At 33.6% G+C, this 144,179-nt stretch overlaps 7 protein-coding genes and 2 non-coding genes across 9 annotated transcripts; 6 read left to right on the top strand and 3 right to left on the bottom strand.

Annotated features, from left to right (window-relative positions):
• Window positions 1-45,761: 45,761 nt before the first annotated feature.
• On the bottom strand, window positions 45,762-45,868 carry LOC133802725 (small nucleolar RNA R71). The gene has a single exon (XR_009877470.1). It is a non-coding gene; the product is annotated as a small nucleolar RNA R71 (small nucleolar RNA).
• A 9,245-nt stretch (window positions 45,869-55,113) lies between these two features.
• Window positions 55,114-56,244, bottom strand: LOC133800420 (uncharacterized). Its single transcript, XM_062238378.1, has 2 exons — window positions 55,968-56,244; window positions 55,114-55,919 (listed from the first exon to the last, which is right to left on the bottom strand). Exons 1-2 carry the CDS (start codon window positions 56,242-56,244, stop codon window positions 55,114-55,116), a joined length of 1,083 nt encoding a protein of 360 aa, XP_062094362.1.
• A 4,511-nt stretch (window positions 56,245-60,755) lies between these two features.
• LOC133802633 (protein DMP4-like) lies at window positions 60,756-61,606 on the top strand. Its single transcript, XM_062240983.1, has one exon. It carries the CDS (start codon window positions 60,777-60,779, stop codon window positions 61,419-61,421), a length of 645 nt encoding a protein of 214 aa, XP_062096967.1. The 5' UTR covers window positions 60,756-60,776; the 3' UTR covers window positions 61,422-61,606.
• A 10,625-nt stretch (window positions 61,607-72,231) lies between these two features.
• Window positions 72,232-77,020, top strand: LOC133801556 (triose phosphate/phosphate translocator, chloroplastic). Its single transcript, XM_062239799.1, has 12 exons — window positions 72,232-72,647; window positions 72,774-72,839; window positions 73,533-73,598; window positions 73,683-73,761; window positions 74,525-74,645; window positions 74,768-74,863; window positions 74,954-75,066; window positions 75,150-75,227; window positions 75,319-75,435; window positions 75,526-75,625; window positions 75,720-75,820; window positions 76,761-77,020. The coding sequence occupies exons 1-12, from the start codon at window positions 72,370-72,372 to the stop codon at window positions 76,776-76,778; spliced, it is 1,233 nt and encodes a 410-aa protein (XP_062095783.1). The 5' UTR covers window positions 72,232-72,369; the 3' UTR covers window positions 76,779-77,020.
• A 7,142-nt stretch (window positions 77,021-84,162) lies between these two features.
• On the top strand, window positions 84,163-94,092 carry LOC133801553 (homeobox-DDT domain protein RLT1). The gene is made up of 18 exons (XM_062239797.1): window positions 84,163-84,771; window positions 84,886-85,344; window positions 85,826-85,902; window positions 86,009-86,365; window positions 86,458-86,547; window positions 86,658-86,822; window positions 86,931-87,153; window positions 87,380-87,480; window positions 87,607-87,693; window positions 87,792-87,944; window positions 88,024-88,179; window positions 88,792-89,001; window positions 89,109-89,783; window positions 89,864-90,424; window positions 91,039-91,671; window positions 91,811-91,915; window positions 92,498-92,761; window positions 93,026-94,092. Exons 1-18 carry the CDS (start codon window positions 84,624-84,626, stop codon window positions 93,776-93,778), a joined length of 5,217 nt encoding a protein of 1,738 aa, XP_062095781.1. The 5' UTR covers window positions 84,163-84,623; the 3' UTR covers window positions 93,779-94,092.
• Window positions 94,093-94,285: 193 nt separating this feature from the next.
• On the bottom strand, window positions 94,286-96,689 carry LOC133801554 (uncharacterized). Its single transcript, XM_062239798.1, has 3 exons — window positions 96,301-96,689; window positions 95,522-95,964; window positions 94,286-94,955 (listed from the first exon to the last, which is right to left on the bottom strand). The coding sequence occupies exons 1-3, from the start codon at window positions 96,463-96,465 to the stop codon at window positions 94,517-94,519; spliced, it is 1,047 nt and encodes a 348-aa protein (XP_062095782.1). The 5' UTR covers window positions 96,466-96,689; the 3' UTR covers window positions 94,286-94,516.
• A 10,674-nt stretch (window positions 96,690-107,363) lies between these two features.
• Window positions 107,364-108,430, top strand: LOC133800419 (uncharacterized). The gene is made up of 2 exons (XM_062238377.1): window positions 107,364-107,380; window positions 108,112-108,430. Exons 1-2 carry the CDS (start codon window positions 107,364-107,366, stop codon window positions 108,428-108,430), a joined length of 336 nt encoding a protein of 111 aa, XP_062094361.1.
• Window positions 108,431-121,014: 12,584 nt separating this feature from the next.
• On the top strand, window positions 121,015-121,121 carry LOC133802894 (small nucleolar RNA R71). The gene has a single exon (XR_009877640.1). It is a non-coding gene; the product is annotated as a small nucleolar RNA R71 (small nucleolar RNA).
• Window positions 121,122-129,789: 8,668 nt separating this feature from the next.
• On the top strand, window positions 129,790-140,023 carry LOC133801551 (uncharacterized). The gene is made up of 22 exons (XM_062239795.1): window positions 129,790-130,614; window positions 131,125-131,239; window positions 131,827-131,927; window positions 132,331-132,422; window positions 133,174-133,309; window positions 133,395-133,463; window positions 133,602-133,703; window positions 134,096-134,194; window positions 134,292-134,402; window positions 134,714-134,920; window positions 135,207-135,314; window positions 135,739-135,834; window positions 135,919-135,975; window positions 136,094-136,240; window positions 136,316-136,375; window positions 136,481-136,585; window positions 137,018-137,179; window positions 137,461-137,534; window positions 138,465-138,588; window positions 138,838-138,929; window positions 139,484-139,604; window positions 139,690-140,023. Exons 1-22 carry the CDS (start codon window positions 129,946-129,948, stop codon window positions 139,840-139,842), a joined length of 3,000 nt encoding a protein of 999 aa, XP_062095779.1. The 5' UTR covers window positions 129,790-129,945; the 3' UTR covers window positions 139,843-140,023.
• The last annotated feature ends 4,156 nt before the right edge of the window (window positions 140,024-144,179 follow it).

The following is a 144,179-nucleotide window of genomic DNA, read 5'->3' as shown; positions in this document are numbered from 1 at the left end:
AATCAATGTTTTCTCGACGAGTTGAAATCTTGAACCACTTCAAAATTGTCAAAAATATCAATAATTGTCAATGCATCTGAAAACCGTTGATCGAACCAACTTCAATGATCATTGAGGCTTCATCAAAAACCGTCAAAACTCCCTAACTAAAAAATTATTGTCTTACATAAATACCTCAATCGCCATCGCAAACTATGAAAAAACATTAAAATAAAACTAAACCCTACTATTTATCTATTGAAAATCATCGATTTGTATTAAAATCTATTGAAACAATGTCTTTTCAAATTTTGTCCCTATCATTGAGAATCCATTAAGTACTATCAAAATTATTGAGCCATCATTTCTTCAATTTCTATGCCCATTGAGAACCCGATAACCCTACCCGAATCCCATCGAGTCCCAATTGAAACCCAATAATTATCATCGAATCTTGTACATAATCAATTGAAAATAACTTACAATTTCAAACCATATTGATAGAGAGGAAAATATTTTAAAATGTAACCTAAGGATATTTTGGTTAAAAAATTATTTTGAAACATATTTTTCCGAAGTTTGTAAAAAGTGGAGACAATTTTTCTATCAAGAGGCTCATTAAACATATTTTCTAAAATTTTCCCTTAGAAAATGGACACTACAAGAGATGCCCAAATTGCAATGGCAACCAACACATAAATTGGACAGAAGCAAATGTCTTAATTTAGACATTATTTTCGATATGCCACTACTATTAATAGTAAATACAAATTATATTAAAATAAAAAATAATTGATAAAATAATTTATGTCATGTTTTGTTGTTTTGTTAATTTTTTTTTTTTGTTTGTAAATATAAAAAAATGTTCAATACATGTCCAATTATTATGGAAAACATTACTTTAAACATAATGTCCATTTACATTCTTTTGCATAATCAACCATGATGCAAAGCCTTATCCCCACATTATAGAATTTTTTTTTCTTCTTAATTATACCCTATCATTGCTGTTATAATTTTCAAGAAAGAAAACAAAGATTGAGATATTGGGCAGCATAGCATTTCATGGAAGAGTGCACTTAATTCTTGATGTTAGGGAACATATATGATGAAACATGTCAGGCACATTTTACACAGTATATAGTTGATCATAAAAGATGTCAAAGAAAAATTCAGTGTCTTAATTATTACCATTTTGGTTTGGTTTCTCACATAATATGAGGGCACCTAACCATTGTTATAACCATCACCTACCCACTAATTCAATTCAATTTTTTTCCCCACTAGTAAAATAAAAAGGTTAAAAACCAATATTGATGAGCTATAATAATTGTGTTTGGCATTTGGACTTCATCAATATATATTTATATAACATGCTTATGGTCAATCAATATATATCATGATCATTTTTGGACTTAGCTGTTACCCAAAAATAAGCTTACAAAACATATTGTAAAATTTACTCAAGCTAGGTTACTTTTTGAATATGGATATCATATGTCAAAAGCTTGTATATATATAAATATCTTTTTTTTTATTCAAAACTAAAAAGAAAATATAGAAAATTTTAATTATATATATGAACATCATATTGAATAGTTGAATTTGGTAATATGCTAAAGTTGGTGAATAATTATTCTTGTACTAAAGTGGTTTGTATTGTAGTACACACTACACTTTACACCATCATGGATATTTACTATTGGGGTCCTACGCATGCAATGGTTAGTAATTGCTAGTATTATTATTAGTTGACTATTATTAGCTACCTTCTTCTAAAATCAATATAAGTCATGTTTTTTTTTTTAAAAATAAATAAAAATGATTTATTTTCATGTGTACAAGGATAACACTCTATAAAATTAGTAAATATGTATGTGCAGAGGCAGGCGGATCTAGAAACAAATTTGAGGATAGATATTAATGTGAATTTTAAAATATTATAAATATATATATATATTACTTTTATATTTTATAGATATGTTATATATTCAAAGCAATTAAGTTAGCTTAGTATTTTTTTTATGAATGATTAGATTTTGAACTTGATTTTCTTGGTATTAATTTAAATTTTAGGAGGTGCACAATTCTATTATTTCATTATATATATATTTTAAATTATATACATTAAAAAAATTACGATGCACTCACTTTTTTGGCTTTATCGGTGCAACTATTGGGTTATTTTCTACACTTTGATAATTTTTTCTAATTTTTTTATATGATGGTGTGCATTATAGTCATTCAAGACATCTTGCAAATTTGTCAAGAAATTCTGAATAATTTATAGTGCCAAAAATAATGTTCAAACAGTTGAATTTTACACGAGTATACAAAAAAATAAGCACCCGTGCAACAAGTTGTTTGAACTTTGTTTTCGACACTGTAAATTATTCAGAATTTCTTGAAAATTTACAGAATGTCTTAAATGACTATAATGTGTCATATAAAAAAATTAGAAAAAAATGGAGGTATAGAAAACACCCACTGACTGCACCAGTGCAACCAAAAAAGTGGTTGCATGTAACGCCCTACTTCCTTAGAGTCGTTACTATGTGAGTTAAAAATGTGTCATTAGCTCGCTAATCGAGGTTTTAAGTTAAAAGTGTAACTAAACTGAAATAAAAGTTGCTTAAAGACATTAAGTATAAAAATGTAGTCATTCATTGAAATCGTAAAGAATTATACATTTGTGATCCCATAATTACAACTCAAAGTTACAACCAAGGTTGACCTAGGCAACAAAACGAATCAAAACAATGTTTTTCCCCAAAATCATCCTAGCCATGGCAGCCACGAAGGCCGAACATGTAACCGTTGCTCCACGCTCTCCATACTCATGGTTGGTTAATACTTCTCTTGCCCTTACCTGCACCATAGAGCACCCGTGAGCCGAAGTCCAGCAAGAAAACTCAACACAAAGCATATAACATATATATGACAATCCAAAATATATAAGAAACAGCCAACAGGCTAAACATATAGCGGCCAGCACCGTCCCAGGCCCTGGGTTCATGGTCTTCACCGAGAGGGTGACTCCAACACCCTAGGAGGGTCTCGCCCTAACGGCCTGCACTCAGCGTGCTCAATGCCGATCCCGGCCCCTTGCCGTATTTGGCTTCCTGCCATTCTCGGCCTTCGCCATTCCCGGCCTTCGTTGTTCACTCACAAATATGCATCACATAGCACAATATCAACAGATATTTAAACACATACTGAATATATACATTAGCGCCACGCCCTGCAATACAATCATTAGGGCTACATTGTAACGACCCAAAATCGCTAATAAGGCTTAAGGGCCTTGATTAGTGTGCCAGGAGGGCATTATTGGAATAATTGTGATTTAATGAGTAATTATATGTCTAATAATGTTTATATGATAATTGGTTATATTATGTGGTAATATGATATGTGATATATGCGTGAGAACCACATTATTATGTGGACAGGTTCGTTGAGCACGACTCAAGACGATTCTAGGGCCAGATAGTGGGAAAAGTCACAATGAGGGTTTAAGATAAGACTTTGGAGAGGTCGGGGATACTTTTAGATAGCGGATATGTAGAGTCCAAGAACTTTACTTAGCTAATTGTTAGTAGTATTATAGTATGTTTAGTGTTATCTTTGTTACTATGGATTTTTGGTTCAGACCGGGAATTATTTGGGCACTCATAGTAGTACTTATAGATTTTCTAAGTTTAACCTATAGTTTAAGAATATTAAGTATAACCTAAGGTTTGATTATGTGACTGATATTAAGGATTATATTTATTATATTATAAGGTTTAGACATCAACCAATAGGATTTTAAGCACATGTTATGAATGGTAATTAAGGATTAAGTATTTTGGAGGATTAAATTAAATAAGGGTAAAGTTTGAATGTTATAGGGTCAGTCAGCAGCTTTGAATACGTTGAGGGCTTAGTCAAGGCTGTTTACTCCATTCAAACTTAGCTAAAAATGTGTAATTTCGTGTTTAAATATTCAGCGTGTGCCGATATATCGCAGCTATAGGGGGCGATATATCGCAGCACGTAAATACGGAAAACACGAAACGATGCACGGTCGCCTCGGGCATACTGGCCCAGGCGATATATCGCCTATAGGGGGCGATATATCGCCTCCTTCAGCATGAATTCAAACTCTTTTGAATTCATTTCCTTTCAGCCATTCAAACTCCTTCAACAGTCCAGCATCTTTTGAACGAGTCTTCAGCCTCTGCTGAACGATTATTCAAATGATTTTCACCTAAAAAGCCATTATTTTTATTCAAGTAAAATCAAGATATTTTCATTCCCAAACTCTATAAATAGGACCTAGTACCCAGCCATTTTTCACCATTTGCTCTAAGTTCAGAAGCTGCTAGTGTTAAGTGAGAGTGAGAGTGTAAACACCTGGTTTGGGGAAAAACTATAAGCTTAAACATCATAAGCTTATCAAACACTTTGGGAAGTGAGTTCTATAGTATTTCGGTGGAGGTTAGATTGATCTTGCAAATCTTTGAGGTAAACCCGAAACTCTACTTCATTCATTTCATGTTATTTCCTTTCTCAAAAACTTCTACTCAGTCCCCTAACCTCATTCTTATTTTGGTTAGGGAATCCAAGTTCTTAAGCATATAAGTCGGTAAGTATGTTTTTTTTATGGTTTAGTCTTTCCATCCTTCTCATTTCTTCTTCTTCTTTCAACTCACTCTTGTTCATTATGGTTTTAGGAGTGTTCCAAAAAGTCCCAACTCAGTCCATTATATCCCGGTAACTTTGGTAAGGAAAATAGGCTAGAATCAATATGTTATGTGCTTATGTTATCTATATGTTTTATGTTATTAAAAGTGTTATGATATGTATATGTGTATGTTTGTAGGCTTGGGCATATGACCCATATGGCTAACAAGACCCCAAAAGGGTTATGGGCATATGCCCTACTTAGCTAGTAGGACCCCACTAATCCCATGGGCATATGCTTGTTTAGTCTATGGGACCCCAAGTAATAATGGCCATTATAATAAGTGTATGTTATATGTGTTATGTTAAGTCTTTATGTTTCTTATGAAATTATGTGTATGACTATGTGTTAGATTTTCCTTGCTGGGCATTAGGCTCATTCCTTTCTGTTTTATGTGCAGGAAAATAAGCTTTAGAGGCGGTAAGATTCGTGACGCTTGGAGGATGTGTATCGATGGTGAATGGAGTCAAGGGGCCGAGCGTTATTCGATTCGAGGATGTAGTTTCGGTTTTATGTCTTTTTACATGTATTTTCCGCACTAATTATGTAATGTCTTATTATTTTAAATTATGTTTTTGTTTTAAAGACAATGGGATCCCATATCCGTTTTGGTATTTACTTTGTAAATAACTCTTATTTTGCAAGTTATTCAATAAATTATGGTATTTTCGTAAAAATGTAAGTTTTATGTATAGTTTCGTTAATGGTCCAAATAGTCTAGAGTAGTGGGTCATTACAGGATAGTAATTTGGGTTATCGGGACACGGAAATAAATATATGGAGATATATTTGAGGTTACGATGTCTAGGCGGGAATATTGGGGGATTTTACCATTTTGGCCTCGGGGACGGTTCCGGCACCCCGAGCCTCGGGATTAACTTAACAGATAAGTTAGACTTAAGGAAGCCTTTAGAAAAAACACAAACCGACTAAGTATTTTGTCCCAGCTCACTTACATGTTCAAGGGAAGCTAAGGAGAGAAAAACACAGAAAACTTAAGGGAGAAACAAGCTGGAATTATGAGATTTGAGGTGAGGAATTGAAGGTCTAGCTCAGGGATTTATCAAGCACTAGAACAGGGATTAAGGTAAGCATCTAAACATCTTTTATGTGGTTGAATTCTATGCTCTAGCTGGATTTTGGTTAAGTGTTGAAACCAGTATAGCTTTGGTGTTTTAAGGCAGAATTAAAGAAGGGAACTTGGGGACCTAGCTTGGCTATAGCTTGGTGAAGTGATTCTATAGCAAAGGTGAGTCTCTACTCCTGGTTTAAAGGTTTTTCATTGAGTTTGGTGGCTGGTTTGTGTCTGTTTTAGCACTTGGGTTTCAGAAATTGAAAGGAAGAGATTGGAGTGTGTTAGGCTGTGTTTTCTTGGGAGTTATGTTGTTTAGATCATGCTAAAGAGGTTGGGAATTAATTGGTTAAGAGTTGGGGAGTTTTGGGATGGTTTAAAGTGAGGTTTTGAGCTTTGAAATGGTGTAAAATCTGGGTTCGAAGGGGAGGGTCGCGGCTCTGTTCTAGAGCGTTGCGGCCCTAGCATGCAAGGAAGCCAAGGGGGCTCGGCCAAGGGGGCTCGGCCAAGGGGGCGCGCCGCGGCGCCCAAGGCAAGGGTCGCGGCGCGTGTGTGGTTCAGTGAGGGAGTAGGCTCTGTTTTGGGGAAGGGCCGCGGCTAGGCTTTCGGGGCCGCAGCCCTTGGTTGCACACTTGAGATTTTGAGGGTTTTAAGCATGGGAGAGTGGTCTTGTGTGCTCGGGTTAGGTTTCACCACCGTGCTTGGTGGAATTTGATATCCCGGGAGTTAGTTTTATAACTGGAACCTATATTTGAGTATTTATGAAACCCTATACTTTGGTTGTGGCTAGGTAATAAAGGCTTAGGCTCGAGAACGAATCGTGCTTGAGAGGCGTTGCTCGTAATTCTATAACCGCACAGACTAAAGGTAAGAAAACTGCACCTAGTTGAATATATGTGACGGGACTAAGGGCTCCCTATTATAAAAGCTTGAAAAGATGGTATTATGCCATGCAAGCCATTTAGTGAACCAACGGCCTAAGGGTGCCAAGGGTCTCACTAGCGCACAGAGCGCGGCTCGACCACTGGTAGCCGAGGACAGCTTATTATGCACTGAGCTTGGTTTAAGCGGGCCAGAGTCAGTGGGTTAAACAGAGGGTGCAGCCTAAGTTGTCGGCCCTAAATATTATGTGACATGAATAGTATATGTGATAGAATGTATCTTGTATTGGATTGTATATGCTGATTATCTGTTGTGGATTATCTGATAGGTATACATGCTTACTGAGTTATTCGTCTGTTATAATTGTTTGAGCTATCTGTGATGTTTTCTTGCTGGGCCTTTGCTCACGGGTGCTACGTGGTGCAGGTAAAGGCAAGGGCAAGTTAGATCAGCCCTGACTGGAGAGCTCGGCGAGTGGAATGTACATGGCCAGGTGCTCAGCCGCCACGGTTGAGGTGTAGGCAAGGACGTGGAACCTAAAAACTGTCTGTTTTGCCTTAGTACGGCTAGTGGTTACTTATGTACTTTTGGGAGTCTGTAAACTTATTTTAACTCTGTTTTGTATGGGATCCCATGTTTACTACAGTTTAAATATATGAAGTGAGTCTCTTGAGACCAAAACCTTTTTAACCATAGATCTTACATGTTTAGTGACACGTTTTCGAATAATTACTTGATTAGTAAGTCCTGCACCTTTATAAGTACACAGTGTAACGGTCTTGGCTATCCAGGGCGTTACATACACCTTGCAATACAAACAATAGGGCTACGCCCTGCAATACAAACAATGGGGCCACACCTTACTCTACAAGTACAACATTTTCCTTACCTATGTCCTGAGCTATCCGAGCACCACGATCCCGAGCACAGTCTCCTAACCTGAGCCTCGTTGAAAACCTAGTCATAACGCATACATAATAACTATCCATCAAGTTCTAAACCAATAAATAAGTTCGGAATATAAATTTAGCATCCGGGACCTTGGATTCTACCAATCCGGTTAGTAAAATCCTTCCCGAGCCTTAACATTTAAGTTCTCGAGCTAAAATCCTTCAAACAACCATTATTTTGCATTTGAGCCGCAGCCCAGCCCCTTAAGGGCTGCGCCGCGCTCAAGTCAAAGGCAAAATGCATCTCTGCTGAGGGACACGGGCCGCGACATGCTATACCTTGCGTCGCGGAACGCCTAGGCAAACAGGGGCTTTCCAGCCTCTTCGACACACACGAGCCGCGACGCCTGAAGAATAGGGCCGCGACTCGAGCCCCCAAACCCAGTAAATCAAACTATTTCCTGCGTTTTCCTCGAGCCTAAGCCCCAAATTCATACCCTAATCGAAAACCCAACTTAGATTTCAGCCTAGAATTCCCTTTCTCATAACCTAAACATCACAACAGAACCACAAACAACTCCTCGCACTCATCAAACATCCAAAATTAAACTTAAAATTGAACTCTCATGCGAACCTCCAATCCCAGTAGAATTCATCATGATGATCAAGTTTAAGAGCTTACCTATGTACAAGATTCGACCCTGAGCTAACTTCAATTGCCTCAAACTTCAGTTTTCCTAAAGCTTCAGCCTCAAATCCACAGCCTTAACCACTTGAATTACCAAAGCTTGCTTAAGTCTCCAAGAGAGAGAGAAAACCGATGGAGAGAAAAAGTTGAGAGTTGCTGCTTGCCCTTCACTTAATTCTAGTGATTTCTCAAGTCATCTAAGTGTATATCCAACCTTAGTCGAAAGTCTAAAATGCCCTTAAGCTTATCCTAATCTTCAAGTGCTACCAAGGGCAATTTTGTCAATTGCCAAGTCACGCTAGTTCCTCGAGTGTTTCTATAAATCCCTGTTTAATCCCAACATGTCCAAATCATTGCTAAATTACTACCTATTACTCGATAAATCCCAATCACATATTACGTTCCCAAAATACCCCTAGGCTCCTCCCGAGCCGGGTATTCGACCCCATTGTGACTATCTAGCTAAACTGCTCCCTAGGACCGTCTCGGATCGTGCATCACAAATATATCACTACTCACTCGTGATATCAATTATAATTTACACAAATATTACATTTAGGCCATTAACGGGCTAAAATTACAAATATGCCCTTAATAGCCAAATGAGGCCCACATGCATATTTAATTCACCTAATAGTGCATTTCTAATCACATAATCATCAAATTCATATATTAACGTAATTAAATTAATTATTGTCATCTCGACACGCTAATCAATGCCCTAAATTTTATTAGCAAATTTGGAATGCTACATTGCACTGTAGCCTTTCCCTAAAAATTAAATTGTATATAAAGTAAGAGGGACATTTACCCACTGTCATATCTTGAGTCAGTAATGTGTTTGTGAGAAGTATGATCAAAGAACCTGTAATTATTTGTTAAAAAGACTAATAAAATTTGTAATATATAGTTTTTAGGAGAGCTTTATTTATATATATATATATTTAAACTAAATTTATATATAAAAAAAACATACAAAAATGAAAAAAAATATTTGTGGTTGCTGTGCTCCCAAGACCGTGAGGAGAAAGTAACTCGATCACAAATTATTCTAGTAAATTTGTATCTAATCACACATTTTGACACATAATTAGGAATTAGACTGTAAAGAAATTATTTATATCTTATAAGAAAGTTGTATAAAAATAATAATGGCAAATAATTCCTATTGTTTTCAATATATGAGGTGACTTTTAAAAATTTGTAGAAATAATGTTTAAGTTTTTTTTTAAATAATAGAAAAACTAATTAGTATACTTTTGTTTCCAAAATTGTATTTTAAGTAAAGAGAATAGACACTACTATAAAAATGGATTTTCCGGACAGCTTTTAACCGTCGCTATTGAACAACGACGACAGTCGATTAACTGTCGTATTTGCCTATGCCGGCGTAGGGGTAGCTACGACGACAATTAAAAAATGTCACTGTTGCGAGCAACGCTGACAGTTATTAAGTGTCGTTGTTGCTAGCAGCGTCGACAGTTATTAGGTGTCGCTGTTGCTGGCAACGCCGACAGTTAAAAGTTGTCGCTGTTGTGGGGCAACGCCGACAGTTATTAAAGTCAATAGCTGGCGGCGTTGGAGTTAATAGCGACATCTTTTAATTGTTAGCATTGGTCTTGAATTAATTGTCGGCGTTTGGGTCAATAACGATACATTTTAATTGTCGGCATTGGTCTCGAATTAACTGTCGGCGTTGGGGTCAATAGCAACACATTTTAACTGTCGGCATTGGTCTCGAATTAACTGTCGGCGTTGGGGTCAATAACCACAGTTAAAAGCAACAGTGACAGTTAAAACCTTGTCTCCTTGAATTAGCCGCTGCTTAAGTCGTTTTCCCGAGCTCAGACGTTGTTTTGGCTTTGGAAGGTCTTCTTCTGATCTTAGGCAACTTTTGCAGTCGCAAACATCCCAATACTTATGTCCATCTGAAGATTCAAAAGCATAAATAGGACTGCCTTGAGAATCGAAAGACTGGATTTCCACATCAGCCGGTGTGACAGATGTCATCATATACTGGGTGGTAAAGCAACTGGGAGCCTTGGTCTGAGTTCTGTCAAAAATTATTTCGACAGAGCCATCTTCTCGTTTATGATAAGATGGTTCAGTAAGGGTCTGGACCGCTTTTTGAGGTTGATGGAGCATCTCATAATTTGTTATCCATGAACTAGGCAAAATCTTCATAAGATCATCTGTAGAGATTTGCCTTGGAATATGAGTGCATGTTGGAACTTGGGTAGAGTCCACTGTGACCAGTAATGCTTCGTCAGCTGTTGGCAAGGAAAGATCTAGAGCGTGATCTTGGAGTCTGTACGCCATCTGGTAGTGAAGGGTAGCTCCAATAGAGGTGAGATCTTGGTCAATCCCAGAGAGTTGGACCTCTACTTTAAAAGCATCAGTTAAGCGGTTGTCTTTGAGAGACATATTAAAGTTAGGAAACAGTGTAGTTATTACTGTTCCTGCGTTTAACGTAGTCTCTATGGTGGCAATGCTTGCATGTTGGTATTTCCTCATTCGGGTGTCGAGCAGACCCATTCGGCAGCCGATTGGAAGGCCCTTTCGGCCATGAAGAGAAATAGCCAAGCGAATGGCACCAAAGTGGATGTGGGTGAATCCTTGCGCAATCCACTCGGGAATAAACTCAGGAGGGATTTGTAAAGTGACAAATTGGACCTCAGGAGTAGGTCGTAATTGACATTCACTGAATTTAGAGGCTTGGATATATTCTTTTGGGGCTTTATAGGATGGTTTGATAAGTGCTTTAATGGAACGGGTAAAAGGAGTGATAGATTTTGGGAATATTTGGTACGGGTTGATCAAGGGAAGGTTGTTGTTGGCAATCTTGTTTTCTTCAGGAACATATGATAGTTCGTAAAGAAAATCAAGTTTATTGGCTGTGGATTTCCGGAAAGATGGGGAAGGAGTAAGTGACAAGGGTGAGACTATAGGAGTACTAGAACTTGCAGAGCTTGTGGATGATGTTTCTTTAGCCATATTTTGAGATAGAGACTCGTCAGTAGGATAGGATGAAGTATGGCTCTGATACCATTAAAAAGATGACCAAGGAACAGTCTCTCACCAACCAAAAGTTCAAAACCCTACAACCAGAAATGCAGACGGGGCCCTTAAAAAGATATCTCCGGCCGAAGAAGTTCTCAATTGGCAATCAGAAAACATGATTGTCCAAAATAAGGTCTTGAAACAAGTTGAGTTACAAAACACCAGAATAGAAACGGCAGTGAAACAATCCCAAAATACTGTCATTGACAAACTCACTGCAAAGATCCAACAAACTCATGAAGAACTTCTAGCTATCATCAAAGCAAACTCAGTTCCGATGCCAGTATTTCTAGCAAAAGAAGCTGAGATGAAGAGCCTCAAAACCCAATATGAATCCCTCAAGAACAGGTTCTGCCAACAAGAACCAACAACGGCGCCTTCAACCAGCTACTTGGGAACTCCGTCCCCGTTCGGGATGGCTACGACGCCAGTCCCTTGGAAGTTTGCTACAATACCAAAAACCTCTCAGCCTTTTCCTATTACCGGATCTGTACAAGAAGACTCGGTTGTAAGATTGAGGCGCATGCTTGATGAAAACCAACAACAGAAGTTAAAAAAGGGAAAGAAAAAAGAATTACCAAGCCAAATGACAGAGGAACCCGAACAACTTATGGTTCATCCAGCCGTAAACCCTTTGTCACGAATGATTCGCCATACAAGCACTCTCCACATCGCAGATAGTGAAACGGACTCAACGGACTCAGAGGGACAAAGTTCTTCGACTAGTTCGGACAATTCTTCGGATGACTGGTCTGAAGAAATAAGCTCAACTTCTGAGGATTCCATACTGAGTGACTCCGGAAGCTTATCCAGTAAAACTTTGTCTAGCGATGATGATGAAACATTTCCACATCTGATGGTGCAACCAGCTGAATCAAACTCACAGACCGAACCAATTATCACAAGCGAAGACGAAAGTGGAAATGAATCAACAACACCACATGTTCCCCCAAAACGGAAAAGTAAAGGTTCAAATTTTCAAACTTTTACTTTAGATGACCTCCCTCCATCAAGATGGCGCGAAAGGTTCCAGGAGTTTCAAGCGTGGCTCAGCCTAGAATCACAAAGACCGGAAGCACAGACAGGAACAATTCTCCTCAGCTTTGTTTCCCGTTTTACAGGCACCCTACAAGATTGGTGGACAAGTCTGGGCGATTACAGGCAAATGACGTTCTTGCAACTTCCATCTGTCACAAATGCCCTGACCTACCTGTATATTGAGTTCTGCGGACAAGATGCTCAAGTCACTGAAAGACTTCGCGCAGAATTCTTTAAACTAAAGTGTTGTTCAATGGATAAGAGAGATTTGGAAAAGCATTACAAAAAGATGACTCAACGATTCTACCAAATAGGTGGAATTGATGACCCAAATCTAAAACAGGCATTCCTCTCTTCCATACCAGAACCACTAGGAGAAGAAACCTTCAGACTTCTCTCGGGAACAGGAAGAACCTTAGCTGATGCCACAATTGGAGAAATTTACCAACTAGTTCTAAAGGCGTTGGAGAAGATGTGCTCTCAGCATAAATTTATCCAAGAATTTATGAAACAATCCAAGAAGCTTGGAAAGGTTTGCAGCCAAAAGGGACTACGAATCAAATGCCAGTCAGAATCAGCATGTTCCTGTCGTCCAGAAAAAAGGAAACACAGCAAAAGGTTTAAAACCTTTAGGACCTTTAAGTCCTCAAGGGGAAAAGAACGCCGTTCCTTCAAGTTTCTAAGGAGGAAACGCTCTTTCAGGAAAAAGTCTGACAGATGTTTTATCTGTGGTGAGAAGGGACATTATGCCAAGCAATGCCCCAAAGGGAAAACCGCCAAACTGATCACCCACATTCAACAAACAACGGGCATATCGCTCGAAGAAAATGATCTGGAATCTATCTTCTCTACTGATGACGAGATCAATTCAGAATCCCTATGTGCGTTCGAACAGCAGAAGATCCCAGATGAGTTCTACCACATGGCAGCAATCAATCCAATACAACCATCACCAATCATCTCTATGCAGATCCTCCCTACAAAGTATGCTCGGCCAGTCAAAGTAGCAGCCTTCTTCGACACAGGAGCATCATACACCATGATGAACCCTGATGTTCTCCCTCCAGAATACTGGAGGAAAGAGAAGCAATACTTCCACGCTGCAAACGGAAACATCTTCTGCACAGAGCTCATCAGTAAACCGATCAAATTACAGTTCTTCCCAGGATGCTCTATTATTCATAGAGTAATTGGTTCAAAATTACCAGGAAAAGATCTAATCATTGGATTTGATGTCTACACTAAGAAAAGGGGTTTGAGAATTCTTCCTGGTGGCCTTGGTTACAAACAACATTTTTCTCCATGGGAATCCATCCCAAACTATTTTCTCATGCCTCCTGACCCATTCTCTAAAGTCAAACAAAGACTCATAGAAAACTCGTGTGCCACAAATCATGCTGAATTCCTCCAGAAATGTGACCACCCTCTTTGGAAAAATCATCAGTTCTTTATCAGTTTACCATTTAAGCTCAACGAAGACATTAACCCTACCAAGGCAAGCCACCCGGGTATGAACCCAGAGCATCAGAAAATGGCAACTGAAGAATGCAAAGAACTACAACAACAAGGACTGGTCGAACCAACAACCTCTCCATGGGCATGCCATGCTTTCTACGTCAACAAAAGATCAGAACAGGCCCGAGGAAAACAGAGGCTGGTCATCAATTATAAGCCTCTGAATGAATTTTTGGCAGACGACAAATTCCCCCTACCAGATAAAAATTCTCTATTTGCGAGCTTGTCGAAGGCCCAAATATTTTCTAAATTTGACCTCAAGGCAGGGTTTTGGCAGTTAGGTATTAAAGAAGAAGATAGGCCCAAAACGGCCTTCTGCATTCCGAACCACCATTATCAATGGACTGTTCTTCCCTTCGGACTCAAAACAGCTCCATCACTGTTCCAAAAGGCCATGACTAAGATCTATGGCCCTATTCTAGATCAGGCCCTAATCTATATTGATGATATATTGCTCTTCTCACAAGATGAGCAAGCCCATCAAAATCTTCTGGCCCAGTTCATATCTCTCACAGAAGCCCATGGGGTCATGCTATCTGAAAAGAAGATGATCATCGGACAAGCCCAAATTGACTTTCTGGGGATGAAGCTAGTCAAAGGCCAATATGAAGCCCAACCACATATAGCCCAAGAGTTGCTAAAATTTCCCGAAAAGGACTTCACAAAGGTGCAAATTCAACAGTTCCTAGGGATTGTAAACTATTTACGGGATTTTGTCCCGCGACTCTCGGAACTGACAAGACCTCTCAGCGACATGCTTAAAAAGCAGACTCCACCATGGTCACAGGAGCAAACTGTAGCAGTCAAAAAGCTAAAAGAGATAATGCAGACACTGCCACCTCTGCAGATTCCTTCTGACGGGAAAAGAATCCTACAGACAGATGCTAGTGATCGGTATTGGGGAGCGGTCCTACTTGAACAAGACAAGACAGGGAAAAGAAAAATATGTGGATACAAGAGCGGCCACTTCAAAGATTCTCAGCTCCATTATCACTCTACCCTGAAAGAATTATTGGCGATAAAGATGGGCATCACAAAATTTGAATTCCATCTGATAGGGCACCATTTCTTGGTAGAAACAGACTTTGCCGCGTCAAAAGGAATGCTTAGCCTAAAAAAGAGCAAAACGACAAATGGCCAACTGTTGAGATTAGCAGTTTGGTTTGACAACTACTCTTTTGACATTAAGCACATTCAAGGCAAAAACAATACTGTAGCTGATTTCTTATCCAGGTCACCCCCCGCTATAAATCTAGCCTCAGGATACTCACCAAAAACTATCCCCATTGTCATCCAAAAATCACCACATATAATCCCAATCATATTCATGATGGCCTCTTCCTCTTCTATCACACACACCCAATCTTTTCCCCGGGATGCAAAGAAGATCCTTTCAAAAAAATCCAAAAAATCAGCCAGAGAAAGAGCAACCCACAGAGCAATCTTCATCCAGAATCTCATGATCTCCAAGCTTGGGCCTTCCATACAAAATGACTTTGGAATCCATCCAAAGTATCCATTTGCCCAAATCCTACCTCTCCGAGATGCTATCTTCACACCAAAACCGATAGCCCACCTTTTCTGGTACCTAGCTAGTGTCTTCACCATAGCTGTCGAAGTACAAACTATGGCCTTACACACGTCCATAAAATCATTCTTGGACCAAGAAAGGTTCAAGCCAGCCTACCAAGTCCAAATGGATATTTTGTCCTGGTTTGCCCCACTGGAAGAATGGAAAAAGGTCTTATCAGCAGAATGGAAAAATGTCCAAAATAACAGGCCCACTTTCATCTATCCACCAGGCCCAAATGTTGCCAGTCTAATGAACTGTTATACTGTTCTCTTCCTTAGCATCAATGCCAAGCTCGATGCAGAACAGAATATAGTTACCAATCCAATATTCGAAGTCTACGGGTCAAAAGAAGAACCATTATGCGGTCTTGGAGGCCAAGAGTACATGGACATCCAAAAGAGTCTGTTTGAGAAAAACCAGATTATACCTTCGGAACTATGGCCCAAACCAGAAGACGATGCTCCTTGGGAGACATTCCCATCCGATTATACTCGTAAAATAACAAGGGCCCTTGAAGCCTTCCATCTGTCAAAAAATGACGCAGATCAGGTCACCAAACTCGAAGAAACACTAGAACAAAAATATCCGTCTCTGTACAAATTGACCGATACTGAAGGGGTAGTTTTGCGGAGAAATGACTACTTTGAAGATTCACAAAACCCATATGCTGAATCTGCAGATTTGCAAGACCCCTATCTCTTCCATTACACAGGGGACGAATGGAACGTGATGTACACAGAATACGACGCCTGTCCTCCAGCTGGCAGTGACGAGGATGAAGAACCGACAGGATGGAACCCACTTCATGAAGACCCAGCATATGACTCTGACTATGAAATTAGTCATGAGACAATATTTAAATAACTATTTCAGCCATAAGGTCTTGTTGTTTAGCCTTTTGTCTTTGTCGGGGAATCTTATCCCTTTGTTGTTTAGCCTTTTGTCTTTGTCGGGGAATCTTATCCCTTACCTATGCTTTTGTCTTTGTCGGGGAATCCTATCTTATCCCTTATCCTATCCCAACCATGGTTGGTTTTGACTAGGATGGGTTAAGTTTGTGGTTTGGTTAAGTTTGTTTGTTTGCTGAAGGATGTGGCTATATAAGGCCACCATTCCCCCTTGTAAAAATCAGAGAATTTCGAAGTAATAAAATACTAGAGTGTTTATTATCAAATATGTTCTTCTAAATCCTTCCTTCAGAGATTTCCGAAGTAGAGATAGCATGCAATATGGATCATATCTGAAGGCAACTACTGTTATAAGTATTTAGATTAACCTCCGAGTTAATATATCTGGCAATCTATCCTGTATGATCGTAAGTCACGCAATTCTGAGTATGTAAGTCGTGCAGATTGGTGTGAGAAATTGCTGGGTTTATTGATTCGTTAGTTTGTCTAACTAACTTATAGCAGGAACACCTTAATGATCAGAGAATTTCGAAGTAATAAAATACTAGAGTGTTTATTATCAAATATGTTCTTCTAAATCCTTCCTTCAGAGATTTCCGAAGTAGAGATAGCATGCAATATGGATCATATCTGAAGGCAACTACTGTTATAAGTATTTAGATTAACTAATTTTAGGTCCTACATATATAAAGGCTAGAGCTACTAAAAATGAATATATTGATACGTATAGAATAGAAATTACTTTAAAGAAACATTGTACAAGAGATCTGTGTGGCCAGGAATTAAACTGTCAAGAAAATCAAAATCACATCCATTGAAACAATAATGGGGCTAACCCTAGCTAAGATTGTCACCCACCTGCGTGAAAGTAGGAAGCTCAAGTGTACAGACTACCCCATGAACGTGACCATACATGAATATTACTAACAAAAGGAAAAATTCTAATATAGGAGTATTACCTTTGTCCCTATCGCCAAGAGTATTCTTGTTTTCGACACGTAGTGAGATTATAGTATATTTTTTTTTATGATGGTGTATATTGTAGTTATAATAGATATATTACTAATTTTTGAATTTATTTGAATAATTAATGGTATTGAAATTAGGGTTAAAAAATAGTCAGTTGTATGCATGTTTGTTTTATGGGTAATTTGGCAAAATGACTTACTTTTTAAAGTTATTTTGCACTCTAGCCTAGTTTTAATAATATTTTGTAAAATAGTCTCTCATAATTTAGACAGTTAGTCGAAAATTTAGACAGGTGGTTGAAAAATTCAAACTGTTGGTCGAAAACTTTAGACAGCTGGTTGAAAAATTTAGACAACTGGTCGAATTTTAAACAGAGGTCATTTTGCAAAAAACTATCAAAAGTAGGCTGGAGTGCAAAATCACTTCAAAAAAGAGGAATTTTCACATATTTCTCTTTTTTATTTGCGTGTAATACATATTTTTTAACTTTGATTTCGGTAACATAAATTATACAAAATTTCTCAAAAATTTGTGGGATACTTACTATAAGTATAATGTACACTGTTATATAAAAAAAATTTGATTATAATTTTTCCATATACTAAAAATAAGGACGCTCCGATCAATAGGGGCAAAATTGACGCCCCTACATTAGAATCACTCAATTTATATTTATATATATATATTTATATAATATGCTTTTGTAATTTTAACGTTTGCATGAGGTGGCGCTTACATTTGTAATATGGTTCAAACATGGTTAACTAAGCCAATGTTGCTTGCCTTTGCTTTGTGGTGAATGTGGATATTGGTGCCACTTGTCAGTCTATTATTGGGAGAGCAAATTGTGAAGAGTTTGAGTAACCTTTTTTGGTTGGTAGAAACACATGTTATGATTTATATTGAGAAAAGAGTGGCCAATGATGATAGAATTCATTATAAACATCATTTGGAAGCTAGACAATGCTAAAGAGCAATTACACATAATCATAAGAAGCTAGCATAGTGCTATACATGTAGAGTGTTATTTTGGCTTATCTTGGTCGAACATTTATAGCAGAGGTTGACCCCATATATAATATTTGCTAAATGTATTCAAAAACTATATATTTATTAGAATATGATTAATGTCTCAATACTTTGCTTATAAATTGTTTAGTAGAGTATACAAAATACATAACTTGTATGTGTGACAATTTGTTGGCATCTAATGCAATTGTAAATATTATTGTAGTAATGTTATTATTTATATATTAATTGTTTTTAAAGAAAAAATTCAAGGGTTTCGTTCATCAAATAACATGATTCAAATCTATTGCAACAACAAATTACTACCATAAAAGACGAGCTAAAAACAACAAAGGCCAATAGAACTGACATTAAATAACATCCAAGTCAACAAAACAAAGAAAAAATTCAAGAGTTTCATTCAACAAATAACATGGATCAAATCTATTATAACAACAAATTACTACCATTAAAAACGAGCTAACAACAACAAAAGCCAATAGAACCGACATTAAATAACATCCAAGTCAACAAAACAAAGAAAAAATTCAAGCGTTTCATTCAACAAATAACATGGATCAAATCTATTACAACAACAAATTACTACCATAAAAGACGAGCTAACAACAACAAAGACCAATGGAACTGTCATTAAATAACATCCAAGTCAAAGTCATGGTTGTTAAAGACAATTACACTATCTAAGATAATAGGTAATGCACAAATACCAAAGCTAATTACTACCAATTCTCAAACATGGAAAAATCCAAGAAAGGAATGGAAAGTCAAAACTAAGAACAACATTAATAAACCTAGAGCATTAAAACCAAATAATAACTAAACATAAAGAAAGATAGCAAAAATTGGTAGAATAATTTTAACATAAATATTTTACCAACTTCCAAGCAAGCCATCAACACATTCACACCATCCAAAGACCATGATCCACCATAGTCAACACCCCAAACGCCTCATGCTGCTAGAGAAAACTACTTCAAACTAAACCATGATTGACTAGGCTACGATCCACAAACTATGCAATCTAGAGTCACAATTTGCTAGTCAAACCCATCGTCGCTAGTCATTGATGAGAGAAAGTCTCACTGCTGGAGCTAAAAATAAACTCTAAAAGCTAAGAGGAAGAAGTCGGAGACCTTACGTTTAGAAGCACCCGACCGCATGTCGACAGATGACTTCACATATAGATAACATAACCCTCTCAACTAGAGCACAACCGACTTGCGAACTAGCGTGCCAACAACTTTCTGACCAAGAGAAAGGCAAATAAATTCCTAGGGTTTTTTTGGGAAGAAGGGAAGTGTCCTACGAGGTAGACTAAACCAAAGTGAATATTACTATAAACTACTCCGATTACAATAATAAAGTAAATAACCCAAGAAAAATATCATCTCCAACATGGATAAACACTAACACACATTTGAAATAGGACAACCTGATCATGACCTCCAGACACACCCACACACACAAAATAATAGATCGCCATTGAAAAATCTTGCAATCAAGTGACAGTGCTTCTAACTGAATTGGCGACACCACCTGAGTGTGAACTAAGCCATGAGACAAAACTAGTTCAAGCCAAAGTCTCTGAAGGAAAATATGATATAACACTATTACTACCACAACACACCAAAATAGCAACAAACATACTGAAAACAAAACAAAACTAACAAAAACTAGAAAACCTAAAACTAAAATATCCATACAGCCAACCAAGAATTAGATCTTACAAACACCCCAAGCCTTACTACAACCAACCACGATAGACCCTCCACCGTCCTCCACCCCTAAGCTAGGGAAAAACTGATAGGTCACCCAAACAAATAGGGATAGGCCCAGTCAAGGGCTAGTGGGGCCCACACTGACATCCATCCCCAAGCAAACCCAAAACCCTAAGCCCACACCATCACCATCTTGTTGCCAAGCACCCACTACCAAAGGAGAAGCCCACCGAAGACCGAAGACAAGATACTTGTCGTGAAAGGCCAAGGCAAGAGTAGCGCCCACCACCATCGAAACCCGCTCCTAATGCAAGGATGCAAGATCCCTCGGCTAAAGCACCATCGACACCAAGGGAGACGCCAATGAGGCTCTGGCCGAGCGAAACCAAAGGTGAGGGCTAAAACCCTAGAAAGGGGGAGGCGACCCTAGGGAGAAGAAAAGAATTTTATTGGACATTTTTAATAGTTCGACTTGGTTGGTAACAAATTGACACATGATTATTCGGCAAATAATATGTATGTAGTTCAAATGATGAGTTTTATCAAACATTAAACTATCATTTTATTTGCAATGCTACCATTTAACATCTTTTTTGTTACTCTGTAATGATAAACACATTCTTAATTTACACACTATGACGTGACACTGTTATAACTGCACATGTGAGCACCCACCCAAAAATATAAATTGTTGATATATAAATATAGGATAATTCTTTTATAGGGGCTTCACTTTAAGCTTTACCAGTGGGGCTCTCAGTGTTTCTCGACCCGTGAACAGTTTTCGCTGCGATTTTTTTTTTATGACCGTATATATTGTAGCTATTGAGAGCATCCTGCAAATTTTCAGAAAATTATGAATAGTTTACAGTATCGAAAACTAGGTTCAAATTTGTTGTTTTCCACGCGCATAAAAAAAAATTAGTCACGCGTGCAACAACATGTTTGAACTTAGTTTTCGGTACTATAAACTATTCGAAATTTTCTGAAAATTTGCAGGATGCTCTAAATAGCTACAATATACACGGTCATAAAAAAAATCGTACCGAAAACTGTTCACGAGTTTAGAACACTGAGAGCCTCACCAATAGGACTTAAAGTGAAGCCCTTGTAGAAGAATTTTCCTATAAATATATATATATATAACAGCATACACTTTGGTACGTAGAGCATCAATCAGAAAACATTATGACAATTTAATTTATCAGAGAGAGAGAGAGAGATTATAAGATTGCCAGCAGTAATTAATTCTTTTGTTCAACTTACGTTCATGATCTTTGTCTTATCTCCATTTATTAATTCTGAGCTTTCATGAGGAAAATCACTCTCAGAATTTAAAGGGCGCAGCTTTCAGTTGTCACTCAAATACACATGTACAATCACTATATGAAAAAATCAAACTAATTAACTATCCCTGTTCACAAATATATATAATGCATATGTGATTATCATACTAAGAATAAGAATAAATTAATCAACCACAAAGGTAATCTAGATATAAGAGATCTACAAATATTGCTTGATTATAAATGAGCCCAGTGCAATACTTGTGCCTTGAGTTCAATGCATTTTAATTCAAATCTCTGTACTGTTTGACCAATTTATTCAATATTCAAGTATCATATCTATCAAGACTGAAAGAAATTAAAGCATTAGTTGGCAAGAACATAAATTGTGTCGATCAGTATATACATATACATTGAATAAGGTAACAACCCTGCATATACTCTTTTATGTGTATATATATATATATATTGGTGGGAAGAGCTTTGAGCTGGTCAACAATTGTGAACATATACATCATATAGTAATGCCCTGAGAAGAAATAAAAGAAGAAGAAAAAATTAGTTAGGGCATTAAGTGCATTTTTTTCAATTATAAATGTTATATATCATATGGTGTAGTATTTATATATATATAAAAGATTTCTTAATAGTGACTACCCACATATGTATACTAATAATTATGATGATGTGCCAACATAGTGACTTGGTATATTAAGTCACCAATAAGTAAGTATTTTGTTTCTATATTAATTTTGAATTTAGTTATTTTTTTTCATAATTAATACTGTTTCCAACTAATGATAAACACTAACTATATTTATAAATTAATATGCATTTGAAAAATGAAAAATTTACAATATTATATTTTCATAATAAATACACTTTTTTCATCAAGTAATACTTTCAAAAATTTTAAAACAAATCAAAATTTAGTTTCAAAAAGATTAATTAACAACTATAAATATGAATTATTAATCTTAATTTAATAATTAATATTAAATTAATCATGTATAGATAGAAATCATTCCAAATGTACCCATATATATATTTAAGCACATATTATCAGGTGAAATCAGCAAGTGCACTGGTCAAAATGATTAGATAAACAGAGTTCAAGTGGGTGGGATGGGACTAGTTTTTTTGCTAATCTCAAAACAATGCCAATAATAATCAAGTAATATTCTTTGCACAATTATTCTTTTTAATCTTATCTGAGTTAGTTGATTATAATTCTAATCTAACATAAAGAGCAGTCTATTGTGTGTATATATATATATATAACTTCTTAATTAAAACTTATTACTTATGTTTTCCTCTATACTTTCCAATAGTTTTATAGTTAATTATCAATTTATTGGTAGCCAAATTGCATACTCTAATCTCTAAGCAGTGGTCCAAAAAAAAAAAACTATAGCAAGATAGTGATGATTTTTGCTCTTTACCAATACATATATTTATATATATATATATATTATAAGATAGGGGTGGAACCATGGTGGTCCAACCAAAAAGCTCCAACTTAGCACCTTCCTAACTCATTGATATCGATATATATACCTTTCTTGTAATCAACACATAGCATAAGGATAAATGAGTTCAATTAAACAAATATTGGTACAACTATAAAGTATGATCAGTAGTTAGCAACATATTTTTTTACTTAAAATTTTAATTAGTTAATTTCACTTTTCTTCTAGAAAAGTAGCCCACAAGTCTCAAAAGATTTTGAGCCATTTTGTGGAACCCAGTAGCCAAGATCTGTGGGGACATATAGAAAAGCTAGCTAGTTTATTTTTACAAACTTTGAGACAAGAAAATAGTCATTAATTATTCATTATTGTAAGTTTGATAAAATTAATGAGATACAAAAAAAGGCTATAGTGATGTCTATGGTGGATCCAACCCATTTAAGTCTTTTCCTAACCCTAATCATAATTGTTCTCTTTAGCCATACACTGATAAAAAGGACTTTCTTTCTTTTATCTTTTGTACCTAAATAAAGTTAAATATACTTTGTGGGACTATTAGAGAATTTTTTTTTTCTTCCTTTCCCATCTCTTTAAATGCAACTTTATCTTCTTTTAGAACGAGTTGTCTTTTCTTTTCTTTTTTTTATATATATTCTTATCAATGATTAAATTGTGATAGGAATATCCTTGAAGATTTCATATAATTGTTTAGGAGTTAAAGAGCTTCATTGGAGAGATCAGATTTGGTTTAGTTTAGTCTCAAGCATGAGGCCTATTGACCCCTCATGTTGTTTTAATTTTTATGATGAGATGATTCAACAAATTAAAGATGTGTATTGGCCAGAGTGGCTCTCTCTTGCTTTGAGATTTAATGAGCAAGAAAAAAGTTCAAAAGAAAATTAGATTACTAGTTTTATTTTATATATATATATATGCGATGACATTCTTAATAATTATTACTTATAAATAATTATTTTAATATTAAATATTGAATTAAGATTAATAGTCTATATTTATAATTGTTAATTAATATTTTCAAAAACAAAATTTGACTTTTTCAAATTTTTAGAAGGGTTATCTGATGACATGACGGTCATATATATATTAATTAAAAAATAAAAAAATAATCTCATTTAATATTAATTATTCATTATTGATTCGTTCCTTGTATCAATTTCATGGAAAAAAAAAATCATTTTTGAATTAATGAGAATAATTAATGCGATCTTTCTAACTAATATTTATTGCCTAATTAATTTAAAAATTTTGAAATTATTGATTTTATTTATTTTCATCATCATGATAATCATTTCTCATAAAAAATTTATGGGTTTATACTTTTTTAGACCCTATGTTTTGTCTCATTACCTGTTTGGACCCTGTGTTTTGATAAATTACTTTTTGGACTCTATGTTTTGTAAAATTGTTAAAATAGAATCCTAAACCCGATTTTGGTCAATGTTTTCTCAACTAAAATCACAAATAATTTACCAAACTAACAATCCAGAACAAAAATAAAATCATTCTGCTTAAAAACTGTATTTTTATATTTAATTTTTTATTCATCAAAATTAAGTGTAGGGTTCTATTTTAACTATTTTATAAAATATAGGGTCCAAAAAGTAATTTGTCAAAACACAGAGTCCAAACAGGTAATGAGACAAAATACAGAGTCCAAAAATGTATAAACCCAAAACTTATTTAGTGATTTATGGTAATCTTTTACTAAGTATATATATACATATATTTATAATATATGAGTCTAGTTATGATGGTACCAATATGCAAACACATATGGATTAGGCTATCTACTTAGCTAGCTAGCTTGTTAGTTTGTACACTCTCTTGATGAATATATATATATATATATAATCTTCTATTTAATGTTTATAATAAAGTTAATTATTTTTCATTCAAGACAGCCTACGTAATGTTTTTCTCATTGCTCACAATGATTAATGGATCAAATCCCCATGAGAGGGTGCATGTGATCATAGTTTGTTGAGAATGTGGCTAAAATCATATGAATGAAAGGACATTAACTAATTGACATTTCACACAATCAAGAGAATTATAATTATATGTAGTTGATTGGCTATTTGATCATATTTTCATAACTAATTAGAACCAATAATATATGATTATTATTATTATTATTATTAAAAAGGGAAAGTTGAATACCTTATAGGGTTGGCATATGAAAGAGGTTGATGGGTGTAGTTAATTAGAGGACTTGGTTAAAAAATAGTTCACCTAACTAATAAAGCAAATTGAAAAACAAAAACTTTGCATCATGAGAGTATCAATTGACCTTAATTAATTTGTGATTAAGTTCATTAATTAACAAAGAATAATAAATAAGGTTATAAAATAAATGTAACATTTGAATCCAAATTTGCATTCAAACATGATGTAGATAGTGACAAAAACCAACTTAAATAATGTTAAATGGATATGAGGCATAGATGTTTGGGCAGCACACCCTTGACACCCCCGGCTGGCACTGCCTTCTTAGCAATCCAAAATCTAATAATTATTTATTTATTTATTTTAGCGTTTATACTTTTTTTATTCTGATTTTTATCACATTAATTGTTTGGACTTTATATTTTAACAAATTAGTTTTTGAATCTTATATTTTATAAAATAATTTAAATAGATCCATAAACACGATTTTGATCAAAAAAATTTAAACTAAAATCACAAGTAATTCACCAAACTAATAACTCATAATGGAAGCACAAACATTTTGCCTAATAACTATGTTGTTATATTTATTTTTGTTCATCAAAATCAAGTTTGGGTATCTGTTTGAACCATTTTACAAAATATATAGTCCAAAAAGTAATTTGTCAAAATACGAGATCCAAAATAGTATCAACTTTTTATTTTATTTATTTTTATTTCCAAAAAAAATATAATATCTCTTCTATATAAAAGTGTATAAATAACGAAAATTCTTGGTTTTAACGATTTGTTTTATTAAATTTAACGAAATATTCTAAATATTTAATGGGATATACGTTTAAAACTCATTAAAAATAGATATTTATTAATTATATTAATATAAAATCAAATATTATAATATAAATTCAAATGTTATAAAATATCTTTATTATAATAATATATAAACTAGATATTTAATAATTATATTAATATAAATTTAAATTTAAATGTTATAAAATATTATCATTTATGTTTAAAAATATTATTATATTATATTTTTTTTTAAATCATAAATAATATTTTGGTTTAGTTTTTCATTTAATATATTTATATTATTCTTTTATATATAATATTGTTTATTTATTTAAAATATATATAATAATAATATAAATTTAATAAAAATAATTAATAAGTTTTATAAATAAAACTAAGCAAACACATTTTTTGTATCTAGTACATATATATAGGAGAATTCTCCTACAGGGGCGTCACTTTAAGCCCTACTGGTGGGGCTCTTCACTGTTCTCGACTCGTTAATAGTTTTCGGTGCGACTTTTTTATGACCGTGTATATTGTAGTTATTTAGAGCATCCTGCAAATTTTCAATAAATTCCGAATAGTTTACAGTACAGAAAATTAGGTTTAAACATGTTGTTTTCCACGAGCATAAAAAAAATTAGTCACACGTGCAAAAACATATTTGATTGAACCTAGTTTTCGGTACTGTAAACTATTCAAAATTTTCTAAAAGTCGCGCTGATGCTCTAAATAGCTACAATATACACAGTTATAAAAAAAATTGTGCCGAAAATTATTCAAAGGTCGAGAACACTAAGAGCCCCACCTGCAGAGCTTAAAGTGAAGCAACTATGGAAGAATTGTCATATATATATATATATATATATATATATAAGTGATAATTAAGAAAAACAATGCATGCTTTAGTTTTAGTCATTTTATTTGGAATCTAGTATATAAGTCTAGATCAACGGCGGAATGACTCCAAACAAATAATATCCATCCAAACTTGGAAGATATACTTAATTATTAAATTCAATAGTATTAATAGAGATAAAGATCACATGTAAATTTGTACTACTATCTATCTAGTACAAATTTGTTCCCCTTTTATGATCTTCAAGCTGTAGTGGAAGTGTATTGAATAGAGATAAGATTTACTTACACAATAATTCACTTTGGCATTATGTCTAGTCTCTCTATACTTAACTATATTAAAAGACATTAATGATCATAAAATTCATCTATAATATAATAGAAAATTTTCTCCAAATCTTGCACTACTCCTCCATATCAAACACATAATTGAAAAATCAAACAGATTGGTGTTTATGATGCAATTTGAGATTACTTTTGTATTATTTTCTTTATTTGATTTATAAGCAATGAGGGAGCTAGGGGATTGGGGTTGCCATGACCCTCCCAAATTTTTTTTTTTCTATATCTTTGTATAATGTATTTTTGAAAAAAAAAATATTTAAAAAATATGTAAAAATGTACATTGGCCCCATAAAATTAAAAAAAAACTATATATTTATAGGAGAATTCTCCTATAGGGGCTTCACTTTAAGCCCTACCGGTGGGGCTCTCAATGTTCTCGACCCATGAACAATTTTCAGCATGATTTTTTTTATGACCGTGTATATTGTAGCTATTTAGAGCATCCTGCAAATTTTCAGAAAATTCAGAATAGTTTACAGTACTGAAAACTAGGTTCAAACATGTTGTTGCATGCGTGACTAATTTTTTTTATGCGCGTGGAAAGCAACATGTTTGAACTTAGTTTTCGGTACTGTAAATTATTCTGAATTTTATGAAAATTTGCAGGATGCTCTAAATAGCTACAATATACACGGTCATAATAAAAATCGCACTGAAAACTGTTCACGAGTCAAGAAATACTGAGAGCTCCGTCCTATCCGATAGGACTTAAAGTGAAGCCCTTGAGAAGAATTGTCATATATTTATATATTTTGTATATATATTACTATAATCTTGATTTAAAAAAAAATCGAGCCCTCTATTTTAGTCCTGTATAAATAGGCCTCTATTTTAGTCCTGTATAAATAGGTATTGCTATGTTGATTAGACAATATGATATATATCAAATATACAAAACAATGTATGGACACACATGAGTAATGTTTTATATGAATATAGTTACACATTTGATAGAAAATTTGTACATTTAAGTCTCACGTAGGTAGGGGTGTTCAAGATTTAACTGGTCCAATCTAATCTGCACGATCCAATCCAATCTGTAAAGTGCGGATTGGATTGAGAATTTTAAAATCTGCACTTGTGCGGATTTGATGCACTTTCAATATTGAAAGTAACCAATCTAATCGGCACTTTATTTATATAAATAAATTTTTAATATATATATGTAAATAATAATTTTAAATTTTTATATATTGACACAAGCAAAAAGAGTGGTATAAAATCAGTTATTTCAAAAAATAAACAAAAAAATTTAAGTAATACTTACATTTTTAATTTGTGACTCATGTATCAAATTGTAATGTAGATGTTATATTCAGTTTTATTAATTGAGTTTTTACTTGTAAACTTTAAATTATTTGCTATATAATTTGATATTAATTATTAATTTTGCTATTTAAAAAGTAAAATTATAAATATTAGTTAGAAAACATCAAAACTAATAAACAATCTTTAATTTTTTTCGTAACCAAATCAAACTACACTTTTGCGGATCAAATTGAAACCAAAATTTAAAATCCGCACTTGCAGTTACTACGAATTAGATTGGTTATGGCCAAAATAGTACAGATGCAACGTTACATATCATTTTAATTATTGAGGAAGGTAAGTAATTATACAATATAACTGTCATATATATAAATACATAAATATATATAAAAATTATAGGAGGAAACATGTGATATTTTAAAGAGATGCAAAGGATAGAATGATTGATGTAGAGGTGTATAGTAGCTATATGACTTTTGTTGCTTGTTGTTGCATCTCTTATCCATGCATACGTCGTCTTGGGATAGAATCATGGAATAGAGAAAGACAATAACCCAATGACAATAAATATGTACAACCAAAGCTACTATCAATCTAATTTATAGCCTAAAATGCCTATGGTTTTGTTGTTTATCCAAAAGGTATCTCATTATTCTATAATTTTTATTTCTTTCTTTTTTTTAATGTGTAATTTCTATTTCTAACTTTAACAAAGTGAAAAGTATTTAATCATGTAAACAAATAATAAGGTGGCTCCCTAGCTTTGTAACTTTGGGATATAGGTTTAATCTAAACCTAAAGCAAAAATTGTGTACACTTTTATATGCAGAGATTTGTACCCCCAAATGGCGGTGCTGCTAGTTTCTCGTGTGGTGATGATTTCGGTAATGTTGTCCTCTTTTTTGCGCCGAGATTTGACACTTATTCCTCTCAAAGTTGTACCTGCATGTCTTATGGTGAGCTGTTTCGAGTTGGAGTTTGTAAATAGAAATTGAGGATCATTAACTCGTTCTAAACTAACATGAAATGAAATAAAAATAATAATAATAGTAAGGTGTTCTTCATGGAAATTTTTATAATTATTTTCCTTGACAATTTCCTAGAAGCATAGTTGAGAATGGAGTCTCCAACTATAGTGATCGATACTTCTTGGAATATGTTATTTAATTCAATTTTTTTTCTTCATTTATATATCTCATTGCTTTCTCTTCTTAGAGCATTCCCAATGGAGGAGGTAAAATGTCTAATTTTTTATAATATAGAAAAAACATTGTTAAATAGTCTTCCAATGAGTGATGGAAAGTTATATTTTTTTACCTAAATAAATAGTATTTCTCTATATGGAGTGAAACACTATTCATCAAGCTACAAATATATATATATATTTTTTTTATAAACTTTTGAATATATATGAGTGTGATACTATTATATTTAATTATTTTATTTCTTAAAATGAATCAAATCTTTTTTAAAATATAATATTTAAATGATGAAGATAAAAAATAGAAAAGCTGATGTATGGTATAATGTAAAAGTTTGAGGTAAATTATAAAAAAAAAAATGTTTTTGTGGTGTATTTTGTAATACACTTTCTCTATAATATTTAGCTAAAACTCACAAAAACATATTCCATCAGCTCATTTATACATATATTTATAATAGCTATACACAAACTTCAATTAATCCATATTTACATTTACATATTATTTATATAATATTTTAATATTATTATTTTTCATTATAAACTTTCTCTCACCCATTTAGTATATATATTTATTATTTATTTTTCTTTTTCAATTATTTTATTTTACTTTAATTAATAAAATATTTTTAAATATATAATATTTAAATGATGTAAAGAAATATATAGAAAAGCTAATGTATGGTATAATGTAAAACTTAGAGGTAAAATAGAAAAATGTGTGTTTTGGAGAGATATTTTAAAAGATGGAGTAGAACATTCATTGGGAGTGCTCTTAGAGACTATAGTTTATTAGTTGTTACATATATTTAACAACTATTTAATTCCAACAAGTACTATGTATTATTAATTACAATCATACAAAATTTAAATCAAATTGTACTAGTTATTTAATTATTAGTTTTATAATTGCAGACAATAATTTATAGTACTTTAATATGGAATTCAAATTAATGATATATATTATACCGAATATGATGATGAAAGAAAAACTCCCTCTATATATAATTAAAATTCCATTTAAAAAAAAATAATGCAAGTTTAGAAAAATAAAAAACAATAAGGCATTATCTTGTTTGTATATAAGATTAGAAATAAATAATCATGACCCTGTTATATCATTGACAATTTTGATCATGTCTTCCCTACCAGTCCCTTAAATTGAGGGAAAGTTGCCCAAATGCTCAGGATTGTTTTTGGTTAAAAATTAAAATCCAAAATATAAATAAAAACTCCCTTTTTTCCCTAAAAAAAATACACAAAAACAAACAATTATAATTTTTTTTTAATTTTTAATTTTAATAAATTATTTTTTTAGATTTTATGTTTTATAAAATTATTCAAATAGACTCCTAAATATGATTTTGGTTAAAATATTTTAAACCAAAATTATAAATTATTCACTAACCTAATAATTCAGAACAAAAATGCAATTATTCTATCCAACAACTATGCTGCCATATTCAATTTTTTTCTCCATCAAAATTGGATTCAGGAGTTTATTTGAAACATTTTACAAATCACAGAATTCAAAAAATAATTTTTCAATACATACAGTTCAAAAAAATAATGAGTCCAAAAAAAAATATAAATTTTTTAAGACTTTGTTTAGACCTTGATTTTTAATAAGAGAAATTTTTATAAGGGAAAATAGAAGAGAAAAAATGGAAGAAAATATTTTCTACAAATTTAATCAGAGACTTTTTTTTTGTAGATATTTATAATTGTTGTAAATTTTAAAAAATTATACTACATTTTAGTTTTAATTTTTTTGATTCAATCCAAATAAGAAAAAAATGAAATACTTTGATTCAATCCAATATTTTTAAAAAAAAAAAAATAATATTTAATATTAACATTTAATTTGAGGAGGGTGGGTCTCCCATTCATTTTGGTTGAGTTGAGACAACTCATGAGATCATAAGTGATTTTGCTTTCTCTTTCTCTCTTTCTTTTTCTTTCACTCACTCACATATAAACATATATGATTTGTTTGTGTTCATGTGGGTCCTAATGTTTGGACAGAGTCAACTTTGAGTTACACTGCAACACAAGATTTCTTTTCTTTTCTTTTTTCCCCTGCATGACATGAAATTATGTACTATTTTTTCACACAATCTTATTATACATTTAAAAAAAAAAAAGCTTTCTAAAATAAAAATGAAGTAGACATTTGGCCTGGTCCAGTGTGATGGGTGTGCAGTGTACCAATATACTATAGTGTAGTGGCAAAATAACTTATATTTTAAGGTTATTTTGCATTCTAGATTAATTTTAATAAATTTTTGTAAAATGATCTTTCATAATTTAGAGAGTTAGTCAAAAATTTAGACAGGTAGTTGAAAAATTCATATACACTCGATCAAAAATTTTAGACAAATGTCATTTTACAAAAAATTATCAAATGTGGACCAAAATGCAAAATCACTTTAAAAAATAAGTCATTTTCACCGATTTCTTTTTTTTTTTTTTTTTTCTCACAATCTTGAATCAAATCATCTTACTAGTATTCGTATTCTCTAAGTTTGGAAATTATGATGACTCTTGGAGCTGTTGTACATCATCAAAACAAGACAAATTTACAGAATTCTCTCTAGAATAAACACATCAGTAAAGATTTTCATGTGTATCATCAAAATGAGTGGAGTGCACAGTTTTTATCCACAGTGAAAAAAGGTTAATCAATGATGCATAGAAGTTAGAAGAAGCTTAGATTATAATAGTTTTTTTTTAATTAATCCTTTCTTATAAGTGGTATTATCGTTAATCATGAATCTATTTGATGACATAGACTTAAATTACATTATTATCATTCTTCAAGTCACATACCTAGACAGTCTCTCGGTAAAATGACCTATTCTTTTAAAGTATTTTTATATTTTAGTCTAATTTTAATAATTATTTACAAAATGGTATTTGACAATTCAGATATCTAATCAAAAGAATTTAAATAATTAATTAAAAAATTCAGGCAACCGGTTGAAATTTTTTAGACAATATGTCAAATTTTCAGCAGAATCAATTTTGCAAAAAATTATCAAAACTATAACAAGGTGCAAAATCACTTAAAAAATTCATTTTCACTAATTTCTCAACACAAAAATCATTAATTATTAATTGTTGGATTTTGTTGTGATAAAAAAATAATACTTAACCATAACTTTTTGTATATATATGAAATATTTGTGGTGATTAAATATATTTTTAATATTTTTTAATAATACCAATTATGATACTTTTTAGTTACAAGGTTTTATATTTTTAATCAAATTCTACTGCGACTAATCATAAGATCACTTTTAAATCCCTATATTTGTTCTCTTCGATCAGGCTCTTATAAGATGGACAAAATATATAATTTCGAAATTTGAATTAGATTATCCAATCTAATATAAATAATGAAGAGAACTCACTTAGGATAAAAAAAAAATTGGCATCATATAGGAAACATATTATCAATCTCTCAATGGTTACTTATTAAATTTTGATTAAGACATGGAATGGGCCTAACTTGAACTAATTTTGTCCACTAATTATAATTTTAAACCAAAATTATATGGTATCACATCATTAATTAATGAGTGTTTGTAACTGTACAACTTTTGTCAATTTCATTAGAGCATGACTCTTGTCCATTTCCATGTGTTTTGTTTGCAAAAATATTGGCATTATTTATAAACTTCACTATAATTGATTTAAATAGATGTGAAGTGTGTCTAATGCACTATTACTCCTTTGTAAACACATTTCATTGATATATCTATATTACATTAATGTGTTACTCAAAATATATTAAGTAAGTAGGGAAATTATAAGATAATGCAAGCTAACGGTAAGACATTGTAGGTCTTGTTTTAGGCATGTAAATCAATTTTCACTTCATTTTTTTTATGACGGTGTTCATTGTAGGTCACAGCAGATCTTCTACAAAAAAATTTAAAAATCTGAATAATTTACAGTACTAAAGACATGGTTCAAACAATCTATTTTCTCACCTGTATTTAAAAATACGTGTGCAACAAATTATTTAAATTATGATTTTGACACCGTAAATTATTTTTAAAAAATTTAATTTTGTAGGAGATTTGTTATGACTACAATAAACATCATCATAAAAAATAAAATAAATAAAAAGAAGTTGTGGTCAAAATAGATTTACAAGCCTAAAACAGGACCTTATCTTATGTCTTTTTTAAGAATCGCCTTAAGTATATATCCATCAAACACATGAAACAAACCAAATTAAAACTTTTGAAGAAAGATATATATGCCCCATGTTCCGAGCCAAAACTAACTAGTGTTCATCATCAAGTAACTAAAATGTGTAATAATAGGTAACCAAGAAAAAAAAAGTGTCAAATTTAAGAGTACATATAAAAACACTAATAATTAAAATGTGTGATTATTGTAGGTAACCAAAATAAAGCATCAAATTTAGCCATGCATGGTATTTATTTATTTATTTATCAATTTGTTCATAGCAGCTATCCTCTCATGACAAATGCATATATATATATATAGATAAATATTTATATATATTTTGGTGTGGTTTGTGTTGACGTGAGTGAGTTATATATTCTAGGTTTAAAGATTACCCTGATAGAGACTAAAAAATAGAATACCCATTGAGTCTTTTTTTAATTTAGATAAAAATGATACTTAATGACTTTGCTAATTGGATGTAATATAATATAGAGATTTGTATACGTAGATGCATATAATTTACATAAACACACGTAAGCTATTTTTGTTTGCTTTAGTGAGCAAACAAATCATTTTTTATTTTTTACTTTTTATATTAATAGAAAATTACAAGTAGAACCACAATATTGTATTGTAAGGACCTAATGATTTGGATATCCAGAGAGTGACAATTATTTTATAAATGTAAGCCTCGCAATCTAGCTATAAATTAAATTGTTCGAAAACCTTGAGAGCACGATCGTGCCCTGAGGGGCTAGTTGGCTGTGTTTTTAAAAGTAAGTTTTTAGCTTTTGAAGTGTTATAAACACTTTTAACCATAGTTGAGTTTTCAATGCAATTTGACTTTTAGTTCTAAAAAGTTATTTTATTTTACACGAAGTTAATCCCATCTGCTTTTTTGGAAAGTGCTTTTTGAGAAGTTAAAAGTTAAAGCAAAATTTCAGTCAACCAAACCCTGAGTATAGTCGGCTTAGACCCATATCTAGGGCTCCCACCTTAAAGGATCTCCAAATTTAAAAAATAATGTCAATTTTTACATACATAAAAGTTTCCAAATTATAGAAAAATATAAAAGTTTCCAAATTATATAATTTTATCTTATATATAGGGCTTCTTAGATCAATAAGTAAAGTAAAATTTACAATCATCAAGCTAATTATTATTGTGATCATCTTGGAGGTTATTATTATTGGTGGAATACTAGAACTTGAATAAGATAAAATAATCACATGTGACTTTCTAAACTATACTTGTTATCTTTATGGGCCTCAGAAAGTGGGAAAGCCCATATAACATTCTATACCCGCTTTTAACCATTATGGGCTAATGACGCAAAGGATCAGCTAGCCCGACCCAACCTAGCCCATACTACACCCACATCCATTCTCACCATATTTACAAAATATTTGGAGAAATTATATTTTATATGAGATTTTTAATAGAGAGTGCAAAAATATGGTTTTTTTATCAAAAATAAACTAATCTATGACTTTTTTTAAGAATTTTCACTTTATGGGTTTATTTTTCTATATTTTTGTATAAAAGTTGGTTTATGTCATAGTTTTATTCTTAATCAAGTTTTAATAATTTGGAAGGGTATGTTTGTAATTTGATTATTATTTTTTCAGCTTATTTATATTTTTATATTGTTTTGATATTAAATTTTTCTTTTGTTGTTTTGCAAAAAAAAATTTGTAATACGAAATGTTTTTAAAATTATTTTTTATTTATTATAAACATTTTTTTTAGATTGTACATTTCTTTTTTTAAATTCTGGGTAAGGTAACCAGTTACTTTATTGATCTTTGACAGTTATGTAAAAAAAAAATCCTAGAGCTAGGTTAAATAACATGTTCTAGGATGGGTAACCAATTATCCTGAGAGGAGTAACTTTCTGCCGTAAGAGCGGTAACCAGTTAACATAAGAGGGGTGATGAGTTACTCATATTAAATAAGAAAGAAATATCAAATTTAAAGGAAAAAGAGGAAGAAAACTTCATTAAAAAAAAAAAAGAAGTAACTATGATTTTAGTAACATAGGTAACCAATTACCATAAAGAACTTATAAATATACACACAGCAGAACGTGAAGGTAACCAGTAACCCATTTACGTTTTCATATGTTTATTAGTTTTATTTCCAAATTTTGGTATTCCTATAAGTGTTACAGTAAAAATAAAATACTGAAAAAGTTGATTTGAATTTTTTTACATATAATGGAAAAAACAATAAAAAAAATTACAATAATAAAATATAATAAACTAAAAAATAGTAAAATAATTATGTAATATTAAATATATGTGTGAAAAAAATGGAATGAGAAAAGAATAAGTATTAAAATGAAAAAAAAACAAACGAAGTGATGAAGGAAAAAAAACATATGAATAAATAAAAATGAAAAGAAGACGAGGGAAAATAATGGAAAATGAAAAGTAAAAAAATATAAATGAAAAAATTGGTAGAAAAAAAAGTTCATATGTGTGAAAAAAATAAAAAAATGGAAGGAGAAAATAATAAATACAAAAATGAAGAAAAAATAGAAAGAAAAAAAAGAAGAAAAAAAAGGAAAGAAAACTTAAAAAATATTAACAAAAAAACAAAACAATATAAATGAAAGACAAAAAAATAGATAAATGAATAAAAATGAAAAGAAGAAGAATAAGAATAAGAATAATGGAAAAAAAAAAGGATGAAGGAAAAAATTAGTAGAAAAAAAAAAGGAAAAAATGGAAGAAAGAATAACTGAAAAAATAATAAAAAAATTAAGGAAAAAATTTAAAAAAAATTACCTTTAAAATCAAAGAAAAAAAACTATGATAAACAAATGTGGCATTTTCATATTTTAGTTAGCTACTAATTGTGTATTCCATACATTAATTTTTTTTTTAATAAATTTTCCCATACAAATTAAAAAAATATATAATTTTCTTATTTTTGCACATTAATAGTATAAAAGCCATATTTACAAAAAAAATTAATACTATGTCTATTCCATATGAAAATACTATATTAATGTTTTCTTTTTAACTTTAACGGAATATATTTCTAAAATCAACTAAAAAATATGGTAAAATGAATATTTAGTAATTATATTAATATAAACTAAAATATTATTTAATAAAAAAATTATATTTGATAATTATATTATTATAAATTTTAATATTATAAAATATTATTATTATAATAATATTTAGGCTATTTAGGATTTTTACCCCCCGAACTATTACCACTACCGTATCATGCCCCCTAATTTTTTCAGGCCGTTAAAAATTTCCCCCGAAATATTCACAGTAATGTAAAGAAGGACTTCCGTTAACTTTCAACACATGTGGCTAACAAAAGGCTGACATGGCTCTTTATATGCTGATGTGTCTTGGCCATGTCAGCGCCATGTGTGTAATTTTAAAATTAAAATAATCTATAATCATATTAAAAATTAATGAATTAAACACTAAAAAATAGAATTAATAAATTAAACCATTTTTTATACATTACAAAAAATAAAAACCATATTTAAAAACAATAAAATTACACACATGGCGCTGACATGGCCAAGACACATCAGCATGTAAAGAGTCATGTCAGCATTCTGTGTTGAAAGTTAACGGAAGTCCTTCTTTACATTACTGTGAATATTTCGGGGGGAATTTTTAACGGCCTGAAAAAATTAGGGGGCATGATACGGTAGTGGTAATAGTTCGGGGGGTAAAAATCCTAAATAGCCTAATATTTAATACAATACTACATATTTAATACATAATATTAATTTTATTAAAAAAATTATCATTGAACTTTAAAAATAAAACATGTTACATTTTTGGGATATTGACAACAATAATACTCATAAACTTTCAAAAGTTGTACTTTAATTGTAATAACCCGGAATTTTTTTTTTATTATTTTATGTAAAATTTTTGTGAATTAATTTTATTTAAGGGTAAAAGTAAAAAAAAAATGGTGAATATTATTTTAATTAAGGAAATGTGAGTTGATCGCTTTAGACTATAGTTTGGGGACTTAGATGTGAAATAAATATAAAGTGTGAAATATTTATTTTAGACTATAGTTTGGGGACTTAGGTTTTTTCCCCTGCGGATCACGAGATTCTGACTGTCACATATTGTGACAGTCATAATCCTGTGATCCATATTGGGAAAGACTGGGTAAAGTTGTGCAATCTCACATCGCCTGGGAATGTCAAGTATGATGATTCTAAGATTGTGTAGGTATGGGACTACACAATTTAAGATGACTTAAATGGATTGATGGGTATAATCTATGCCACCAAGATGCATTTTCTTTTCAGTAGCCCATAACTTGAGAACTCCAAAGTTAAGCGTGCATGACCTAGAGTAGTCTCATGATGGGTGACATCTTGGGAAGCTTTCCCAAGAAGCGTGCGAGTGAGGACAAAACATGCTGGAAAGACTCGTGTTGCACTCATAATAATTAACCTATTACTTCGGTTTTATTGAAGATAAGTATAACTGAGCTTTTACCTTCAGTTTTTTTTTTAAAAACCAAAAAAAAATCGAAGTTAAAGGGTACTATTTAACTTCGGTCTTTTCGTAATAATTGAAGTTAAAAGGTACCCTTTAACTTCGGTCTTTTCGTAATAACCGAAGTTAAAGGTCTCTAAAACTCTTTTCCACCTGCACGTCTCCTTATTCTGAAAAGCAAACTAAAGTCTGAAAAACCCCATTACCACCGTGAGAGAGAAAGGGTTTCACCTATTTTCCGTAATTTTTTTTGTTTTCTTCCAATTTCTTCCATCATTTTTGCTAAAAAAAACTCATCTAGATCATAGAAAACTAGTTATATTTAGTTATGAGAGGAAAAAGTTGTTCATTTTATAATGGGTATGGGTGGTGGTCGAAAATACCTGTTGTTTTGGGGTTTTGAATGGATTTTCAATATCCAAACACATTTTTTAGCTTTGAAATAGGTATGGATCATTAAATATTTGTTCGTATGATTTTTATATTTTTTTGCTTATTATTTCAAATTTATTATATTTTTTATAATATATTGATAATGTATAGGTTTTTAAGGTTGATAATCTTAATTTGGAATTGCATTTGACTATTTAAAAAGTTATGAATCTTCCAAATATGTGTTTATGATAATTTTCCTTATTAATACGAATTTAATATTATTATATTAATAATTTTATATTTTTTTGTTATTTTATAAAATATTATTATTTATAATAATTATTTGGTGTATTAATCAAGTTAATATTTTGTTGTTGAAAAAAAATAAATTAATATGTTGTTGTTGTAAAAAATGTCAAGTTAATATTTTGTTCAAAGAGTCATTTGTATGAATATGTTTTAATGTTTAGTTTGTATTAAATATTAAATCTGTTTGGTACTTTTTATATATAAACTCAATAATTTTAATACTTTATTTTTGTTTAAACTTTTTAGGACGATTATTGTTTTGGCGGTATTTTGGTTTTGAATTGGTGGTTACTATCTTGAAAATTAATTTGAAGGTGAGTAAGTATTTTAGTTTATATATTACTATTGCACATATTTATAGAATTATAGTTAAATCATATTGAATTTAGTGCAAATTAAGTTTGAAAATTAGTGAAGTAGGTTCTGGAAAATTTGTGTGTTGCAGTGGTATAAAGATGTTGATTGTTGTTTTTCTTTATATTGAATTATGCATGTTGATTGTTATTTTTCTTTGTATTGAATCAATAGTTATTTATGAAATTGAGATATGTTATAGAAAGAGAGGAAACTATGCCCAATTTTTTAGGATTTATTAATTGAACATGTTTTTAAATATGTAGTATTTATTCATAGAGTTATAACTTAAAATTTTTAGGTTTAGTAATAGGTTTTGAATAAGATATTGAGAATTTGTGTGTTGCGATGATAACCATAAGTCTTAGTTTGAAGTAGAGTAATGATATGTGCAACCAAAATATGTATCAAAACATTACACACAGTGACGCGTCACTGCTTTTTAAAACATATTGGGTCCCAATTTTAATAAATGTGATTGGCTAGGCTAAACTGCCACATCATTGTATGTATTGATTGGTTGTATATTTTTGGTGCACATATCATTACTTTTTTAAGTAACCTTATCATGCATCTTGAGTAGATAATGTTACTTTGAACTACGAGGCTTATGGATACCGTCAAAATTCAAGGTGATGGACCCAAAACGAGTATGTTTTAAAAATGTATACTCGCAAGCGCACGAATCGTATATGGAATATAGTGTTCGTGTAAGCACGAGATCGAACTCAAATGAGTTGTTTAAAATAAAAAAGAAAACTATTTTAAATCAAAAGTAATAAATTATAACATAGCTCCAAAGATTGATGAGTTTTAATATTATGAACATAAAATAAAAGATTGAAAAATAAAGCTATTTAAGATAATAAAAATAAACCAATAATGATTTGAAAATAAGTGTTAAAAGAAAAGATTATTAAGATACTAGAATCCACAAAATGTAAGTTTAATAATATTTATTAGTATATTGATTCTCAAGTTTTAGTGATAGTTAAAATAATTCTATCATTTTCCAAATAGATTTATAATTTTAAGCACAAATTACTTCTAAAAAGATAGGATTTTTCTTCACTTTTCAAAATTATAATTTTCAAAGCATTTAGTGTAAATCAATCTAATGAAATAACAAATAAATCAATGAATATTATTTATAAGGCAAAACATAATATTTTTGTTATAAGCATGGATGTGTACAATTTAATGACACATCTTACACAAAGAATATTATGTTTTTGCAAAATGAAGAACAAAGTGCATATTATCTAACAATACAAAATATGAGATATTAAAGATGAAAGACATATATGAAGAAGAAAAATCAATAAACTTTGTTGCATTACAAGGAAAATCAACATACAACATAAATATTACATAGTTACAAGTTGCCTCATCATGATCTTAATAATCTTATGAAAAAGATTAGAAGCACATAACTAGAATAGAAATTACAAAATAAATGACATACATACTTGCAAAATGCTCTTGAAAAACAAAAAATGGAAGAGAAAATGGGATAAAAGAATATGGTAACAAAAAATTAAGCACCCTAAAATGGTCTTGAAATTCCATTTTTATAGCCAAAGTGAGATTATTAAAATAATCAATTTAAATTAATTAAATTGATTAGATTAATTAAATAAAATAAATATGATATGTAGAGGTAAATTATAGGGTGTAATGATGATGTTGTGGTGAAAAATGTGTAGAAAAATGGGTAAAAGGTTAGCATTTTGGACATAGGGGACATTGTAGGCTCAAGATGATTATATGTGGTTGGAACAGGCGGTTGTGCTGTGCAATTGGGCAGAGGAAGAAGGCAGGTGGAGTTGGCTTCTGGTGGAGGTAGGGAGATGGTTTAATGAGATTGGACCGGCAGGATTGGCAGGCCCACGGTGGGCTGGAAGAGCTGAAGGAAGTTGCTGAAGTGGTCAGGCGTGAGGGGCATCAATTCAAGAGGCAACTACTGGTGTGGTCAGGCGTGAAGGCTGGCGTGTGGGGAGCTGTTGAAGTGGGCCTGGGCCGTGGAATTGGGCCTGGGGAGCTGAAGCTAATTTCCTTTGTTTTTTTTCACAAAAATGCCACTTTTTTCATCATTCTCCTTGCTTTTCAAGAGCCAAAAAAACAACATTGTTTCCTACAAAATAATCATAAACTAAATTAAATTTTAATATTTTCACTAATAAAATATATCATATAACTTCCATGAAAATATTAAATAAATTTTAATTTACATAACATTTAATTCCAATAAAATCATATTTTTAGCATTCAAACTAACAATACTAATTTTAAATAATTAAATTACAACATTTTACAACAAAATAACTATAAGAATACACAAAAATCTATAAAATTAAAACAAACCTAATAAATTCAAAATTACTTAAAAACTTAATAAATTACTTAAAAACTCAAGAATTAGCAAATAAAAACAGGTAAAATAACTCTATTTTGTAGAGTTATCACAAGGGAAGCATTCAAGATGAAAATTTGATTAACATGAGTTCTATTGTAATTGGAGACTAAGCTTTGCTTTTTGGTACGAGGTATCCCTCCAATTTCTAATAAACTTGACATGATTATGCTTATCTGCTCTGTAAACTGTTGCAAATTTTAGTTGTAAATTGAATGTCAACAGGATTGGGTAGTCCTATTTATAGGGCAAATTCTGCTAAATTTTTTGAAAAATATTTAATACTTAAGAAATGTCAATATTTCAAATAATTACTTAGGTAAACTTCACATGTTTAGTTGTATAAACACTTTAGATGTTTAAGTGGTACTTAGATTTTATTTCTGTATGAATGTGTATATATATGTATATTAAGTCTATATAGTTTGTGAATTTTATTTTATTTTAAGTTTATTATAATGTTCAAATATATTTATTAATATTAAAATAATTGCAAATTAGAATTAAATTTTTTTATAAAAATCCAAAATAATAATACAAATAAAATAAATATATATTTTTAGGAAAAAATACATGTAACTTCGGTTATTATGTAAAAACCGAAATTAAAGGGTACCATTTAACTTCAGGTTTTAGATACTTTTAACTTCGTTCGAATTAACTTCGGTTAATATCTCCGCGAGATCCGAAGAATAACAAGCGAAAAAACTGAAGTTAAAGTCTACTTTTGTAGTAGTGTAGTCTTTTTATACCTTTTTTTTTTTTTGGAAAATCAGGAGAAAATATATTGATCACCAAGCAAATTACAACTTAAACAAAAACAACCATCTAATTACACTCTTTGTATAATGACTCCACCCACTCCTTATCTACTCTATTGATTTTTTTTGTGCTCGTGAATTAAATTCTATTACACAGCATATTTGATATTATGCACAATTACTTGGACTGTAGGGAGTTTTTGATCCCATAAAACACTATTCCTACTTTGCCAAATGAAATAAACCAAAGCAGCAATAGCACTGATAACTCTACAAAATAGAGTTATTTTACCATGTTTTACATGCTAATTGTTGCTTAGTTCATGAGTTTTTAATTAACTTATTAAGTTTTTATGTAATTTTTAATTTATTAGTCTTATTGTAGTTTTCTAGATTTTTATATGTTTTTATAGATATGTTATTATAATATGTTGTAGTTTAATTATTTAAAATTTGTATTGTTAGTTTGAATACTAAAAATATGATTTTATTGAAATTAAATGTTATGTAAATTAAATTTTAATTAATGTTTTCATGGGAGTTATATGATATATTTTATTAATGAAAATATTTAATTTTAATTTAGTTTATAATTTATTGTGTAGGAAAATTATTGCCCTTGAAAAGCAAGAAAATCAAAGGAAAGATGGTAATTTTGAAAGAAAGTAACAAGAAAAATGGTGTTTCTCCAAAAGCCCAACCACGTGAGGCCCACTCTAGGCCCAACCCGTGGCCCCCCCTCCAACACCCAACCACTACATTGCTGCCATTTCCCTTATTGAGCCCAACAAAAATGCATTTTGTCCCTTTGTCCCCTATGACAAAAATGCCAACTTTTTACCCTTTTTCCTACACATTTTCACCACAACATCATCATTACACCCTATAATTTACCTCTACATACCATATTTATTTTATTTAATTAATCTAATCAATTTAATTAATTTAAATTGATTATTTTAATAAACTCACTTTGGCTATAAATATGGACTTTCAAGACCATTTTTGGGGTGCTTAATTTTTTGGTTACCATCTTTTTCTCTCATTTTCTCTCTACCATTCTCTCTTCCATTTGGGTTTTTCAAGAGCATTTTGCAAGTATGTATGTCATTTATTTTGTAATTTCTATTCTAGTTATGTGCTTCTAATCTTTTTCATAAGATTATTAAGATCATGATGAAGCAACTTGTAACTAGGTAATATTTATGTTGTATGTTGATTTCCCTTGTAATGCAACAAAGTCTATGGATTTTTCTTCTTCATATATTTCTTTCATCTTAAATATCTTGTATTTTAGATTGTTAGAACATTTTTACACTTTGTTCTTCATTAGTGCATAAACATAATATTCTTTGTGTAAGATGTGTCATTAAATTGTACACATCCATGCTTAGAACAAAAATATTATGTTTTGCCTTATAAATAATGTTCATTGATTTATTTGTTATTTCATTAGATTGATTTACACTAAATGCTTTGAAATTATAATTTTGAAAAGTGAAGAAAAATCCTATCTTTTTATAAGAAAATTGTGCTTAAAATTATAAATATTTTTGGAAAATGATAGTTTAAATTATTTTAACTATCACTAAAACTTGGGAATCAATATACTAATAAATATTATTAAACTTACATTTTGTGGATTCTAGTATCTTAATAATCTTTTCTTTTAATACTTATTTTCAACTCATTATTGGTATATTTTCATTATCTTAAAAAGCTTTATTTTTCAATATTTCATTTTATGTTCATACTATTAAAACTTATCAATCTTTGGAACTAGGTTAGAATTTATTACTTTTGATTTAAAATAGTTTCATTTTCGATTTTAGACAACTCCTTTGGGTTCGACATCCTTGCTTACGATCACTATTCTATATGGACGATTCGTGCGCTTGCGATATATAAATTTTTAAACATACCCGTTTTGGGTCCATCAAGTTTTTGGCGCCGTTGCCGGGGAGTTGCAAGAGAAAAGAAACGAAATTTATCTCAAGGTTAGTGGATTCTTCTACTAGTTATTTTAATTTTTTTTTGCACTTTAAAAAAAAAACTAAAAAAAATATATATCTATAAAAAACTAAAAAAAAAAAAAAGATAAAAAGAAAATTTGGGACGGTTCAACCACCCATAAAAAAAATATACTTATATTTCTATATTTATTGTTTTTTTTTTAGTGACGGCACTTGTGCCTCCTATCTATCCTTTTAAATTTTTATAGTCGATGGCACTTGTGCCTCCTAATTTTGTTGTAATTTTATTTATTTTATATCTTTGTTAGTTGACGGCACTTGTGCCTCCTAACCTTTGTGTAATTTTCTTTATTTATTTTGTTGTATTTTTATTTTATTTAAATTCCGCAAATTACTAGTTGATGGCAATTTTGCCTCCTAGCTAGTTGATGGCAATTTTTGCCTCCTAGTCCTCTATCTTATGTTTAAGTTGATGGCACTTGTGCCTCCTAGTTTTTACCTTAATTTTGTTATGGTTGATGGCATGCTATGCCTCCCTACTCTTGCCTAAATTTTAGTCTTATTTAATTTTTGCCTTATTTTTCTTTGTCTTCTTTAATATTTTAGTGTAATATTGTGAAAAATACTTGAAAAAAAAAAAAAACATAAATCTTGTCCTTTCACCATAAGCAATTCTTGCTTAAAGGAAATTTGACCAAAATTCCCATCCGCCTCTACTAATTAACCTCGGGGAGTTGTTAGTAGTGCGCGAGTAAGTGGAATCAAATAGGCCTGGGGACAAGTAAACCATAAGAATTATATTGTTGTGAAATCTCTAAAAATTCTAAGTATGCTCTGTGGTTGCGGTTTTAACTGATCTTCCACATCAGAAAATTGCTTGTTTGAGATTATCCTTGTTGCCTTGTTTGTGAAAAATTGTATGCATCATTGGGAACGTAACTCTAAAAAACGATTAGTAAAAAGACGTTTATCTTTGTTTGAAATTGAAAGTGTTAGTAAAAATTTGAGCATCATGGAACCTATTGCTAATCCTCTTGATGAAAATGTTGTGCCTGAAAAAACTTTGCTTGAATATTTTGCACCTATTTCATCTAATGCTCCGTCATGCATTGTTTTACCTACTACTTCTGCTACTCATTTTGAGCTTAAACCCGCAATCATTCAATTATTGCCATCTTTTTATGGGTTAGATAGAGAGGATCCTTACATGCATGTCAAAGATTTCTTAGAAATTTGCTCAACATTTAAATTTCAAAAATTTTCTGATGAGTCGGTCAAACTAAGATTGTTCCCTTTTTCATTAAAAGACAAATCAAAAGCTTGGTTAAATTCCCTTCCCACTGGGTCTATAACTACATGGGATCAACTTTATAATAAATTCTTACTGAAATTTTTTCCTATGTCTAAAACTGATAGTCTAAGGAGAGAAATCTCCGAGTTTTTTCAAAAAGATAATGAAGAGTTTTATGAATGTTGGGAAAGATTTAAAGATTTATTATTAAAATGTCCTCATCATGGTTTTGAAAAATGGAGACTTGTAAAATATTTTTATGATGGTTTGACTCCCTCTAATCGTCAAATGATTCAATCTATGCATACTGGAAAATTTTTAAAATTTCAAGAACAAGAGGCGTGGGACGCCCTTGAAGATTTATCTGTCAATTCACAACAATGGAATTATTTTGATCCTAGGTCTAGGTCAACTAATTCACCAAAAAGAGGAGGAAGGTATGAAGTAAAAGAAGAATTAGACTTAAGAACATCCTTAGATAAATTAGCGAGAAAAGTAGAAGCTTTAGCCATAAGCCAAACTATAAACTCTCCAATTCAACCTAGAAAAGATGTTTGTTCTATATGTTCTAGTCCTTGCCATAATGCCCAATCATGCCCTTCCTACCAAGAAGCCTTTTCTGAGGAGGCCAATGCACTTCATGCTTATGGGAAACCAAATGATAGCCCATTTTCGTCCACCTACAATCCAAATTGGAGAAACCATCCGAACTTTTCATGGAGACAAAACCAACCCCAAATGAATCAAGGGCACCAATACAACACACAAAACCAAGCTCATGCCCCACAAAATCAACCATATCTGCAACAAAGAAAACCTTCCTTAGAAGATACTTTACAACAATTTATGCAATCCACCCAACAAATCCTACAAAATCAATCTCAATCTATTACCAAACTCGAGACACAAGTAGGACAACTCGCCACTGCTTTAGCTGATAGAGAAAAAGGAACATTCCCTAGTCAACTTATCCCTAATCCAAAAGGTCAATATGAGATAGGAAAGTTTAGTCATAATGGAGAAGTCAAATCAATTTCAACTCTTAGGTCTGGAAAGAAAATTGTCAAACCCGATTACATACCCGAGGTTGAAAATGAAAAAGAAAAAGAAAAGAGTCAGCCTCCTAGTTCTAATCTCAATGACTCATCAAACAAAGAAACTCCAATCCATCCTTTCATTCCAAAAGCCCCATTCCCACAAAGATTACTTCCAATTAAAAAAGGCAGCCAATATAATGACATCTTAGAAGTTTTTAAACAAGTTAGTATCAATATCCCTTTCTTAGATGCCATTAAACAAATTCCTGCCTACTCTAAATTTTTAAAGGATCTTTGTACTGTTAAAAGAAACACTAATGTTCCTAAAAAGGCGTTTTTAACTGAACAAGCTAGTTCCATTATTCAATATAAGAGTCTTGTTAAATATAAAGATCCTGGGTGTCCCACAATTTCATGCATTATTGGTGATCATTTTATTAACAAAGCTTTACTTGATTTGGGTGCTAGTGTAAATTTATTGCCTTATTCTGTTTATAAGCAACTTGGTCTTGGTGAGCTAAAACCTACCTCTATAACTCTTCAATTAGCCGATCGTTCTGTAAAAATTCCTAGAGGCATTATAGAGGATGTTTTGATAAAAGTTGATAAATTTTATTTTCCTGTTGACTTCATTGTTCTTGATACTCAACCTGTGGAAAATATGCATGCTCAAATTCCTATCATTTTAGGTAGACCATTCTTAGCTACATCTAATGCAATCATAAATTGTCGTAATGGTGTTTTGAAATTATCTTTTGGAAATATGACTGTTGAATTGAATGTTTTTAATGTGGTTAAATCTGTTGAGTGTGAAGAAGTGCATGAAGTTAACATGATAGATAGTATTTGTGAAAATGATGGAAATGACTTATTTGATTTTTGTGAAAAATACTTTGGTATGAACTTGCATGTTGATGACTCTAATGATGATGTGAATTCTTTGGTAGAGCCTATACCCTTAAATGAAACCAAAGTTGAACCTTTTTCACCCTTAGGTCATGTTCAATCAATTTCTGAGTCTCCAAAGTTAGACCTTAAACCTTTGCCAGAAAATTTAAAATATGCTTTTCTAGGAGAGTCTGAAACCTTACCTGTTATCATAGCATCCGCTTTAGATAAAGAACAAGAAGGTAAATTGTTAGATGTCCTTAGAAAACATAAAGAAGCCATAGGTTGGACCATTGGAGACATTAAAGGAATTAGCCCATCCATATGTATGCATAGAATCCATCTAGAAGAGAATGCTAAAACCTCTCGGGAATGTCAAAGAAGATTAAATCCAAATATGAAAGAAGTAGTTAGAGAAGAGGTCATAAAATTGTTAGACGTAGGTATCATTTACCCTATTTCTGATAGTCAATGGGTTAGTCCAGTTCAAGTTGTGCCTAAGAAGTCTGGGATCACAGTTGTTGAAAATGAGAAAAATGAATTAATCCCTACTAGAGTACAAACAGGGTGGAGAGTGTGCATAGATTATAGAAAGTTGAATAATGTTACTAGAAAAGACCATTTTCCATTGCCTTTTATTGATCAAATGCTTGAACGATTAGCTGGCCATGCATATTATTGTTTTCTTGATGGGTATTCGGGGTATAACCAAATCCCCATCGCCCCAGAAGATCAAGAAAAGACTACTTTTACATGCCCTTTTGGAACTTTTGCATATCGTCGCATGCCCTTTGGATTATGTAATGCACCTGCGACTTTTCAAAGATGTATGATTTCGATTTTTTCTGACATGGTTGAAAGATTTCTTGAAGTATTTATGGATGATTTTTCTATGTTTGGTTCCTCTTTTGATGAATGTTTGCACCATCTTTCACTTGTTTTAATTCGTTGCAAAGAGAAAAACCTTGTGCTTAACTGGGAAAAATGTCATTTTATGGTTAAAAAAGGAATTGTTTTAGGTCATGTAATCTCATCTGATGGAATAGAAGTTGATAAAGCTAAAGTTGACCTTATTTCAAAACTTCCCCCACCTAAAACTGTGAAAGAAATTAGATCATTCTTAGGCCATGCCGGTTTTTATAGAAGATTTATAAAAGACTTTAGCAAAATTTCTCGGCCTTTATGCCATTTACTTGGAAAAGAAAATGCTTTTGTCTTTGATAGTAATTGCCATGTTGCCTTTGAAAAATTAAAAAATTTGTTGACTACTGCACCCATTATTCGACCTCCTGATTGGAAAATACCTTTTGAAATAATGTGTGATGCTTCTGATTATGCTATAGGTGCTGTCTTAGGACAAAGACTTGAAAAAATACCTCATGTAATTTACTATGCTAGCAAAACTTTAAATGATGCTCAATTAAATTACTCCACAACCGAAAAAGAATTGCTTGCTGTTGTTTTTGCATTGGAGAAATTTAGATCTTATTTGTTAGGATCTAAAATTATTGTCTATTCTGATCATGCTGCATTAAAATATCTCTTATCGAAAAAAGATGCTAAGTCTCGTTTGATCCGTTGGATCCTGCTTTTACAAGAATTCGACTTAGAAATACGTGATAAAAAAGGATCTGAAAATGTTGTTGCTGATCATTTATCTAGACTAGTTGTTGAAACTATACATGATTCCACTCCTATCACTGAAACTTTTCCTGATGAACAATTAATGCATATTTCTTCATTACCTTGGTATGCTGATATTGTTAATTATTTGGTCACTAAAGAAATACCATCTCATTGGTCTAAGCATGATAAATCTAAATTTTATTCTGAGGTGAAAAACTTTATTTGGGATGATCCTTACTTGTTTAAATACTGCCCTGATCAAATAATTAGAAGATGCATTCCAAACCGTGATCAGTCTAAAATCATATCTTTTTGTCATGATCATGCTTGTGGAGGACATTTTAGTGGTAAGAAAACAGCTGCTAAAGTTTTACAATGTGGTTTTTATTGGCCTACTATCTTTCATGATACATATGTTTATTGTAAAGCTTGTGAACGTTGCCAAAAGTTAGGAAGTTTAACTAAAAGAAACATGATGCCTTTAAATCCTATTCTTATTATTGACATATTTGATGTTTGGGGCATTGATTTTATGGGACCATTTCCTAACTCTTTTGGTAATCTTTATATTCTTGTTGGAGTCGATTATGTATCTAAATGGGTTGAAGCTATTGCATGCCACACTAATGACCACAAAGTTGTGCTTCGTTTTTTGAAAGAAAATATATTTTCCCGTTTTGGTTCACCACGTGCTATAATTAGTGATAACGGTACTCACTTTTGTAATAAGCCATTTGAACATTTGATGAAACAATATGGCATTACACATAAAGTCTCAACACCATATCACCCACAAACTAGTGGTCAAGTTGAAGTGTCTAATAGGGAAGTTAAGCACATTTTAGAAAAAACTGTGAATCCAACTAGGAAAGATTGGTCCTTAAGACTCATTGATGCATTATGGGCGTATCGTACCGCGTACAAAACGCCCATTGGCATGTCACCCTACAGACTTGTGTATGGGAAGGCGTGCCATTTACCTGTTGAGTTAGAACATAGAGCCTTCTGGGCAATTAAGCAGTTAAATTTTTCTTTAGACAAAGCTGGTGAGAAACGAAAGCTTCAACTCAATGAACTAGACGAAATTAGGAATGATGCATATGACTATTCAAAAAAGTATAAGGATCGCATGAAATTTTACCATGATAAAAATATTTTGAGAAAAGATTTTTATCCAGGTCAGAAAGTCCTTTTATACAACTCTCGTTTGCATTTATTCCCGGGAAAGTTACGCTCTAGGTGGTCTGGTCCTTACATTGTTCGTATTGTTTTTTCACATGGAGCTATTGAAATTGAAAATCCTAAAAATGGTGATATATTTAAAGTTAATGGACAAAAATTAAAACCATTTTTGGAATTAAAAACTGATGAAGTGGATGAGATACTCCTTGAGGACCCTGTTTACCATGCTCTTTGATTCCTGTGTGATCTTGATAACTTGTGTTTTATTTGTATTGTTGTTTTATGTGCGATTTAATTTTTGTTAGTTGTATCCTGTTCTATCTTGTTCTATCTTCGCAATGCACAATATCGAGGTACGACCATTCTAAACTTTACACTCTTGTCAATTTTAATTTATATTTATATTTTGACACATTGAGGACAATGCTTAAATTAAGTTTGGGGGTATCGAGTTTTATTGTGTTTGTTTTGTGTTTTATTTATGTTTGCTTTGCATTGTTTTTAATGTTTTGTGTTTTATTTTATGTATGCTTGTTTGAAAAGAAAAAAAATGTTTGTTTGAATTTTTTTTTATTTATTTATATGTTGTGGTTTTGTTAATTTTTTTTTTTATTTGTTCATTTTCATAAAAATTCAAAAAAAAAACAAAATTAAAAAAATTATTTACAAAAAAAAAAAAAAAATTTGGTGATATTTTTCATTTTCAATGATAAAAATTCTGATTGAGTTTGAAATTAATTCTCTTAAAAATATGAATAATTTTTAAGATTTGTTTTTAATTATAGGGTCAATTTTGCTTGTAACAAAAATTACATTTTTCATAAAAACTCTTATTTCCTATAAGTTTAAGTGAAAAATAATTTTAATAAAAACATATTTTCTAAAAGCAAAATTGACAATTTAATTAATTATATAAGCTTAACTTTTATTCATAATAATTTCTGAGAGTTATTTTCATTGTGCAATTTTTGAGAAAATCATTTTTATATCACCAATAAAAAATATATATATATGTGTATTTTAATTTTTCTTTTGCTTGAGGACTATCAAAACTTTAAGTTTGGGGGTGTGATAACTCTACAAAATAGAGTTATTTTACCATGTTTTACATGCTAATTGTTGCTTAGTTCATGAGTTTTTAATTAACTTATTAAGTTTTTATGTAATTTTTAATTTATTAGTCTTATTGTAGTTTTCTAGATTTTTATATGTTTTTATAGATATGTTATTATAATATGTTGTAGTTTAATTATTTAAAATTTGTATTGTTAGTTTGAATGCTAAAAATATGATTTTATTGAAATTAAATGTTATGTAAATTAAATTTTAATTAATGTTTTCATGGGAGTTATATGATATATTTTATTAATGAAAATATTTAATTTTAATTTAGTTTATAATTTATTGTGTAGGAAAATTATTGCCCTTGAAAAGCAAGAAAATCAAAGGAAAGATGGTAATTTTGAAAGAAAGTAACAAGAAAAATGGTGTTTCTCCAAAAGCCCAACCACGTGAGGCCCACTCTAGGCCCAACCCGTGGCCCCCCCTCCAACACCCAACCACTACATTGCTGCCATTTCCCTTATTGAGCCCAACAAAAATGCATTTTGTCCCTTTGTCCCCTATGACAAAAATGCCAACTTTTTACCCTTTTTCCTACACATTTTCACCACAACATCATCATTACACCCTATAATTTACCTCTACATACCATATTTATTTTATTTAATTAATCTAATCAATTTAATTAATTTAAATTGATTATTTTAATAAACTCACTTTGGCTATAAATATGGACTTTCAAGACCATTTTTGGGGTGCTTAATTTTTTGGTTACCATCTTTTTCTCTCATTTTCTCTCTACCATTCTCTCTTCCATTTGGGTTTTTCAAGAGCATTTTGCAAGTATGTATGTCATTTATTTTGTAATTTCTATTCTAGTTATGTGCTTCTAATCTTTTTCATAAGATTATTAAGATCATGATGAAGCAACTTGTAACTAGGTAATATTTATGTTGTATGTTGATTTCCCTTGTAATGCAACAAAGTCTATGGATTTTTCTTCTTCATATATTTCTTTCATCTTAAATATCTTGTATTTTAGATTGTTAGAACATTTTTACACTTTGTTCTTCATTAGTGCATAAACATAATATTCTTTGTGTAAGATGTGTCATTAAATTGTACACATCCATGCTTAGAACAAAAATATTATGTTTTGCCTTATAAATAATGTTCATTGATTTATTTGTTATTTCATTAGATTGATTTACACTAAATGCTTTGAAATTATAATTTTGAAAAGTGAAGAAAAATCCTATCTTTTTATAAGAAAATTGTGCTTAAAATTATAAATATTTTTGGAAAATGATAGTTTAAATTATTTTAACTATCACTAAAACTTGGGAATCAATATACTAATAAATATTATTAAACTTACATTTTGTGGATTCTAGTATCTTAATAATCTTTTCTTTTAATACTTATTTTCAACTCATTATTGGTATATTTTCATTATCTTAAAAAGCTTTATTTTTCAATATTTCATTTTATGTTCATACTATTAAAACTTATCAATCTTTGGAACTAGGTTAGAATTTATTACTTTTGATTTAAAATAGTTTCATTTTCGATTTTAGACAACTCCTTTGGGTTCGACATCCTTGCTTACGATCACTATTCTATATGGACGATTCGTGCGCTTGCGATATATAAATTTTTAAACATACCCGTTTTGGGTCCATCAAGCACTCATGTAAATTTTCTTTCTACCTTGAGACACTTTCCTCTTCTTGAGCCTTTTAACTAAACCAATCAAATTCTGGCTCCTTAGATTCCAGCCCAGCCAAATACTTATTGCCTCTTTAACCTTCTTGCGGTAACAGCAAGAAAAAAATAAGTGAGTGAGTTTCCTCAAACTCATCACATATCATGCAAACACTAGTACTCACTACTGCCATACACAAAAGCCTACCCCTAGTTGGAAGCCTCATTCTCACAGCCAACCAAGAGATAACTCTATGCTTTGGAGTGCAAAAGGAATCCCAAATCAAAGCAAAGGGCCACAGCCCACCTGTATTCATCCGTAATTTTGAGTAAATCTCAGCAATATTGTATTGAAATGTCTGGAACTCTGATTCAGAAAACACCTGTTTCAGTTTGTCTTTAGTCTGCACTATTCTTTTCCAATACCAGCTAGCATCAGCAGGGGCTTCATAAGTCCACCAACTACACTTTTTAATGTAGACTGAGTTAACCCATTTTACCCACAGATTGTCTTTCTTATTAGAGATAGCCCACACATGTTTCCCCATAGCACAAAGATTCCATAAAGCAGTGTCCTTAAACCCCAAACCACCTTCTTTTTTCGGATGACAAATCTCAGCCCAAGAAACATTCCCGGAGCCATTAAACTTGTCATTACCTTTCCAAAGGTAAGCTCGGCAAATCTGGTTGATTTTCTGAACAACACTTTTAGGCAAGATAATAATTTGAGACCAAAAAGAATTAACAGAGAGAAGAACTGAGTTTATGAGTACCATACGCCTTGCATAGGAAAGATTTCTACTACTCCAAGTTCTAATTCTACTAGTCATTCGGTCTACTAAACACTCACAATCCGCTGGAGATAATCTTTTGGAACAAATTTTCAAACCAATATATCTAAAAGGCAGACAGCTTCTTTGAAAACCAGAGATAAGCTCAATACAAGTTAGAGTGCAAGTGTCCAAACCAGCCCCATAGACTGCCGATTTCCCCATATTAGGTTGAAGCCCTGAAGTATTGGAGAATAACTTGAAACCTTGTAAGAGCAGGCTAGCAGACTTGTAATCTCCCTTGCAAAAAAGAAATAAATCATCCGCAAAACATAAATGTGTAAGCTTTATACTTTTACATCTTGGATGAAATTGAAAACCAGTAAGATTCGCCACTTTCTTCAAAATACGCGAAAGATACTCCATTCCAATGACAAATAACAGAGGAGACATAGGATCACCTTGACGGAGTCCCCGCTTAGGTTGAAAATAACCTTGCAAGGATCCATTAATCATAAAGGAGAGCCTCGGGGTACACACACAAGCCATGATTAAAGACACAAACTTCGTAGGGAAACCAAGAGCCAGCATCATCTCTTGAAGGAAATCCCAATCTAAAGTATCATAAGCTTTCTGTAAATCTATTTTGAACATACAAGCTGATTTTGCCCTTCGCCTATCATAACCCCGAACTAAATCTTGACAAACCATGATATTATGAACTATTTGCCTTCCTCGAACAAATCCACTTTGATTGTCAGAGATAATGCTAGGAAGGATGTTTCGGAGGCAAGAACAAATCATTTTGGTTGCCACTTTATAGAACACATTGCAACAAGCAATGGGTCTATAATCACTCACTGAGTCAGGACAAGCCATTTTAGGGATTAGAGTAATGGATGTGGCATTAATTTCCTTAAGAATCCTCCCTGTGTTGAGAAAAGAAAGAATAGCAGTTGGGAAATCTTCCCAAGTGATATTCCAAGTGTCTTTGAAGAAACCACTGCTGAATCCATCTGGTCCAGGAGCCTTATCATTTGGTATAGGAAAAAGAGCTTTTTTAACTTCACCAGGAGAATAATCTAGCAGTAACTCAGCAGCTTGAGAAGTACTTACCATCGGACCCTCTTAGACTATACTGTTGTGAACCCTGGCTCTTGAACCCATTTTGAATCCTAGTAAATGATCATAGAAATCCAAAAAAGCTCATGTATCCTCATGTTGCTCAGTAACCCAATCCCCATTTCTGTTTCTGACCGAGTAAATAGTGTTTTGCATTCTCCTCTGCTTCATACTAGCATGAAATAATTTGGTATTGTCATCACCTAGAGCTATCCAATTTGCTTTCGCTTTCTGCCTTAAAAATAGTAAATATTGCTTGTGAATCTCAGTATAATTCATCCTAGCCTGAATTTCCTGAGAAATAAGCTCTCCATTATGAGGATGCTCCCTCAAAGTCTCCTGAATATCAATCAGATTTTTATAAGCTTCCGAGTCTTGCAAACCAAGGTCTCCTTTCCCTTTCTGATGTAACCTCCTGAGTCCCTGTTTTAGCATTTTGAGTTTTTTAATTATTCTGTACATAGGATGACCTTCAACTAACTCACTCCACCCTTTTTGGACTATATCAGTAAACTCTGCCAAAAAGCTCCAGTAATTAAAATATCTGAAAGGTTTATGACTGTCATGTGTAGTCGGGTATATGGAAAGCAGCCCTGGTGAGTGATCAAAGATACCCTCTGAAAGATAACTAACTTTAGTTGTTGGAAAAGTTTCCAACCAAACATTATTTGCTAAGACCCGGTCTAACTTTGCACACACTCGAGCTTTCCCCTCTTGTTTATTATTCCAAGTAAAATAAGAACCATTGTATTTAACATCCTCAAAACCACATTCAGCAACACAAGATTGAAACGACACCATTTCTGTGCCATTCCCACGATAATTTAGCATTTCTTCAGTAGACAAAACAGAGTTAAAATCTCCTCCAACAATCCACAGAATCTTAGTACCTTGAGCAATAAGACCAATATCCTTCCAAAGTTATTTGCGGTCATTACTTCCATTCATAGCATAGACAACAGTGACAACAAACTGATACCCTCGTTTAGGCCTTATCCAACAGTGTATAAGTTGACTCGTACCACATTTGATATCAACCTCATAGCTATTCAGATTCCAAGCTATAATAATCCGCCCATTAGGATGATGAGCAAGATTAGAAGTGAAACACCAACCCTGAAACATATTTAGGTATAAGGCTCCCATGTTTGCAGCCTTAACCTTTGTTTCTAGGAGCCCAACAAATCCAATCCTCTGATAAGAAATCATTTTCATGACTTCTTTTTGCTTTGTGGATTTATTGATGCCCATAACATTCCAAAATAGCATTCTATCCATTTATTGGTGGAAGATCTCCCCCTCCATCAATAATGGACTGCATTTCACAAAGTTCTTCTCCAACCTGAATCTCAGAAATAGACACCGATTCTAATACATCAAAAGAATTACTAGTTATCACCTTAGAAGATTTAAGCATCTGCAATTTCTTCCCTTTAGATTCTTGAAATCCCGATTCTTCTACTGCCTTAGGTCTATTGCTCTCCTTGTTTGAACCAAGCTGAGACTTAGGTTGCCAAATCTTCTTAAACTACTCTACCACTTTACTTTTTCTACACACACTGCTTAAATGTCCAATACCCTTGCAAGTATCACATATATCTAGTTTCCAATCATAACTGATGTCAACAGATATCATTTGGCCTTTTTCATCTTCAAATTGTACAAAGCTAGGAAAACCATGAGTCATATCTATTTCAACCAAGACCCGAGCATATTGCAATCTGTCACGATTTATAGTTGCTTGATCTTGTTTAATCATATTGCCAATTGAGCTTACTATCTTAGCCATAGCTCTTTCCCCCCAATATTTCACTTCAAGATTCATCAACTTAATCCACACAGGCACTTTCCATATCTCTTCCTTCACATATTTCTTATCAGGATTCCATGCCTTCATAATGAGAGGTTTACGATCAAAAAACTGATATCCTCTTGATAGAATGCCATCACGTTCCTGGACCGAGTGAAACCGAACCAGAAACATGCCATGACCAAGTAAGCTAACTCTGTCAATACCCTGTTTCTGCCATAATCTTCGAAAATACCCTTCCATTACATGTATAGGAGGGTTAGCCCCCAACATGTAACACACAATTGTCGAACTCCAGAATTTAATTTCATCCCTAATATCATCCTCAACAATTTTAGCAATTCCCCCTACTGTACCCATATTTTCCTTTTCAAAATGTAGAATCAGGAACTTAGGAAGAGCCTTACCTTCATTAGCCTTAGCAGTACTAATCTTACCCATAACCTCAGCAAAAGTTGCCCTGATTCCAGACATCTGTAGCAACTGCTTCTCAAAAGATTTGGGGGATAGCGAGACTCCAATTCCATCATCTCCAATTTTCTCATGATTCGTTACCACTGAGTGAATCTGGGAAGCACCATCAAACTTATCCACTAATGTCTCCTCTTCAAAATTTGTAACTTTAAGCTCAGTCACATCTAGAATCTGATCCATTGTCTTCGTCTTCTTGATCGGGTCCGACAAACTTGGTCCCTTTTTCCTTCTCGTCACCGAAGATTTCCGTTGCATCGCATTCTTCCGTAGCCGAGGTCTCCCCGCCATCGCAAAGCCCTATCAGAGCCAGAGAGAACCAAGTTTGTTTCTAGTTGATAGTAGATATATTATGTTATATGTTTAATATGATCTTTTTATACCCTTTAATTAGTTTTTTTTTAATATAACTTTACACTTAAACTTTTATCTATCTTCAATTATTATCTAAATTGATAAAATTGTTTCATTTTTTTCTCTTAAATTTTTGTTTTCTTAATTTACCTTAAAAAATTAAATTAATAAATAATATAAAAATTTGCAAATGTATTTTTTTCAGTTCTTATTTTTTATTTAGCCTGTAAATAATGTTTACAAAATTGTAATATATGATTCCAAACTTGTAAATTTTAGTTGTAAACTTTGTTTACAAAAAAAAAATCTCTGTATTTACGATTTTACCCCTTCGTATTTTTGTTTTTTTTTTTTAAGATCTTGGGTGAATATGTGAATTTCCCAATAATATATGGGATATTCTTATCCTTATATATGGATGGTTTACATAGCTGTACATAACAAGAATCATGTCATAAATGATAACGTGCAAGGTAATGGAGTGAGAGTCTTTAAGCAAGAACAAAAAGATAAACGTATTGAGTTTGTACAATGAAAACAGTTCCTAAAATGCACCCTAATTTGTCATCCCAAACATACCTTTTTTTTTTCTTTTCTTTCACAGCTGAATTTAGGGCCAAAAAAAGATAATAAAAACAACGTTGATTAACAAAAAAATAATAGTTGGACAAAATCTATTTCGCTTTAGAATTATTCCACTTACGTCTATTTTATATTTTTTTTTGTTTTAAGGTTTTGAGTTATTACTTTTTCCTTTTTGCTAAGAAAATATTCATTTTTTTCAAAATACGTCAATTTGGTACACGCAAGAAAAATGCCAATTCAGCAGAAGTTGTTTTGGAAAAAGTCACTCTTCTTTGCTTTTCAGCAACAAATAGTAAAGACAACAATTATTATAACGCAATCCACAAAACCAATCTAGAGTGACACTTATTATTATTATTATTATTATTTGTCGAACTCTTAAAGTTACATTAATATTTTCTGTTTATTTTTTTATAAAAAATTATATATTATTGAATGCTTCCCATCACTATCTCGAATTCTAATCCCCTAATCGTTACTCTTGTAACAAAATAAATCAAGATCATTTTGCATTTGATTTATCTAAGTGTTCGTATATTGTTAGTGAATGGAATAATCGTAAAGTCAAACAATTTATTTACAAAAAAGTCAAACATATTAATTTAAAATGTAAAAGTAGGAAAAATTAGAAATAATAGAGGGGAATATATATAGGAATTTTATTAATTGAGGGCATCTCTTTTTTGTTACGAACATAAACTATAATCCAAATTTTTTAATATGATGGTGTTTATTATAGTTATAACAGACATTTTATTAATGTTCGAATTTTTTAAAATAATTTACGATATTGTTTGAGTTCAAACCATCATACGTGTGCTTATTTTTTTGTATACATAAGTAAAATGAATTGTTTGAATATTGTCTTCGACACCATAAATTATTTAAAATTTCTTACAAATTTGTAAAATGTCTACTATATAATTATATGGTAGCACTTCGGTGCAGCCAGGGCACATTTCGACACTCAAATAAATTTTTTTTCCAATTTTTTTTATGTCTACTATATAATTATAGGGTAGCACTTCGGTGCAGTCATCTTTTTGGCTATACTAGTGCAGCCGGGGCTAGAGCTGAGCATTGGGCGGGTTACAAGGCATTTTTGCTCGTCCAATGTCATAATCGGGTTAGCAAAAGTGACCCGTAACTTGCCTAATTAAGAAAAAAAAAATTTAACCCGTCCAATAATTTGGGCGGGTTGGTCGGGTTAACCCGCCCAAACCGAAATGGTATTTTTTTTTTTGCGGGTTGGTCGGGTCAACCCGCCCAAACAAAAGTGGTATTTTTTTTAACATTTTTGTAATTTTTTTCTTTTAAATACTAGTACTAATAGTGTGAAGTTTATATTTTTAAGCTTAAAACAATAGTTTAAATTTATAGTAAAAAAATTAAAACAAAACTTAATTAATTAATATATTTATTTGAATATATTAAAAATAATAAATTCTTAATTGGGCGGGTTGGATTATATTGGGCGGGTTGATAATTATTTTCAACCCGCCCAATGTAACAATTGGGCGGTTTAAATTTTGGTCGGTTTATTCGGGTTGCATTTTTTGGCGGTTTATTCGGGTTGTAAAAAATTTTGCACAGCCCTAGCCGGGGCACATTTCGACACTCAAATAATTTTTTTTTCTAATTTTTTTATGACAATGTACATTGTTGTCATTTAAGACATCTGCAAATTTTACAAAAAATTATAAATAGTTTACAGTGCCAAAAACAAAGTTCAAAGAGTTGAATTTTACACGCGCATACAAAAAATAGACACGCTTGCAACAACCTTATTTTCGGCACCGTAAACTATTCATAATTTTTTGAAAATTTGCAGAATATCTTAAATGACAATAATGTACACTATCATAAAAAAATTGATAATTTTTTTTTAAGTTGGGAAACAGAAACAGTGCCCTGGCTGCACGCCAAAAAGTTGGTTGCACCGAAATGATGCCCTATAATTATAATGTAGACCTTCGTATATAAAATTTGATTTATAATTTTTTTTAAAAGAGAAAATACTACTGTTAGAACAATATTAAAGAAGTGTACGGTCGTGCATATCAAAACTTGATTATTTTGTAATAATCAATTTAATTTGACCGATTCGAAAATAGATAATATTAGGTCAATGAGATCATGCAAATTTTATGAACATTTAATTAATTAATAATATTATAGTATTGTCCCCACCAAACTTTTTCTCTTCTGCGTTTCAAAACAAACTAAATTATCTTCTACTTCCAATTTCCAAATCAAATATGCTTAAAAGCTGTCTTTTACAAATATATATATGTATAAATAAATATATATATATATAATTATCCAAAATTATCATCTTCTGGTTTCTTGCAAGCAACATTATTGTGATACCATTTTTAATTAAAATAAAAATATTCAATAAACAAATTCCCTCTCTTTGCCTTTACTCAATCATATTCATATATATATATATATATATGCATATATTAGTTGTGAAAAAATAAGCTAGAAAAAGGTTTTGTGAGAAACATATATACTATAGCCAGCCATGGAAATCAAGGTTGATTCTCTGCCAAAATCCCGAAACGACGTCGTTAAAGATGAGGAAGAACAAAAGCTCCCACTTCTGAAAGACGAGGCTGCACCCACGAAAACCCTAGTCCAGAAAGCCATAAGCCAAACGTTCGAGAGCACAGCCCACTTAGCCAAACTTCTACCGACCGGGACGGTTCTGGCTTTCCAGCTCTTGGCGCCCATTTTCACCAACCAAGGCCAGTGCGACCCGGTCAGCCGGGCAATGACGGCGGGCCTCGTGGCCCTGTGTGGAGCGTCGTCGTTTTTGCTCTGCTTCACAGATAGTTTCAAGGATAAGAATGGAGAACTCGCCTACGGCTTCGCCACGTGGCGGGGCCTGTGGATCATTGATGGGTCGACCACGCTTCCGCCGGCGGAGGCTTCGAAATATCGTCTTCGTTTCATCGATTTCATGCATAGTTTCATGTCGTTGCTTGTGTTTGTGGCCGTTGCTCTGTTTGATCAGAATGTGGTGAGTTGCTTCTATCCAACGCCGTCGGATGAGACGGAGGAGGTTCTGACGGCGCTGCCCGTTGCGATTGGTGTGTTTTGCAGTATGTTGTTTGTCGTTTTTCCGACCAAGCGCCACGGCATCGGCTTCCCCCTTACAGTCAGTTGATTTTTGTTTTGATTTTCATTGGTTGGGGGTGATCCATGTTCTTGTATATTTCATATTTACAATTGTATATCATCAATTTTTATTTTATAATTAATTTATACATATATATATATATATGTATACATACCGATTTGGTGGATTTTGTGAAAAGAAAGTGGTGAAAAAGACTTTTTTTTTTTTAGTTATTTTGCTATATTGATTTTTTTTGATAATTTTTTTTTTTGTATAATGGTCATCTTCTAAAATTGGATCAATTGTCTAAACTTTTTTTGACCATTAATCTAAAATTTTCGACCGACTGTTTGAATTTTTTAATCACTTGTCTAAATTTGCGACTATCTGTATAAATTATTAAATGTTATTTTGTAAATAATTATTAAAACTAAGCTAGAATGCAAAATAATTTAAAAAAAATGTCATTTTGCAAAAGAGTCATCGAATATCTTGAGTAATTAAGTAATTATTTAACAAGCAACCAAAATTGTTTTGATTTAAAGTTAGTGATGCTTAATATATGTGCTTTTTATACAATTGATATTTTTAACTATTATTGATTATTATTTTAGTGTACTTTGTAATAATAATTGGGGAGAATGTCCCTCTTTTATAGGGCATTTTACACTATTGCTCATTTTCTAAGAGCCAATCGAGTTTTCAGAAATAATGTCGAATTTTCAGATTTTCATTATTTTTAATTGTTTATATAATTATTTTTTATTTAATTAATATTAATAATTTATATTTTTTGTTATATTAATTTTTTTCCAGATCCCATCGAAAATTATTATAATATTATATCATGAATTATATAAAACAAAAATGAAAACTCATAAAAATAGATTTCAAATAGCTCCCAATCAAGAATAAGTTTGGTACGAACTAAACAACGAAAGTGCTCCAATTATAAATTTTATCGATACAACAAAACTACATTGAAAAAATGATTATTTTATTTATTTATTTTGGACTTTATTTTATATGTAATTGTAATGCCCTGAAATCCCTAATGCGGTTTAATTGCTGGATTAGTAGGGCGGGAGGACCATAATTGCTTATTATGCCATTAAATGATTATATGCATGTTTATGTGAATTATATTATAATATGATGCTAAATGCATGCATGTGGGTCCACATTTCATTATAGGGGTATTTTGGTAATTTGGTCCATTGAGGGCGTAATTGTATATTTGTATGCATGTTGGTGACCTATTGTTGAGGCCACATTATAATGTGGATTTGTTCGAGCCATTCGACATGAGACGATCTTGAGTACAGATTAGCGGTTTAGTCATAACGGGATTAAGTTCGGGGCTAGGGGCGAGTCTCGGGTGATTTTAATGATTAGAGCGTTGTCAGGAATTAAAGGGTAACGAGATATGAATTATTGATATTTGAGAGTATCGAGAATAGCCGTAATTGGAGGGTGTTAATTATGATTAACGAAATAGGTGGAAAATGTCAATTTTGGCCTTGGGAGTCTTTAGAAACCTTTATTTGACCTAGGGGTATTTTGGTCTTTTCACCCCTAGGATAGAATTAAGCCATGAAGGTTGTGGAAGTTTGAAGAAAACAGAGCATCAATTAAACTTCCTCCCGCACCTATTTTCTCTCCTTTTCTTCTTGGATTTTTTAGCTTAATTTGAGGAACCAAGCTTGGGGAATAAGTCTTGAGGGCTTGGGAGTGTGTTCCACCATTGAAGAGCATCATAAGCTGAACTTGAGGTAATATTCTAGCCATTAAATCTCTGGTTTGCTCTATTTTTGTTATGGATTTCAATTGAGATTTCTAGGTTGGTTGATTGGCTTTGCTTGGAGTTTTTGGCTAGGGTTCTTGGGGTTGTGATGCCTAGGACATGCGGGGATGGTTTTTGGGTACATTTGGCACTTAATTTGATGTTTGGAAGCATTGGAATCAAGTTAGAAATGAAGGAGTCGAAGGATAAAGGTTTTAGGGGAAAAACTGGCTAGGTGTAGCGCTACAGCGCTATCCAGGGTTGGTGTAGGATGTTTTTGGTTCTGAGTAGAGCGCTGGGGCGCTAGTGAGTAGCGCTGGGGCGCTACTCTGTTCCTTCATAATCCTGTTTTGAGTGTTTTTAAGGGTTTTTGGCTCGAGGTTTCAAAAGGCCTGGGATCGAATCTTCTCACCGTGTGGGTACATTTCGAGGTCCCGAGAGTGGGGTTTAGGTCAAGACCCTATTATTGTTGATTTTCATTAATGAAGGTTATAATTAGGTAACCGCTAAGGAATCAAAAGGTCGATCGTTCTCAGGGGTCGTTCTTGTTCTATTTCTCGCTCGAACCAGAGGTAAGAAACCCGCACCCTATATGTGACATTCATGGTTATTCATGAGGCATGTTGAATGTTTAAATGTGGACATGAATTGAATATTGAATGCTTAGAAAATCTTGCTCACTTATGTATGGCACTGACTGAATATTCATAACTGACAAAGGTGTCAGTATCAACTGTGAAGCTGTGACTCATTAGTCAAGTTCGGCAGTGGTACTGGGCACTGGTCACACAGTGCTGACTCATAAGTTAGGAACGGCCTTAGCGTGTTCAACGCAAGCCAACAAAGATTAGATCTAATCGACATCTGCATTAAATGACTCAAAAGAGCGTTAATGCTGGACCGACCTCAAGTTCGATGAATACTATAAGTGCTTGTCTAGCCAAAGGCTAATTATTTAGAGCCACAGTGACTATTTAGTCACATGGCTATGGGTGCCGAGCCCCGTGAGACTTACCCATCAGTCTCTCATCAGTTTAAGCTAGTGACTTACCCATCAGTCTTTCATCTGTTAAGCTAGAGACTTACCCATCAGTCACTCATCTGTCTAAGCTAGTGACTTACCCATTAGTCACTCATTTGTTTAAGCTAGTGACTTGCTCGTCAGTCAGTCATTATGGTGTACCAGAACCTCAAGTGTTAAGTCACTCATCTGATTAAGAGCTATAAGCTCCTTCATGGTTAATGTAACTACAAAGTGATATTCACTCATCTGTTCATAGCTATAAGCTTTGTATGATTATCATTCGATATTATTTGCTTGCATTATTGTGTTTTCTTGCTGGGCTTTGACTCATGGGTGCTATGTGGTGCAGGTAAAGGGAAAGAAAAGCTCACCCAGCTTTGAGTGGAGAGCTTAGGTGGTGATGTGTACATATGCGTCCGCTTGACCACCACGGCCAAGGTGTTCTCAGAGGAACTAGGGGGTTTACCCTATTTTTGCCGCTTAGGTCGGCGGGTTGTAAATTTAAACTATAATGATCATTTTGAGCTGTAAATAACTTGTAAATGTTTTTATGGGTCCATGAACAGTCTTATGTTTTAAATAAAACATTTCCTTTCCTTTTGACTGGTTTTCCACCTTGCTCTATTAATAACACCTTGAAGCACATTTTTAACTAAAGAACTCGGGTAGCGAGTTAAATTCACAGTTCAACGTTCACTGTAACAGTCTTGGGGTAACCAGGGCGTTACAGTAATGTTTTGATAATTTTGTGTAATTTCGAACATGATTTAGACCATGTCAAATTTTATATTTTAGATCTAATTTTCTACGTAGTGGAAAATTTCAAAGAGGTTGTAGAAATCCTAGATTGGTCATTGATATTTTTAAACAGGTTATCGGAATATTCAGTCTGGTGTCTAAATTTTAGAGTAGTTGTCGAAATATCAAGACTAGTTGTTGAGATTGTTGTCGAAATTCCACACTACTCGTCGTAATTTTCAAATAGGATGTCAAACATTCTATACAGGTTGTTGAAATTATAGACTACTAGTCATCGAAATTTGCACACAAGTTGTCTAAATTTTAGACTGGTTGTTGAAATTCTAGAGTAGTCGTCAAAATTTGCACACAAATATTGTTGAAAATTTCAAAAAAGTTTTCGAAAATATCCAGACAATAGTTGTCAAAAATTTTAAACAAGTTGTCGAACTCTCACACTGGTCGTCGTAAATTTCAAACTCGTAGTCGAACAGTGTAATTAAAATCCAACATTATGTTCCATCTATCATAATACCTAACTAAGATCGATTTAACATTATAAAGTATTGATCTAGTACTCTGATGAGCTGCCATTAGATCGATTATTTTGTTGTTCTTGATGATGATGAAACCTGAGATTAGTAGTTTTTTTTATATATATGAAACCGTAGATTAGTATTTGGCTAAAGAGAAAATGGGAGAGAAAGTGAGAGAAAGAGTAGTTTATTTAGAGAGCAATTAAGTTTACTTAAAAAATATTATTTAAAATTATATTTTAGAGAGTAATTTTTTTTTTAAATTGACATGAACCAATGATCTGTTGACAAGTGGCGATTCTGACAATCCATGCACACTACAATCTTCGGAACATGTAGTGACGGTTGTACCCAAAACGTAACATTAGTTATTTTTTTCTGTAAAAAAATTAGGAATATTAGTGTAATAAATCGAAAACTACATGTATTTTGGCTGTATTTTACCCTTTTAACTTCTTAGGCAATTTTTTTTTTTTCTACCTTTCCCAGTTCCTTTTGTCATTTTTTTTATCCATCTTCTTCTTGCTTCTCTCTTTATCTTTTATTCTTTTCTAGATTTTTTCTAGAATATAAATTAAAAATAATTCTTCTCCAATTTTTTTTTTTTTGCTATACTCCACAATCTTGAGTAGAGCTGTAAATACGGGCCGGACTTTTGAGCACGGCACGAAACCGGCACGAGCCCGGGAGGCACGAGCACGACACGGCACGAAAAAATATGGGCTTGGGCCAGGCACGGCACGAAAAAATATGGGCTTGGGCCAAGCACGGCACGACACGGGCTTAGCACGGCACGACACGACAACCCCGAAGGCACGACACGAAAGCACGAACAAACTAGCCCGAAAGCACGACATGATAAAAAACCCGATATTTTGACATTAATAATCATAATAAATTTTTATTTTTCAATAATTAATAAATTAAAATGATAATATATGTCTTATTTTTTTCAATGTTTATATTTTTATAATTATATTAATTTATTTTAAGATTTGTTAGTTAAATTTTTAACATTTATTAGTAGGTATTAAAATTCTAATAATTATCTTTTATATAATTTTGTGTAAAATATTGTTAAAAAGTATATAAAAATATATAAAATTATAATTTAAACAATGAAATGTATTTGGTGTGGTGGTAAGTCCATTGATAGTTAAAGAGGAGATGGAGGGTTCAATTCTCCATCCTCACACTTTTTTTAGCAAAAAAAAAGTTGGCCCAAAAGTGGGTCCGAATATAGAAAGTGGGCCGCCCCGACTTGGGCCCGACACGGCACGAGCACGGCATGGGCCAGGCCCATGGGCCGTGCTGGGCCTACTCTTTCAAAAATGGGCCGGCACGAGCACGACACAAATTGAATGTCCCGGCCCGAATTTACCGGAGGCACGAAAAATGTGGGCCGGGCCGGGCCGGGCGGCCCACATTTACAGCTCTAATCTTGAGTAACTTCAAAATGAAAAAGAAAAATAAAGAAAAAAGAAAAAAGAGACTTAATAAATATCAAAGAGTAATTATAATAAAATTTGTCATCGTGTGAAAAGATAAGAATATCTAGTTTTATAGATTTTAAAAATCTCATGCAAATATTTATTTTCATAATCAAATTCTATGAAAAAAATTAATTTTTCATATTTTATGAAAGAATATATAGGAATTTTTCGGCTCAAATTATTACCACTTTCAAATTGTGCCCCCAACATTTTCACGTTATTAAAAATTTTCCCTAAATTATTTGCGTTATTAGATTGTGAGACTTCCATTAGTTTCAGTTCCACATAGCTAACAGGCTGCTTATGTGACATCTTGGCGTTAATGTGGCATTACCATGTTAGTAATACGTGTATAATTAAATTAAAAAGTAAAAAAAATCTATTTAAAAATTTTGAAATATTAAAAAATCATTTTAAAAATAAAATCATGAAAAACATACTAATTTTACATTTTAATTAATTTAAATACAAATTTATTTAAATAATAATACCAAAAAATACCTAAAATTTAATCTAAATTATAAATTTTTAAAATTATTAAGATAAGTAGCATTTTTATTAAAAAAACTTAAAACAATTTTTAAATAAATCAAAATTGAAATAAAATCTTCCTAAACAACTAAATGTGAAAATCCCTAATGTTACACTCATATTTTCTTTATTCTTTTTTTCTTTTTCTTCTTCTTACTGCCACAATAGGTAATGTAACACCCTACTAATCCAGGAACGTTACACTGTGTATTTTAAACAGTGTTTAACTCGCTAAATGAATAATTTGGACTGAAACTGTGTAATTAAAACTAAACCAAGGATTAGGTATTAAAAATTTTGGTCAACAGCAACCATTTCATTAAAAGGTTTAGGTTCGTACACGGGATCCCAACAGAGTTTATAAACTGACACAAAAACAACATAAACACAAAAGTCGGCCTAGGCAGCAAAATTAGGGTTCAACCCTAGTTCCAGCAAGTAATCTCGACCATGGCAGTCAAGCAGGCCACATAAGTACACTCCGCCCCTGGAGCTCTCCAACTCAGAGTTGTCCAGCTATTATTTGCCCTTACCTGCAACATAGAGCACCCGTGAGCCGAGGCCCAGCAAGAAAACCCCACAAGGCATTAAAATTTACAAATATTCAAAAGCACTAAACACATGCTTCACAATTATCCAATAAATTTATTCCAACCATATAAATTTGTTATAATGTTCCACAATTTACAAATATGTTCATTTTAATCATATAATCAATTATACGGCCCCAGAAAGCAGTCCTACCGAACAACCCTACCGAGCTAAATGTGTACACATGCACTCAGCTTGCGATTCTTGCCGGGCGAGGAAGGACTTCACCCTCCAAACTAAACTTGCCTTCACGACCTGCGTTCCACATGCCTTTCCGATCAGCCCCACGCTCAATGGGACGGCCGTCCAACCACACGTTCAACATGTTGGCCAAATATCAGTTATATCATATATTCATCGATAGTTCAATGCTAATAAGTATACCAAATTCAATCTAAATAAGCGCCCATAGAGCCACACTAGGGAGCCCTCACCCTATTCCCTTTTTAACTTGTCTTAGAGCTAGCAAGGCATACCTCGCGCTTTATATGTCAGGGGGCCATGGGGTCGCACAAGCGTATATCATGCTTCTGGATCAGCCTAGCCACATTGACCTGCGTTCAGAACGCTATTGCGACCCTCGACTTATAAGTTGAGCTTTTCAATCAAATCTGGGTTGGCCTAGCCACATCGGGCTGTGTTCAACATGTTGTTGCCGCCCTCAACTTATAAGCCGAGCCTTTCAATCAGATATGACATATAGCGACATCGGCCCGCATCCAGCACGTTATTATCGTCCTCGACTTATAAACCAAGCCTTTCAATTAGATATGATAGATAACGACACCAGCATGCGTTCCACACGCTATTGTCACCCTCAACTTAGAAACTGAGTCTTTCAATCAGATATGACATATAATGACATCGGCCTGCGTTCAGCACGCTATTGCCGCCCTCAACTTATAAGCCGAGCCTTTTAATCAGGTATATTAGATGACCATTCATCATTAATCACAAGTATGCACAGCGAAATCAAAAAGTTTAATAAAATACTCTAAGCATGATTATAGTCATGTTCGATAACTGGGGCTCAAATCCTAACCACAGTCTAGGTGCAGTTTTCTTACCTTAAGTTCTGAGTGAATGGCGTATGACGACCCCGAGTACAGTCATTTCCTCCCGAGCCTAACGGTTCACCCTAGTCACAACCATAACAAAGAATAACTATCAAGAAACGAACTAATAAAGGCATTCGGACCAAGTCCTAGCCTCCGGGACCCTGAATTCTACTAACCCGGGTAGCAGAGCCATTCCCAAGCATTTAGGTTTGGGTTCCCGAAACCCAAATTGCTGATTTTCCCCATTTTGAGCCATGGCGCTCAACAAGTCAAAGAACCCCGAGCCCAAAGTCTTTGGACACGCGCCATGGTGCCAAGGTAGTTCGAGGCACACCCTTGCTTCTTTGAGTTTATGAAGGTCGTCACACGACCCTGCAAACTCGAATTTCCAATGATTTAAGAATCGCCATCTTCCCAAAAATCATCCAAAAACACGATTGTAACTAATTTTGACCATGGAAATGGTCTCTGAAACTCAAAAACATAATAACCCACGTTAAACTCAATCCAAAACTCCATCAAAACTCAAAATCCAATAAAACATCAAAACTAAAACTAAAACTCAAAGACATGGATTTACCTCAGCTGAAACTATTTTTCCCAGCTGATCACTAAGCTCACAAGCTTCCCAACTTTGCCTAGAGCCACTTCAAATCCTTAGCAAGCTTACTTCTAAGCTTTAGAATCAATAAATTCCAAAATTTTCTTCAAAGTGTAAAGACTATAGAGAGATAGAGAGAGTAAACAAGAATGAGAGAGATATATGCTTCTGAGTTTTTCAACTCAGCCAGCTCATGTAAATCTAATGGTCTAAAAGACCAAAATGCCCCTAAGGCAATACTTCCCTCTCAAAGCCCACTAAGGGCAAAAATGTCATTTTACACTCTCGTCTTACATTACACTTCTAATTCCCAATTAATTCCAACAAATACCATTATTTCCCCCAAAGTACAACTCATACTCCAGTGAGTCACGGTAGCTCACCGAAATACCCCTTGGCTCACCCTGAGCTGAGTATAAGTCCTCGTTGTGACTAAACTGCTTTCTTGTTCAAAAGGACCGACTCATGCCGAATATCTCAAATATGCCCACATAACCATGTGAGCTCAAACATATAACACATACTTTACAAATATACCCATAGTGGGTTAAAATTATGAAAATATCATTCTTAACAGAAACAGACCTATAAGCACATTTAATACACTTAAACATGCATAATCAGTCATATTATAATATAACCCACATAATCACATAATATTAAATAATATCACATATAATTCGACTTATGCCCTCTCAACACCCTAATTAAGGCCATAAGCCCTATTAAGAATTTTGGGACGTTACAAGTGAGCTGGTAGGTTTGGGAAGATAGCTTGGGAGATCTGGTCACTAAAGTCGATTTGTCCAACGACTATGAGAATTTGAGGACTATAATTTTTGTTCGCCGGCAATGGATGGGGAAAAGTCTCGGCTAATCTAGGCTCGCAAGTGGTGAGGAACTCTAATTCTTTTTCTTCTTCTTCCTCTACAACCAGGCGATGACTGCTGCTGAGGAGCAACTACAGTTGGGGAGCGACGATGGCTTGGCAACAAACATTGTTGAGGCATCAAGCTTTTTCATCTTTTTTTTCCTAGTTTCGTTTTTGTTGTTGGGATGTTGTTAGAAGAAGTTTTAGGGTTTTGAAATTTTAGTTGATTTAGGAATAATATTACATGATTTGGGATTAAAAAGTTTGAGATTTTCTTCAGTTTGTTAATTTGTTCTTGTTGAATTTGATTTTGTTGATATTGAAATTTTTGTTGGGATGTTGAATCTGGATATGATGATGATGACAATGAATAGTGCAGAAGAAGAAAATATATTTTGTTTTTAATTTGGTTTTTTAATTAGTAAAGATTTTAAGATAATTAATTAATAGCTAATTGAAGCACATTTAATTTTTTATTTTAGTTTAAATTTTTTAAGATTTTAATTACTTTTAAAATTTTAAATCTATTTAAAAACAATCTTTTTTAAGTATTAAAATAGGTCTTATTTTATTTAATTTTTTATATACGTGGTAATATCACATTCGTACTAAAATGCTATATAGGCAACATATTAGCCACGTAGGATTGAAACTAAGAGAAGTCCCACAAATCAATAACAATAATAGTTTGAGGATAGTTTTTAACAACGTGAAAAGTTTGTGGATAAGATTTAAAAGTGGCAATAGTTGAAGGGGAAAAAATCATATTTATTTTTAGGGTTTATCCATTTTTGTACCTTGTGTTTTTTCTGATTACCTGTTTAGATCCTATATTTTAAAAAATTCATTTTTGGACCTTATATTTTGTAAAATATTTCAAATAGACCCCTAATCTCAATTTTGATAAAAAATAAATAAATATAACAACACATTTTTTAAGCAGAATGATTATATATATGTTGTGAATTGTTAGTTTGATGAATTATTTATAATTTCAGTTGAGAAAACTTTAATTAAAATCGGGTATAAGATTCTATTTGAATTATTTTACAAAACATAAAATCTAAAAACTAATTTATCAAAACAAAAGATCTAATGGAAAATCCTTATTTTCATGAAATGTGTTCTCACCACAAAAAAATCTCTTAACCAAAAATTGATATAAAAAGCATCATAATTTTGTATACTAACATTAAACAAAAACAAACAAACAAATTTTGTACTCAAATTCAATTATCCGAATGGAACCAGTGATTATCCCTGACAAGATAGTCCTTGGGAAGACAAATAGTCTCCACACTATCATCACTCACAAATTTGAGAAAAAAAACAAAACGATAAGGGATTGATAACCAAACGCCATTGGACAAGGATCTCTCTTCCTTTGAAGCCTTTCGCTCAGGATAAGATGGGACCCACTCTACCACATATGCCAACCTCATAACAACATCCCATGTTCTCTTTCCCACTCCCCAATCCTACGCCCTCACCATCTCTTCCGTCAAAACTCACCACGTCATCAATCCGTACTTATCGCAACCGCAGATGCATAATATTACTGTGCACCCGTATGTACCAGAACGCAAATTAAATAAATAAAAACAAAATCAATTAATGGCTCAGCTTTTGTTTTCTGAGAACCACGTAAAACGGGTTCGCAGTTCCTGGCTCTCTCTCTGTCTGTGCCCTTAAGAGCTCAGTGTTCGCTTCTATTGCCTTCGACCGAAACTTTTTTCTTTCACTTCATCTGATTTCGAATTTCGATCGACCATGGAATCGCGGCTGTTGTCACGCGCCACCGCCTTCCCCGCAATCCCGCACGTGCGGAAGTCCGCCGCGAGGGAGAGCTCCGGCAATGCCTGCTTCACTCAGGCGAGGCCGATTGGGGCTGTATGTGAAGGCGGGAACCTCATTTGGGGGAGGCAGCTGAGGCCGGCGCTTCTGCTTCAGGAGAGCTTTCCGTCGTCGGCGACGGTGACGAGGAGGGAGATTCTTCGGCCGTGCTTGGCCGCGGCTTCCTCTCCCGCTGGGGGGAGCGATTCCGCCGGGTGAGGTCCGTTTCCTCCGTTCTGACTCGGTGAAACTCGGCCGTGTGTCAGAGTCTGACTAATAATGTTTGGGTTTTCTGTTGTTGTTTTTTTTTTTGGTCTGACTCGGTCTCTGTGTTCTTATAGAGAAGCGAAAGTCGGGTTTCTCAGCAAGTACCCGGCACTCGTTACCGGATTCTTCTTCTTCATGTGGTAAGTCACGTGACTCTCATGTGCCTATCGTCCTACATCCTCGTTATACTACAACTGTTTATTGAAAAAAAACAATTACTAATTAATAATAAAATTGTGTCAGTAATTTCACTTTGATAATTTCAAAATATTAATTAAAGTTGGCACAGATATTTTAGTTGCCATTTTAATAACAGACTCATGCTAGTATAGTACTAAAATAATAATAATAGTTTATAGTTTGTCAAGAAAAAATAGAAAATATATTTTTGTGAATAAAGAGTAAAAACAGTCATGTTTTCTTCTAAAAAAAGAAGAAAAAAAATGTTTTAAAATACAGGCATTATATTACACCCAAAAATATACAAAGTACTCATTAATTACAATAATATTTAACTCTCAACATTTATTAATAATTCTTTAATTTCTTTTTTTGTTAATTTTAGCATTTTTATTTTATTTTCGTAATTTTTTTAAATAATATATAATTTTTCAGAAAAAAGCTTTAATTTTAACAAATTTTTATATGGTTTTTTTTGTTTTAATTTTTTTCAATCTAAATATTTAAAATATATTATTTATATTTGTTTTTCATGTTAGGAAACATGAAAAAGAAGAAAAAAATAGAAAAATATAAGCATGAGTTAAAAAAAAAATATATTTATATTATCTATTATAGTAAATGTGAAATTACTAAATGACCCCTTCTTACAGGTACTTCTTGAACGTGATATTCAACATTATGAACAAGAAGATCTACAATTACTTCCCGTACCCATAGTACGTGTTCAAATCTTCACCTACTCTGTTTTATGTTTATGTAAGACTGAGTGAAACTGAGTGATAAATTTGTGATTTGTGCAGCTTCGTGTCGGTTATACACTTGTTTGTCGGGGTGGTCTACTGTTTGATCAGCTGGGCCGTGGGCCTTCCTAAGCGCGCTGTAAGTTCAAGGCCCTCCATGCCCATAAAGTCCAATCAAAATGACTTATATTTTAAGAGTCTATTGGCAAAATTGCTTATTTTTTAAAGTCATTTTTGCACTCTATTCTAGTTTTAATAATTATTTGCAAAATGATCTCTCATAATTTAGACAGTTGATCGAAAATTTAGACGGGTGGTCGTAAAATTAAAATAGCTGGTCGAAAAATTTAGACAGCTGGTCGAATTTTAGACAGAGGTCATTTTGCAAAAAATTATCAAAAGTAGGTCAGAATTCAAAATAAAAGAAAAATAAAAAAAAAAAAAGGCAATTTTTACCAATTTCTCTTTAATTATTTTTAAATGAAAATATAAATACCATTTTATTAAGTTTGTGTAATCAACTTGGTTGGTACTAGGCCTTTTCTCACTGACAGAATTAATATAAAAAAAAACATATTTAATATCATATTATTTTAATACATTATATATTATAAATATATTTTTAATTTGAAAAAGAATTTTAAACATATTTATAAACTTTTGTCCAAAAGAAAAATAAAAAAAATAGTAACCAAAATTAGTGAAAATTTACAATTTTGAACAGTACTATTACTAAATTAGCATAATTCCTTTATAAATCATGAATGAATATCTTTATTGGTTTGATTTGAGTTTTCTCAATTACATGAAGTATCTGTATATACATACATATATATATATATATATTCATTTATGCTACTGATTTGTAATATGTGATTTTTAACTGGTGCATGCTTGTGTAGCCCATGGACGGTAACCTGTTGAAGCTGCTAATCCCTGTGGCCGTATGCCATGCGCTTGGTCATGTGACCAGTAATGTATCATTTGCAGCTGTTGCTGTCTCTTTCACACACACAATCAAAGGTAAAATTATGTTAATGTTTTACCAAAACTTACCTCATTCATCCTAATCAATTGGCTTAGGACAACAACAAAAAGATTAACTGCTTGATTAACATGGGATTTGTTTTGTTTGGTTGTTTCAGCTCTTGAGCCATTCTTCAATGCTGCTGCTTCTCAATTCATACTTGGGCAATCTATTCCCATTACTTTATGGCTTTCATTGGCTCCTGTTGTTCTTGGTTAGTTTTTATTTTTTACTTTTTGACAGTACAAGAAAACACAAGGATTTGAATGTTTGATTACAAACTCACGCCACGCCTCGCCTCCAGGTGTGTCGGTGGCATCATTGACCGAGTTGTCGTTCAACTGGACTGGTTTCATCAGTGCTATGATTTCCAATATCTCCTTCACTTACAGGAGTATCTATTCAAAGAAAGCTATGGTACTTAGCCAATATCTTCTTAATGTTCTTGTTTCACCGATGAAAATCGCCTTTTTAACTAAAAATTTCGATGATTCCTTCAGACTGATATGGACAGTACTAATATCTATGCCTACATCTCGATCATCGCTCTCATCGTCTGCATTCCACCAGCCCTCATTGTGAGTAAAACTTCTCTCGAGACCCGTCTGTGGACATTTTGTAATGTAAACTAAAATGAGAACTAATGACACATTTTGCTTATTTTTGTAGGTAGAGGGACCTCAACTGCTCAAGCATGGTTTTAATGATGCAATTGCAAAAGTTGGTCTTGTCAAGTTCGTCACTGATCTCTTTTGGGTTGGACTGTTCTATCACCTTTACAACCAGGTACTTGGTTTTTTCTTTGAATTGTATTCTAACACTTACTCAATACTTTGTTTTAACTCACCATAACAATCTTCTTTTCGTAATAATCAGTTGGCCACCAACACTTTGGAGAGGGTGGCACCTCTTACACATGCGGTTGGGAATGTGTTGAAACGTGTGTTCGTGATTGGCTTCTCAATCATAATCTTTGGTAAGTTTTCGATTAAATTCTTAACTTGTTGGATTCTCTTAATGATTTGGATTATCCTTAGTAGATGCTATTACTCACAACTCGGTCATCACAGGTAACAAGATTTCGACACAAACTGGTATTGGAACAGCCGTTGCTATTGCTGGAGTGGCGGCTTACTCTTACATCAAGGCCCAGATGGAAGAAGAGAAACGAGTGAGTCATTCTGAGTTTTATACTTGTTACTATAATCAAAATCATTCTGAGTTTAGCAATAATCAAAATCCTGACATATATACACATATAAAATGAGTGTTTCTATTTGACACACCTTAAGGTACCTGTTGGAACTTTGTGTGAATTTTTAAAAGAGAGAAGTGTTAAGTGTGTGAGGATGGAAAAAGTCTCACATGGCATAAGAATACTTTTTTATATATCCTGTATATAATATAATAGATAACCATGAGATTTGGGTTTGGGCCCTAAGCGGCACCCAGTTTTGTGCGCATGGGTGAGGACTTACACACCTGAGCACTACATGCGCGCAGTCGCCGCTGTGCGACAGTGCCGTGTCGAGCTGAGCTGGCGGGTAGTGTGGTGTCATACTTTATAAAAGTACCCAACACCACATAAGATGTCACCTTATAGTTGGTTAATGATATATCATAATACTTATTAAATTAAAATGTGTGAGACCTGATATTAAATTGCACCAATAACGATATGTCAACCCCGTATGGTGTAGGCACCATTGGTACTCCTTAGCAATACTCTATATAAAATGAGAAATGCTAAGGGCACTAGCAGTGCTTAACAACATATAAAAGTGACATGTTGTTATTGGTACAATTCAATATCGAGGCCCAGACAATTAATTTAATAATTAATATTGAGTATCTCTAACTAATTACGAGAAACTATTTCATGTGATGTTGGGCAGCTTAAGGTACCAAATAACAACTAGTTTATTGTTCGCGAAGCTTGAACTAAAAAGTTTCAAAGGGATTAAAACTATCAATTCTTGTTAATTTACTCAATTAGACATGATCTCTTTTGCCTTTTGGTCAACTCTAATTGGCCCCAATCATTATAGATTGATACAAGTCATAGTTAACATCACAATTAATATGATTCTTTTGTCCCATTTATGTTTCAGAAAGGGAAGACAGCATAAGAAGTAAAGAAGGATGAAACATGGTGGAAATCTTGCACTGTAAATTTTATTTCTTACCTCGAGAAGACATGAAATAACATCTCTTTCAGTCTCTCTTTCCTTGCTCCTTTTTATTTTTCAATGATTTTCTTTAATTCAAGGTTTCAACAGACTAAAAATAATGTACGCCTTGATAGAATGTTTGGAGATTTATTATGTGAAATATATTAAACGACATGCAAGACGTGTTTGAAATTTTTCAATACTGTGTTGTTTGTGTTTTATAAACATACCATTTAAAATTTCGAAACTTCTTTTATTTTATACTACTTGTATCTTAAAACTTACTATAAAATTTTCAGCTTTTCATATAACTTGTAATTATCTATTATGTTGCTATCTGTTTAATATGAGATTGTGAACTTTTTTATTTATATGATTAAAAGACTTAATGATTTTTTTAGTTCACACGACCTAATAGCTCAGAATTTCAGGATATGTTTAAAATAATTCAAAAAAATTATTAAACAATATTTTTTAAAAATAAAGAAATATGTGAGGGAAATTCTATGGTGCACCCTTATTTTTTGGTGTATAGTGCACTTTGTTCGTATTTTTGGTACCTTATTGATTTTAGGCACACATTGTTTTTATGATTGTGTATATTGCAGTTATTCTATATCTTGTAATTTTTTTTTTAAATTTCCAAATGATTTATAGTGCTGAAAACAGAGCTTAAACGTGTTATTTTCCACGCGCATAAAAAAATAGTCACACATGCAACAAACTATTTTAATCTTGTTTTCAGCACGGTAAGTTATTCAAAAATTTTAAAAAATTTACTAAAAAATTGTGTCGAAAATCATCAAGGTATTAAAAACTCGATGGAGTGTATGGTACACCCTTTTTTTGGGGGGTGCACGAGAGAATTTCCCAATATTTGATCTTAATTAACATAATTTTGTATTGTTTGGTAAATAAATGAGAGAACTAGCTCACCTTTTATCTCATTTAAGTGGAGAACAAGCTATTAGCTACATATTTCTTTAAACTGCCCAAGAGATTACTTGCATATCTTGGTGTCTATCATGGTCTTAAGCTATGTACTTCATTGTCATATCAATGTCTTATATTAATAAAACAATGTTTATCCATATTTGTCTGTGTATGCTTCCTTATTGTCTATGTATTGCTTGTTTGTTGCATTTGTTGGGTCATCGCATGCCACTTGCCTTTGTTGTATACATTTGTGTGGTGTGGACGTATCTATGGGATGACTTGCTTTGTGCTTGCTCATACTTTGTAATTGTCTGTTGCATGTACGAGACGTGTTCATGACTAACTAATGAGTTTGTTTGCTTGCAAGCGTGAGTTTTAGGCTGACTTGTTAGCTTAGAGTGGCAACAAATGTCGCACGGTTTCGTCTACTTCGAGAGCCCAAATAGTCAGCCCATGACACTTTGCATCTTTCCTTGCTGCATGGTCTTTCTCGAGTACTCGAGTGATCTCAACTAAAATATCCCCTTGGATAACGCACTATGAGATAGGCAAAGTTAAGTGGGTAGTTCCCCCCACATACAATGTTTAAAACCTTTATGAGGTTGCTAATCTAGTCTTGCTAACTAACTCTAGCTACCTCGGGCCTAACCGGGTAGGTCGCACTGAGTGCAAACAAGACAACTTGAGGTTGTAAAGTGCCTTGATCCCTCAAGTCTCACATTATGGCATCGAATGATGTCCTACATGCATCGCTTGCCACTAGTCCTAGCCCCGTTGGCCTCAGAAAAATTAATTAGGGCTTTGAAATGCACTAGCACTGATTTGCAATCAAATTAGAAAGAAAAAAAAACCAATTATAATTGGATTGGTATTAAAAGTTAGATTATAATTCGATTGGATCAGTTAGTAGATGACATTATCAAAAATCAAATTAAAATCAATTCAATCCCATTTATGTATATTGAATTTAATATAAATACTTCAAATTTAAGTGTTTTTTATTTGTTATTGAAATTTATTATGAAGTAATTTAACATATTTATTAAAATATACATATATATGGTAATTAATATTCAATGTCACATATTATAATTCTTTAATATTTTGTTACTATTTATTGTTTTCTTTTAATCTTTTTAAAATTTTACCAATTAAAAAAGATTCAATCCAATTGTATGTGTAGAGGTATTGAATTGAATTGGATTGGATTAGTTATGTTTTAATAAGTTGGATTGGATTGGATTTGATGAACACCCATACTAAGACCTTAATTATTGCATCAAAATATTGGTGCCTGATTTTGTGTCACTTCTTAATGAAGGAATATTAAGTTAAATCTTTGCATTGCTCATTACCGACCACGACTCTATAACTTCGGCCTCGAGTTAAGTTGAAGCCCAAATGTCACTAAGTTAACCCTATCTTCTAGCCTGACTTGTAAGAGGAGCAATATCTAGGGGGTTCACACCACTTTGGTACTTGGTAAGTGTTTTGCGATGGTATGGTAAGGTCAAGCAAAGAATTTAAAGTATGTATTACAAATGTTGAGAGTAAACGTAGTTAGAGAAGCAGTCATGTAAACAAAGAATTTGGACCTCAAGCTTCAACTTAGAGTATTTGTGGTAGTTGAACTCGATTTTATAGGTAAAAGGATGAAATTATTGGGTCCATTGGATCATTCGAGGCACCTAAAGGTGAGTTCTTGATCGTTAATTAGGTCGAGTGTAGGTTGTCTAGTTGCCTATAAGTATTGTAGAGTATGGGCAAATCAAGACGGCTCATGTTCCCTAAGGTTTGACACAATTGAGCTGTGTAGGTGATAATGATGAACTCTTAGCCCTATAAAGATACATTAATGTGCAAAAATATGATAATTATACTTTTCTTAATTTGTATGGGAAAATGTATTAAAGATAAAATTAAAATATGAGAAACACAATTAGTAGCTAACTAAAATATGAAAATGTCATATTCTTTATCATAGTTATATTTTATTTGATTTTGAAAGTGATTTTTTTTCCTTCACTTATAATTATTTTTTCGGTATTTTTTTCCTTACTTATTTTTTCTTCTATCAATTTTGTCCTTTATTCTTTTTTTTTCTTTTTTTCTTTTTCTATTTTTGTGTTTTTCTTCTTCATTTTTATTAATTTATCTATTTTTTTTAGTTTTCTTTCTTTTATTTTTCATTTTTTTCCTTCTATTTTGTCTTTATTTTTGCATTTATTATTTTCTCCTCCCATTTTTTTTCCACACATATGAGCTTTTTTCTTTCTTTATTTTTTTCTTCTTCCATTTTTTCTTCGTTTTTTTTTCTACCAATTTTTTCATTTATTTTTTTTCTTTCCATTTTTCCATTATTTTTCTTCTTCTTTTCATTTTTATTTATTCATCTATTTTTTTTCTTCATTATTTCTTTTTTTTTCATTCTTTTTTTGTACTTATTCTTTTCTCATTTTATTTTTTCCTTTTTTCATACATATTTTAACATTACATAATTATTTTACTATTTTATTATTTATTATCTTTTATTATTGTAATTTTTTTTATAATTTTTGCCACTATATGTAATTCTTTTTACTGTAACCCTTATAGAAACACCAAATTTTGAAAAGAAAACTAATAAAAATATGAAAACGTGAATGAGTAACCAATTACCTTGATGAGAACATTCAAATCGAGAAAAAAAAATTATATGAAGAAGATGGAAGAGAAGGGAAAGAGGGTGAATCTGATTTTTTTTTATCTTCAAATTTGTGGATACTGATTACCTTCCCGTTATTTATGTGTATATTTCTGGAGGTAACTGGTTACATTCACATTCTTTGTGTGTATATTTCTGGGGGTAGCTGTTTACCTATGTTACTAAAACCATAGTTACTTATTCTTTTTTTTTTTAACGAAGTGTTCTTCCTCTTTTTCATTCAGATTTGATGTTTCTTTTCATATTTAATATGAGTAACTCGTCACCCCTCTTATGGTAACTGGTTACCCCTCTTATGGTACAAGGATACTCCTCTAAGGGTAACTGGTTACTCCTCCTGGTACATGTTATTTAACTTAGTTCTATGATTTTTTTTTACATAATTCTCAAAGATCAATCAAGTAACTGGTTACCTTACCTAGGATTTGAAAAAAGAAACGTACAATATAAAAATAAGGAAAAAATGTTTATAATAAATAAAAACAATAATAATAATAAACACAATTCATATCACAAAAAAAAAAAAAAATTGCAAAACAACCAAAGAAAAATTTAATATAAAATTAGTTATATAAAAATAATATAAAAAACAAATAAGCTAAAAAAAATAATCAAATTACAAACATAACCTTCCAAATTAATAAAAATTTGATTAAGAGTAAAACTATGGCATAAACCAACTTTATACAAAAATATGGGAAAATAAACCCATAAAAGTGAAAAATCTTCAAAAAAAACTATAGATTAACTTTTTTTTTTTTAAAAAGCCATATTTTTGTACACTATTAAAAATCTCATATAAAATGTAATTTCCTCATAGTTATTTTTATTTTTATTTTTTTGAAAGAGATTTCCTCATAATTATTTGAAAGAGACATTTCTAACCATTGGACATAATAAAACATTTAGATCTAATAGAGACACCTTGAGGCCTTAGGGGCTTTACAGATAAGTTTTAATTTTTTTTCGTAAAAATTATAATTTGGGATGTTGTTTCTTCCAATATCAAAAAATTTCATCAAATAATTATTATTATTTAGCGTGCTAATCTACTTATTTATTTATTTTGTAGATGGTTCTCTTTTTTTGGTTCTAGTAGATTATTTTGCACAGATGGTTCAATTAGGTGGTCTCAATTAGAGCTGTAAATACGGGCCGGACTTTTGAGCACGGCACAAGTCCGGGAGGCACGAGCACAACACGACACAAAATAATATGGGCTTCGGCCAGCACGGCACGAAAAAATATGGGCTTGTGCCAGGCACGACACGAAAAAATATGGGCTTGGGCCACGCACGACACGACACAGGCTTAGCACGGCACGACACGACACGAAAGCACGAACAAATTAGCCCGAAAGCATGACACGATAAAAAACCCGATATTTTGACATTAATAATCATAATAAATTTTTATTTATCAATAATTAATAAATTAAAATGATTATATATGTCTTATTTTTCTCAATGCTTATATTTTTATAATTATATTAATTTATTTTAAGATTTGTTAGTTAAATTTTTAGCATTTATTAGCAGGTATTAAAATTCTAATAATTATCTTTGATATAATTTTGTGTAAAATATTGTTAAAAAGTATATAAAAATATCTAAAATTATAATTTAAACAAAGAAATGTATTTGATTTGGTGGTAAGTCCATTGATGGTTAAATAGGAGGTGGATGGTTCAATTCTCCGTCCTCACATTTCTTAGCCAAAAAGAAGTGGGCCTAAAAGTGGGTCCGAATATAGAAAATGGGCTGGCCCGAATATAGAAAGTGGCCCAGCCCGACACGGCACGACATGAGCTGGGCCCATGGGCCGTGCTGGACCTACTCTTTCAAAAATGGGCTGGCCCTGCCCAGCACGAAATGAATATGGGCCAAATTTGTTTTGTCTAAATTTCTAAGAGTAGTTTTGTCTTATATATGTTGCTTTGTTTTTTAGCGACTCATATATTTAGATTTTGTATACCTTTGGTTACACAATTAGATTGTCATTCTTTTGTGATTCATTTCACTTATATAAAAATATTATTTGTGAAGTTGTCCTTTATTTTTTAACTAATAAATATCAATTTAATTGTGTATGATATTGCTTAATTAGGGGTTTATATCTTTTTTTAATATTAATTTTTTGACTTATTATCTATTTAGATCGTATTTTGACAAATTACTTTTTGGATTATTTGTTTTATAAAATAATTCAAATAGACTCCTATACCCGGTTTTAATGAACAATAAATTAATATAACAACACAGTTGTTAGACATAATTGTTGTGCTTTTGTTCTGAGTTGTTAGTTTGGTGTATTATTTGTGATTTTAGTTAAAAAAAACTTTGATCAAAATAAAGTTTAGGGAACTATTTTATAAACTATATAGTCTAAAAAGTAATTTATCAAAATGCATGCTCCAAACAAATAGTGAAACAAAACATATGTCAAAAAAAATATAAACAATATAATTAATAAGAGTATCCGGCTTAAAATAACTAGTTACTAATTAAAAATTAAAAAAATTTGTAAATAAATTTAAAATATAGAAATTACACCTATGTGATTTTTTTTGCCATTTAATTATTTACCTGAAAATTTAAAATTGTTATTGTTGCTAATTTTTTTTAAATATATAGTTCTTAGAATTCTACATAAATGTATAAATTAACAAATAGGACATAATTGTATTTTAGAAAATAGGATACATAACATAAAAAAAACCATATTAATTATAGCTTTTTGAAATTTAAAAATATACATTAGTTTTAAAAAAAATTCCCATTTAAAATTATATTACAAAGCTGTCCAATTTAAATATGAAAAGGACATGCAATTAATTTTGTAGTAATAATGATCATGATGTAACATAAAATAATTTAGTAAAGTGAAAATTACATTTTATATGGATTTTTTAATAAAGTTTTAAAAAATATGACTTTTTTTTACAAGTATTATTTTATGGCTTTTTAAAACTTGTATTCCCTTTTATGAGATTTTTTCTCCATATTTTTGTAAAAAAATTATTATTATGCCATAGTTTTGTAAAAAATCATTATTATGACATATATATTTTTTTTCCATAATCTAATTTTTTTTAATTAAATTTGTCCGTACAAACTAAACTAAGTAAAATTTACTTACCATATATTTGCATATTAAGGCTAAAAAAATCATATTTACGAAAAAACCCCTTTAGTAAACGTGGATAGAAAAAGTCAGAAATTGGGTTGACCGAAACCGAAAGAAAGGTATAAATAAAAAGTCCAGCCCAATATAACCGAAAGTGGGGCCCACAGGCCCAGAAACAACACAAACTAGAAATGTCTCTCGATCATCGCACCCAAAGATCCGGGGCGAACGAAACCCAACATCAACCACAAACAAAAGCCTTCCCAAACTGATATAAATAAACAAAAATAAATTAAATAAAAAAGTTCTTCAAAAAATTAAAAACACGAACAAATTCAACTTCTGAGCTGGAAACAAAAAGTAAAAAAAATTTAAAATATATATTTTTATTTTTATTTAAAAATAAAAAAAATCAAATTTTGGGTTTTGGGTGTTCTTTCTTTCTTTCTCAATCCTATTAAATCATACTTCAATTGGCACATGTTTGACATAATCACACCCATTCATTTAAATACTCCAAAAACTTAAAAAAAAGAAAAAGAAAAAGAAAATTAATAAATTCAAAAGCAAAAACAAAAATTTATAATTATAATTATGAAAGTTGGAATTAGAAGAGCGAGGAGGGACTGTTGGATTTTTTATGTCTCGAAATTCTTTTACCTTTTTTATAAATTTTGTTCCTTTTGTTATTCAAGGAAAATAAAATTATTATTATTATTATTATTCTTTTTTATTTTTTCGTACAAATCTCATCTCAGAAAAACTCGAACTTTTTTTTGTTTTGTTTTTGGTTTTGGTTGGGTTCGCATTTATTATTTTAATTTAATTAGTTTATTGAATGTTGTAAAAATTGGTACTTTATTCGTTGATAATATTATGATGATAATTCTAAGCCTCACCCTTTTCGTTCCTTGACTATTACGGTGTTTTTGGGTTAAAACAAAACAAAAAATCAGATTCTTTTCTCTTTTTCTTCTTCCCCAAACCCTAGTGTTCTTCGTTCGTTGGTTCGTCTCAGATCTTGATCGTCTTCTACAATGGAGGCTGCGTCAGAGGAAGAAAACCGGATTAAGAATGATCATAATGTTAATAACAAGATCAATAGCTCTAATGAAGGACAGAGCAAACCTAAGCGTCAGATGAAGACCCCTTTTCAGCTTGAAACCCTAGAGAAGGCTTATGCTTGTATGTATAATTGTTGTTCTTCCTGTTCATAAAGTTTATTTCTTTTTTTGGGATTTTTTTTTAGTTTTAATTTTTTTTTTTTGGAATGAATTTGATATTTGGGATTTTGATCAGTGGAGGCCTACCCGTCGGAGACGATCAGAGCCGAGCTTTCGAAGAAATTGGCTCTTACTGATCGGCAATTACAGATGTGGTTTTGTCATAGAAGGTTGAAGGACAAAAAGGAAGGAGGACCCGCTAAAAAGCAGAGGAAGATGGTAGCGGCTATGCCGGAATCTCCTCCTATTGATGAGTTGAGAGTCGGAGCCGAACCGGGTAGTGATTATGGGTCGGGCTCGGGTTCGGGCTCGAGCCCATTTGGTCCTTCTGCTGAGTTAAGGAATGTGACGTCGAGGAGTTTGGGTGATGACATGCCAATGGGAAGGAGGTACCATGAGCCGAGACAGTCTAAGATGGAGCTTAGAGCTATTGCTATTGTGGAGGCACAATTGGGTGAGCCATTGAGGGAAGATGGCCCGGTTCTTGGGATAGAGTTCGATTCGTTGCCACCGGATGCATTTGGTGCACCTATAGGTATTAATACTAATGCTTTCGTTGTATTTAATTGCTTGATGTTTGGTTTTGCACCTTTGCACTACAATGCCTGATGTTGTGATGGGATATAATCCTTAAATTAGTCTATGTTAATGTCTTTTTGAGACTTGGGAATGTTTAGGTGGAAGTATTGATAAATTCAAGACTTCGTTCTATCTTGATTACTAAATGGATAAAGCAGAGCCATTCTGATTAATGGAAACCAAAATGTGATAGTGCTTAAAACTTTCTAAATGCGCTTAGATTGTGCTTCTTACTTAGTCTAGCATTGTTAAACACTTGGTTATTGTGCCAATTTTGTGAGAAATGTCAGTTTCTATCCAATGTGCTAGCTATAATATCAGAGGAATTGCGAAAGCCGAATGCCTTTGCATCCGGTATTTTCATATCATGCATTTATGGGAAGCCATTTTCTGCTGATTTGTGCTGTAATTTGTTTTTGATCTTTTTGTTGGTGCAGTTGCCGAGCAGCAGAAGCGGTCCGGTCATCGTTACGAGGGAAAGTCATATGACCGACATGATGCAAAATCAAATAAAGTTTGTCTCTTTAACTTCCTTGTGTTTTATGTTGTCTTGTTTGACTTGTATTTATGAAGCCGGTTTTCCTGGGTAATGTGTTGAAATAACTTGAGTTTAATTTCAGGCTACCCCAAGAGCTCTCCACGAATATCCTTTTCTTCCTGATCCATCCAGTGCTCATAATGATGTGTATGGACAAGTTTCCCAGTCTCATATTCATAATTCTGCAAATGAACAGTTACCCAGGTCTCAAGGTCATGGTTCTCGTGTTCGCCTTTCGTCTGGACCAGACAAACAAGGAATTCCCTTCCCATCACCATCTGTAGATGATACCAGTCTACCAAAGGATTCTTTCACAAATATTAGAGTGAATCCTCATACCAGTGATAACCCAATTATATCACCAGAAAATACTTATGTGTTACCCGATGGACAAATTTGTCCAAATGAAGCTCTTTTAAGGATGGAGAGAAAGCGCAAGGTATGGAAAGTGGTGTGGGTTTGTTACTGTATGGTGTGGTGTGGTGTATCTTTTCTACAAGGATGGTTCATATTGTTATTGGCCTTTTGCAGATCGAAGAAGCTAGAATTGCAAAAGAAGCTGAAATTCAGGAGATTCGGATGAGAAAGGAGCTTGAGAAACAAGAAAATCTTAAGAAAAAGGTATAATTTTGCCTTTTTTTTTTGGGGTGGGGGGGGGGGGGGGGCGGCTTGAAGTTAATCTGTTATGCAGTTGCGCTTTTTGTACTGATATTTGAACCTTCATTTTTTAGCATGAGGAACGATTGAGGAAAGAAATGGAAAGGCAAGATCGTGAAAGGCGGAAGGAAGAAGAGAGGTTGATGCGTGAGAAGCAGCGCGAGGAGGAAAGATCAAAACGTGAACAAAAGCGTGAAATGGAACGAAGAGAAAAGTTTTTGCAAAAAGAGTGTTTAAGAGTAAGTGAGGAGCCTTTAGTGTTTCTTATTCTTTATTTTCGTTTGGGACAAGAAATAATTTTCTATTCTTTCTTTCTGGTGTTCTTTGTTTTATGAAAATATTTGAAGTTGGAAAAGAAGAGGCAGAGAGAAGAGCTTCGCAAAGAGAAAGAAGCAGTGAGACGCAAAGCTGCCCTCGAGAAAGCTACTGCACGTAGAATTGCTAGAGAGTCAATGGAGCTGATTGAGGACGAACAACTTGAGTTGATGGAGATGGCAGCTGCACGAAAGGGGTTACCCTCAATAGTCTCTCTTGATCATGACACTTTGCAAAGTCTTGAATCACTCAGAGGTAGGCTTGCTTCTTACCTTGTAAATTTTTTTGTTTCATTTCTCATGAACCTAAAAATTTAACGTTGTTTGAATCTTCACTATTATCAGAGCTAAATATTTGGGCAGTTTGTTTTTTATCATTTGTGGATCATCATTATTTGGCTGTATTTTCATTTTTGCTATATATACTGTCAAAAACTGTCGCACAGCTGTCTAACAATTCTTCTTCACTCTTTTGTGCTTAGATTTTTTGGTTGCTTTCCCACCCAAGTCTGTGCAGTTGAAAAGACCATTTGCAATTCAGCCATGGAGCAATTCAGAGAGGAATATCGGCAACCTTCTAATGGTATGTCCTTTTATGTTTCTCCCTCCCAGCTTTAGGTGTAATCCTCGCATTGGAAAATCATCAAATGATAATCCTAAATTTCATTTATTAATTTTAATGCTTATATATTGTCATTGCCTCTTTTAGGTTTGGAGATTTTTAATTACTTTTGCGGATGTTCTTGGGTTATGGCCATTTACTCTTGATGAGTTTGTTCAATCTTTTCATGACTATGTAAGTTCCTTGTATTTATGGTTTGGTTCATTTGTTTCGTATTCTCATCTTTCCTTGGGCCGTTTTTCTTTCCTGATATTGGGCTATTTTGATATCAGGATTCAAGGTTATTAGGTGAGATTCATGTTTCTCTCTTGAAGCTGATTATAAAAGATATTGAAGACGTTGCAAGGACACCTTCTAGTGGATTAGGAATGAGCCAAAATGGAGCTGCTAATCCTGGTGGTGGACATCCAGAGATTGTTGAAGGGGTAACTTTTGTTCTGTGCATATGCATTCAACTTTTTCCTGATTATTGTAAATCATTTTGATGTTCACTCTCTCTTTCAGGCATACACGTGGGGCTTTGATATACGTAACTGGCAGCGGCACTTAAATCCATTAACATGGCCTGAGATATTTCGGCAGTTAGCACTTTCTGCGGGCTTTGGGCCACAGTTGAAGAAGAGGAGTATTGCATGGTCATACTTGCCTGATAATGATGAGGTTTGCTCTCTATTTTGCTTCTTTCATGTTACACTTTTTATGAGTATCTTCCAAATAAAAAGCATGCATCTTTGTGCTGCTCAACCGTGATAGAATGTCAGCCATATTCTTTTAGGAACAGACTCTTAGATATATTTTGTCATGTGTGCAGATGAAAAAAATTATATTTAGAAAGTGAGCACAGGAGGATATATTGCAATCTTGTTTACTTCCAAAATTATAAGTGAAGGGACCTTATAGTTAGAAAGGTTGCAAAATGAGGCATTTCTCTCTAACGTAAACTCTGATTAAGCACAATGAAGAAGAATTTAAACCTTTTGTAGAAAAAATCAGATAATTTAGGAGCCTAACCAGTTGCCGTGACACTTGATCGTTGTGCTGTGAGGGCTTCTTGGTGGCCTTTTGTTAGTGCTAATTTGGTAAGGAGATTAAAGAATTGATCTTGGATCTAGTAAGGAGGGATGTGTTTTAATGCAACAATATACTATGCTCAACTGGAATATTTTTCCAGTTGATCCTGAAGTTGTTTATGGACATTTCTCTTTTTCTCTTTCCCACTTTGCTTATATATTGCTTTTACTAATGCATGTGATGTGTTGCTGATTGTGTCAGGGAAAAAGTTGTGCGGATGTAATTTCTACTATTCGTAGTGGTTCAGCTGCTGAAAATGCATTTGCTATCATGCAAGAAAAAGGTTTGTTACTTCCACGAAGATCTAGACATCGATTGACTCCTGGAACTGTCAAGTTTGCAGCTTTCCATGTTCTTTCACTTGAGGGAAGCAAGGGTTTGACAGTGCTGGAGCTGGCAGAAAAAATTCAGGTAAGGTCTTCATTAACTTTAACAGATCATGTTTATCAAACTGGCTTTCAGGTTTTCAGTCTAATTCATGTCAATTATTTGATTTCCTGTTCTTTTTTGGTTCTAAGAAATCTGGACTTAGGGACCTGACAACAAGTAGGACTCCAGAGGCATCGATTTCAGTTGCTTTGACAAGGGATGCCAAGCTTTTTGAGAGAATAGCACCATCAACATATCGTGTTCGATCTGCTTACAGAAAAGACCCTGCTGATGCTGAGGCTATACTCTCAGCTGCTCGAAAGAAAGTACAAGTATTTGAAAATGGGTTTTTAGCTGTTGAAGATGTAGATGAGGTTGAAAGGGATGAAGACTCTGAATGTGATGTTGATGAAGATCCTGAAGTTGATGATTTAGCTACTCCATCTAGTGCAAACATAATCACCGAAGATTACAATGAATTAAATACTTGCTCTGGAAGTGGAAAAGATAATCTATGCAATGATGTTGCACTAAATCTGCAAACTGAGTTTGATAAGGACACTTTGTCTGTACCTTTGAGTGGTTCCCAGGATGCAAAATGTTTAAGTACTACCCCTGCGTGTTTTGTTGCTGGTGAAGATGTAAGTGGCAGTACCCCCGATGAAGAAAATATTGAAATTGATGAAAGCAATTCAGGCGAATCTTGGATTCATGGGCTTACGGAAGGAGAATACTCTGATCTCAGTGTGGAGGAGCGTCTTGATGCTATTGTTACTCTAATTGGTATTGCAAATGAAGGAAACTCGATTCGGCTTGTTCTTGAGGTATTGCCTTGAAACCATCTTTTGAAAGAAAATATATGTTCATGTTTATTTACTGGAGTATGACATCATGTTATGGGCAGGATCGCTTGGAGGCAGCTAATGCTCTTAAGAAGCAAATGTGGGCAGAAGCACATGTTGACAAAGGCCGTCTGAAAGAAGAGAACGTAATAAAAGCAGAGTTCTCATCTCAAGTGGGAGGCAAGTCTGAAATGAACCTTGCAAGGTCTGCTGCAGATGGCAGTCAAAGTCCATTACCTGATATTGATAATAGAAATACTGATATGTCCCCTAGTGTTGCAGAAAACCAAAGATCAGTTTATGATTTGAATAGTGTACAGAATGACCTCAACACTTTGCCTGCTGAAAAAGCCTCGGTAGCGCAAGAATTTTCCACGGGTCCTGACAACTTTCTAACTCAGCAACTTGCGTTTGCATCAAAAAGATCACGCTCACAGTTGAAATCTTATATTGCCCATAGAGCTGAAGAAATGTATGTGTACAGGTCCTTGCCTCTTGGTCAAGATCGTAGACGTAATCGGTACTGGCAATTCGTTGCGTCTGCTTCCAGCAATGATCCTGGTTCAGGCAGGATCTTTGTTGAATTGCACGATGGAAATTGGAGGATTATTGACAATGAAGAGGTATTTATTTATCGTCTGGGTCTAATTTGGTATTATGTATATTTGTTTGTTACTCTACCCACTTTCTTTGACAGGATATTTCGTTTATATTCTTGCATTGATAACATTACATGTTCTTACTTTTCATGTGGCTTAAAGTAACATCTTTTGAGTTTGAAACTTCTAGGTAATATGTATATTTGTGTGACGTAGCTTTTGTACCCCATTTTATGGCCAAACTATTTAATGAGATGGTTTTTATAGTATATTATTTCTGCTGTTGAAGAATATAACGATATTATGCTCAATGTCAATAGAACAGAATTCACATAGGGCAAGGGGTTTACCTATGCACCAAATTCAATCTCTCTTTCCTTCCTTTTTCATTTTTGCCTTGAATCTGTTCTTTTTCTTTATTCGGTATTTTTGCTTTGAATCTTTTCAGTTTACTACAATGCTTACTCGAGTCTTTTCTTTTTTTTTTTTGTGTTTTTTTTTTTCAACTTTCAATTTCTAGTATCTATTATCTTACAAAAGTTGTCATCTTTCTATTTTTCCTCCTCCATAATTAAGATATTTGAATCATTATCTTCGACTGAGTTTTCGTTAATAGTATGAATCCCTTTTACATGTAGGCCTTTGATACCCTTTTGACATCTTTGGATGCACGCGGAATCAGGGAATCTCATTTGCGCTTAATGTTGCAAAAGATTGAGACATCCTTTAAGGAAAATTTTCGTAGGAGTGTGCAGTATCTAAGTAATGCAGGCAGAGGTTTGACTGCTGTAAAATGTGAAACTGATGGCCCAAAATATAGTTCTGATTGCCATACCGGTTTTGACAGCCCTGGCAGCATCATTTCTGGCGTAAATTCTGATTCAGATGTAGTGGAAACATCATCTTCTTTCAGAATTGAACTTGGCAGAAGTGAGTTTGAGAAGAAGGCTGCCTTGAAAAGGTATCATGATTTTCAGAAGTGGATGTGGAAGGAATGTTTGAATTCATCAACACTTCGTGCCTTGAAATATGGGAAAAAGAGGTCTGCACAACTTTTGGACACCTGTGATTTCTGTCTGATTTCTTATTACTTTGACGACTCCCATTGTACTTCTTGCCATCAAACTTTTCATACCACTGGCAATGATCTAAAGTTCTCGCAACACCAATGTAAAGGGGAAAGAAAGTCAGATCCTAGGAATATCCATGTTTTAGATGCTTCTCTTCCACTGGGAAGCAGACTACTCAAGGCCTTATTAGCCATAGTTGAGGTGAGATGCTAAAATCTAGAATAAGTTTTTTGAAAGTGCTTTCATGTTAAATATAATCAGCTTGATTTGATTTTTAATAGCATCTAGCTTCTCGTTGGGATTTAGTTACTTACCCTTCTTTCCGCTATGCAATTCACAGACATCAGTTCCACCAGAAGCTCTTCGGTCTTTCTGGACACTAGACTATCGAAAGACTTGGGGTCAGAATTTAAATGCTTCTTTGTCCAGTGAACGACTTCTACAGGTATACCTTTTCTTCAGCTCTATACTTTATTACGATGTTTCATATATTGAGTTCATACCGATCAGTATATTGTGATGTATGCATCCAAGTGACCCTTACATCTTCAGGACCCCTAATAAAGTGTTGGTGTGAAATTCATACTACACAGTTTGAGTATCTATGTTTCTGTATTCTTTTGAATATATTTACACTTGTCACGTACATGTATTTGGTTAGTTATAAAAATAATTGTCTTCTACTTAAGAACCAGGATGCTTCTGTAATTGCACTATTAAATTTGCTCAAATTTCATCAAAATGTTAATTTTCTACCATGGTCGTTGCAGCTTGCAATCACTTCATATGATGACTAGTACTTAGTCTATTTATTACATAGAGTGGTTTAATCATCTTGTGATTTTGTTTCTTGCAAAAAAAAAAGAAAAAAAAAAAGGATTGACACATTATGATGTGCAATCTTTTTTCTGTAAACTCTGATAGCACATTCCTTTTATATATGGTAGAGTATGATTATTGTTGCTTGTTGTCTACAAGTTTATCCACTTGGAATGATGAGTGCTCATTTGGACCTACTTTGATACAGATATTGACTTTATTTGAGAGTAGTATAAGGGGAGACTTTCTTTCATCGACCTTTGCTGCAACGGATGAATTGTTGGTGTCCCGAAGTCGTTCAAGTAATGCTTTACATGATTATTCAGACCATGGATCGGTTTCCGTACTTCCATGGATTCCACTTACCTGTTCAGCTGTGGCTCTAAGGCTTTTTGAGCTTGATGCATCTATAACTTATCTACCCGAGGAGAAACCTGAACCAGCTGAGGATAAGGAATTTGGAGAATACATTGTAAGTGTCTTCTCTCTCTCTCTCTTAAATGTTGAACGGGGCCAAATGTGCGGGTGTAGTATTGTTTTAAACGTAGATTTCTCCTAGTCTCAGTGAGTCTACTTCATACTGTTTCCATGTGCCATGTGACTTATTTCTTATGTAGGGCAGTGATTCAAGTTAAAAGTGTTAAGGTGTCTGTCTGCCAACACTATGAAAATATTCTAATGAGATATCTATGCGATTTAGAACAATGTTAACTTGTAATTTCTTTGTGTTCCTCAGAAGCTTCCTTCGAGGTTTGCTCCTCAGAGGAATGACAAAGATATTGAACTGAACGAGCTAGACTACAATGAATATGTGAGAGAAGAGAGCCATTCCCAGAAAAGTTTACGAAACAATTATAAACGTGGGAGAGGGAGTCGTGATCAACTACGTGGTAAAAGGTTGCAGAAAAAAGCTAATGGCTCCAAGTCTGCAGTGGCCAGGAGAAATTCTAATCAAGGATTAAGACAGCCAGGAAGAACACTCAAACAAGTGGGTGGACGAGGTCGCCGGACTGTCAGAAAAAGAAGACCGGGGAACAAGGTGGTTGAGGAGACAGTGCCTGTCCATATGGTTGACATTCACAGTAGCCCTGAGAGCGGAGGAGAATCACCTAGAAATTTTGGTGACGAATGGGATGATGAAAAGGTTGATGTGGATCATCATATGAAGGAAGATGATAACATCATAGGGGAAGATGCAATGGAATCCGATGACAATGCTCAAGAAGAAGAATACGAACAAGGAAATTGGGAGGTGGGTTATAACGGCGTTGCCAGTGAATGGAATGGAGAGCTAATGGAGGAGAGCGATGAGGATGTGGATGTGGATGTGGATGCGTTTGAAGATGATGATAATGGCATGGCAGAGGTTGAAGAAGATTCCGAGGGCGATGTGGATGTGAGTTCGGATGAAGGCTCGGATGAAATACAAAACCGGGCTCAAAACAATGAAGGCTCTGATTTTTCAGCTTCCGAAGACTACAGCGATTAATGTATTAATAATCAGATCAGGTGTTGTTGATTGCCAGTGCACTTACCCTGCTGCTGCATTAGATTTTTTGTTGTGCAGCCTCCCTAGTGACCAATTTCATATTAGGGGAGGGAGATTCCCCCTGGTTTGTTTTGGTTCACTCCTCCATTTTTAATTCTTTAGTCAGTTGATTAGACCCCAAGTACTGGGATAGATTGCACTTGTAATTGGCCAAGGAAATAGGCATTGTATTGATCACGTAACAGAGAAAATATCAATAGTAAAATATCTAATAAAAGCTTAAGCTAAGCACCTTATACTTATAAGGTTAGGTTGGTTGGTGTGTCTCTCTTTTATAATATCATACATGTCTTATTATTTTAATTTAACCGTTAAGGAAAGTTAGTTGTCAATGAATGTGTATAGTTTCACCAAATTTTTTTGGGTTAACCTGTAAACGTTTTAATATTAATACTACGATGAAGCTCAAGTGGTCTGTAATATGTTGAAAATAAAAAATAATGAATATAATAGAGCTCAACATATAATCCATTCACATTTGTATACGAGAGAACATTTTTAAACTATGTTTATCAAGTAGAAAATTGTCCAAATATCTTATTGCTATGAATATACAAGCCTTGAAACACTATCCAATAAAGCTCTCCAAGCCACCTCAAAAAAGAATATTACTCTTACTAACAAAGCAAGTACTCAACTCGACTGTCTGTCTATTCACCAGTCCAGTCCAAAACTAATTCAAGAGGCCAAAAGTTTCTTGATTCCAGACTTCTGCTCAGAAGTTAACCTAGTTGGAAATTTTATGTTGAACTTGATCCTCAGGTTACCCCTTTTTGAAGGGTCCTTTGGTAAGGGCATGCCTTCCTTTGGCACCACCTCCTCATAGTTTGGATTAATCACAGTGTTGATGGGAATGGTCAGGTTCCTTCCATCCAGTGTGGTGAGGTGAACTGTATAGCCTGTTAAAGCTTCTGCAAGTGAGATCCTCTGTGTGATAACCAAGTCATTACCATCCCTTGTAAATGTACTGTGTGGCTTCTCATCGATTATGAACACAAGATCAGCAGGTATCACATTTGGTTGCTCGTTTCCTTTCTCTGGGAATGTGATTTTTGTTCCCTTTTTCCAGCCAGGCTTGATCACTATGGATAAGATTTCTTCAACTGGCAAGGTTTTCCTGGACAAAGAAGAGGAAGAGACAAATGGGGTCATGTTCAACATTCAACAAATCATAATAGTTGCTGCAAATTAAGCTTCTAGGTAAACTAGTTTCACCTAGAAATATGTACCAAATCACTAGAACAAAACTCAAGTCACTAAAACATGCATGTTCTATGAAAGCAATTCTGTTCTAAGACTAAGTATGTATCTAATCAATGTATGTAAATATAGAACAATGATTCACACACACTTAAATTGCACAGATTTTTTCCCAACCACACAATTAAAAATGATGTAGTAACTTAAGTGCGTCTCTAACATTACTCTCGTAAATATAACTAAACCAGCTTAATGCGATGATATCATGTTTCAAGCTAAAGCTAGTGTGACTAGATGGGTTTCCCATCCTAAATTTGGGGGACAGTTATAATGAAAATCCTCCATGGCAACACATTATACAAACTCCAAAACAGAGTGCAACTCCGTTCAACTAGAAGCAACATTAGTAGTCTTCTTCAACTTCACCTAAGAAAAATCCCAAGATCTTAAGAAAGTGCATAACTCAGCCAAACAAGTACTTACCCGCTTGCATCGGCAATCTCTCTAGAGATCTTCATCTTTTTGGTAGTTCCCTTGTAAAGCTCTTCAAGGCTACAAGGCAAAGTATTCTCAATTGGAGGAGCCTTACGAGGAGTTTGGCTCATTGGCCTACCATCCCCAAATGAACTAAAGATGTCATCCCCAAATACCCCACCAAACGATCTTGACCCCCTCATACCACCTGGGAAGCCACCACCACCTCCTCCCATGCCTCCAAACGGGCTCGAAGACCCGAAAAACTCTGCAAAAATGTCATTGGCGTTCCTGGGGTTGAATCTAAACACATTTGGACCATCCCCAGTTTGAAAGAAAGTAGCACCACCACCAGGGAATCCCCCTGCTGCATCAGGGGGTGGCACTTGTCCTTTGAGACCTTCTTCACCATATTGATCGTATATGGCTCTCTTCTGAGGATCACTTAAAACCTACAACAAAAACCACAGAAAGAATCATATCAACAAAACCAGAAAACTCATAACAGAGCATAAGATACAGAGACAAACATATACCAATACCTTTCAATACAAATATAAATTTTGATCTAATAATTCTAAAACAAAATATCTTTCACTCATTTAATTCTGGGTTTTCAATTACACACTCAAACAAACCATCATCAAAACTAAACTAAAAAGCACATAAACAATATGATGATGAAGAAAAAAACACAGTTTTTGAGAATCAAACAAGCCATGCACACATCCCAATAACACAATCTTCTGTTTTTCTCATATAAATAAAAGTGGGCAGTAAGCAAATACCTCATAAGCCTCAGAGATCTGTTTGAACTTGGTCTCTGCATCTTTCTTGTTGTTGGGATTCTTATCAGGATGCCATTTCATGGCGAGCTTTCTATAAGCTTTCTTGAGATCATCATCCGTGGCTTTCTTGTCAACTTCCAAAATCTTGTAGTAATCAACTCCCATCTTCCTTTGACCTTAAACTAAATAAAGAGAGAATTTTTTCTGTGCGAGTTGTGTGGTGTTGTGTGTGAATATTGTTCGAAGAATGTTCTGAAAGAGTTGAAGGTGTGGGAATAATAAGGATGATTAGAAGGAGATGGAAATGATTAGAAGGTGGATTTGTGTGGAAGTGCTAGTGAGTCGTAGTAGGACGCAGAAGTCTGTGGAACTTTCCAGATGAACGTCTCAATAATTTTCTTAAACCAATATTTACACTTGTACCTTTTCAAAAGTATATATAGTAATTTCGAAATTATAATATAATTTTTATTTGGTATAATAAGGTATTTTAGATTTATAATAAGTTTTCTTACAAATTTCGAATAATTTGTTGTGCATGTTGAGCCGAAAGAGTGTTTGTTTTTCTTTTTATACGCATAAAAAATAGACTTGAACTATGATTTCAATATTTTAAATTATTCATAATTTTTTTAAATTTGACAAGTATAACTATCATATATATATATACAGTTATATAAAAAGATTGTTAAAATTTCTCAAAATTAGAAAATTAGAAATAAAAGTGATGCCAGAAGTTCCCTCTATATATTTACACTTATATCACTTTTATTATTTGGTTTCCAAATTAAGATTTTGCCTATTAACTAATTTTATTTTATAAATTATTGCTGATTAATTGTATATATCACTTTTATTATTTGGTTTCCAAATTATAATTTTGCCAATTAACTAATTTTATTTTATAAATTATTGCTGATTAATTGTAAGAGTGAGATCTTACCAATAAAATGTAAGAGTGAAATTTTCGACTAATAACATTTTTTTACTATCATCCTGGTGGAATTTTGTCCTGAATTTGTTTGTGTGTCAAAATTATCTCGAATTATAAAAACTATTCAAAACATGTTTTTTTTATTGCATTCTATTATTTTTAATAATTTTCTGATGTAATTGCATGTTATATTCATATTTTAGATTATTTTTTGTTTCCTTGTGGTTTAGTCAAATTTTAAAATAAAGACATTAAGTATAACCCGCTTCACAGTATACTCCCGGTGGGATACTTTGATATTAAGCTTATTATTTTTTGCTTTAGTCAAAGTTTAGAATCCAAACTAAATGATGTATTGTTATTGTTTTACGTGATATTAAATAAGTGCGGATTTTGATTTCGTTGTTAAATGTTGTTATTTCCGAAATGATACTCCACCACACATATACAAACAATACTATCTTAAGTTCCATCATTAATACATTAATATAAATTAAAATGGCCCTTCAAGCGATAAGTGTAGAACTTGCCACTTTAAACAAAAGATAAAGTACACCCCCGTCAGTATACTGAAAAAAGAATACAGATAACAAAGAACACCCCCGGTGGTTTACTTTGATAATTTAGATTATTTTTTGTTTCCCTGTGGTTTAGTCAAATTTTAAAATAAATACATTAAGTATAACCCGCTTCACAGTATGCTCCCAGCAAGATACTTGGATATTAAGCTTATTATTTTTTTCCCTTACTTAATTGTAGCCAATATCTTATTACGAATAATTCCGACAACTTCGAGCAAGAAAGAGGCGATTTTGATGTGAAACCCTTGCTAGAAAGCTATATATATATACCCGAGGACATTGCCTCCACCACGATGAACAGCCTGAGAAACCAAACCCATTAGCCCAACACTGCCTCCACCATACACAAGCTCCAACCTTCTTGATACCTGCAGCAGCCACATTACATATATATATACTGCTCCTTCTTTCGTTGAGCAGGGAAAAAGATACAGCAATTAACTTTTCCTTTTTCAGCCTTTTATTTCTTTTTATCTTTTTCAAACTGCCCAACACTGCCTCCACCATACACAAGCTCCAACCTTCTTGATACCTGCAGCAGCCACATATATATATGTGTTACTGTTCTGTCACTGTTTATTCTGTTCTTCTTCTTGTTGTCACCATTAATCCAATGGAAAGCCCAAGCTGGCGTTACTCTTCCAACGGCTGAAGGTGAAAAAGCTCTCTCACTTTTCTTGCTTTTGTTTTAATATTAACCCTTTAGTGACCGAAAAGCTATAATAATTGCTAGTTAGCTACTTATTAAGTGCCTTGTGTTGGTCTTGTTCTTTTTCTTCTTTTGATCACTAAAGGGTTAATCTTCTTTGGTTTATAATTATTATTATTAACTTTATTATTACACCAAACAAAAACATTGAAATTAATTCAGTATATTCAGAAGAAGAAAAAGAAAACAATGTATAAACCAGCTCTTGGCCCAGTTCAATGGCTGCATCTCTGTAACAATCTCTCTTTCCATTACTACTCCCACAAAACACACAAACAGACTTAAACTTTGATTCTAAGACCTTCCCATCCATCTCTAAATTTTCTGATCTCTTTGGTTTTGTTTTACTTTTTTTTCTTTTCGTTTTCATCATTTTTCTTTATACATACATATATATATATATATATTTATGGAATCTTCTATATATATATATATAGAACTTTTACCTTTATAGCTCCTTATTGATTCAGGGTGATAGCCAAATATTAAAAGGACTTGGATTTGATTTGATTTTTAAAAAATCTGATAGTTAAAATAAAGTTTTAAAATTTTAAATATTGCAAAAAATAACACACAACATCTCTAAATTTGATCCTCATCAATTAGTTCTCAAATCTCAATCAATAAGATTATATAATGTTTTATAATCAATCAATAAGATTGTGTTATTTCCCGTCCATATGGACAAAGTTTTAAAGTATACATAAATTAGTTAAATTCTATTAAATCCAAAATTAGTTATTCAATGTAATAGTAATAGTAATGGTAATAGTAATGGAATAAGAATAGTACATCAAACCATTATAGTTATATTCCAAAATATTAATATTTCATCTAATACAAAATATTTCATCTAATATAACTACTTCAAAGCATCAACAATCTGAGTTGTTTTAGAGTAGTTATATTCCAAAATATTAATATTTTATCTAATACAAAAAAAAAAAAAAAACATTAACGGTTCAATTTGTATATAAAATGAAAAACATATAAAAAAAATTGTCTTGAACAATTGAAGTGCGATAGTCTTGAAGATATTGAAACACATCGAATTTTTCTAGCACTATTCTACTTCTGTCGATTGGAGGAATGATCATCAACCTAGCATGAGGAAGCTCTCCCACAACAGCATAGCCTGTAACAAAGGATAGAAAGATCATCAACCTTGCTAGAAAGAAATTATTATTGCTTATTCATAGTTGTTTGTAATCGTCAACATACAATATTAATTGAAGACTACGTATAATTTTGTGATCATCATAAGTATGAACAGAGACTTTCGAAGGATTGAAGAGAAGTACTTCTCGTTAGATATCATTACCTAATAATAATAATAATAATTAATTATTGATCATCGCTTCCTTCTAGAGAAAGAAATTAAACCCTAAAACACACACACAAACACAACAACAACAAAAACAAAAAGTATAAGTAGTAGACAAATCTCACGGTAGTGTAGCTACATTAAACTGTCCCACTAATCATATATAATTTTCACTATCTAGCTAGCCATGGCTTTGAAAAACCATAGCAAGGGTTCCAAAAGTTCCACCAAAAGGTCTAAACCTGTAAAAGATAGCGAGGGTACTCCTCTATCTCCATCAAAGACCTCTAAAACACCTGACCATGGTTCCATTTTTAAACCCGTAGTAGAACAGAGTAATTTTTATTGGTTAATAGAACATAGTCAGATGATTTTTTCGTGCGTGCGTGTGCTCGTTTTCTGTTTATGGAAACTTGGCTTTGTGGAGTCATTTTTTCCCTCTACATGCAAAAACAAGATCCACGCCCATGAAGGTGGTTGTGCCTCCATATTGTGTTGAGTACAATTCTGATCAATTGATTACTGGTGGATAGGACAGGTCAATCAAAATTTGGGATACCAATACTGGATCATGTCGCACACTCTACTGTTGCCTTGGTTTTGTTCTTGATTTGACTATGATTTGGTTTGTTTCTTTTGACTTTCTCTCTGCCGTTCATGCATATATACATACATACATGAATAATTGGTTTCGTTCGGTCAGGAGCTAAATTGGGCCTAAGCCCAATTATATATATATACATTTTTTATTTTTTTATAAAATAATATGATTGATGATGAGATGTTATTGGGCAGTGTTCTAGCCTATATTGCTGACTTTTTCTTTTTCACGTTGCTTTTTCATTCTTCTTCTTCATTCTTCACGTTTCTGCTTCTTCATTCTTCACGTTTCTGCTCTGTTTTTTGAAAAAAAAAATGGATGATTACATCAAAAAAACCTTAACTTTTTGTATAGTATGGTGTATAGGGTTTATAACTGGTAGTGTTTTTATGTTTTGTACTGTAAAAATGGGTATTTTTTCTGTTAGCCCTATGTATGCAGATGAAGATGAAGATGTAGTTGCAGTTGAAGTTGAAGTTGAAAATGCAGTTGAAGTTGAGGATACAGTTGATGTTGAAAATGCAGTTGATGTTGCTGTTGAGGAATCAACTGTCCACCAGTAATCAATTGATCAGAATTGTACTCAACACAATATGGAGGCACAACCACCTTCATGGGCGTGGATCTTGTTTTTGCATGTAGAGGGAAAAAATGACTCCATAAAGCCAAGTTTCCATAAACAGAAAACGAGCACACACACGCACGAAAAAATGAAAAAACCATCTAACTCTGTTCTATTAACCAATAAAAATTATTCATATGGTTTTTTCATTTTTTCGTGCGTGCGTGTGCTCGCTTTTTGTTTATGGAAACTTGGCTTTGTGGAGTCATTTTTTCCCTCTACATGCAAAAACAAGATCCACGCCCATGAAGGTGGTTGTGCCTCCATATTGTGTTGAGTACAATTCTGATCAATTGATTACTGGTGGACAGGACAGGTCAATCAAAATTTGGGATACCAATACTGGATCATGTCGCACACTCTACTGTTGCCTTGGTTTTGTTCTTGATTTGACTATGGTTTGGTTTGTTTCTTTTGACTTTCCCTCTGCCGTTCATGCATATATACATACATACATGCATATATACATACATGAATAATTGGTTTCGTTCGGTCAGGAGCTAAATTGGGCCTAAGCCCAATTATATATATACATTTTTTATTTTTTTAAAAATAATATGACTGATGATGGGATGTTATTGGGCAGTGTTCTAGCCTATATTGCTGACTTCTTCTTCTTCACGTTGCTTTTTCATTCTTCTTCTTCATTCTTCACGTTTCTGCTTCTTCATTCTTCACGTTTTTGCTCTGTTTTTTGAAGAAAAAAAAATTGGATGATTACATCCAAAAAACCTTAACTTTTTGTATAGTATGGTGTATAGGGTTTATAACTGGTAGTGTTTTTATGTTTTGTACTGTAAAAATGGGTATTTTTTCTGTTAGCCCTATGTATGCAAATGAAGATGAAGATGTAGTTGCAGTTGAAGTTGAAGTTGAAAATGCAGTTGAAGTTGAGGATGCAGTTGATGTTAAAGATGCAGTTGATGTTGAAGATGCAGTTGATGTTGAAAATGCAGTTGATGTTGCAGTTGAGGAATCAACTGTCCACCAGTAATCAATTGATCAGAATTGTACTCAACACAATATGGAGGCACAACCACCTTCATGGGCGTGGATCTTGTTTTTGGATGTAGAGGGAAAAAATGACTCCACCAAGCCAACTTTCCATAAACAGAAAACGAGCACACGCACACACGAAAAAATGAAAAAATCATCTAACTCTGTTCTATTAACCAATAAAAATTACTCATATGGTTTTTTCAATTTTTCGTGCGTGCGTGTGCTCGTTTTCTGTTTATGGAAACTTGGCTTTGTGGAGTCATTTTTTCCCTCTACATGCAAAAACATGATCCACGCCCATGAAGGTGGTTGTGCCTCCATATTTTTTTGAGTACAATTCTGATCAATTGATTACTGGTGGACAGGACAGGTCAATCAAAATTTGGGATACCAATACTGGATCATGTCGCACACTCTACTGTTGCCTTGGTTTTGTTCTTGATCTGACTATGGTTTGGTTTGTTTTTTTTGACTTTCCCTCTGCCGTTCATGCATATATACATACATGAATAATTGGTTTCGTTCGGTCAGGAGCTAAATTGGGCCTAAGCCCAATTATATATATACATTTTTTATTTTTTTAAAAATAATATGACTGATGATGGGATGTTATTGGGTAGTGTTCTAGCCTATATTGCTGACTTCTTCTTCTTCACGTTGCTTTTTCATTCTTCTTCTTCATTCTTCACGTTTCTGCTTCTTCATTCTTCACGTTTCTGCTCTGTTTTTTGAAGAAAAAAAAATGGATGATTACATCCAAAAAACCTTAACTTTTTGTATAGTATGGTGTATAGGGTTTATAACTGGTAGTGTTTTTATGTTTTGTACTGTAAAAATGGGTATTTTTTCTGTTAGCCCTATGTATGCAAATGAAGATGAAGATGTAGTTGCAATTGAAGTTGAGGATGCAGTTGATGTTGAAGATGCAAATACAAGATTATGAATATGTTAATGTCTTCGGTAACTTTTGTTTCTCTCTCTCCTTCTCTTCGTAGATTAATACGTATTAGTCCGCCGAAGAGGTTAGCTCAAAGGTTCAAGTTCGTTCTAGGTACCTACGTAGCAATTGCTATAACTTTTTGGTTCTCAAATATTATAAGATTAAGCAGTGATCCTAGTTTCAAAATATGTATTTAGTGCAAAGTTCCATATTTTTATGAACTTGTTTTGAATTTTCTCAACTGTCGGTTGTAGCTGAAAAACAAATGTAAGTTAAAAGACAAAGCTACTTGTATGAAATGGAGATGGTTTTAGAATAAAACTCTGATGTTACATATTTGTTTTTCTGAGAAGAAGATGACTTTATCTTTGTCTTGTGAAATAATTGATATTTAAGGCTTTAAGTTTTGGTTTCTTGTACTCTATTCTATAACTTTCACTTTTTCTTGTCGGCAAGGGAAGTTTCTCTATGGTCTTCCTTATTGTGGCAGTCACCACAATTTTTAACCATTAATGTGTAGAGTCCAAGAACTTTACTTAGCTAATTGTTTAGTAGTATTATAGTATGTTTAGTATTATCTTTGTTACTGTGGATTTTTGGTTCAGACCGGGAATTATTTGGACACTCATAGTAGTACTTATAGATTTTTTAAGTTTAACCTATAGTTTAAGAATATTAAGTATAACCTAAGGTTTAATTATATGACTGATAATTAAGGATTATATTTATTATACTATAAGGTTTAGATATCAACCAATAGGATTTTAAGCACATTTTATGAATGGTGATTAAGGATTAAGTATTTTTGAGGATTAAATTTAATAAGGAGTAAAGTTTGAATGTGATAGGGTCAGTCAGCAGCTTTGAATACGTTGAGGGCTTAGTCAAGGCTCTTTACTTCATTCAAACTTAGCTAAAAATGTGTAATTTCGTGTTTAAATATTCAGCGTGTGCCGATATATCGCAGCTATAGGGGGCGATATATCGCAGCACGTAGATACGGAAAACACGAATCGATGCACGGTCGCCTCGGGAACAATGGTCCAGGAAATATATCGCCTATAGGGGGCGATATATCGCCTCCTCCAGCATAAATTCAAACATTTTTGAATTCTTTTCCTTTCAGCCATTCAAACTTCTTCAAAAGTCCAGCATCTTTTGAACGAGTCTTCAGCTTCTGCTGAACGATTATTCAAATGATTTTCACCTAAAAAGCCATTATTTTTATTCAAGTAAAATCAAGATACTTTCATTCCCAAACTCTATAAATAGGACCTAGTACCCAGCCATTATTCACCTTTTGCTCTAAGTTCATAAGCTGCTAGTGTTAAGTGAGTGTGAGAGTGTAAACACCTGGTTTGGGAAAATCATAAGCTTAAACATCATAAGCTTATCAAACACTTTGGGAAGTGAGGTTCTATAGTATTTCGGTTGTGGTGTAATTTGATCTTACAAGTCTTTGAGGTAACCAAAACTCTAGTTCATTTGTTTTAAGTTATTTTCCCTTCTCTTAATCTTCTACTCAGTTTCCTAACCCCATTTTATTTTGGTTAGGAAATCTAAGCTCTTGAGCACATAAGTTTTGGTAAGTGTAACTTTCAATGGTTTAGTCTTTCCATCCCTTTCATTTCATCTCTTTTCTTCTTTAGACTCACTCTTTTTAATGGTTATTAGGAGTGTTCCAAAAAGTCCCAACTCAGTCCACATATCCCGGTAACTTTGGTAAGGAAAATAGGATAGAATCTATATGTGTATTGCTTATGTTATCTTATGTATATGTTATGAATATGCTATAAATGTGTATGTTTGTAGGCTTGGGCTTATGCCCTATTTGACTAACAAGACCCCAAAAAGATTATGGGCATATGCCTACTTAGCTAGTAGGACCCCACTAATCTCATGGGCATAAGCTTGTTTAGTCTATGGGACCCCAAGTAATAATGGCCATTATAATAAGTGTATGTATTAAGTGTTATGATATGTCTTTACGTTTATTATGAAATTTATGTGTATGACTATGTGTTAGATTTTCCTTGCTGGGCATTAGGCTCATTCCTTTTTGTTTTATGTGCAGGAAAATAGCTTTAGAGGCAGTAAGATTCGTGACGCTTAGAGGATGTGTATCGATGATGAATGGAGTCAAGGGGCCGAGCGTTATTCGATTCGAGGATGTAGTCTCATTTTACTTTTTTTATGGTTTTACATGTATTTTCCGCATTTTCTATGTAACTCTTTTCATTTTAAGTTATTTTTGTTTTAAAGACAATGGGTACCCATATCCTACTTATTTTTATGAAAGTAACCTTTGTTTCTACAAGTTTATAATAAATTATGGTATTTTCGCAAATGTATGTTTTAGTAAGAAATTTGTATGTATAGTTCGATAATGGTCCAAGAGTCTAGATTAGTGGGTCATTACATAATGTAGAGTCCAATAACTTTACTTAGCTAAGATAGATAGTAGTATTATAGTATTTATAACATTATCTTTGTAACTGTGGATTTTTGGTTCAGACCGGGAATTATTTGGACACTCATAGTAGTACTTATAGATTTTCTAAGTTTAACCTATAGTTTAAGAATATTAAGTTTAACCTAAGGTTTGATTATATGATTGATATTAAGGATAATATTTGTTATACTATAAGATTTAGATGAGGACCAATAGGATTTTAAGCACATGTTATGAATGGATGATTAAGAATTAAGTATTTTGAGGATTAAATTTAATAAGGAGTAAAGTTTGAATGCTATAAGGTCAGTCAGCAGCTTTGAATACGTTGAGGGCTTAGTCAAGGCTGTTTACTCCATTCAAACTTAGCTAAAAATATGTAATTTTGTGTTTAATTAATCAGCGTGTGCCGATATATCGCAGCTATAGGGGGCGATATATCGCAGCACGTAGATACGGAAAACACGAGACGATGCACGACAGCCTCGGGCATACTGGCCCAGGCGATATATCGCCTACAGGGGGCGATATATCGCCTCTATCAGTGTATTTTGAAATGTTTTGAAATCATTTCCCATTCAGCCATTCAACCTCTTGATAAGTCTAGCATCTTTTTGAACGAGTCTTCAGCCTCTGCTGAACGATTATTCAAATTATTTTCACCTAAAAAGCTATTATTTTTATTCAAGTAAAATCAAGATCCTTTCATTCCTAAACTCTATAAATAGGACCTAGTACCCAGCCATTATTCATCTTTTGCTCTAAGTTCAGAGGCTGCAAGTGCTAAGTGAGTGTGAGAGTATAAACACTTGGGTTTGGGAATCATAAGCTTGATCATCATAAGCTTATCAAACACTTTGGGAAGTAAGGTTTTAGAGTATTTCGGTTTGAGGAGTAGATTGGTCTTACAAGTCTTCAAGGTAACCCAAAACTCTAGTTCAATTCTGTAATTGTTCTTTTAAGTTCTCATAATCTTCTACTCAGCCTCTAACCTTAATCTTTATTTTGGTTAGGAAATCTAAGTTCTTGAGCACATAAGTTTTGGTAAGTATGTTTTTCAATGATTTAGTCTTCCCATTCCTTTTCATCTCTTTTTCTTCATTAGACTCACTCTTTTTCATAATGATTATTAGGAGTGTTCCAAAGTCCCAACACTGTCCACATATCCCGGTAACTTTGGTAAGGAAAATAGGATAGAATCTATATGTTTTATGCTTATGTTATCTTATGGTTTATGTTATGAAATATGTTATGATAAGTGTTATAATATGTATGTTTGTAGGCTTGGGCATATGACCCATTTGACTAACAAGACCCCAAATAGATTATGGGCATATGACCTACTTAGCTACTAGGACCCTACTAATCTCATGGGCATATGACTTGTTTAGTCTATGGGACCCCAAGTAATAATGGCCATTATAGTATGTGTATGTATTAAGTGTTATGTTATGTCTTTATGATTATTATGAAATTTATGTACATGATGTATGTGCTAGATTTTCCTTGCTGGGCATTAGGCTCATTCCTTTTTGTTTTATGTGCAAGAAAATAGCTATTAGTGGCGGTAAGGTTCGTGGATGCTTGGAGATTGTATATCGATGGTGAATGGATTCAAGGAGTCGAGAGTTCGATCTTTCGAGGATGTAGTCTTGTTTTACCTTTTTATGGTTTTACATGTATTTTTCCGCACTTTCTATGTAACTCCTTTTCACTTTAAGTTATGTTTTGTTTTAAAGACAATGGGTACCCCATATCCTACTTATTTTATGAAAGTAACTTTTGTTTCTACAAGTTTCTAATAAATTTATGGTATTTTCGCGAATGTAAGTCTTATTAAGGTTTGTATGTATAGTTTCATTAATGGTCCAAAAGTCTAGAGTAGTGGGTCATTACAATTAATGACAGCCCATACAAGGTACATGACTCTGGCTTTTTCACCAAACCTTACTGCCATGACAATATATATTAACCTCAACAAAAGATTCCCAAGCCCCAATTCTGGTCTATCTTTTGGCCTTTTTTATTCTTAAACAACCGATTATACATCTCATACCAGTACTTTATATGCAGTAAAACTCTATTCTCATATGTTCACCTTGGATTCCTTCCATTGCTCATTAAGTTTATCAAATGACTTTACGAAAAGTTTTTTAATATATCACATTACTGTCTAGTAGCTGGATATCTTTGTCGATGTAGCTCTGTTTCCTTATCAAGTTAAAAGATAATGACTGATTTGAAGAATCCCACTTCATCAAAATTTTGACTTGTTTCTATAATTATGTCAATAATGGTTGGCGTTATCGTTTATACATACACATATATATATATATTTATACCAAAAAACTTACATTAAATTGTATAGAAATTTACAATACAAGCAGAATAGAATAAACGGCAATGAACTTTCTCGTGAAGGTTATTTGCTTAGTCAAATATTATTCATTGACAGTCAAAGATTACACTAATCAAGTTGTGTCGTTTTAAGGAAAAAAAAAACCAGTTTAATCAAGACAAGTATGCTATCATGAAGGCTCCACGTGAATATACCGTAATATAGATTCAATGTTCTATGAATACAACATCTAGTTTTCAGGTAGATGTGCAAGTTTATTGCTAGTCCTTGTTCTTACAATGCAAATCTAGGTTAAACATTGCAGCTCTATGTGGAGTCTTTCGAGATAAGGAGTCTTTCGAGATAAAAGATGTCAAGACACTTAGAGGAGAGCACTTGTCTAGGGCCATTGGAAGACTGTCCGGTAAAGGTGGTAAAACCAAGTTTGCTATTGAAAATGCTACAAAGACTAGGATTGTTATTGCTGATACTAAGATTCATATATTGGGGTCTTTTGCCAATATTAAGGTTGAAAGAGACTCTCTTTGCAGCCTTATTTTAGGTTCACCTGCCGGAGAGGTATACTCAAAACTAAGAGCTGTTTCTGCTAGATTGGCAGAGAGGTTTTGACTTTGATGTTATAAAAATTTAGGTTTTAACTTCAAAGCACAACCACTTTCTTGAATGAATGATAGCTTAGATTATAAAAGTTTGTGATTTCACTGTTCAATCTTTTATGATGGATAATGTATAGTATGATAATGTATAGTATAATCTAGGTTAGGTCGTTTGGTGGGGATTATTTGTCCAGGAAGTGTTGTACTGTTATTTTCTACTACGGGTTTAAAAATGGAACCATGGTCAGGTGTTTTAGAGATCTTTGATGGAGATAGAGGAGTACCCTCGCTATCTTTTACAGGTTTAGACCTTTTGGTGGAACTTTTGGAACCCTTGCTATGGTTTTTCAAAGCCATGGCTAGCTAGATAGTGAAAATTATATATGATTAGTGGGACAGTTTAATGTAGCTACACTACCGTGAGATTTGTCTACTACTTATACTTTTTGTTTTTGTTGTTGTTGTGTTTGTGTGTGTGTTTTAGGGTTTAATTTCTTTCTCTAGAAGGAAGCGATGATCAATAATTAATTATTATTATTATTATTAGGTAATGATATCTAATGAGAAGTACTTCTCTTCAATCCTTCGAAAGTCTCTGTTCATACTTATGATGATCACAAAATTATACGTAGTCTTCAATTAATATTGTATGTTGACGATTACAAACAACTATGAATAAGCAATAATAATTTCTTTCTAGCAAGGTTGATGATCTTTCTATCCTTTGTTACAGGCTATGCTGTTGTGGGAGAGCTTCCTCATGCTAGGTTGATGATCATTCCTCCAATCGACAGAAGTAGAATAGTGCTAGAAAAATTCGATGTGTTTCAATATCTTCAAGACTATCGCACTTCAATTGTTCAAGACAATTTTTTTTATATGTTTTTCATTTTATATACAAATTGAACCGTTAATGTTTTTTTTTTTTTTTTTGTATTAGATAAAATATTAATATTTTGGAATATAACTACTCTAAAACAACTCAGATTGTTGATGCTTTGAAGTAGTTATATTAGATGAAATATTTTGTATTAGATGAAATATTAATATTTTGGAATATAACTATAATGGTTTGATGTACTATTCTTATTCCATTACTATTACCATTACTATTACTATTACATTGAATAACTAATTTTGGATTTAATAGAATTTAACTAATTTATGTATACTTTAAAACTTTGTCCATATGGACGGGAAATAACACAATCTTATTGATTGATTATAAAACATTATATAATCTTATTGATTGAGATTTGAAAACTAATTGATGAGGATCAAATTTAGAGATGTTGTGTGTTATTTTTTGCAATATTTAAAATTTTAAAACTTTATTTTAACTATCAGATTTTTTAAAAATCAAATCAAATCCAAGTCCTTTTAATATTTGGCTATCACCCTGAATCAATAAGGAGCTATAAAGGTAAAAGTTCTATATATATATATATAGAAGATTCCATAAATATATATATATATATATGTATGTATAAAGAAAAATGATGAAAACGAAAAGAAAAAAAAGTAAAACAAAACCAAAGAGATCAGAAAATTTAGAGATGGATGGGAAGGTCTTAGAATCAAAGTTTAAGTCTGTTTGTGTGTTTTGTGGGAGTAGTAATGGAAAGGGAGATTGTTACAGAGATGCAGCCATTGAACTGGGCCAAGAGCTGGTTTATACATTGTTTTCTTTTTCTTCTTCTGAATATACTGAATTAATTTCAATGTTTTTGTTTGGTGTAATAATAAAGTTAATAATAATAATTATAAACCAAAGAAGATTAACCCTTTAGTGATCAAAAGAAGAAAAAGAACAAGACCAACACAAGGCACTTAATAAGTAGCTAACTAGCAATTATTATAGCTTTTCGGTCACTAAAGGGTTAATATTAAAACAAAAGCAAGAAAAGTGAGAGAGCTTTTTCACCTTCAGCCGTTGGAAGAGTAACGCCAGCTTGGGCTTTCCATTGGATTAATGGTGACAACAAGAAGAAGAACAGAATAAACAGTGACAGAACAGTAACACATATATATATGTGGCTGCTGCAGGTATCAAGAAGGTTGGAGCTTGTGTATGGTGGAGGCAGTGTTGGGCAGTTTGAAAAAGATAAAAAGAAATAAAAGGCTGAAAAAGGAAAAGTTAATTGCTGTATCTTTTTCCCTGCTCAACGAAAGAAGGAGCAGTATATATTGTATTTATATTACAATGAGGAAAATTCTGGAATATAGAGTACAGACAAAATATGTTATGACAGCTGTAAAAAGATTGTACAGATAAAACTTTACAAAATAAAAAACTTTACAAAATAAAAGAATATTTCTGTAACAGAAAAGTTTGTTTGTTTTGTGGTGCCATTAGTCGTCCAAACGGTTGGATTGTTGATTTGGTGTAAATGGCAATTCACTACCTTCCTCAACACGCCCCCTCAAGCTGATCTGGGGAGTTGACACCACAGGCAGCTTGTCCTTGAGAAATGTATGCTGTGATATTGAGAGAGCCTTGGTCAGTATATCAGCTTTTTGATGATCTGTTGGAATGTATCTGATTTCTAATTCTTTGTTTTCAACTTTTTCCCTCACAAAATGAACGTCCAACTCTATGTGCTTGGTTCTGGCATGAAAAACAGGATTGTTAGCCAACTGTTTTGCCCCTGAATTGTCACACCAGATAATAAGCACTCCTTGAGTCTTGACTCCAACTTCGGTGCATAAAGATTGAAGCCAAACAATTTCAGTTGCGCTTTGTGCTAGAGCACGATATTCGGCTTCTGTACTTGATCTTGCAATTGGCTTTTGTTTTTTTGAACACTAAGAAATCAAATTTCCTCCAAGATAGACTGCATACCCAGTTGTGGATCTGCAGTCATCAAGAGACCCTGCCCAATCTGAGTCACAAAATACTTCCAGACTTAATGTTTGAGCTGGTTTGAACACTGTCCCATGGTCGATGGTCCCTTTAATATATCTCAAGATTCTTTTGCAGGCAGACCAATGATTCTGAGTAGGGGTGTTTAACGCCCAAAATGTGACAACCACTAAGCGGTGGTTGTAGTATAATCGGGCGGTCGATCCACAAGGAGGTAACCTAAAATCAAAAGGTTAGTAGAAAATAACACAAAAAGTAAATAAAATTGTAAATGGAAAGAGGTTTGTGTAATGACCCACTAATCTAGACTATTTGGACCATTAACGAAACTATACATAAAACTTACATTTTTACGAAAATGCCATAATTTTATTGAGTAACTTGTAAAAATAAGAGTTACTTACAAATAAACAGAATACTAAAAAGGATTTGGGATCCCATTGTCTTTAAAAACAAAACATGATTTAAATGAAAAGAATTACATAAGAAAATGCGGAAAATACATATAAAACCATAAAAATTAAAATGAGACTACATCCTCGAATCAAATAACGCTCGGCCCCTTGACTCCATTCACCATCGATACACATCCTCTAAGCGTCACGAATCTTTCCGCCTCTAAAGCTTATTTCCTGCACATAAACAGAAAGGAATGAGCCTAATGCCCAGCAAGGAAAAATCTAACACATAGTCATACAAATCAATTTCATAATAACGTAAAGACATATCATAACACATAATACACTTATTATAATGGCCATTATTACTTGGGGTCCCATAGACTAAACAAGCTTATGCCCATGAGATTAGTGGGGTCCTACCAGCTAAATAGGCATATGCCCACAATCTTTTTGGGGTCTTGTTAGTCAAATAGGGCATAAGCCCAAGCCTACAAACAAACACATTCATAACATATCATAACATAACACATAAGATAACATAAACATAAACATATAGATTCTAGCCTATTTTCCTTACCAAAGTTACCGGGATATAATGGACTGAGTTAGGACTTTTGGAACACTCCTAAAACCATAATGAACAAGAGTGAGTTGAAAGAAGGAAAGAGATGAAAAGGAAATGAGAAGACTAAACCATTTGAGAGACATGCTTACCGAAACTTATGTGCTCAAGAACTTAGATTCCCTAACCAAAATAGAGATTAAGGTTAGAGATTGAGTAGAAGACTATGAGAAAGAAAATAACATAATACAGAAATGAACTAGAGTTTTGGTTACCTCAAAGACTTGCAAGATCAATCTAACCACAACCGAAATACTAACGAACCTCACTTCCCAAAGTGTTTGATAAGCTTATGATGTTTAAGCTTATGATTTTCCCAAACCAGGTGTTTAAACTCTCACACTCACTTAACACTAGCAGCTTCTGAACTTAGAGTAAAAGGTGAAGAAATGGCTGGGTACTAGGTCCTATTTATAGAGTTTTGGGAATGAAAGTATCTTGATTTTACTTGAATAAAAATAATGGCTTTTTAGGTGAAAATCATTTGAATAATCGTTCAGCAGAGGCTGAAGACTCGTTCAAAAGATGCTGGACTTTTGAAGAAGTTTGAATGGCTGAAAGGAAAAGAATTCAAAAGAGTTTGAATTCATGCTGGAGGAAGCGATATATCGCCCCCTGTAGGCGATATATCGCCTGGGCCAGTATGCCCGAGGCGACCGTGCATCGTTTCGTGTTTTCCGTATCTACGTGCTGCGACATATCGCCCCCTATAGCTGCGATATATCAGCACACGCTGAATATTTAAACACGAAATTACACATTTTTAGCTAAGTTTGAATGGAGTAAACAGCCTTGACTAAGCCCTCAACGTTTTCAAAGCTGCTGACTGACCCTATAACATTCAAACTTTACTCCTTATTAAATTTAATCCTAAAAAATACTTAATCCTTAATCACCATTCATAACATGTGCTTAAAATCCTATTGGTTGATGTCTAAACCTTATAATATAATAAATATAATCCTTAATATCAGTCACATTAATCAAACCTTAGGTTATACTTAATATTCTTAAACTATAGATTAAACTTAGAAAATCTATAAGTACTACTATGAGTGTCCAAATAATTCCTGGTCTGAACCAAAAATCCATAGTTACATAGATAATACTAAACATACTATAATACTACTAAATAACTAGCTAAGTAAAGTTCTTGGACTCTACAGTTTGAGATTTTGGTATTGTATTTTTGATAAAGTGATGAAATGAGATAAGTGAAATAAATGTAAGATGTAATCAAGAGTTTGAGAAAATGAAAGGTTTCAAGAATCATCCATATGCTTGTTTAGTTACTTGGTTACTTGATTTACAAAAATACACAAGTAAATAGTTCACATCCCAACATTTACTTGGAAAATCTAACATTAAAGTCCATAGTTTTTCTAACAAAAGTTCATTTGAGTTATAAAGTTCTTTACTTTAAAAGCACAATGTTAATCTTATGAAAAATCCAAAAATGACAAAATACCCAAGGGCAATAATGCGATAGAAGATTAGACATAAAATTATGTACCAATATTACTTATACTAATTAGAAGCACATAGAAAGAGCATGACTAATCCTATATACTATTAGCATAAGTAAATAAAGATAATAAAATAAAGATAGAGATGAAAGAACATAAATAACTCAAATATATTGCATTGAGAACATAGTAAATCAAAGTAGCAAAATAACATCACTTGCATATGGAATCATCCCTAACCTTCCTAGGAAGATTAGGCCATTATGCTCATGATTCTCACAAAATTCTAAGAAGAAAATATGAGAAGGAAGTGAGTGGAAATTTTGCTATAGTTTCTCTACTCTAAAAATTACATATCAAATGTGAAGAAAGTGTCCCTATTTATAGATGGAGAGAAAGACTAAAAAGAAATTAAATAACAATTTGGGGTTTACAAAATAAATCTAAAATATTAATAATAAAATATGATTTTGAAAAATCAAATCTTATTATTAATATTAACCTAGCTATTTTGGTGTATGGTCAAAATGTTCTTTTTCAAAAACACCAAAAATTATGAGCTTTGAAGCTCAAAGTGGTAATTTTGAAAGGCCCAAAGTGCTTAAAAGTTGGGCTGGGAGTACAATGGCAGCTGGGAAAAAAATGGACCGGAGCTGGTTAAGGGAGTGAGCTGCTGCACGCGGCCCGAGGCGCACACCCACAGCTGCTGCAGGCGGCTGACGGGCGTCAGGTGGCAGGTGGCAGGCGGCTGGCAGGCGCAGATGTCAGGGTGGCAGGCGGCTCGGCTGGCGGCTGGCTCGGCTTGGCTGTGGCTTGGAACCGTGGGCTTGGAACCGTGGGCCTGGAACCGTGGGCCTCCGTTGGGCTTCAAATGAAACAAAAAAAAAGAAGTTAACTACAATAATATCATTTTTCAGCTCTCATTTTTCAAGTTTAATTCTTTTCTTTTCTTTTTTATATTTTTTTCTTTTAATTAGGCTCAAATGCATTATAATTCATATAAAATATTTTTAAATTAAATTAAAACTAATATTTTCCATTTAAAGAATATATCATAATAAATTCAAGAAAATATTATTCAAAACTTAATTTAATTTGAACTTAAACTTGATAAAATGACATCTTTTGAGCACTAATCACAACCCCCAACCAGCTTATTGCTAGTCCCTAGCAGTTCAAGCGAAAAAGAAAATTGTCAAGTTGAATAATCAAGTCAAACCAAGCAAAATCTTCTAAGCATTTTCAAATTATCAGCAAGAAGTCAGAAATTACTATCTAAGCTACTATAGTTGCGATTTCAGAGTTGTGTGTGTGTGCACCAAACCATATTCTTTTTCTCACAAGCCATAACACAAATAGTATCGAAAAATCTCAAAAGTATAAAGATCTCAACTCCAAATTCCTCACGGGCATCGAAAGTATTGTATGGGAAGGATTACACTCTTGGAGTTGGAAATGTAACAGTTTACGCTCAATTGAGAAAAGATAAACTTTTTAGGACAAGCAATTTGAACAAATATTGATCACAAGATAGGCAAATCAACTTATTAGAATTCAAATGACAAACAACCTTTGGGATTTACATGAGAAAACTCTAAGAACAAAATGACAACTAATTAGAAATGATAAATAAGACAATGAACTATAATGATAATTAATTTTTTTTTTAATACAATTACACAATAATAGAAGGAAGTGTTGCTCTTGTTCTCTTTTTTTTTTATCTTTTTTTTTCTATTATTTTTTTTCTTTTGTTTTCTTTTTTTTTTTTTAAATTTTTTTTTTTGACAATAGACAACACAAAAATAAAAAGGAAATTACAAATACAATACAATAAATAGAACACAAATTTATTACAAAGACTTTTCTTAAATGAAAAATATCCCTCTAGTAAATGTCATGTTTTAAATTCCAAATATGTGACTTTACCAACTCAAATGATCAATAAAAATTCAAAAAGTTGTTTTCTCAACTCTCACAACTCACCAAGAAATGAAAAACTTTAAACTTGAAATTTCTCTCAACTATTTGTGTTAACAACCAATTTATTTATCATATGTTTGGAAAGTGCACAAAAGAACTCTGAAAATCACTTCTTAATAGCTAAATATAGTAAGAACTGACTCAAACCAACAAATTCTACTCATGCTTGGATAATGTTGAAAAAATTTGACTTAAAAATTCAACAAGACAATAATGTTTTCCAAATGACTGCTAATGACGTAACAATAAGATTTTACAAATGAAAGCCAATGCATGTTCACCACCCCCAACCAAAAATCAGACAGTGTCCTCAATGTCAAAATGAATAAGCAATGAAAAAGATAAGGAAAGAGAACACCTGGATGATGACCATGTCCATGAGGTGAGAGCGAAAATAGCCTGGTAACAAAACCCCAAAACAAAATACAAAAACGAAAAGCATACAAAAATAAAAGAAAGACAGAAAAATAAAGCTAGGGAAAAATAAAAATAAAAAGAACAACAACAAACCATTCAGAACGTCAGAGTGTATAGATTGGGTCCTTAAGAAGGACCTCTTCAACATGACTCACACTCTCAATGTAATGCTTCAGCCATTGGCCATTGACGCGAAAAATTCTCCCATTGGTTGGATCCTCGACCTCCACCGAACTGTTGGGGAATACCTGGCCAGTCCATCGCGATCGCAGTTTACCGGGATGCAAGTGCAAGCGAGAGTCATACAGATGCACTTTTTGATTTGGCTCAAAGTGTTTTCGCAGGATTTGTTTGTCGTGAGCGATTTTCAATTTTTCCTTATAAATCCTGGAATTGTCATATGCATCGTTTCTCAACTCCTCAATTTCGGACAACTGGAGTTTGCGATTGATGCCTGCGGCATTCAGATCAAAGTTTAGGGCTTTGATAGCCCAGTATGCTTTATGCTCGAGCTCGACAGGTAAATGACAGGCTTTGCCAAAGACAAGCCGATAGGGAGACATCCCAAGAGGGGACTTGAAAGCAGTGTGGTATGCCCAAAGAGCGTCTAGAAGTCGTGTAGACCAATCTTTGCGGTCGGGATTTACCGTCTTTTCCAGAATGTGTTTTATCTCCCTATTGGCTAACTCGGCCTGACCATTGGTCTGTGGATGATAGGCATTTGCAACTTTATGAAGTACATCGTACTTGCGCATAAGAGCCTCAAAGGATCGGTTGCAAAAATGAGTGCGTTGATCACTGACGATAGCGCGAGGGGTACCGAACCTTGATAACACATTTTCTTTCAAGAATTTGACAACTGTAGCGTTATCATTGGTTCGACATGGTACAGCCTCGACCCATTTGGAAACATAATCCACAGCGAGGAGAATGTAAAGGTAGCCAAAAGAAGGTGGAAATGGTCCCATAAAGTCTATCCCCCAACAATCAAATATTTCAATAACAAGAATTGGGTTCAAGGGCATCATGTGCCGACGGGATAAGGATCCTAACTTTTGGCACCTTACACAAGAACGACAGAAATCATTGGTGTCTTTGAACAAGGTGGGCCAGTAAAGGCCGCATTGCAATATTTTTGCAGCGGTTTTCTTCACAGAGAAGTGACCACCACAAGCATCATTGTGGCAAAAATTCAGCACACTAGACACCTCATCGTCGTGGATGCATCTTTGCATGATTTGGTCGGGGCAATACTTGAATAAGTATGGGTCATCCCAAAAGAAATTGCGCACCTCGACCAGAAATTTGCGTTTGTCTTGTGAACTCCATTCGGATGGGAGCTCACCTGTTACTAAGTAGTTTACAATGTGAGCGTACCACGACAACTTAGCAACAGAAAGCAATTGTTCATCGGGGAAATCATCATGAATAGGTGGACCGTCAGCGGGATCGCTGAATTCAAGTCGGGACAAGTGGTCCGCGATGACATTTTCAACACCTTTCTTGTCTTTGATTGTTATATCAAATTCTTGCAGGAGAAGGATCCACCGTATTAATCGCGCCTTAGCATCCTTTTTGGAAAGGAGATACTTAAGGGCGGAGTGATCTGTGAAGATCGTAATAGGTGATCCAATCAAATAAGAGCGGAATTTGTCAAGGGCAAAGACAACGGCAAGCAACTCTTTTTCAGTAGTTGAATAGTTCATTTGGGCACTATTGAGAGTTCGGCTTGCATAATAGACAACAAAGGGTTTCCCCTCCCTTCGTTGTCCTAGCACAGCTCCCACAGCAAAGTTGCTGGCGTCACACATGATCTCGAAAGGAAGACTCCAATCGGGTGACTGAATGATGGGAGCGGAAGTGAGCGAATTGACAAGCGTTCGGAATGATTCCTCACACTTAGGTGTCCACTCAAAGGTAACATCTTTGGCTAGGAGGTTGCTCAGCGGACGAGCAATCATTGAAAAATTTTGTATGAACCTCCTATAGAAACCAGCATGACCAAGAAATGACCTAACATCTTTGACAGTCTTAGGAGTCGGCAGGTTGGAGATAAGGTCGACTTTGGATTGATCAACCTCAATTCCTTTTTCAGAAACAATGTGACCTAAGACTATGCCAGAAGGTACCATGAAGTGGCATTTCTCCCAATTGAGGACAAGTCCCTTCTCGATGCATCGTTTTAAAATAGCTTCAAGATGAAGAAGACATGTCTCGAAGGAGTTGCCAAAAACGGTTAGGTCATCCATGAATACTTCCATTGATTTTTCAATCATGTCACTAAAGATGCTCATCATGCATCTTTGGAAAGTAGCTGGTGCATTACACAAACCAAATGGCATACGCCGGAAGGAAAACGTGCCAAAGGGACAAGTGAAAGTGGTCTTATCTTGATCCTCCAATGCAATCTCAATTTGATAATAGCCAGAATAACCATCAAGAAAGCAATAGAAAGGATGACCAGCTACGCGTTCAAGGATTTGATCAATGAATGGGAGTGGAAAATGATCTTTGCGGGAGGTGGCATTCAATTTTCTATAATCAATGCACATGCGCCACCCCATCACCGTTCTTGTGGGGACAAGGACCCCTTTTTCGTTTTGGATAACGGTGACACCAGATTTCTTGGGCACAACTTGAGTTGGACTTACCCATTTGCTATCTGCTACCGGGTAAATAATACCAACATCTAGCAATTTCAAAACTTCATTTTTTACAACTTCTTTCATCGTGGGGTTCAATCGCCGCTGAGGGTCTCTTCGGGGAATGGCTTCATCCTCCAGATTGATTCGATGGGAGCAAATTAACGGGCTAATACATTTGATATCAGCAAGCGTCCAACCTATCGCAGATTTATGCGTTCGCAGTAGCTCGAGTAACTGCAATTCTTGAGAATTTTGAAGGTTGGATGAGATGATAACTAGAAAGGTTTCACCATCTCCCAAGAAGGCATGTTTCAAACCCTCAGGAAGTTGGGTCAATTGAACAGTTGGAACCTCTTCGGCTGAAGTTTTCGGCTGTGCCCTTTCGCGAGGTAGCTCTTCAAAGCGAGGTTGCCAAAACTGAGTCCTTCTATTGCGTGAGTTTATGCGATCTGATATTGCAAGAGTAGACTCAATAGAGTTCGGACTTTCGATGTCGGACAGAAGGAGGAGTTCATCAAGATTATCAAAATTGTTGCGCAATTGAACCTCCTCGGGAATTAAAGAGTCAATCATGAATGTTTGATAGCATTCATCATCTTCTCGGGGTTGTTTCCCGATGTGGAAGATATTGACTTCAAGAGTCATGTTTCCAAACGATATCTTCATTAGACCATTCCGACAATTGATCAAAGCATTTGCAGTAGCAAGGAATGGTCTTCCAAGGATAATAGGAATTTTAGACTCCATGTTCACCACAGATTGGGTATCAAGAATAAGAAAATCCACGGGGTAATAGAATTTTTCAATTTGAACCAATACATCCTCAACGATACCCCTAGGCTTTTTGGTGGAACGATCAGCAAGCTGTAGTACAACAGATGTTGGCTTCATTTCTCCAAGACCGAGTTGCGAGTATACAGAATAAGGCATGAGATTGACACTCGTGCCAAGATCAAGTAAGGCTTGGCTGACTTCATGGGTCCCAATTTGGCAAGAAATGGTGGGACAACCGGGATCTTTGTATTTTGGCGGTGTCTTTTGTTCAATCACCGCACTCACTTGCTCGGTCAAGAAAGCAGTCTTCTTGACATGGTGCTTCCTTTTTGCAGTGCAAAGATCCTTGATGATTTTGGCATAAGCAGGCACTTGTTTAATGATGTGAAGCAAAGGAAGATTAATCTTCACTTGTGTCAAGTGCTCAAGGAGTTTAGCTCGGTTATCGGGAAGTTTCCCAACAGGTTTCAAAGCCTGGGGGAATGGTACCTTTGGGGTGGCATTGAGTGGTGGATTTTCGGAAATGACTTTTGGAATACTAGGAGAGTTGGATTTAAGGGGTGGGTCTGACAAAGTTTTACCGCTTCTCGTCATGATGGCATTCACTTCCTTGACGTTTTGATCATTTTAATTTGAAGATTGGGTCATGTGTTGGCCTTGAACATTGAATTTCGGTTGGGAAGGAAGTTTGCCTTTTTCAGGAATGGCCAAGGATTCAGTCAATTTTGAGAATTGACATTTCATTTCCTTGATTTCTTCCATCATTTGGCGATTCAGTTTGGATTGTTCCTCCATGAATGCATGAAGAGTATTCTCGAGAGAATTGCGTTGTGGATGAGCATTGTAATGAGGTGCAGAATACGCCTTTGATGGTTGAACTTGTTGCTCATTTCTCCATTGGCCTCCAGACGATTGAGCTTGGTTGGAATCTCTCCAACTGAAATTTGGGTGGTTTCTCCAACCAGGGTTGTACGTATGGGAGAATGGCTTGTTATATGCCCCTAAGGCATTGCATTGCTCCTCATAAACCCCCCTCATTTCATTCAAAGCTAAGCAGTCCTTAGCTAAGTGCTCCGTCCCTCCACAAACAAAGCAAGGTTCTTGCAGTTCCACTTGAGCGATCATGTGCGACTTTTGCCCATTTTTCGTCATTAAGACCTCAAACTGATTTTTCAAAGCTTCGAGTTGGGCCTTAATACTATCCTCTTCTCGAAGTTGATAGATCCCTGATGGTTTGTGTCGGTTGGTGCTGTCAGTAGCACTTGGACCAGTCCAGGTGTGAGATTTTTTTGCAGTTTCTTCGAGATATTCAAGAGCATCGTCTGGCTCTTTTTCGAGGAATTCACCATTGCATAGCATCTCTACAAACTGGCGCTCACGACTCGTGAGGCCTTCATAGAAGTAACTGACCAAACGCCAGTTCTCATAGCCATGGTGCGGGCACTGATTTAACAGATCTTTGAATCTTTCCCAGACTTGATAGAACGTTTCATTGTCTTTTTGGGAAAATGTGGAAATCTGTCGTTTTAGACTGTTGGTCTTATGGCTGGGGAAGTGTTTCAGAAAGAAAGATTTGGTCATCTCCTCCCATGTTCCAATCGACCTAGGTCTCAAAGAGTACAACCAGATTTTGGCTTTGTCCTTCAAGGAGAAAGGGAAGAACTTCAGTCGCACAGCATCGGCATTGTCGGCTCGGTTATAGAACGTGGCTACCACCTCCTCGAATTCTCTGATATGCACGTATGGGCTTTCGTTTTCCATTCCATGAAATGTAGGCAAGAGTTGAATCATGCCAGGTTTAAAGTCTAATGCGGGCATATTAGGAGGGAAGATAATGCATGAAGGTGTGGAAGTGCGAGTGGGATGGAGGTAGTCATTGAGAGTTCTTGGTTGGATGTCATCATTGCGAGCCATTGCGAATGGGTTATTATCAGCGAAAGTTTGTGGAGAAGCAGGATTGGTGGAAGGAGTTCCGGTAGGAGTGGCAGATGAATTGGAAGAAGTGTCATTGGAAGTTTCGTGATGATTCATCCACTCTCGGAAATCAGAATTAGATTTATTTTATGTCTTTTTTTTTTTCTTTTTTTTTTTTAAACTTGTTCCCAGGTAGATTTAGAGGTATTCGGGTGATCTCCAACGCCTTACTAGAACTCCCCGAGGTTACTGAGTAAGTATGGTGGATCACAAGTCAACCTTTTCGACCAAACAACCTTTAAGCAAAGTGAAATTGCTTATTTTGACAAAACAAGCTTGGTTTTCTTATAGTAATAAGTTCAACAATGTAATAGTGCAAAGGTAGATGCTCGAAATGTTCCCAGGCCGATTGGGAAGGTTGCCAAGGTACCGCTTTAGGCCCACACTTGCCTAGACAGAACTCCCCGAGGTTCCCAGGTAAGTGTGGAGGGTAACGCTATCACAAACCTTATTTAACAACCAATCTTTCTAGACAGAACAATATCGGTTTCTACCATTTGTAATATTACACAATTGTTCCCAATACTAAGCGTTTTATGATTGAAATTTTATGAACAATTTTATGCAATTTTATGTTTTTTTTTTTTTTTTTAAACCTAAATTCTAAGGAAAACTAAGGCAAAGGAAAAGAAAAACCTAAACTAAGCAACAAAATAAAAAAAACACAAAATATAAAATAAAGAAAAGAAAAGAAAAGTGACTTAATTTTTTTTTTTACAAATATTTATTTAACTAAAAAAAAAGAAAGAGAAAAAAAAAAGATTAATAAAAATATAGTTAAAAATAAAGAGAAAATAAATTATATAGGTTTACATATATATATATATATATCGATATAATATTTTTTATATGGTATCCGAAAAGTAGAAGAAAAAAAAAATAATGGAGAACTAAATATATATAATAATTAAATATATATGTTTTTTTTTTCTTTTTTTTTTGTGAACGTTTTTTTTTTTTTTATATGTATAGTGTAATTTTATTTTTTTGTTTTTGTTTTACCAAAGAAAAAAAAAAGAAAGGAAGAAAGAAAAAGAAAAAATATATATATATAAATAACTATTATTTTTTTTTTTTTGGAATTTCTTTTTTAATAATATTAGTAAATAAAAAAAAATAATAATAATAAAAACAAAAACTATACTACCACAATATTTACACCAACAAAAATACAACTAAGGTTACTAACATTTTTTTGTAGAAATTTCACTAAACCTTTGAAAATTACCTCCCCGGCAACGGCGCCAAAATTTGTTTAACGCCCAAAATGTGACAACCACTAAGCGGTGGTTGTAGTATAATCGGGCGGTCGATCCACAATGAGGTAACCTAAAATCAAAAGGTTAGTAGAAAATAACACAAAAAGTTAGTAACAAGAAGTAAATAAAATTGTAAATGGAAAGAGGTTTGAGATTTTGGTATTGTATTTTTGATAAAGTGATGAAATGAGATAAGTGAAATAAATGTAAGATGTAATCAAGAGTTTGAGAAAATGAAAGGTTTCAAGAATCATCCATATGCTTGTTTAGTTACTTGGTTACTTGATTTACAAAAATACACAAGTAAATAGTTCACATCCCAACATTTACTTGGAAAATCTAACATTAAAGTCCATAGTTTTTCTAACAAAAGTTCATTTGAGTTATAAAGTTCTTTACTTTAAAAGCACAATGTTAATCTTATGAAAAATCCAAAAATGACAAAATACCCAAGGGCAATAATGCGATAGAAGATTAGACATAAAATTATGTACCAATATTACTTATACTAATTAGAAGCACATAGAAAGAGCATGACTAATCCTATATACTATTAGCATAAGTAAATAAAGATAATAAAATAAAGATAGAGATGAAAGAACATAAATAACTCAAATATATTGCATTGAGAACATAGTAAATCAAAGTAGCAAAATAACATCACTTGCATATGGAATCATCCCTAACCTTCCTAGGAAGATTAGGCCATTATGCTCATGATTCTCACAAAATTCTAAGAAGAAAATATGAGAAGGAAGTGAGTGGAAATTTTGCTATAGTTTCTCTACTCTAAAAATTACATATCAAATGTGAAGAAAATGTCCCTATTTATAGATGAAGAGAAGGACTAAAAAGAAATTAAATAACAATTTGGTGTTTACAAAATAAATCTGAAATATTAATAATAAAATATGATTTTGAAAAATCAAATCTTATTATTAATATTAACCTAGCTATTTTGGTGTATGGTCAAAATGTTCTTTTTCAAAAACACCAAAAATTATGAGCTTTGAAGCTCAAAGTGGTAATTTTGAAAGGCCCAAAGTGCATAAAAGTTGGGCTGGGAGTACAATGGCAGCTGGGAAAAAAATGGACCGGAGCTGGTTAAGGGAGTGAGCTGCTGCACGCGGCCCGAGGCGCACACCCACAGCTGCTGCAGGCGGCTGACGGGCGTCAGGTGGCAGGTGGCAAGCGGCTGGCAGGCGCAGATGTCAGGGTGGCAGGCGGCTCGGCTGGCGGCTGGCTCGGCTTGGCTGTGGCTTGGAACCGTGGGCTTGGAACCGTGGGCCTGGAACCGTGGGCCTCCGTTGGGCTTCAAATGAAACAAAAAAAAAGAAGTTAACTACAATAATATCATTTTTCAGCTCTCATTTTTCAAGTTTAATTCTTTTCTTTTCTTTTTTATATTTTTTTCTTTTAATTAGGCTCAAATGCATTATAATTCATATAAAATATTTTTAAATTAAATTAAAACTAATATTTTCCATTTAAAGAATATATCATAATAAATTCAAGAAAATATTATTCAAAACTTAATTTAATTTGAACTTAAACTTGATAAAATGACATCTTTTGAGCACTAATCAAGGGGCATGCATAAATTGGCTTAGTTTATTGACTGAAAAGGAAATATCAGGCCTGCTTAGAGTAAGATATTGAAGACCTCCAATAACACTTCGAAATAGAGTGGTGTTTTCAAATGGGTCGCTGTCTTGAAGAGATAGTTTTGCCCCTTGGCACATTGGTGTAGGAGCTAGTTTGCAATCTGTCATGTTGCTTCGTCTAAGTAGATCCAGTGTGTATTTGGTTTGAGATAGATGTAACTCTTGTTGCCCCCTCATTATCTCAAAACCAAGAAAGTAGGTGACAGATCCAAGGCTTTTGAGAGCAAATTTATCATGGACAGCAGCAATAACTTTCATAACTTCAGATTGATAACTACCAGTTAAGAGAATGTCATTGACATAGACGAGCAAATATAAGACAGCAGAACCATGCTTATAAATGAACAAGGAGGAGTCGGCAGTAGAGTTCTTAAAGCCAAGAGTGAACAAGGTGTTGCGAAGAGTGCCAAACCAAGCGCGAGGGGCCTGTTTTAAGCCGTATAAGGCACGATTCAGCTTGCAAACAGCCTGTGGTTGGTTAGGATCCACAAAAACAGCAGGTTGCTGCATGTAGACTAGCTCAGAAAGAGTGCCATTGAGAAAGGCGTTGTTGATGTCGACCTGTTGAATGTCCAATTGTTAGTAACAGCAAGAGTGAGGATGAATCGAATGGTAAATGGTTTAACGACAGGGCTATATGTCTCAAAAATGTCAATGCCGGGCACTTGTTGAAAGCCTTTCGCGACAAGACGCGCTTTGTAGCGCTGAACAGAGCCGTCGGCATTATGCTTGATGCGAAAAACCCATTTGTTGGCAACAGTGTTCATATCTGAAGTGGCAGGGACAAGAGACCAGGTGTTAGATTTCATGAGAGCTTGATATTCAGAGGCCATTGCATCACGCCACTTCGGAATGGTGAGAGCTTGAGCGGTGGAAGTGGGTTCAATATCAATAGTTAATACAGAAGACAAGAGAGCTGAGTAGGTATGTATTTTTGGCTTGTAAATACCAGATTTGGACCTAGTGATCATGGGGTGTAGGGAGGGACGGGTCGTGGGCTGATGAGTGGAAATAGGAAGGTCAACAGCGAGAGGAAGGGTCGTGGGACAGGAGGTTGTAAGTGGAGAAGCAAATGAAAGGATAGGAGTACTGGTGGAGCTAGTGGGGGAAATGGGAGAACAAGGCTGAAGAGAGGAAGAAGACTTACTGGAAGAACCCGATGAAGGAGGTGCAGGAGGTGCTGCTGCAGGGGCAAAAGCATGAGAACCTAGAGAAGACTGAGGAAAGGTGGAGGAGAACGGAATTGCAACAGGGACGCTGAACCATTGAGCAGAGGTGGTAGGTGGGGTGGACGACGAAGATGAACGAAGAAAGTGACCTGTAGAGAAGGGAAACTCAGTCTCATGAAACACCACACTTTGAACAATGTAGACATGATTATTAGAACTTAGGCACAAATATCCTTTGTGGTTGGGGCTGTACCCGATGAAAACACAAGGACGGGAGCGAAAATCTAGCTTATGAGTGTTATATGCTCGGAGATGAGGGAAGCAAAGGGAGCCAAAAACTTTCAAGTTGGAGTAATCAGGTGGTGACTAAAACAGAGACTCAAAGGGAGACTTGTGATCAAGAGTTGGAGTGGGAAGTAAGTTGATAAGATAAGTGGCTGTGCAGAAAGCTTCCCACCAGAAGGTGGTGGGCATATGAGCTTGGGAGAGAAGAGTGAGACCCATTTCGACTATATGACGATGCTTGCGTTCAGCAGCGCCATTTTGGGGGTGATCATGAGGACATGGATGATGAAAATGAATGCCGATACTATGGAAGAAAGGAGCGAGACTGCGATATTCACCACCCCAGTCGGATTGAACAGATTTAATTTTTTTGTCAAATTTTCTTTCAACTAATTTTTGAAAGCTTAGAAAAATGGATTTTACTTCAGACTTGAGTCGCATGGGAAAAATCCAAGTGAACTTGGTGTGATGATCAAGAAAATGGACATAATAACGAAAGCCATCACGGGAAGGGAGAGGGGAAGGACCCCAAACATCAGTGTGTATGAGTTCTAATATAGAAGAAGGTAATGAGATTTGCCAATGGAACAAGCAGTGCAATAGTCACGAAAAACTGAAATATTTTGTTTAGCATTCATTGAAACTGTTTTCATTACATTGAGAGAAGGGTGACCTAGGCGCATGTGCCATAGGAAGCTTGGACTGACTCTAGGACTAACATGAGAAACAAGACTAAACTTAGGGGAGACACAAGACATAAAAGTAGCAGCTGGAAATACAGAAGCGTGGGAAGTCTGTGGAGAAGAGCTGGATGAAAACTGAAGGTGGAAACAGTAGAGGCCTTCATGCATTTTCCCCTGAAGGAGCACCTTCTTCGAAATGAGGTCCTTGACAAAACAACAGTCGGAAAAAAACTCAATGTAAGCATTATTGTCAGAAAGTAGCTGTTGAACACTGATCAAATTTTTCATGATTTTAGGAACAACAAGGATATTGGTGAGGGAAAGGGAGCCCAAATTATCCATAGTATTAACTGATATGGAACCAACATGAGTGATAGGAAGAGACTCAACATTGCCAATACTGAGATTATTTTTACCTCTGTACTCAAATCGGGTAGTGAGAGAGGGACAATCATGGGTTATGTGATTGGAAGCACCATTGTCCAAATACCAAGCCGAGTCAGGGAGAGTACTGGGCGAGGCAAACAAGGCTTGCTGATTGCTGGCGGAATGCGAAGGAGGTGGAGCCAAGGAGGTAGGAGGTGGAGCAGAGCCACTAAAGGAAATGTCAAATCGATGGTAGCACTTGTTAGCAAGATGACCAGGGCGATGACACAACTGGCACAGGGTGCGAGTCTGAGAACCACGACCACTATAGGAACGTCCACGACCGCGACCACGAGAAAAGGAACCACGGGGAGAGGAGAAAGGACGACGAGTGTGAGTGGCAACATTGACAGAGGGAGGAGGAGTATCAGTGTGGGAAGAGTGGAACTGATCAAGATGCATTTCATGGCTCTGAAGGAGGAACTGAACTTCTTGGAGGGAAACAGAGTCACGGGAGGAGGTAATGTTTACTACAACTGGATCATAGTCTTGACTGAGACCTGCTAAAATATATAAAAGTAACTCATCATCAGAAATCAATTTACCAGCAGCAGAAAGACTGTCAGCTAAGGTCTTCATTTGAAGAATGTAATCATGAATAGAGAGAGATCCCTTTTTGAGGGTTTGTAGTTGCAAACGAAGCTGAAGAGACCTAGCCTTCAACTGAGTGGTGAACATGGACTCAAAGACAGTCCAAATTTGATGGGAGGTGTCACACCTCACAACATGACCCATCATGGGTTCAGTAATGGAGTTGAAAAGCCAACTCATTATGGAATGATCTGTACGCATCCACTGAGTATGAGCAGGATTGGAAAAACGGCCAGGATGAGGGCCAAGAGTGACTGCAGAGCCAGGAGTTTCAAGAAATTGGGGAGGGCAAGGAATATTTCCAAGAAGAAAACCCTCTAGGTCAAAAGCTCTAGCTGTACTGAGAACTAAGGATCGCCAATAGGAGTAATTGTGTCGATCTAACTTGATAGTGAGGGGAAGAAGATGCTGAAGGAAGGAGAAAGGTTGGGAGGGATTTGGAGCAGGGGAAAAGGGAAGAAGCGTGGGGCTGGTTGGGGAGGTGAGGACAGGAGGTGGAATAGAGGTAGAAGAAGGGGGTGAGGTAAAGACTGGTATATCCGTGGAGACTGATGAAGAATCCATTTAAGACGGTGGTCAAAGGGCTACATATACCAAGTTTGAAAAAGATAAAAAGAAATAAAAGGCTGAAAAAGGAAAAGTTAATTGCTGTATCTTTTTCCCTGCTCAACGAAAGAAGGAGCAGTATATATTGTATTGATATTACAATGAGGAAAATTCTGGAATATAGAGTACAGACAAAATCTGTTATGACAGCTGTAAAAAGATTGTACAGATAAAACTTTACAAAATAAAAGAATATTTCTGTAACAGAAAAGTTTGTTTGTTTTGTGGTGCCATTAGTGGTCCAAACGGTTGGATTGTTGATTTGGTGTAAATGGCAATTCACCACCTTCCTCAACATGGGCTAATGGGTTTGGTTTCTCAGGCTGTTCATCGTGGTGGAGGCAATGTCCTCGGGTATATATATAGCTTTCTAGCAAGGGTTTCACATCAAAATCGCCTCTTTCTTGCCTGAAGTTGTCGGAATTATTCGTAATAAGATATTGGCTACAATTAAGCAAGGGAAAAAAATAATAAGCTTAATATCCAAGTATCCCGCCGGGAGCATGCTGTGAAGCGGGTTATACTTAATGTCTTTATTTTAAAATTTGACTAAACCACAGGGAAACAAAAAATAATCTAAAGTATCAAAGTAAACCACCGGGGGTGTTCTTTGTTTTCTGTATACTGATGGGGGTGTACTTTATCTTTTGTTTAAAGTGGCAAGTTCTACACTTATCGCTTGAAGGGCCATTTTAATTTATATTAATGTATTAATGATGGAACTTAAGATAGTATTGTTTGTATATGTGTGGTGGAGTATCATTTCGGAAATAACAACATTTAACAACGAAATCAAAATCCGCACTTATTTAATATCACGTAAAACAATAACAATACATCATTTAGTTTGGATTCTAAACTTTGACTAAAGCAAAAAATAATAAGCTTAATATCAAAGTATCCCACCGGGAGCATACTGTGAAGCGGGTTATACTTAATATTTTTATTTTAAAATTTGACTAAACCACAGGGAAACAAAAAATAATCTATATGGTGCAACGAAATTACATCGTACGGTATGTTTTAGCTACTACACCACACTTATGGCGTATTATATTAAAAAGTATTCAAACTGCCCAAACTACACCGTACACAACACTAGTAAAGAGGGTAAGGGATAGGGCCGAGACTCGTGGGGTTGTAGTTGAACAATAAATAAATCTTCATTATTATCATGCTTATTATGTGCTTCATCATCAAATCTTTTCCCTTTTCACCAACCGTATCATATCTTTTTATTACAAATATATTTCCATCAAATCACACGTATCAAATTTTTTTTTTTGAAAGAGAATCACACGTATCAATTAAAACACTAAAACTAAAGATTATTGGAGAAATGAAATTTTAGTGGTTCAAACTTCAAAACCCATCGTAGTCAAATACAAAATACTAATTTTTTTAAGGTTTGAACCGCACGTGTGACTTAGTACCAACAATCGAGTCATATTACGTGGCATATAGGAAAGCAGACCCCACCATAGATTCATGTGGTCGTTCGCTTGGAATAATTGCTCAGTTCAGTTCAGTTCACAAAGTCTATTCCCTTTTCGAAAATCCCACTCTTCCAAAAATTTCAGCTCGATTCTCTCCGACGATCACATGTTCATGTATACATCTTCTTCTTCTTCCATAGCCTCATTCTCGAATCTTATCTAGCTCATGTCAATTTTTCTGTGAAATTTCTTTACATTTCTGTAATGTCGGTCTTATCATTACCTTTATTCACCATTACTCATCAATCCAAGCTCTCATTCCCTCCATTTTCAAAGCTTCCAAGCAAGCCATTTCTACTACCTTCCATTCTTTGCAACGCCGCCGCTTCTCATGGAGCCAAGCCGGTGCGAGCCTCCACCAGCGAACCGGCTTCCACCAAGTCGGCTGAGACGATCGCCGTTGATAATGCTGATTCCGAAGAGTCAACTCTCTTCGTCATCCGTGCGCGTAACCAGATCGGACTACTCCAGGTTATCACAAGGGTCTTCAAAGTCCTTGGCCTGTCCATCGATAAGGCCAGCATTGAATTTGAGGGCGAATTCTTCGTTAAGAAGTTTTTCGTTACCGACTCGCACGGGAATAAGATTGTCGACGAAGAGAGCTTGGAGAAGATAAGAAATGCTCTGATGGATGCAATCGGCGGTGATGGCGACGGCGATGTGGTGGGTCCAGCGACGAGGGGTGTGGTTGTGAGGAGGCCAGCGTTGGGGATGGGGACCGGGGAGAGGAAAGCCAAAGCGGAGAGGATGTTTGCTTTGATGGATGGGTTTCAGAAGAACGATTCGATGACTCTTCAGAAGGATATTCTTAATCACGTTGAGTATACTGTTGCTAGGTCCCGCTTTAGTTTCGACGATTTTGAAGCTTATCAGGTAATCCCGATCACGGCCATTGCTTTCTTCTTTAAGCTTTTCAGTTTAATTTGTTACCAAAAACAATAAAAAAGAACAAACATACTTCTTGCAGTTTCTATGCTGCACAATTTGTTATTTGCCCGATTTGGCGGGAAAAGTGAAATTGTGTTCTTGTCGATTTTGACGGTTAAGGCTTATTGTTTCGTCATGATGATCAGAAATTGATTGGTTCCCATGGTATATCACGTGTTGAGTGTTACTGGAATGAAATATGTTCAGTTGGACTTTAAATTTTTGGATTGTAGAGGATGGGTTTGGATTTGGATTACATTGGCAAAGGTTCTTTATAGAATTTTAAGTTACTTAAAACTTTAGCACTCTAAATTTATGTTTGTTGAAGAAATGAAGATAAGACGAATCTATTCTTTGAGATGCATGTTCATTTTTTTCCCCTCTTCATTGAGTTCGTTTCTAAGGGTTATGCCATCACCATCTTCATTAATTTATTCAAATGTTTGATAATTTCAGGGTTTGTCGCATAGTGTGAGAGATCGGTTAATCGAACGTTGGCATGATACTCAGCTCCACTTCAGGAGGAAAGATCCTAAGCGCGTATACTTCCTCTCACTCGAGTATCTTATGGGTATTTATGTGTTTTTTTTATATATGCCTTTTAGTGAAGGTAGTGGCCTTCTGGTTTAAGTCATAAATCTCACCATTGTTTTTATCTCCATTTCGTTTGATTTGTTGTAATATGATTTTTTTTTTATATGAATTTCCTATTAGTTTTATGGAAGTGGCATAAAAGAGCTATTGATTTTCTTCAGGGTGGTCTGTATTGCTTCCTTTCAGATGAGGCAGATCGATTTTTGATGCTTATCTTATTCTATGTTGTTTAAAATACTTATGTTTATATTATGATAATCTCAAATAAAGTGAAACATCATGTGAGATCTATTACCTGCTAGAAAGTTGTAAGGCATGCTGTGTTTATAAATTGCAATGCTGACATTGTTTCAGTTCGCATCTTCAAAATTGTTCATCTTATAGTGGAACATGGATAACTGTTTATTCACTAAAGACTTTAATACATGCCTTCTTTCTCCCAACCTTGTATTATCTCGGTGTTTTAGAGATCATTATTACTAGTGGATTGAACTTGTGCATAAAAAACTATCTTCGCTTCTGATGGATTTTCTGCCAGAACACTAACTGCTATTTGAATCTCAGGTCGGTCCTTGTCAAATAGTGTCATCAACCTTGGTATCCGAGATGAATATGCGGAGGCTTTAAGCCAGCTTGGCTTTGAATTTGAAGTCCTTGCAGAGCAGGTTTGAATGACAACTGGTCTTTTGCTCGTTTTTTCATCTCTACTGTGAAAAATTGTGTGGTCAATCTACTGAATGCACACTTGGCCAGTGTGCTTCAATAGTATCTGGGTCATCTTTCATCTAAAAAATGTGCCATTGGCATCATTCATCACAAGTTAATTAGTGAAAAAAAAAGTACGGATGTATGACAGTGAAGGATATTCAACATACACATCATGCTAACTATTAAAACTTAATATACCCTGCACTAGCTTTAGTTGGAAATTTTGCTGTAAGCACTTCATTTATCTTCAGTAGATAAGATCAACTTATACTGTATTTTTGGTCTATTTTGTTTTAGGGTTTTATGGTCAATAGTAATTTTAGTTTCCTATGCATGTGTTATTTCTTGCAATTATGCAAGGAAGGAGATGCTGCCCTTGGAAATGGTGGACTTGCTCGTCTTTCAGCATGCCAGTTGGATTCTCTAGCAACTTTGGACTATCCTGCATGGGGGTATGACTAATGTGTGGTTTTTCTTTGATTCATAATTATTTCATCAAGTTACTTAATAGGCAAATGAAAATATAATACCAGCACTGGCTCTTATTTACTTGCCCCTCCTTTTATCGGTTTGCGGTGTTAAATAGCTTCCTTTAAAAGTGAGAAGTTTAATATATCGTATGTTGAATTCTTTCCAACCAACAACTGCAAATTTTTCTTTTTCTTTAAACATATTGTTACTTGTGAATTTTTCTGGATAATTAAAGAGGTCAGTAACCTCATACATCGATTTGATTTGTTAAATTTCTAGTTGTTTACATGTCTTATAACTTTTAGAGAATATACCACTTTAGTATCTCATTGTTTGTCTTGAAACCAACTTAGTACCCTAATATTTAATTGATACTATTTTGATATCTTGTATTTGGTAAATCAATTTAAAATTGTACCTTTCCACCAATTTTAGTAATTTTTTTTTAACCAAAATGGGTAGAAATGTACAATTTTGAACTGATTTATCATATACAAGTTATTAAAATGATGTTATTTAAATAATAGGGTACTAAGTTAGTTCAAGATATTAAAATAGTATTAATTAAATAATAGGGTATTAAGTTGGTTCCAAGACAAACAACAAGATACTAAGTATATTCCTTAACCAAAGTTAGGATTAATTTTTCAAAAATAAATTAGACCCTCTTTTGTCACCAATTATTTTTACATGGCAACATCAAAGAATTTGTTGAATCTTATCTGTCTATAGTTATGGACTTCGCTACCAATATGGATTATTTCGCCAGCTAATTCTGGATGGTTTCCAACATGAACAACCTGACTACTGGTTGAATTTTGGAAATCCTTGGGAGATAGAGCGAGTTCATGTAACATATCCAGTGAAGGTCTGCAATTACCATTCTCTATTAAGATTTAACATTAATCACTATTTAAGTTTTATTGCTAATTTTCTTTATCTGTTTTGAATAGTTCTATGGAACTGTTGAAGAGGAAGTCGTGAACGGGAAAAAAAGTAGAGTTTGGATCCCTGGAGAAACGGTAAGCTAATAAACTCACATATTAATGCTTTGTTTTTTTTATTATTGTCTTCGTTGTAGAGAACATCTTTTAAATATCACATTATATATATATATATATATTTTTTTAAATGATTCCCGTGGTTTATGATCCTCTTAGGTTGAAGCTGTAGCTTATGACAATCCTATTCCTGGCTATGGAACAAGGAATACGATTACACTACGCCTTTGGGCTGCTAAACCAAGTGATCTATATGATATGGTAAGAACTCAATAAATGTTCAATATTATGCAACTAAAGCATGAAACTAGAACTCGTCTTATATAGATTGACATACATAAAACCATTTTTTAAAATCCATTTATTTATCTATATTTACTATTTCCTTAGACTTTCATAGTTCTTGTTGTGCGTAGACAAATTTGGCTTGTTAGAAATAAGTCTAATAGATGTGGTTCATATTAATATATATTTATTTTTCTTCAGCTTCATGGATGGTCAGGGTCAAAACTAGAGTAGTAGATCCTAGTTTTTCCAGTTTTTTTAGAGGATTTTAAAAATTTTGTCCTGAATTAAAGAATCTTTTTTTTTTTTTCTGAATTAAAGGATCTATTATTTGCTTATTCTTTCTATTATATATATGTTTAATGCAGGAGTCTTATAATACTGGAGATTACATAAATGCTGTTGTCAATAGACAGAAAGCAGAAACAATAAGTAGCGTCTTGTATCCTGATGACCGCTCTCATCAGGTTTATTCATCTATCGCTTATATTTCTCTGGAAATAGATTCTTTTTTTTTTTTTGCTATTTATTATTCACTTTTATTCTGAGTTTTAAAATGTTCAGGGGAAGGAACTTAGATTGAAGCAGCAATATTTCTTTGTCTCAGCATCCACACAGGACATCATTCGAAGATTCAAAGATGGTCACAATAACTTTGATGAGTTTCCAGAGAAGGTTCTAATTCCTATATAATTAGTGTATTTTTAATTTCCTTGTAACCATATGAACTCAACAACCATGTAATGTTATGCCAGCTTCTTTTTCTCTGTTGTTTCTGATTGATATTTTTCTTTGTTATTGTTGTTCTTATTTGTGCCCAGCTGGATGTGGATATTTCTTGAATTGCACTGTTTACTGATCATAACAATAATTTACCTTTTCGATTTCGTATTTGGGATCTAGATGTATTTTCTTCCATTAATATGGTAATATGAATTTGTCTTGTTTGTTATGCTTGTAAGTTTATGTTTCTCCATCTTATTCAGGTTGCTCTACAGTTGAATGATACTCATCCATCACTTGCCATAGCTGAACTCATGAGAGTTCTTGTTGATGAAGAGAATTTGGATTGGGATAGAGCATGGGGCATTGTTTGCAAAATCTTCTCCTTCACAACACACACAGTATTGGCAGAAGGACTTGAAAAAATCCCCGTTGATTTACTTGGCAGTCTACTTCCTCGCCATTTGGAAGTGCGATATTTGGAATATCTCTTCTCATTTTTATATAACTTGACCGCTTCTCTTGCAATTATTTAGTTTGACTCAATTGTGATTTTGAGAAACTTTTGCATTCTATTTTTCTAGTACCAAAATTTGAACTGTAGCAGAGTTTTTTTATTTTTTTATTTATTTGTACTCTAATTGTAGAAAGTTGATTAGAGGTTGGAGATGCTTTATAATATCTTAAAGCTAATCGGTCATAAGTAATACCTTTTTATATAGACCCTCTAAAAGTTTATTTATTTATTTATTCCAGATTATATATGACATTAATTTCAAATTTATGGAAGAATTGAAGAAGAAGATAGGTTTAGATTACAATCGTCTGTCCCGAATGTCAATTGTTGAAGACGGTGCTGTGAAGGTATTCTACATACAACATGACCTCATACATTTTATTAACTCATGGTGCATTTTTGTTCTTTTATATGAACTTATGGCATTGATGTGTGTGTGTGCGAGCGTTAGATAGATAGATAGAGACATTAGATAATTATATTATTATTAAGTTTTACTTAATTCTGCATCGTTTCTTCTTCATGTTCATTTTATAAATTTTTTGCAGCTCTCCATTTATCTGTTTTCTCTTGTCAGGCAAAATCCAGTATCATGATTTTGTTGAATATTTTTAAAAGAGACAGTATTAGTGGAGGATGAATGTGCTCCACAAAAGAGTGTCTCACTCTTTTGTAGATTGTAATCTGATTGGTTAACTGTATATTCTTAAGATACTCTTTACATATATACATCTATTATTTGGTAAAATCGATTACCGTTTGATTTGACAGAGTATTCGGGCGGCGAACCTATCAATTGTTTGTTCCCATACTGTAAATGGTGTTTCAAAAGTACATTTTGAGTTATTAAAGACCAAGGTGTTCAAGGTATTGTAATGTGTCATTTTTTCTTTCAAATTAATTATTTGAGAACATTTGATGAACTCACCTGACTCCTCTGTATCTCAAAAGGACTTCTATGAGCTGTGGCCTGAGAAATTTCAGTACAAGACAAATGGTGTAACTCAGGTAGAAAAGACATTGCACATTATTCATTTTACATATTGGTTGAAAGCATCTCATTGAAATTGCACAGGAAAAATTAATGATCTGTGCTTGTATTGATCTGCTCTTGTGTTTTTGTCAGCGACGATGGATTGTAGTAAGCAATCCCAGTCTTTGTGATCTTATCACAAAATGGCTTGGAACAGAAGCTTGGATTCGCAATGTTGACCTTCTGACTGGCCTCCGAGAATGTGCTACAGATGCAGATCTACAGCAAGAATGGAAGATGGTACTTTCTAGCTAAGATCATGAGCATTGATGCAAAAGTAATGTGTTTACATGTTCTGGCTATTTCACATTGTAGGTTAGGAGGGTTAATAAAATGAGGCTTGCAGAATACATTGAAGGGCTGAGTGGTTTAAAGGTCTGGATAAAAAATTCTTATTATTTAATTTCTTCTGCTATTAATATATTATCATAAAAGATCCTCAGATATCTTAAGATTTGCGGCATATCATTTTTAATGCAGGTCAGTTTAGACGCAATGTTTGATGTACAGATCAAGCGAATACATGAGTACAAAAGACAGTTGCTTAATATCCTCGGCATTATCCATCGATATGATTGTATCAAGGTGACATCATTTAACTTTGACACAATATACTAGAGTTACAAGGTCCTGTTACTGCCTTTACTCATGCATACTTATTTCCTGCAACTTTTCAAGCCTCTTTCTTCTTATCATTGTTAAGTGTCATTGAAGTGGTCATAGTTTTCTATAGCTATCAAATGATTAGTCTGCAGTACCGTGGATCTCTCTTTTTCCTTCTTTCACTGCATGCTAATTGTTGGGAATACATTATTCTAACACCATTTGGAATTCGCATAATTAAATCTTGTGTCAGTTAATGATCACTTGTATAAATGATTATTACAAGTGTAAGTGGTGCAATTAATCGGATCTGTATACTAATGTATTCTCTTCTCTTTTTTCTTTTTTCTTTTTCCTTTTTGGGGTATAAGTATTTTCCAGTAAGTAGCTAATAGTTGGTTCTTCCCTTTCCAGAATATGAATGAGAGTGACAGGAGGAAGGTTGTACCGCGTGTCTGCATAATTGGAGGGAAAGCTGCTCCTGGATATGAGATTGCAAAAAAGATTATCAAACTTTGTCATGCTGTTGCAGACAAAATTAACAATAATAGTGATATTGGAGATCTCCTAAAGCTGGTAAAGAGAAACTTCTTCCCATCCTTTTCACTTCTTGATTATAATTATTCTTAGGGCTTGTCAGACCATGGGTTGAAGGATGTGAGGTAGCTCTCCAAATCTCGCAAGATTCCCATGTGAAGCTCCATCTTAGTTTTATAGTAAGATGTCAGGGTAACTAAGCTATAGCTAGCTTCTTCACCCTTGCTTGGATGTAGTATACTTCAATTGGACTAGCAGAAGAGCCATGCTACTATGCCGTCATTCCTTTTGTTGCTTAAATAATTTATTTATAATTTCAGGTTTTTATACCTGATTACAATGTATCTGTTGCTGAGTTGGTGATACCAGGGGCTGACCTTTCACAGCACTTGAGGTGTGTTATTTTGCAAAAAGTAGATATGTTGGATCCCTAGTGTTTATTTGACATATCTTTTTATAATTTGAAATTGATAGTCATTTTGCTGGTTGATTTTTATTTTCCTTCTAATTTTTCCTCAAGTGAAGAATCACTATTGTGGTAAAACCAACAAATCCAGAAGAGTAACCTGGCCATTTTTAATGTTTGGCTCCCAATTCTACCTCGAATAGTAAAGATTTATGGTAAATGTAGAATATCAACCTAGGCGTGTAATCTAGCTGTACATCTGATTCTTAGGGATTAGTTTCCTTAAATTGTGATATTGTATAACTGACAGTTGTGTGTATCATTTAGGCCCTAATTTTTAGGAGATTTTGTAGGAGACCTCGTATTATACTTTTCTATATATTTTTTAATCTTTTACGATTGAAATTAAGAGAGAAGTGTATCACAAAAATCAGAAAACTTCAGTAAATAACTGTGAAATATGTACTAAAAGAGTACTCAAGTAGATTTTCTCTGTTTTCTCATGTTTATCAAATGATTCTTTCAGTTTTTCCAAATATCAAGTAAAATCTTCCAGAATGTTGAATGCCTCAATCATGAGTGGTGCTTAAAAACCTTATATTTTAGAAAATGCTGATTCAACGGGTTCAGAAAACCATCCAAAGCCTTTGGGCCTGGTAACATGGTCTTCTCCTGTAGTGCAAGTAGTTTCTTTGGTCCTGGGTTGAAGTTTCACTAATGATTAATGAAGGGGTTTCTCAGGAAGTAGGGAGTACCTGACATGTATTTGGGCATATGGAAAGAATGAGAGATATGTTTCTGAAGACATTTAGTGAGATCATATGCTTTACTAAGTGTTTTTGATTGCTTGACCATTCAGAACTTTATTTTATCTTAAGAACCTATGCACATTGTGTGAGCGTGACAGTTTCTATGCAGCACTGCAGGGCATGAGGCCTCAGGAACTGGTAGCATGAAATTTCTTATGAATGGATGTCTACTCTTAGCTACAGCTGATGGTTCAACAGTTGAAATTATTGAAGAAATTGGGGCAGAAAATATGGTACTATTATTATTCTTGTTATTTTGAATACCTCTGTTTATCGTGAAAAATATGATGTCATGGGTTGAGCAGAGAAAAAATTCATTCACAAATATTTAATAGTCATTTCAAGATGGTTGAAGCACTAAGCATGATGTCTGATTATTTTCCTATAAGATGTGATTGCTTTTCCTGTCCATGCATTGTTCACCCAATATTGGTTGTGTGGGGACAGATTTCTGAGTGGAGTTCTTCTGTTTCTTTTTCTAGTTTTTGTTTGGTGCAAAGCTGGATGAAGTTCCCATCTTGCGTGAGAGAGGACCCAACACGAAAGTGAATCTGCAATTTGCACGGATCGTGAGGTACTACCTGTTTTCCCTTTTTGCTGCCAGTTCATTATCATCTGATCATCAATATCCCAACAGATGCTTGCCACAGCTAATTTAGTGAACTGGTCACATATACATTCTAACTGACAATAAAACTAGCTTTCAGATAGATATTTCGGCTTACTGAATCAAATTTGCTGAACTATTCAATATTGTGCTTCTGTCCAGCCTTTCTTTTGGAAGGCCAAAATATTAACATTCTGATGCTTGCTCGAAGCATACCTTGATAGGTTTTCCTTAGAATAGGATCAACCTGTTAGACCCAAGCACAACCTTGCTGAAAATTCCTCTGTACTTTTATTGAGATAATAGAAAAGAATTACAAAACCCAGACTTTCGAGAGGTCTGGAACTCTCCTACTCCAAACTTTCGAGGGGTTTGGAAACACTCCTCAAGAGCCAACTCTCCTCCTTTTCCCCCCTCTCTACTGACTCTTTGACCTTCTATTTATAACCGGCCTATCATACCTATACCTAAGCATGATGTTTCTTTCCTCTTGACATATTCTTTGTATGTTATAAATGTAGAATGATCAGAGATGGTTATTTTGGCTTTCAAGACTATTTTGAGTCACTATGTGATACTGTGGAGGCTGATAAGGACTTCTACCTCCTTGGTTCTGATTTTGGAAGCTATCTAGAGGCACAGGTAATTCTTGCTTCTCTGGGGGACTTTACTTTCTTTATCCCAAAACATTGTTTACGGACACTGACCCAAAAGTATTTAACCACAGGCTGCTGCCGATAAAGCATTCGTCGATCAAGAGAAGTGGACCGAGATGAGCATTCTTAGTGCTGCTGGATCGGGAAGGTTTAGCAGTGACCGAACAATCCAGGAGTATGCTGAACAGACATGGGGGATAGAAGCGTGCAGGTGTCCTTTCTGACCACAATAACATGACTAGTTTTTATTTCTCAGTAAATTTAACTACTTTTAATAAGGGAATTACTAGTTACCATTATCTAGGGTTGTTCCTTTTTCAAGGATGTGTATACCACTGTGACAGTCTTGTAATTTTCCCAGTTGAACTGCTGAAATTTTGAAATAAAATTACTTACATTAGTGCTGCTTGAGGAGTTTAAACTTCAAATAGTTACAATGATCGTACGTACACATAGATGATCGGTTGATAAATTTGTATGGGAAATTTGGGTATTTATGCATATTGTTGGGGCATATATCAAAAAAATATCATTCTTTAACATCATTCCAAAATAATGCTAGTATTTGTTTGGTTTCCAAAAATACCCTTATCATTTTTTTAGCCTCCATCCGTCTTCTCTCTCGGATCACCTTTACTTTTTGGACCCCATTCATCCATCCCTTATCAATTAAGATACTAATTTATGCATTTCGAATAGATCTTAGCATAATTTTTTGATTTTTTTTTTGCAATTTTTTTCACAATTTTTTAAATCTGAAATGTAAAAAGTTGCAGAAAACTCGATGTACTTCGATAGAACTTGATGTACCTCAATGCCCAGCTCGATAGGTCCTTAAAAATCATGATTTTCAAGAAAAAAACCATCTGTCTCGATAGGACTCGATAGAAATCGATAGGTCTCGATGGAACTCGATAGATCTCGATGTAAATCAATGCAATTGATAGAAATTGCATAACTTTTCATTCGGGTGTCCGTTTGAAGTGATTTTTTTTTTTTGAATTTGGGTATTTTCTTGAGATCTACACGTTTGAGATATGTAAAGACACATTTGGGAAGTTAAAAGTTTGAAAACATACCCAACTTTGAAAATATAATGGTATTGTTTTTTAACTTTGGTGTGTTTTCAAGCTTTCAACTTCCCAAATGCATGTGTAAACATATTAGACGTGTAGATCTAAAAAAAAATACCCAAATTAAAAAAAAAAATCACCTCAAACGGACACCTTAGTGAAAAATTATACACTTTCTATAAATTGTATTGATGTATGTCGAGGCTTATCGATGTAGTATCGAGGCATATGGTTTTTTTTTCTTCATGAAAATCATGATTTCTAAGATATATCTCGATAGAACTCGATGTACCTCGATGCCCAGCTCAATAGGTCCTTAAAAATCATGATTTTCAAGAAAAAAACCAACTGCCTCGATAGGTCTCGATGCAAATCAATGCAATTGATAGAAATTGCATAACTTTTTACTCGGGTGTCCGTTTGAGGTGATTTTTTTTTGAATTTGGGTATTTTCTTGAGATCTACACGTTTGGGATATGTAAAGACACATTTGGGAAGTTAAAAGTTTGAAAACATACCCAACTTTGAAAATATAATGGTATTATTTTTGAACTTTGGTGTGTTTTCAAGCTTTCAACTTCCCAAATGCATGTGTAAACATATTAGACGTGTAGATCTCAACAAAATACCCAAATTCAAAAAAATAATCACCTCAAACGGACACCCAAGTGAAAAGTTATGCACATTCTATTAATTGCATTGATTTCCATCGAGATCTATCGATGCAAGTTGTTTTTTTTTCATGGAAATCATGATTTTTAAGGGCCCATCAAGCTGGTCATCGAGGTATATCTTAAAAATCATCATTTTCATGAAAAAAACCATATGTCTCGATACCACCTCGATAAGCCTCGACATTCCTTGATGCATAGAAAATTCATAATTTTTCACTAGGGTGTCCGTTTGTGGTGATTTTTTTTTTGAATTTGGGTATTTTGTTGAGATCTACACGTCTAATATGTTTGCACATGCATTTGGGAAGTTGAAAGCTTGAAAACATACCAAAGTTAAAAAACAATACCATTATATTTTCAAAGTTGGGTATGTTTTCAAACTTTTAACTTCCCAAATGTGTCTTTACATATCCCAAACGTGTAGATCTCAAGAAAATACCCAAATTAAAAAAAAAAATCACCTCAAACGGACACTCGAGTGAAAAGTTATGCAATTTCTATCAATTGCATTGATTTGCATCGAGACCTATCGAGGCAGATGGTTTTTTTCTTAAAAATCATGATTTTTAAGGACCTGGGCATCGAGGTACATCTTAGAAATCATGATTTTCATGAAAAAAAAATCATATGCCTTGATACTACATCGATAAGCCTCGACATACCTCAATACAATTAATAGAAATTGCATAATTTTTCACTAGGGTGTCCGTTTGAGGTGATTTTATTTTTGAATTTGGGTATTTTTTTTTAGATATACACGTCTAATATGTTTACACATGCATTTAGGAAGTTGAAAGCTTGAAAACACACCAAAGTTAGAAAACAATACCATTATATTTTCAAAGTTGGGTATGTTTTCAAACTTTTAACTTCCCAAATGTGTCTTTACATATCCCAAACGTGTAGATTTCAAGAAAATACAAAAATTTAAAAAAAAATCACCTCAAACGGATACTCGAGTGAAAAGTTATGCAATTTCTATCAATTGCATTGATTTGTATCGAGACATATTGAGTTCTATCGAGGCAGATGGTTTTTTTCTTGAAAATCATGATTTTTAAGGACATATCGAGCTGGGCATCGAGTTCTATCAAGGTACATCGAGTTTTCTGCAACTTTTTACGTTTCAGATCTAAAAAATTGTGAAAAAAATTGCAAGAAAAACCAAAAAATTATGCTAAGATCCATTCGAAATGCATAAATTAGTATCTTAATTGATAATGGATGGTGTCCAAAAAATAAATGTGACCCGAGAGAGGACGGATGGAGGCTAAAAAAAATGATAAGGGTATTTTTGGAAACCAAACAAATACTAGCATTATTTTGGAATGATGTTAAAAACTGATATATTTTTTTTATATATGCACCTACAATATGTATAAATACTCAAATTTCCCATTTGTATTTACAACTATTTACCTTCCATGTACATAAAGGCTCCAAATCATACTGCAATAACTATATAGTTTATTGTCAATGTCCTAAAGTTTACGTGAACACTGGAGTTATAGGGATGTAAAGAGAATTATTGAGGTGTACCACTGGTATCCAATATTACAAGGAGACGGTGTAGCGCTACTAGTGCAATTCAATATCGGCTTCCATACATTTAAATTTAATAAATATTATCGGATATCACTAACTAACTATATGGTACTACCTCATATAGTGTTGGACACTTTAATGTATCAAATAGCAATACTTTGATGTAAATGGGACAGGTTTGGTCCGCTGTGCATGAAACCCTCCTTGTCTTGTTTTTTGTTTTTTTTTTAATTTGATTAACTAAATAGTATATGTCTATTATATTATATTGTTGCCTTTTTATTTATATGCATAAAGATATGATATAATGTAATTTTATATTACAAACCAAACCCATCGAAAAAATACAACTCTGGCCATGTCGAGACCATTTCCTTCATAAAATCATTTAGAATAAGCTAACAATTTAGAATAAAATGAAAATTATTTTTTCTAATAGCTTTGTTGTTATATTTAATTTATTCTTTATCAAAATTAAGTTTAGGAGTCTATTTGAGCTATTTTATAAATAAAACATAAATTCCAAAATAATAATAAAACAAAATACAAAAATATATAAACCTTAAAAAAAAAAAAAAATGTAAACATCCAAATATACACATAGTATGAAATTTTTTGTCATTATTATCAATATCCAAACTTTTGTCATTATTATGTATCCATGCTTCTATTGTATAAGTTAAAATGGTGTTCCTTCGTTAAGGCACAAAATCCATGCACCACCGCCATTAAAATCAAACCGAATGAAATAGGTTTGGCTTAGGTATTTTAATTATGTATATTAAATAACTTTTTTATATAAATACAATAAATAACTTTATAAACACTAGATGCAATTAGAAAATTTACTAATTATTTTTAAATTTTCTAGACGTCATTAAGTTTTATTTCTTTCTTTCGATTCCATTTTCTGATAAATTTTACATAAGATCCACCACAAAAATAAACTAAAATATAGTTACATGCACTAAATATTGATGTGAATATCAATATAAATAACTAGAAGAAAATGATGATTAAGTATCGATTGTACTTGGATGTCCTTAGATTCAGCCAAATGATATTAAGTCATTTTCCAATGAGTTAATGTTTAATTTGGTGTTACTCCCTTCTTAAAATCATTTTCCAAATAATTTGGCTTTTTGATTCAACTTCTTATTATTCTTTGAGGTGGACGATGAGATTTTGTCTTTCTGATGATAAAAATACCACCCATCTTCACTAATAGGTGAATATCGACCCATAAAATTGACAAAATAAAAATAAAGT

The sequence above is a fragment of the Humulus lupulus genome, chromosome 9 (assembly GCF_963169125.1).
Source record: "Humulus lupulus chromosome 9, drHumLupu1.1, whole genome shotgun sequence".
Taxonomy (NCBI): domain Eukaryota; kingdom Viridiplantae; phylum Streptophyta; class Magnoliopsida; order Rosales; family Cannabaceae; genus Humulus; species Humulus lupulus.
This window is presented reverse-complemented; position numbering and strand designations above follow the sequence as displayed.

Coding starts and splice junctions, on each gene's coding strand:
- LOC133801553 (XM_062239797.1), top strand. CDS start 84,624: ATGGAGGCTGCGTCAGAGGAAGAAAACCGGATTAAGAATGATCATAAT. Junction 85,345..85,825: donor TGCATTTGGTGCACCTATAG/GTATTAATACTA, acceptor TTGTTGGTGCAG/TTGCCGAGCAGCAGAAGCGG. Junction 87,154..87,379: donor AAGTCTTGAATCACTCAGAG/GTAGGCTTGCTT, acceptor TTTTGTGCTTAG/ATTTTTTGGTTGCTTTCCCA.
- LOC133802633 (XM_062240983.1), top strand. CDS start 60,777: ATGGAAATCAAGGTTGATTCTCTGCCAAAATCCCGAAACGACGTCGTT.
- LOC133801556 (XM_062239799.1), top strand. CDS start 72,370: ATGGAATCGCGGCTGTTGTCACGCGCCACCGCCTTCCCCGCAATCCCG. Junction 75,067..75,149: donor TCTATTCAAAGAAAGCTATG/GTACTTAGCCAA, acceptor TGATTCCTTCAG/ACTGATATGGACAGTACTAA. Junction 75,436..75,525: donor TCTATCACCTTTACAACCAG/GTACTTGGTTTT, acceptor CGTAATAATCAG/TTGGCCACCAACACTTTGGA.
- LOC133800420 (XM_062238378.1), bottom strand. CDS start 56,244: ATGAAAATGATTTCTTATCAGAGGATTGGATTTGTTGGGCTCCTAGAA. Junction 55,920..55,967: donor TGTCTATGCTATGAATGGAA/GTAATGACCGCA, acceptor TTATTGCTCAAG/GTACTAAGATTCTGTGGATT.
- LOC133801554 (XM_062239798.1), bottom strand. CDS start 96,465: ATGGGAGTTGATTACTACAAGATTTTGGAAGTTGACAAGAAAGCCACG. Junction 95,965..96,300: donor AGATCTCTGAGGCTTATGAG/GTATTTGCTTAC, acceptor TTTTTGTTGTAG/GTTTTAAGTGATCCTCAGAA. Junction 94,956..95,521: donor GAGATTGCCGATGCAAGCGG/GTAAGTACTTGT, acceptor TTCTTTGTCCAG/GAAAACCTTGCCAGTTGAAG.
- LOC133801551 (XM_062239795.1), top strand. CDS start 129,946: ATGTCGGTCTTATCATTACCTTTATTCACCATTACTCATCAATCCAAG. Junction 130,615..131,124: donor ACGATTTTGAAGCTTATCAG/GTAATCCCGATC, acceptor TGATAATTTCAG/GGTTTGTCGCATAGTGTGAG. Junction 131,240..131,826: donor CTCACTCGAGTATCTTATGG/GTATTTATGTGT, acceptor TTTGAATCTCAG/GTCGGTCCTTGTCAAATAGT.